The sequence below is a fragment of the Acomys russatus genome, chromosome 25, assembly GCF_903995435.1.
Source record: "Acomys russatus chromosome 25, mAcoRus1.1, whole genome shotgun sequence".
In the NCBI taxonomy this organism is placed as follows: Eukaryota; Metazoa; Chordata; class Mammalia; order Rodentia; family Muridae; genus Acomys; species Acomys russatus.
In genome coordinates this window covers 16,683,184-16,827,362 of record NC_067161.1, presented here as the reverse complement: position 1 = coordinate 16,827,362, position 144,179 = coordinate 16,683,184, and the positions used below count along the sequence as shown (strand labels likewise).

General features: G+C 45.3%; 2 protein-coding genes across 2 annotated transcripts; one reads left to right on the top strand and one right to left on the bottom strand.

Moving 5' to 3' along the window:
- Positions 1-65,928: 65,928 nt before the first annotated feature.
- On the top strand, positions 65,929-69,720 carry C25H5orf58 (chromosome 25 C5orf58 homolog). The gene is made up of 3 exons (XM_051167701.1): positions 65,929-66,000; positions 67,953-68,046; positions 69,412-69,720. The coding sequence occupies exons 2-3, from the start codon at positions 67,953-67,955 to the stop codon at positions 69,558-69,560; spliced, it is 243 nt and encodes an 80-aa protein (XP_051023658.1). The 5' UTR covers positions 65,929-66,000; the 3' UTR covers positions 69,561-69,720.
- Positions 69,721-74,940: 5,220 nt separating this feature from the next.
- On the bottom strand, positions 74,941-119,275 carry Lcp2 (lymphocyte cytosolic protein 2). Its single transcript, XM_051167331.1, has 21 exons — positions 118,928-119,275; positions 115,395-115,457; positions 111,568-111,614; positions 99,238-99,303; positions 98,764-98,795; positions 97,823-97,860; positions 96,457-96,655; positions 94,017-94,114; positions 92,444-92,510; positions 92,264-92,347; positions 89,654-89,679; positions 89,507-89,526; positions 89,300-89,416; positions 87,851-87,881; positions 85,503-85,515; positions 84,542-84,671; positions 83,262-83,311; positions 79,652-79,746; positions 78,866-78,943; positions 77,344-77,499; positions 74,941-75,359 (listed from the first exon to the last, which is right to left on the bottom strand). The coding sequence occupies exons 1-21, from the start codon at positions 119,003-119,005 to the stop codon at positions 75,237-75,239; spliced, it is 1,611 nt and encodes a 536-aa protein (XP_051023288.1). The 5' UTR covers positions 119,006-119,275; the 3' UTR covers positions 74,941-75,236.
- Between the last annotated feature and the right edge of the window lie 24,904 nt (positions 119,276-144,179).

The following is a 144,179-nucleotide window of genomic DNA, read 5'->3' as shown; positions in this document are numbered from 1 at the left end:
TTTAATTTGTTCATTTGTTAATGATAACATCTACCCTTGCAGTGTCACCTGAATGTTCCTCTAATTTGTTCATTTGTTAATGATAACATCTACCTCCTACGGTGGTGAGCGGGGAGTCTGTAATGTCAAGAGCGTCAAGTGCCCAGCACAGCTCCTGTTATACTGCCAATAGCTCAGCGCACACAAACTCCAGAAGCTGCGTGGAAGTCAGATGTATGGCCATGGTTTGGTTTAAGTGAATCTAATTAAAAATGAACTACCCGTGGGAAGTTGTAACACTTCGCAATACAAAGCAAAGAGCCCTTGCCTCGTGTCACTGCTGCCACTGTTAAGGTTGTTTTCACTAACTAATCCCCTTGGTGGGTTTCCAATGAAGCCTGATTTGAAAAAAAAAAAAAAATGCATCTGACACCAGCTATTTCACAGCTCAACCAAATGCATACAACACCCAACATGTCAATGCAAATATTTATGGAATGCCCATCCTTTCTAATCACGCTGCCCCGTGTATAGAGAGCTCACCCCCAGGGCCCTGAGCATATATAAATCCTGACATCCTCCCTTGCCTATGTGAATCCACTTCCCCATCCTTGAAATAGCCCAGAGGAGCAAAGTGGTGGAGCCTTCTCCTAGACCTCCCTCCTCCCAGAACCTCCTCTCCCTGGCTCTTAAGCTGTCTCCTCTGGCTGCTCCTAGAGGCTGCCTCTACCTCTTATGCTATAGCAAGAGACCTGTAGATGCTCAGAGGTCTGTGGGTCTGAACTGGGCTGAGATCCATCTTCTTCCCAACCATCCTCCTTATACTCTATTAGTAGGACTCTCAGTTACAGGGGAGCAGTGCTCCCCCCCATGAAAATTAGCATTATAAAGACAGAAATAAAGACAGACAGAGACTTACATATATGCATGCATGCATGCATACATACATACATATGTACATACATACATACATACATACATACATACATACATACATACATGAATAGAGGAAGAACCAAACTAAAAGTTACTTGGCTTATAAAACCAGGAAGGGCCTTAGGTCCAGCAGGCTCAGACATTCAAATGGTCTGGCCAAGGCTTGCCTTCCTCATCCTTCTTATGTTCTGGCTCCCTCCTGCCAGATTGCTACAGCAGACAGACAGACAGACAGATGGACGGATGGATGGACGGACGGACGGACGGACGGACAGATGGACGGACGGGGACACACACACACACACACACACACACACACACACACACACACAAATACAGCAAACATAAAAAACAGTTCCCAGAACTCATTTCATACTGCACTTGTGCAATGCGATATTTCTAAAACCAAGAACACTTTTAAAAAATATTTATGTATATTTTTACCCGAGTCCTCTGCATGAGCTTGTCACAGTGCTAAGTGCTAAATGTCACTGCTAAGTCATCTCCTTAGCCCCAAGAGCTTCATTTGTTTGGGGACCAAGGCTGACTGCAGAGAAGGCCACAAGCCCCCTTAGACTGTATGCAACAAGACACATGGAAGTGGCAGTATGCATTCTTTGGAAACAATCCCCAACTTCCATCATATTCTAAACCAAGTTTGCTAAACCTGCAGGAAACATCCAAAATCTGAACGCAGTGTCCTAATGCAGTCACCACACCAACTCAAGCGAGCTCCCATGGTACCACGTTTACCTTCCACTTGCCTTCAGGCTCAACTCAGAAATCTCAGCCTTCCCATAACTCTGAGCCCCTCAACCTAGCCTGGGTACAAATATATGACTTGAGTGATCTCACCAAGCCTGTTACTTCTGTGTAAAATGGTCTAGTAATGGCTTCAGTTCACTTTAAAGAGATGCACACGATGAACCTAAGAGTTGGCTTCAGGTAGACCAGTGGTTCTCAACTTTCCTAATGCTGTGACCCATTAACATAATTCCTTATGCTGTGGTGACCCACACACCCACCACAAAATGATTTTGTTGCTTTTTCATAACTGTAATTTTGCTACTGTTATGAACTGAGATGCAAATATCTGATATGTAGGACACCCAATATGGGACCCGCAAAGAGATCGCAACCCACCGGTTGAGAACCACTCAGTTAGAGGATTTGGCCACTGAGGCTGTAAACCCAACAATGCTAGGCATTGAGCAAGACAAGGATTAGGAGGATGCCTGTGAGACCCCACTCTCCAATGGTGGTCCCCCACTTTCACCTTGAAGGTAGGACCCTATTAACCTTTCACCTTCCACACCTTGCATCAGCCTCCTACAGCCTCAGCACAGAGCCAGATATGTGCTCAACACAGCCCATGCTCTTCCCTCATAAGACTGCTGTAAGGACTCAGGAGAACACAGCTTGTATGAGCGCAGCTAGCATACCACGTGGCAGAAGACAGGCTGACGAATATGAGGCTACACACGTTTACCTTCTGTCTCGATTGCTGTACTAGTCCCCCTTGGTTTCTGTAAACTGACTTTTGAGCCTTCCAGCCCAGAAGGGCCCAGGAGGTTTTGCACGCAGTCCTTGATGACTGATAAACCTCCACATTAGTGACCTCCAGTACTTGGGAGCTAGTAAGGATTCCTCTCTGCCTAGGCCGGATCTTTGGCTAACATGAGTATCTTCGATGAAACATGTTCACCTGGCTCCAAAATAAGACAAGTAGTCCCTTTCAGGAGCTAATGATCAGGCCACTTTTCTTTCTTTCTGTCTTTCTTTCTTTCTTTCTTTCTTTCCTACAATTTTTCATTACCTTCCATTTAAAACATTTATTGCCTCGGTAACTTCCGGCAGCAGGGTCCAGGCACAAAGAGATGAGAACTAGGGTTGCTGAGTCCTTAAATTCTTGGCTGGAGGAAGCTTCTGTCTTACCTCAGCACTGTTCTGGAGGTTGGGCACCCCCCCCCCACCAAGGAACTGGGTCTGCCAGCTAGCTCTCCACCCAACTGCCCTAGAAAGTTAGTAATGGATGGTCTCAGTGCACATACACACATAACAAGCTCTGGCTGGTTCTCAAGAACATTAGTTCTTTTAAGTTTTACATTATAGCTGCTTTGCACATGCAACGTTGACTGTGAACTTTCTCCTAGTCATGCTGCTGAAGGTGGCAGAACCAATCTTAACTCAGGCTGGCGGTGAAGCTGTCGGGCCCATGAAGCTGTCCAGCCCATGAAGCTGTCCTTCCCTTTCTGGGCTTCACTTTCTGTGTATCCTGCAGATGCCCTTAGTACTTGCACCACTGTAACATTAAGAAACATGAATGGGATCATGTGATGTCTGTGGTATGTCACTGCTCACACACCAATCCAAATGAATGGAAGATTTAATGGTTGGGAGGTGACCCAAGTCCATCCCTGCTAAAAGCCCCGCTGTTTCTCTGTGAATTCTAATGCTCACATTGACACTAGAACATGTGACTTTCCCAAGTCATCTCCACCACATCTGCAGCAAGTTTGCTTCCACCTAAAGACTATGTGAGCCTGCTAATAAAAGTACTTTCTGCTCAATGGACAGCACACTCAAAAGGCCTCATGAGTCCCCCTCCACATGACTGTTGGGGGCCTCTTGACCCTTTCATCTCATAACACTCTGCTTGTGTCAAGGGTCACAGGTGCCCATTTCCCAATGCTTAGAGACAGTGACTGGAGGAAAGGTGCCACACCCCCATCATGTAGTCTTTGAAACTATTTCCATTCAGTGTGTCCTTTAAAACAGGAGTCCTCTCTGATGTCTTCAGTTTGCTCTGGCAGGGCCTGGCATCTGAGAGATAGTCAGAGAGTGCAAAAGGAATGAATAAGGGAAAAAAAAAGCAGTTGACTGTAAACAGGTAAGACTTGCTGGCTGTTTGGTGGCAACTCTATTGATACCCTGTGTAGCCCAGGTCCTCTAGCATCTGTATCCAAGACTCTGATCTGTTGGCTGGTGATTTGCTAAAATGCAATGTTCTTGACTTTGACTGGTTTCTACTGGAGATACTTGAAAGGGGAATTGGGGAGAGCAATCAAAATTGCTGGATAGTGTAGGGAATACTGTTTATGAGACCACGGTTTCCTGTTCCCTCTTCCTGGTGTTTTGATACACACTGGCCCACAGCCTCTCTCAGAGAACAGACTGAGCCTATGTGTATGTTTTACTAGAGATCACATTGCTGCAAGAGATCCTATCTAGATGAGTAGGAGGTACCTCACCAAGGCCTAGAGCTGCCTAGCCACGTCTATTGTATATTCACGTTCCAAGGGGACAAACATTTAGCCGTCATCTCTCAGAATCCTGCCAGCTTTGAACTACACAAAGGCTTCTCTCTCTGAGCCTGAGCAAACTCAGGACTGATGGTTCATCGTTTTGAGAGAATAGCACTCCAGAAGATGTCTGAGGTAAACAGATGAAGCAGGAGGCAGGTTGCTGGGTGCCAGATGCTGTAGAAGAAGTGTACTATTTTGAATGAGAATGTCCCTAAAAGGCTCTGATGTTCGAGTACCTGGTCCCCCTGTTGGTGGCTCATTTTGGGTAGGTGTAGGAAGTGTGGCCTTGCTGGGAGAGTACACCCCTGGGGTCAGGCTTTCAGGTTTCAAAGCTGCAGGCGGTTCTCAGTTTACTCTTTCTGTGTCCAGCCTGTGGTTCAAGATGTGAGCCCTCAGCATCCTGCTCCAGCCACTGTGCCTGCTGCTGCTCCACCACAGTAGACTCTTTTTCCCTCTGGAACGATAACCCCAAGTAAGCCCTTCCTTCCATAAGACACACTGGTCATGGTGCATTGGCAGCAACAGAAAATTACCTAATACAACAAGGGTCTTCTGGGAAGTTAACACCTTAAGTTTTAGAGTTAGATAGACCGGGGTTCAAAACTTGGCTCTACCATAAGCCATGTAAGGCATTGGACAAGTTACTGAGTCTCTCACAGCCTCGGTCTCTAAGCTGTAGAAGGAGGATAGCAATACTTCTTCATGATGAAGCTGAAGCTGAGAGAGCCAAAGCCTACAATCCACCTGCTAATAGAGATGTGTGCACCCTGTGTCTGCATTCCCTTGTAATCTGCCTCACCTGGTGGATAGTGACCTACATAAGGTAAAGAAACCAGCTGACTAAGACAGGCCCACAGTAGGCCATTGTACGCCGAATCCATGCCTGTATGTCTGTTTCTATTCTGTAGTGTTGTTTACCAAGAGCATATCCAAACTGAGGTCTGAGAGAGGCTTCATGAGCCTGTTCTATACATTCTTAGTGCTTTGTAGGCTACAACCAACGTCTCTGAGACATAGTCAGTGCGCTAATACGTGTAAGGCACACTGCATGATGCCTCCATCCTGTAAAAGCCCAGTGATGACAAGCATGATTATAAGCAGTGTATGTAACAGGACCCTATCCAGTCTGCAGAGCAGAGCATGGGGAAGGTCAGCACTGTTGCTCTCACAGGGTGTGGCCACCTGCACTGATTGGGCAACCTTGGAGACTCTGTGTCTTTTACTAAATGCTGATGTCTTTTCCACCGGCTATGCACTGGCTGCTTTAACAAGAGACCCAGAGCTTTCTAACTGGATGTTCATCATCACATAGGTATTAAGTGCCAATGCAAGAGCATAACTGAGCATCCGGCTCAACAGGTCCTATGATCACACATCCCTATTAGCTTCCGCAACAAATTGACATTGTTGTCTAGAGGACTTCCCAAAGCACCATGGGATATTTAATGTAGTACTTATCTCTATTATTATCCAACTCATGATAATAAAAAGCTGTCTTCAGACATTAACAAAGGTCCACAGTTCTATGGGGACATCTTCCCTTCCTCAAAGCCCACTGCAGCCCTCTGCCCACCAGTGCCTCAAGACCATCAACTCATGAAACAAGACTTCCTGACCCCTGTGTCATATGGCTCCTTTAATTCTTGTACCACCTGGTGTGCCAACTGTTCTCCAGAATCCCCCTTCTAGTGGGAGGTGAGGGGGTAACATCTACCCAGTTACCCAGCTCAGAAATGTAGGTGTCAACCCATGCCCCTCTCTTCCTCCCTCTTCCCCCACACCTCCTCCCCCCACCCTGCCTCACTGCTCACCTAGTCCTAGTGATACTAGCTCCAGAGCCCTTCCCCAGCAGCCAGTAGTTTCTGCTGCCAGTCCTATCCCAACAAGCTCAGGGGGATTTATTCAAGTGTGAATCTGGTCACTCACCGCTTTGAGTATTTCCTGAGGGAAACCACCTGCTCAAGGAGTAGAGGTGGCTGCAATGCAAGCTCTGCAAGGAGGCGCAAATGAACCTCGGTCTAAGCCTTAGCTCCCTTCAATATGACCACGGGCTACTCTGTCTGCCTCTGCTCACCAGAAAGAAGGTCTGCTTAGGAAATAGAGCTCAGACCCCAGAGCCTCGCTGCCCGGCATTAGACATCAGTCCCCACAACCCCATCCTCGATGTACACTCAGCACATGCTGGCTGGACAGGTGGATAAAGAAGTAGATAGATGGACAGATAGATGGGCATGCAGGGATCTAAGCTAGAGAGGGCATCCCAAGGCCACCGCAGGGGCTGCAGTAACATTTGTGAGGGACCGGATTCCTTCCTTAATGTGATCCTCCACGGTGTGAGGAAGATCTTCCTTTATGGATGTTTTAGATGCAGAGGAAACATGCTACTTGGGAAACACAACGTAAAGCAGGTCCCTGGATCCATGGTTAAAAACGCACTTCTGAAACAAAATTTTCTTGCATAGGTAAGTTTCAGGAGTGGTCACTTCTCTAAGAACCTGGCCCTGAAGATGGGGGTGTCTGGTGGCATTTATTTTGGGGGAAAACATACAACAAGCATAACCGTGTTTACTTGGCAGGTACGGCATCACTCTGTCCAAGGGGTTTTCTTTCCAGGATGAGGAACAGGTTTGTTCTAGCCGAGAGGCTGCCGGGACTGGTGTGGCCGTGGCCAGCTGAATCACACAGAGCTCGCAGTCCCTCGTTCACCTGCAGCACCCTCCCCCTCCCGGCCTGGGTCTGAACCCCAGGATGGGGCCAGCCAGCCAGAACTTGGGGCTGGGGACAATGACAGCTGCACCTGCCCAGAGCCAGCAGGATTTGTTCCCCTGGATTTTCCACATCATTGATTCCGAGATCAGGTCTGATTGCCCATGCACCCTCGGAGGCTTGCCAGGGGCTGGGCGGGGGCTCAGGGTAACTTTGTGTCCGAGTCACCAGAAGAAAAAGGTATGCCAGAAAAGGACAGATAGACGTGACCCCTCTAAGCCTGCTTCCCACCTTCATTCGCATGCCAAGAAAATAGCTGACAGGAAGGAGGTAGCCAGGAGCAGGGTCTAGATTAGGGGTCAGCTGAGGCAAGACCAGGTAGGGAAGAGGGAACAATGTCTGCTTGATCTTGAGCCAGGGAGATGCTGGCAGAATGAAAATGAGGCTCTGGAGCTGGAAGCCAGAATTTGCAAGTCAGGATAATTTAATGATAGCCCCTTAGAGGTCAGTCATTAGCATCCTGGAGAACTGAGCTCTGACCCCCATGCTCCTTCAGTTTTTATCTGTGTGGCCCTAGGCAAGTCCCTTCACCTCTCTGAATCATCCTAATATGCAGCATGGGGGAATATTGGGAGGATAAATGAAGATGACAGATGATGGGCTGGCACCGAACCTGGCAGTGCTGTGAGGGTCAGGGAGCCGTTGTAAGGGATTTTCCCGCTTGTCATGTCATCCTCATGCCATGTAAGGGCACTGATAAATGGGCAGGCTTGGGGAAGCAGGAGTCAGAGGCCCAGCAGGAGCTTGCCTTGGCTAAATTATCCCAGGTCCCATGGCACAAACTGCTTCAGAGATTCTCAACAGGAGCGGGCAGTTGGCTTTTTACCCATCGTGGAGACGGTTCTCCAGCCAACAGTCACTCCTCTGAAAGCTGAAGGGTTTATACCTAGAAAGTAGCACCCATATCATAGATCCTAGAAATGGTGGTGTGTTATCTCCAGCACTTCATTAACTTCACCATGTGATCTGTCACGGAAGGAAGCATCTTTCCTTGGGTGGCTGTTAACTTGGGTACCTAATTCTGGGCGCTGCATTCACCATATTGCAACTGAACAGGGTGAGGCAAAATCACACCAATGTGAATAAGATATGAAACGTGAGAGGAACATTGTAGAACCTCTGTGGATCCTGAATTCTTGTTATATGGAAGACTAAATAAACATACTGCACAGGCAACCTCTAGATGAAGAAAAAAAGTATCCTATATCAGGGATGGTGACATGTGATTGAAATCCCAGAAGTTGGGAGGCCAAGGCAAGAAAAATCCTGAGTTTGTGGCCAGCCTAGGCTATATAGCAAGACTCTGTCTCAACAAACAAAACTTCATCCTAGTGAGCCCTTTGGGAATTGAGAAAGACATTTGAGCTGTTGTGAGTGGAAGGCTATATTTTACAGCTGACGTCCCGCAAGATTCTTCATGCCTTCCTCTGGCCAGGGTGGGAGTTACAGGCCTTAAGTTTTCTAAGATGACCAGATCTGAGAGCCTGTCACTCTCAGCATCCCAGGCCTCCAGAGAGAATTTGTACAGTCATGAGGTCTTGAGTATGTTTCGTGTGTTCACTCCATCTGTTGCTCTAAGGACCTTCACAGCAGCTGGCCCTGGAGAAGGGGGAGAGGGAGGCAGAGGTAAAGCACGTGTCCCCACTCACTGGTGTAATCAACATCGATGCCCCACAAACTAACAAGATTTGTTCTGGTACCAGTTTTACTTTCTCATGTTGTCATCATGGGGCATTGTTGGCTCCAATTAGGGAGCTAAGAGCAGTCAAGTCTCTAAGACCCCTTTCAAAGGGCAAACACATGCTGCCATGTACAGAGGTCCCACACGAGGCTCGTCTCATCACTGGGACTATCTGATGTGCCAGGTGTACAATTTTAGTCCAGTGTTCAGGACCATGTTATCTAGATTCCAGAGGACAAAATGTGTGATTTTATTTTTATATTTCGGCTTTTCTTTTTCTTTTTTTATTATTTTATTTTATTTTTTTATATTTTGGCTTTTCAAGGCAAAATATCACCAAGCAGTCTAGGCTGAACTCAAACGCCATCTCCCTACCTCGGCCACCCAAGTGCCGAAAGCAGCAGCCCGGATCTTCCCTTCATTTCACAGGCAGGAAAACTGAATATCTGAGAGGTGAGAGGATTTGGGGGAAGGCCCCAGATCACTTGCCATCTCAAAGCAGAAGTCCCTGGGGTTAGTGACAGATACGAGGCACTTGGAGCCTGGCTGTAAAAACGCTAGGGAGAGGAGCAGAAGGGGCCGTTGGAAAGATAGAGAGAAAGGAGAGAAAGTTCAAGCCTTACTGCACTTTTTGCCGTATAATATATGTGCTGGGGAGGGGCCAGGCCAGGCCAGCACTCTATACTGTGCTACAGCCCCAGGCCTGCCTCTTGACTTTTGGATATCAAGTTCCCCATCCCTATCCATGACCTGCCTTTCCCTCCTGCCTTGCTCACTTCCAGTATATGTCCTTGAAACAAATGGACTGTCCAGTATATGTCCTTGAAACAAATGGACTGAAGCTTCAGGAAGGCTGGGCAGTTGAATTTTGCTTATTATGAAGGATATGCTTGGATACAAGACTTTTAGGTTTCAGGGACCCGAGTAAGATAGTCAGCTACCAATTATTCAAGTGAGTCTACCTCTGTGGGGATCTACTGGCACCATGACAAACATGTGACTATAAAGACTCCATTCAAAAGGCTTAAAGCTAGTGAGGGAGTTCTGAGTTGTGATTGTGCAAATGTGCTCAGGGTATGAAAACGCATTCAGCTAAACGCTTACCACTTGCACACTACTGTGAAAGTGTGGTAAACGCCAATGGCACATTTTCAGCGTTAGTCCAAAGCCTGGCATGGAACTCCTCTGCTGGCTAGACAATAAATGTTCATATGACTAGCAGGGTCCACTATCGGGCCCCCAGTAGATGCTTCTGAGTTTGTGTGAGTTTGCTAGTCTCCAGAGCTCTGGAAGAGCAGACAAGGATGGGGAAACTGAGGTATTGAGACTAGGGAATCAAGGTCATAGGGCTCAACAGGTGCCTAGTCAGGCAGATCCCAGCTGTTCCTCCTGTCACATCATACCCTTCTCCTGCCTGGCTGCCTCTCAGACGGCTCGTGTCTGCACCTAGCAGGGGCGTGGGCCCATTAATTCCCAGGCAAATGGGTTCTGGGCACGTGTAGGCAGCAGGTCCTGGGACAGCTCAAACAGGCTTAGACCGCCTGGTCCCCCACGGCAGCCGCCCCTCTGGCCTCTAAATGATGGTGTGGAGCACTTGAGTGTTTTCAGGATAAACAGGAGGGCTGGAGCAACTGAGGAGGCAGGTATGCAGCTCTGCCAAGCCAAAACAGAGAGAGAGCACAGGACTCCCCTTGCGTTCTTGGGGGGCAGGGTCCCCAGGCCAGCTGGGGACCAGCATAGGGGCTTCAGACTGCTGTCAGGGTCAATAGCAATCACCATGAGAGTGGGTACACTGCTTTCCACCCACAGTGTGCTCATGCATGCTCCAACCTGGCAGTTGCTGGCCAGGGAAACTCCACCTGCATTCTGTCCCTGAACCCCCAACACTGCTCTTGGCCCCCTAGCCAAGAGTCAGCCTGGATCTCAGCCCCGATGCTCCCGTGTACCTTTGTGGAGGTTGAGTCTGATGGCCTAACATTTCTGTTTAGTTCAGTTTCCTAATACGTTGTGAATGCTAAACGGCCACTAGACAAATGGCTAAGAGACCCACGTTGCTGAATCTTGTCTCCTCAGCAAGCAGCCCTATGCAGTTCCTAGGGAAGATGACTGCAAAGGCACAAGGTGGTACAAGGGTGCCAGATTTGTAGATACTTCCAAAAATACACGAACTCAGAAACATCTTCCGGAAGTTGGCATGCAATCACTCACCTGTGTTTTCGTTGTTGGTATCGGCTCAGAAAGCACTGTGTGGCTTCTACCAACAAGCCTAAAGACCAGGGTTGACCAGTGGGCCTTGGTTGGCGGGGGGGGGGGGGGGGCCAGATCAAATGGCACCCGCAGTTTGCTAATGGGAGGACTAAGAGGCTGACTGAGGAGAAGGGGAGTGTGGTTTGCCAGGCTGTGAACAAATCAATCTTTTATAAGGCACTGGGACAAGGGCGCCATTACTGCAGCCTTCCGTTAAGCTTCTTGCCTCACTTCCTCATAGGCATATGATTGATTCCCTATGAAGCTCAGAAAGCTGTGCCAAAGATGGGCAGGCACCAGCTCCCTCAAACTGTCTGTGCCATTGAGGAGAAAGTCTAGTGGGTGCTGGGGTGCCTTGCAGCCTCTCCAGCACTGGTGAGCTCTCCACTCAACCCCCACACTGTGCAAGCTGCTGAACACTTTCCATCTGCTTTATCTTCAGAGCGGAGTTATCTTCTGTTGTGGCAAGTCACGCTCCTTCTCCATTTTCACCTGGGCTATAGATTTTTCTCTTAGGAATGGGGCCGTTTAAGTTTAATTTAAAATAGTAAATAGTGTTCCAGGTGATTGGCAGACATGGCAGACAGCATTGGAGCGGGAAGGAAGTGGCTGGATTCTGGCATACACTGTGTGAGGTAAATGAGAATGGCCTTGTTATTACCACAGCCCTGGAGGAACTTGTCTGACCACCCTGGAGGCAAGCGGCAGCAGGCCAGGCTGCACAGGGCTTGGATTGTGAGTAGTGGGTAGTGGGAAGTTCAAGAGCATTCTGGGACCCAAATGCTGTGAGGTGACCCAGAGCTGGTCAAAATCAGGCCTGGAAATTTCAGAAAGTCTGTCAAGACTAACCAGGGGGGAGAGAGAGAGAGAGAGAGAGAGAGAGAGAGAGAGAGAGAGAGAGAGAGAGAGAGAGAGAGAGAGAGAGAGAGAGAGAGAGAGAGAGAGACAGAGAGGAGAGAGTCAGAAAGCAGAGCGAGAGACAGAGAGAGACAGAGAGAGACAGAGAGAGACAGAGAGAGAGAGAGAGACAGAGAGAGAGAGAGAGAGAGAGAGAGAGAGAGAGACAGAGAGAGACAGAGACAGAGACAGAGAGAGAGACAGAGACAGACAGAGACAGACAGAGAGACAGACAGAGACAGACAGAGAGAGAGAGAGACAGACAGACAGACAGAGACACAGACTGAGAGAGACAGACAGAGAGAGAAACAGACAGACAGAGACAGACAGACAGACAGAGAGATAGAGACACACAGAGAGAGACAGAGAGACAGACAGACAGAGAGAGAGAGACAGACAGACAGACAGAGAGAGCGCTAACTGCATATTCATGTTAGAGTAGCCATCTGGAGTTGTTTATTCTGAGTAATGGCTGTACATTGGCATCATCCTGATGTCTTGTAACAAGTCCTGGGCAGGACATTCTGAAGCCTGAGTCCTAGCGCTAGAGTAAATGGGTGGCTGTGATCTCAGGGGCCGTGGCGGGGTTCACATAGCCTCCTTTGACTTCCTAAGTTTTCATCCTTCTAGAAAGTTCCTATCTTCTTCATGACACAGTTTCCTCACCTATGAGGAATAATTATGGCTCCTGCCACTGGGGCTTCATGAGGAGGAGTTGGAATTTATCATTCCTACACCTCACAACACGTGAGTAATGATGTACCCAGATTCCACAGTGAATGGCTTCTGCTGGGACCCTCAGCGCCACTTCATAGCAGAAGTTCCCTGATGAGAATCAGGGAGCACCAGCACCTCCCTCCCTTGACTTGGGGTCCAGTGGCCTGCAGTTGTGTCTGGATCCACTCAGAGGGTGTAAAACTGCCCTTTATAAAATGGCAGAGACTGAGCCTGTGCAGGAATCTTCCTGCATCCGTTGAACTCTCCCCACCCCACCCCACCCACCTCTCTCTCTCTCTCTCTGTGTCTCTGTCTCTGTCTGTCTCTCCCTCTCCCTCCCCCTCCCTCCCTCCCTCCCTCCCTCTCTCTCTCTCTCTCTCTCTCTCTCCTCTCTCTCTCTCTCTCTCTCTCTCTCTCTCTCTCTCTCTCTCTCTCTCTGTGTGTGTGTGTGTGTGTGTGTGTGTGTGTGTGTGTGTGTGTGTGTCAGGTGCACAATGATGTCTAAACTAACACTCCCTGCCCCCTAAAGACGACCACGATTCTGTCAGGAAAGCAACGCACAGAGAGCTGTGTATAATTGGATACAGAACACACTTCTGTAATCTCAGTACTCAGGAGCAGAGGCTGGAGCATCCTGAAGCCACAGCCTGGGCTATATTTTAATAACTTGTTTCAACACAGACCTGCTCGCATGCTCACAGGCATGAGCACACGTGCAGGACCCCTTGGTCCTGGTTCAGGATCTTGACAACAGAGACAATACAGGTTCTATCAGCTCCAGGCAGGCCTATTTGCATATTGGTAAAGAAGACGGAACATGTAAACATCTCAACTCTAAAGGGTGGCTTGCAAATAGTAGTATCATTGCCATTTGTTCAGTCTCTCATTTCATTCACTGGAGACTTTTTTTGACGTGGCCTTCTGATAACTTTATTTCATTCTGGGGCGGGGGAGCTAAGTGTTTAGAAAAAAACAATCCAGAAACTAATAAAAATAGACTCTTAAATCTCTTTCTTTTTCCACTTTGTGTCCATTGTCTGTTCCCACTCATGTAAGGGATGCTGGCAGCCTGGCGTGGATCATGTTACAGCTGTCTTTGGGGTTGTAGAAACATACCTGTTCATACGTAGGAGTAGAGGGATAGGAAAGCTCTGTCTCTCTGTCCATGTCTATCTGCTGTCTGTCTGTCTGTCTGTCTCTCTCTCTCTTTCTGTGTGTGTGTGTGTGTGTGTGTGTGTGTGTGTGTGTGTGTGTGTGTGTATGGAGACAAGATCTTCCTATATAGCCCACACTGTGACTTCAGGATGCTCCCTGCCTCTACTGAGTACTGAGATGACATAAATGTGTTCTGCGTCCAATTACACAGTGTGCTGTTTTCCTGACCAAACCATGGTCCTCTCCTGCTTGATTACCAAGCCCTCATGAATACCCAGAGCTTCTGAATCCACAAGGGTAGAGCCTCACAGCTGACTGATTCCACCGAGCCCTTTCCCTGTGGATTTGCAGGAGTCTTGGGAATTTTTCCAGTTTCCCTCTGACAACCACACCATTGCTTGATGTGCTGCCTGTGCACATAGATTCTTATGAGCTTCCATTGCTCCTGCTTATAGTTTCAGAAATATAGGTCCTAGTCAAGGTGAAAACACCACTTGCAACTTTTTTTTTTTATGAGCCAGAGATTTATTGATGCAACACAGCATTCCAGAGGGCCTGCGGCTGTGGTGTAAGGGATTAGGGGGATGCTGACTACGAGCCAGCCATACTATATCCATGCGTGGGCTTGACCACCATCCCATTTCCCTGACATTGAGGAAACAGGATAGAAAGTAGCCATTGAGTGATATGGACTTCAAAGATCCTGGAGAGGAAAGTATGTACTCAAATTGAGGTGTTCGGAGACACTCTCCAAGTGCATATTGCTGCAAAGGCAGCACTGTCGTAGCTGCTGCTGTGGCTCTACCTGGCTGTACACAGATGCCTGGTGAGGGGAGATCAGAAAGATTCTGGAAGTGAGAGCTGTCTGGTGGGAGGACAGTGGAACATCCCGACGGGATGCCTCTCTGTCAAAGGACCAGTGTTATTATTGCTTCAGCTCCTCTTCTTTCTGGAACCAAGCCATCAAAAGTCTGACTACAGCCATCTTCAACAGGAGGACCAGAGACCCCATATTTGGTCCTCTGAAGGAGGTGTAGTGGCCTCTTTTTGTCCGCATCCCTCATAAGCTGGGGAGGAAGCATGTGTTTTGTGGATGAGTGGTGAGACCTGTCAGGACACACTGACCGAAATGTCAGGTGGGAGAGTACATGAGAGCATAGCAGAACGGTGGCATTCTCCATCCCATGGAAACCTTAGTGGGAGATTTCTCCCATCAATTCTGGGCCACTGAGTCTGGAAGGAAACTTACAGCCTGTAGTCATTCAAGTAACCAATTAGAATAGCAAAGAAATTGAGATGAACAGATTATAGATGGGATGAGATGGGCTGGGATGCAGAGGTGCAATGTGGGGTGGGGGGGAGGTGTGTCTGACCTACTGGAGCTAGAGCCAAGACTGCCATAGTGCTCACCTAGACTACTCACAAAGAGGACCCAAGTTTCCTATCACTACAGGGACACAACAGCAGAGCCAGAGACCACCCCCCCCCAAAAAAAAAAACACTCTCCAGAAAGCAAGGCTGTAACCCCCAGCAGTTCTCAGTGACCACTGGCTCTTGTGTTGTCCATTCACCACCCCTGCGCCCTCCCTCCCAAGGGACTTTACAGACAGACTACAAATGGCCAGGGCAGAAGGAGCAGGAAGAGAGCTACTGCTCCCATAGGGAAGTCGTGGCGGAGATGCAAACACAGAGGAGCACTGAGGATCCCGCTATCTGGAGGCAGAAGGGGTTCAAAAGCATCAGTGCCAGCCCCTCCTCCCCACTGCCAGCCACCTTCCTGCCCAAACACCCCGGCTCAGGGACCACAGACATTTGGTCTGATCAGCACTGAGCTGTTTGAGGAAGAGGCCAGAGAGGAGAATAGATACTTAGTGCTTCCAGGTGTTGAACAAGAAAATGTGTTTCCATCTTACGTATAGAACAGACCACAAGGTAGGAGCCCAAGACAGAACCCGCTCTTGAGAGGAAGGGATGCCATCAACGTGGACTAAACATTGGCCGGGTGCCTTCTTCAGCACCAGGCTTGTCACATAGAAAGAGAAAGCTCTCAGTTATAGAACCAGACAGCCCTGAGTTCTGAGACTACCCTAAGTACTGGCTACTCTGTGTCCTTGGGCAGGTCACCTAACCTGCTCTAGTTCCTCACCATAAAGAACAGGTAAGAAACAGCATGGGGCAGGGCACAGTGCTGCATGCCTGTAATCCCAGCACTCTGGGAGACAAAGGCAGGTGGATCTTTGTGAGTTCAAGGCCAGCCTGGTCTATAAAGGGAGTCCAGAACAGCCAAAGATACACAGGGAAATCCTGTTTCTCAGAGAGAGAAGGAAAAAAGAAAAGGAAAGAAAGAAAGATCATGGAGGTGGGAGATACACAGGGTAGCATTTATGGAGCACTAGGCTTGGGGCTAGGTAGGGAACGGTCAGTTAATGGCCACATTCTCCCCTTTCCCACCATTCAGGCCTTTCTGCCACCAGCTAAATCTTTCAAAATTCCTCTGCACCATTGACCAAAATGATATAGTTTCTGTCTCAGAGATTTGAGGAGGGTCCCAGAACCTGGCCATCAGTGGGCCCAGAACCATGCATACAGTGAGGAGAGACCAGAGGAGCTAAGCACAGCCATAACAAATGTTGTGGAGTCCTGAGTGGTCCTAGAAATGCAATTTTGGCTGGAGATCGCTCAGTACAGCGTCTTTGTCCTCCAGCCTCAGCCTGTACTGCCCCTTATTGCTAGAGGAAGAGAAGGCATTCATATCAGTTAGCCCTGTTTATGTATTGGACAGTGTGTGAGAGTGGTGAGGAGGGGGACATCAGGACAGACCATACGTCCTAATTCAATGTACCTTCTGTCCCTTCAACTTTGAAGCCTACCTAGAAAGCAGCCTGGCAGCCCAGCAGTCTCTGGCTTGCGCCGCCCCCCACTCCCCCAAACCCAGTCCCAACCCGGGCAGCCAGCTCAATCCAGTCTCAGCGGTCAGTCAGAGTTTGCCAAGCTTGTGCTGCCCCCTTGAGGTCATCTGCTGCAGTTCTAAAGCCATCACAGCCTTTCAGAAGCTGGGCAAGTCTGGGCTGGAAAAGAGAAAGCTAGGCCCCTGTCCTGGCACTACTCACTGGTGAATACTGACAGCTCACGCATGGATGGCAGCAGGGTGCAAAACGGAGGGGCCACACACTGGGGTGGTCCAGCCGGTCCCCCGCTTTCTCTGCCTGTAAATCATAACGGTGTCTCCCATGCTCAGCCTCTGGAGGAACGAATGGCCATTTGGTCAACAGCAGACAATGGTCAGCATCATGATTACAGATGCATTTTACTGAGCACTTGTGAGCAAGGCTGTGTGTGGTTTTTTAAATTAATTTATTCAGATTACATCTCAATTGTTATTCCCCTGCTTGTCTCCCCTCCCTCCCCCCCCCCCCCCCCCCCCCCCCGTTCCTCCCTCCCAAGGCTGTGTGTTTTAACACAGCATCTCATTATATCTCCCTAAACGCAAACATCTGGCTGGGTGTGGTGGCGCACGCCTTTAACGCCTGCACCTGGGAGGCAGAGGCAGGTAGATCTCCGAGTTCAAGGCCAGCCTGGTCTACAAAGCGAGTTCCAGGACAGCCAGGGATACACAGAGAAATCCTGCCTTGGAAAAACCAAACAAACAAACAAACAAAAAACACCAAACAAACTAAACTCTGATGGAGGAGCTAGTAGTGTCTTCAGGTTTACAAATAGGCAAACTGAACCTCCGTGTCCCAAATCACACACTCATGAGGTGCCATGATGACACCAGCCCCCTGAGCTTCACCCGCCGCCATGCCCTTCCTCCCTGAGAGTTCAGTGTGCCTCCCACTGCCTCTTCCACATCTCTCTCCCATCGGCATTCATCCATTCTCCGTTGTTGCCACTTGATTTGCATGGCAGCCTCTCCAAGCCACTGCCAACACTATCGTCCTGATGTTGGGAAGCTGAAGTTGATATGTGTTGGAGGGCCACATCTATTTAGACCGTGAGGTGGGGAGTCATGATCCACAGAGGTCTACTGGCTTCCTGGATGCCACTGCAAAATGGGCCCCAAGCCACGGCCCATTCTTAGGCTGGCACAGACCCTGGGAGTGATGAACCACACAATTTTGGGCTTGTGGTCAAGGAAGCAGCTGGGTACCATTGTCTGTGAGTTATAAGGACAGCAGCTCGCAATTAGTGAACGACACTGATTTCAAACATTGGGCACATTGCAGAAAAAGAACATGTGTAGTTCTGTTTGAAGAGCTCAGTGGAGAAGACGTGGCCTCCGCGGACCATTTCCGGAGATCTATTCTCCTACTGGGAACCGGCAGCAGTGGAGATAATGATTTGGGAATGGCTTTGTTGCTTGTTTCTGACCGACACTTCTGTCCTTGAGTGTGCTGCAGTGAAAAGCTCTGATCTGGGAATCCAGGGGTCTCGGAAACAGTTCCAGCTGCCACCTGGTCCAGTCCCCAGGTCTGGAGAATTAAACATAAGGATAAGTTCCTGGCATTTTGACATTCTTGTATTTCAAGCAGAAGCCACTTGGCCACACAGAATCACACACCATGCCCCCTCTGCCCACCCAGAGCTCATCAAGGCACGTGGTAAGCCATACAGAAGTTCATTTCTCCACCTACAGATAAGGGCAACTACCAGTCTCTATTGACAGTGATAATACATCCTAAGCACCTGACACACAGTAGGCCCCCCCCCCCCCAGGGATCCTCCGTTGCTAAGTGACAGCACATGCTAAACACCTGTGTGTGCTCAGGGCTCATTGACAGTAAAGACATGGCGGCTAGGGAAAAGGTGGTAGGGACCGAGTTTCAGTAATAGGAGGCAGCCGTGTGGACATGGTTGGTTCTGAGTAAGAGGCAGCATTCCCTGAGAGAATCCTAAGTCCACCAAGTGTTGGAAGGGGGTATGGAGACCAGCCTGCCATTAACCGCTTCCTCCCCCTGGCTGTAGGATTCTGGAAATAAGAGAAATAAGGCTCTATCTGGAAGTGGTTTTAGCTGAACTCCTGGCTTACCAATGGAACACTCTCCCCGCCCCTCAGTTACCTCGTGACTCATTTTTCCCCATCAAGGGCTAGTTCCCTGCAAAGGACGTGCTTCACAGCACCAGTGGTCACATGTGGAAATCGGGAGCTCTATTACGTTCCCTAATGGGCTTTGAAATAGCTAGGACATCAGGACATCGGCTCAGTGATCCAAAAACCACAGGCCTGTTCTAGAAACCAAAGTGGGCTTTTTTTTTTTTTTTTTTTTTCAGGAAAATAACTGTCAGAGAAACTGGCTATTCTCTTACTCCAAATTTTCCTGTGCTGAAAAACTATAGGCTCCTTTACAGTCCTAACAAGGTCTGAGAGGGAAGACACCGTGCTGTAGTTCAGCCATTACCTGACAGAGAAAGAAACTAGAGGTCCAGAGAGTGAAAGGAACAAAAAACATAGACCCTCACATACTTGGGTTTGCTTTAGGACCCTGTGAGAAGAGCTTTGTCTCCATTCCACAAACACCAAACTTCCAGTTCCTACAGCTAGACGGATTTGCCTGCCATCACCAGTCATAGAGCTGCATTGCCAAGACTGGCCCAGACCTTCTGTGTATCTCTGGGAAGGAGTCAGACATGAGCAGGCTTCTCTGGCCAAAAGCATAACCTGGCAAGGGGTGGGTGAGCACACATTCAATGTTGGCACAACTGTTGAGCATGGGTACAGAGCAGTTACATCCGCCCAAAGGTCACCCATGTGAAATACAGGAAATGTATCTCCTGCCCTGGAGAAGCCGAAGGCTGCCTGAATAACCAGGGGCAGCTCCAGGGAGCCAATGAGAACAGTGTTGCTCAGCACCTGAAGGATGGACTCTCATGTGTACCACATGAAAGACTGGGACGGAGCACTGAGCCTATGGAGAGGTGGAACATTCCATATTTGATTATGGTGATGGTTACACAAGTGCATACGCTTTGTAAAGATTTGATAGTGCTCATCGAAACAGGACTGTTTCTTATACATAAATTATACTACAGTAAATCTGATTGTTAAAAATGATAATATTAACATTGTAACTATTGTATAAATAAATGCAAAATAATAGTGGCTGGAATAAGAGTCGGAGGTGTGAAGCTACCAAAGACTTGGTCTAGTCAGACTGAGAGAGCCTTTCCAGGAAAGAAACATTAACCTGAAGTCAGAGCGCAGGTAGCCTAGACTAGGGGACACGGGCCTAGAGGACAGCACATGCTAAGCACCTGTGTGTGCTCAGGGCTCATTGACAGTAAAGACATGGTGGCTAGGGAAAGGGTGGTCGGAACCGAGTTTCAGTAATAGGAGGCAGCCGTGTAGACATGGTTGGTTCTGAGTAAGAGGCAGCATTCCCTGAGAAAATCCTAAGTCCACCAAGTGCTGGAAGGGGGTATGGAGACCAGTCTGCCATTAACCCCTTCCTCCCCCTGGCTGGAGGATTCTGGAAATTAGAGAAATGTCTTGATTACCTGTCCAGCCCCCAAAGAGATTTCAGCAGTACTGCTCAGAAAGGAACACACAGATTTTTTTTTTTCTGAATGAATGAACAAGTGAACGAATGGACAGATGGACAGATGGATGGATAGATGGATGGATGGATGGATGAATGAATGAATGAGTGAGTCTCTCTAGTATCCGGCATCCTTTTCCCAAGTCATCTGATAAAGGAAAATATGGACTAATGGAATTTTCCTCTCCTAGCTGAAGGCATAGGATCAATGATGAGGGGCCTTGACCTCCAAATTACTCATTGTAACTCTGTTCTAAGTATACAAAAAGCCTGCAACTGCATGTGGGGGGGGCACCTAGACCCTTTCGTCAGGCTCTACCCCTCGTTACTGCAGTAGGCGACTTAGCATATAATGTGTGATCTCCTTGGGGCTATCCTACTGCACAGTAGTCTTTCTGCCTCCAGACTCCTGGAACTCGCCTGTGATCCAGGTACAGCACAAGTCCCCATGAATCATCGCCCGATTCCTAAAACAGGGGAAAGCACTTCTCTCACATCTTCTGGGTCACAGTTCACACTGCCATAGAAGACCCATCTCAAGCTAATACTCCTCTGGACAGCACTTAACCTGTTCTGCCCATCAGGCCTCATTAGACACTACCTGGCCTCCCATCTCTCCAACGTACCTTCTTGGCCCCTGCTCCATTCTCCTGCATGCCTTCCTTATTCAATAACAATCTCTGCTTCTTCTCTTTTCACTCCGATGTCTAGCATGGGGCAGGATGAGACGGGACAGGGTGGCTTGGAAGTGAATTGGGGTAGATCTCTAAACAGTCAATGACCCAAAGGACAGACACAAAGCATCAATATTGATATGGAAGGATTTGGACACCTATCAACCAACTTCCCCTCTGATTTTCATTTCTGAGCTTCCCCTCACAGGATGTTTCCTGGACTTCCAAGAATATCCTAGGCATCTTTGCTTTGATACCAGGTCCCTGGGTCTGTTCCCTATGCACAACTCCTTCCTAACCCTGCCCTCTGCTCTCAAGACATGACCTTCTGCACTGCGAAGCCTCTGCCTCTGTCACATCCACAGTGAGAAGTCAAGCCACATGAAACTGTGTCACTACCATGGGCTCCAGAGGACTCTTCTGTACCAAGAGATGTAGCAGCAATGTAGACATAGCCACAACATCCAGAATAAAGAGAAAGGTCTGTCTTCTGCTCATGGTTTTTTTAAAAAGTAGATTAATTTATCCTTTGATCTTTGAATGAAAAGTTGTCTGTTCTTTCTGCAAGGCTGTATGATGAGATTTAGAGCACAGTTAGGCACAGAAGGTAAAGTGCCTACTGGGAACAGAACTGTAGCTCTGTAGTGAATTAAATACCAGCTCTGCACATCTGGCCTCTGGCTTGCTGATCGTTGGGCATACACACCTTCAACACGATGCTGATCATACGACTCACACTGAGGATGGGCTTGCTCAACCTTTTGCATGAAGGCATCATTTAGCCTTCACAAAGACAAGATGAGATAGCTTACAGAAAAGGAAGCTGAAGGGAGCAGGAATTGAAGAGAATCTCTCTTCAGATGGGGTGACTGACCCACCACAGACGTTGCTATTATTGCCCCTGAGAAACCTTAGGGTGTCACCTCTAACTTGTATGGTGAAGGGGCTGTCTCCCCAGCTAGACCATAATTGACCCCACTCATGGGCTGGCATTGTTCTCACCCTCAACACTGCTCCCCAGGGCCAGCTGGCCTGCACATTTGAGGCTTATGAAATGCCAACCCAACCAATTGCCAGGGATGGGTCAAGGGGAGCCTGAAACATTGGCTGCTTAGCAACGGATCTCGTTCCCTCTCCACCCGTATGTCAAAAATCATGTTAGATATGAATGCCCCAGTATAAAATTAAACACAAAGAGTGCTTAAAATTCAGAAACTAGAGTCAAGAGGGGCAGCCAGACATGGCAACAAGCACTTGTAATTCCACCATTCCAGGGGCTGAGGATGAGGACCACTGTGAGTTTGAGGCAAACCTGGGCTACATAGTGAGTTCAAGACCAGCCTGGGATACATTAATAATACCCTGTCTCTAAAAACAAAAATTAATTAATACATAAAAATAAAAACTTATCAACCAAATACATCACTTTGTTCTCATTCCCCTACACAGACATATTATTGCTCTTGATTGAAGAAATCATTATTTATAAAATGTTTACAATAAAAACGGCACTTTTTGGTGCATTGAAAATGGGGGGAAACGTTGAAAAATAATGCTAGCCCTGTAGCCTTAAGTGCTAACACTTTGTCATATGCTGGCCTGACTCCACACTGAGGAGTGCTGACGGCAGAATTCGCTTGGTTGCTTTACCATAACGTTGGCTGTGGAAAGGTAGGATGTGTGATTTGTCCTTAACGCACATTACTCTGTCATGAACCGAACCAGAAACTTATTTAACCACTTCGAAACTGTGAGACAAGTAGGATGGTAAAAAAAAAAAAAAAAAACCTGTCATAGTCACAAACAGCAAGAAAGAAAACATCTCTGCTCTGGGTTCCTGCTAAGGGGGCCTGTGGTCACTAGTTTGGCAGCCCCTGTGTGGCACCCAGAGATCAAAACCTGGGCTTTTTCCACTCTCCACTGCTGTTCCTTGCAGTGGATGTTGGAGCTGCCCAGGTATCTGAGAGCATCAGAGGTGAAGGAATGGCTGTGCATGTCTCAGAGCATCTCCCACATCCTCTCTGCAGTGTTGCTCTCATCCTTGTGAAGGATGTACAGGGATAGAAGGCAAGAAAGGACAGGGGGACATCGAAAATGTGCTCACAGACGCTGAATAGCAGCGGTCCAGAGGGAGCAAAGAAACAAGAAGTACAGAGTAGTGTGTGTGCTGGTCTTTCTTCTGATTACACACATACAACAGACATATACATATACTCAAACACACAACACACACACACACACCAACCTCTCCATTCTCACTCCAGAGACACTGAAGTTTTCAGTGTTTTCTTCCAGAATTATCTATACTTACACATTTCCTTCTCCAACCAATCTAGTATCTCTTCTCCTCCCTCCCCTTCTCCTACCTACATCGCTCTCTTCCTCTCTGTCTTCTCCATATTACTCCGCCCCTCCCTCCCTCCCTTCTTTTCCTCGTTTTTGCTCATTTATTTATTTAAAATGTCATCTTTATATGTTGTCCAGGCTGAACTGAATCTCACAATCCTGCCTCAGCTTCCTGAGTTTTACAAACCACCGCACCAGGCCAGCTATCCTTTCCTGTCCACCCATGTCCATCTACCCATCCTTACGAAACATTCCGGCTTCTTTAAATGAGTATTTAGCACAGACTGGTTCAGAGAAGACTTGGGGGTCAGACCTGGCTCCCCAGCCAGGCCATCAACTGACTTTACAACTTTAGGGAAAATGCCCTGCTACTCTTGGCCTCAATTTCCTCTCAAGGAAAACTATGTCCATTCCATACACAAGTATGTCTTGACCCATGGAGACATAGGGGCACTGGACATGTCTATAGAGCAATGCTCTCTCCAGACTTGTGGGAAATTCTAGATGAAGGTCTCCCATCCTCTTGAAGGGAATGGGGGGTGGTGGTGCGCAGGATAGCCCAGCCACCACCAGCATAGTTCAGTCATGCCACCACCCTGTAGCCTGGTGAAGGGGACAGGGTGATATTTCATAAACATTACCTCACGTGTTTTGTGGGAGATAAGCTGTTTGCTAAACTTTGTCAGAGGAGCAAGCTTGGGACAGCCCTTCACATGACCATCTCCAGGACAGCCGATGCCTGCTTGGACCGGCTGTGGGGACCTCCAGCTTGGCTTGCCCAAAATACAGGAACTCAAAAGTGGAGCTGGCTCTATTTAGTGTAAATAGAGGCAAATGATCTGAAGGACAAAGGGGTCACTCTAGGAAAGGGACTAAAGCTTCTTCTGGTCAGGAGCTGGGGTCTGTAAGCCCCAGGAAGCCAGCCACACACCTCAGGGAGCTCTCACCTCCCATGGGGCACTAGATCACTCTCCATGACGGTGTAACACACGTTAGGGCCTCCACATGGGAAGCCCTTGGTGTGGAGATGGGATGGGGAGGCACCTCTCAGTAAGGGAGTAGAGCCTGAGAAACCTAAGTTGGCTTCCAACTCTCCTGCCGCCACGTTCTTCCTTCTCTGTAGAACAAGAGGCTCATGGGTACTTGGTGGTAACCATGAACTTTTTTTTTTTACCATAGTGCCTCTTCCTTCCAGGTCCATACCTCTAATCAAGATGGCCTCTCTAGGGAGCAGAAACGTACAAAGGCCCAGTCAGAGCTAAACAATGGTGACCACCAGCTTAGGCCTCGGGCCTTCACAGGTTAGTTAGCCTGTGTCCTGCTTTCTTATAGTTATGGTTCCTCCTCATTGACAATGAAGAAATACAAATGTAGCCTTGCCAAAACGGTAAAAGATTCAAGACCTTAGTCTATAACACTGTGAACATAGTTCACCCGAACACCCTAAGTGCATCATTCACTTAATAATGATATTAAAGGTTGGAGTTGAATGGCTTCATGAAGACCAAGCCCCAGATGAATCTCTACTTGGTTCTGTCTTGGTACCCAAACATGAGAACTGAGCTCAGTGAATGCTGAGGTCTGCAGCATCCCGGAACTCCCTCAACACAATGCTGATGCCCATATTTGACCACGTCCCCCAGATGGGGAGGCCTGGTGGCACTCAGAGGAAGGATAGCAGGCTACCAAGAAGAGACTTGATACCCTCTGAGCATATACAGGGGAGGAGGTCCTCCTCAGTCACAGTCATATGGGAGGGGAGTAAGGGCTGTTTGGGTAACATGAGCTGTGAGCTGTTGGCTACATCAAAGATGTAGCCTTGGTGTTGATGCTGCTAGGAGGCCCCAGTCCAGCCTGCATCTTTGGAAGAGTATACTGTCTCTTGGGGTGAACTGAACACCCAACTGGGGTCAAGTGACATATTTCACTGCTGCCTACGAGATGACTGAGCTTTGTTTTTCCAGCTTCAATCTCCTCATCGGCAAAACACAGGTGGTGATCCCAACTTTTGAGGCTTGGATGCAGAATGAAAGAGGCAATGCCTGTGCAGAGCATTAACTTAATTAATACCAGGCATGATGGTGGTACCTGCACATGGGAGGAGCCATTCCCAGAGCCATAGGAACTATAGAGGGAAGCAGGGGATGCAGGCTATGGCTGTCTTCTTCCTCTTACCACTCTTGAGAATAACCCAAGAACCCTGAACAATGGAAATGAAATGGAGGGGAAGCTGGGAGAATGAACTTCTTGTTACTTTCCCTTCTCCTCCAATGTCACAACTCTGGAATAAGCAAGTCTCTTTCTCTGGCAGAATTAGACACACAGGCTTGGCCCTGGGGACCGGGCCTGGGAGAGCAGGCTCCTGTTGGAGGCATTGCTTCTGTGTTCTCCACTGGGTGTCACGGACACTGAGCAGTGGATAAGCCTGGGCAGCTACTATCTTTATAATAACTATCACATGTGTGGCTCTTTCTACAGACTTAACACTTCCTACTCTGGCTCCCAGGCCTCTTTTGAGACCATAGTTATTTATGCATAAACTGGAGCAAGTGATGTCTACTTAATACAACAACTGTGACCAATAGCAGTCTCATGCATAGAAACGATGGCACTTTAATGCAGCATACATTTATTAAAATTGTAAAACTTGCTGTTATTTGTAGGCACTGTGGTAGACACTACGCTATCTAAATAAGTGATTTATATTTGTCAGAACAATCTGAAGACATTGTGTATTTCTCGCACTGTAGCTCAAAAAATTGAGAAGGAAATCCCACCCTAAATAGCTGCCAGCACTTGCAACCTCCACCTTGCAAAACTGACCCTTTTATTCTAAAACTGACCCTTTCGTTCCCAAATTATGTTCTGGCTCTTTGGGGGTAAACCATGCTGTCAAAGCAGGAAACTGCCACGAACTGCCACTTCACTTTTCTCTTCTTTACACTTTCAAACCAATCACTGTGATGATGACACCAGCAACCAGGCAACTGGCAGATGGCAATGACCTTGGCATTTTTTACCTGAGCTCCCCCAACAAGGGATCCTGAGTGAAAGACAGTGTGGGAAGCACTGCCTTTACCCCTGAATTCACAGCTGTGGAAACAGGGTCCAGGGGCTGGCTTATGAGCATCACTCACCGACTGAGAACATGGCCCTGCTGCTCGGAGTGACGCCCCCCCCCCCGACACCCACCCTACTACCTGAGCCCATTGCCCCTAGGGTCTACTTTCCTTAAGTCCCCTATCTGATGTGCCCACCATCCTCATGGCTACCTAAGTCCTCACCATGACTGGCTGATCTTTATTTACTAAAAAATCCTGTTAATTGAAGAAGAAGAAGAACCCGTCGCTGCCCTCACCGACACCGGGCCCTTGCATTTGGCTTTCACATTCCGAGTTTCCTAATCCCATTCCTGGGGCTTAATTATGATTACACAGTTTTATTACATAGAGTTGATTTTAAGTAATGGCCCTAATTAAGAGTGAATTTTAATTAAGCTTAATTCAGAGCCTGCCTCCGATTGCCAAAGATTTGTAGCCTGAGCGGAGGAAAGGCTGAGGCGCAGAACTCACACATGACTTGATCTCTGTGCTGTGGCTGCTGTTGCTGAGTCTACCACCTGCGCCTGCTCCATCCATTCCTGGTCCCTGGAACACAAGTCCTCAGCAGGCTGCAGAGGTAAAAACCAGAAAGGTGGGAAACCTGGACCTGGACGGAACAGATTTGTTAGCCACGTCCCGACCCTACTTAAAACTAAGGCTGCCCGCTTTTCTCTCAACCATTTGTAAGGCTCAGAGGTAAGATGAGAAGACCTAAGAGGCCAGAGAACACAAGGAGTGAAGACAGGAGGAAATGGTGCCAGCCCTATTCTCAGTGCCCACAGTCCTGATTCGCCGTGGCTTTGGAGAAACAGCAACGATCAGAGCGAAGCCAGCCTTACTCTCTGCCTTAGCCATTGCACCAAATCTTGGAGGATCAGAGTGCTACACCAGTGCCTTCTGGCACAGCCAAAGACACTATAGAATCAGGGGGAAATACTTCAATTCATTTTTAAATGAAATTTCAACCTACCTTTAAAACTGCCGTAAAGTAATTTTGTTGGGGGAGGTGGCATATTTACAAAGCAATTAAAGCCTAATACCTCCAAATCAGAAGCTGTTAATTCAGAATGCCCAAGACCAAGGTCTGAGTTGCATCACCATAATCATCATCATCCTCATCATCATCACAGATACAAGTTTGCAAAACTGAGATTTTTGTCCTCCATATGTTCAGAAGGACTGAGAATTGGAAAGAGAGTTTGTGGTGTCACTGCAGGACACAGTGTGAAGTCCTGTCCTAATGCCACCTAAGATTAGCTCTCATTTGTCCAACGCTGGAGATGATGGCTAAGGCAAGGCAGCCTCAGGCCCCCCCGTTTTCTCTGAAGACTGCCCTGCACTGTTGGGCGGATGACACAAATCTACACTGAAGTCCAGGTGATTCTGAGCCCTGCCGTGGCTCAAGGGTACGCTGGCACTTTCTTTGGGTGTTTTCAAGCCAGAGCACAGTGAAATCAACACATTCCCTAAGGCTTGCTGGTGGAGCCTGTCGGTAGGCCTTGGCTAGTGCTGGCCATGCATGCTGAGTTGCCATCGCCACGCTTGGCTAATGAAATAGCCACCTTGGAAAATTACACAGGGAAGTGACGCTCTAAAAAATCATTTTGGCTTTTCTGGAGGAAACGAAAGAGGAAAAAAAAAATAGGAGTCAATTATGTTGAAAGCAAGAGGGGTGATTTCACTCACAAATGCTATGCTTAAAAGCTCAATTTGAAAGCAACATTCAAGTACTTCCCAGGGTAAGTTAGAAAGACTATAAAACAAAGTAGGATAAAGAGAAACAATGTCTCAACTTGCTTATTGCCACTCTGCCCATTGAGAGACTCTTAGACGGGAGAGGGGGCGGGGGGGGGGGTGCGGAGGACAGGAGGGCTTGAAACACAGTAGATAGCATTCTGTGACTTTACTGATCCAGCCACAGAAACTTCCATTTAAAGCTGGGTACCAAGAAACCACCTCTGCTTACCCTAACTTACTGGCACAGACATCACCAGGCACTGAGCTTTCTCCCAGAGATGAAGTAGACAAGCCTGCTCCAATTTTCTAAGGGGTTGGGTGTAAAGTTACCACCAGATTCTTCGGCCAGCCCCTGGTGCCTCATTGTACCTGCTCAATATCCTCCGCCTGTTCCAATGAAACTCCACAGCAAGAGCAGAGGGGACACAACCTTGATCTAAATGCAAAGACGTTTACAGAGCCTCACTCGTGCTGAATAATGCAACCCACAGAACCATCCCAGGACAGTCACAGACTCATTCATTTTCGGTACTTTCATCCAGCTAGCTCAAGGCAAGGTGTAGAAGAATGGTTTTGTGATCATCACGGATGGCTTCCCAAATGTTTTTTTCTGTCACTAGGAACTACACCCAGGCCTGCCTGGGCGTTGAATTCTTATGCTGCAAGTCATCCACTGTGGAAATTTAGGCCTTGATGCCCTCATCTTTAAAATGGGGATAATAGCAGTACCTACCTTGTAGCGTTGTGGTGAGGATTTAATGAGATAACGCTTAGCACACAAGCAAGTGCCTGGTGGGCGGTGAAGGGTTAACATTAACTCTGGCTCAAGCTTGTGTTATCAGCAGCCCCTGCTCAGAAAGGTCCCAGCAAGTGATGAGGGCTCAGCTCCTCCACAACCTCACAAAAGGCATTTGTGTTCTTGCTCATCTTCCTGAGGACCCAGCTAGTGGGGCTGGGGGATGATGTAGCTCACACCAGCTCCCTCTGGCCATCAGGTTGACAGTGGGTCCCTGGAGAATCTTCACAGGCTCCATGTGCATCTTTGCAGGCACAAGCACCTTCTTTAATTCTGTGCATTGCCTCTTACACCTGGGAGCAGCCAGATCCCTGCAGGCAGAACCTGTGTGAATAGCTGTCCAGGCCTGAGACAAAACTCATTGCTGATGCCTGAGTGGGGGCCCAGTGTGTTTCAGCTTGGGGATTTATACTAAGCAGAAAAATCCACAGAATAGAAAAATGCAAATCAATTGTAGAATATAATATTATCATTGTCAACACAAAAGACTTTGTATTTACTGCTCCTTAAAAGAAAATACACCATAGTGCCATTTGTTTCAGGGAATGCAAAAAAAGGTTTCAACAACTAACAGGGTATGTTTCTGAGCAAAATATGCCCCATATGTGGTGTTGGAATGCATATTGTCAGTGGCCACTTGTGTGTCTGTGCGCTTGCAAGCAAACCTGTGACCTGGAATCATAGAAGGTCATTTGTTGCCTGCCTCTCTGAGCCACAGAATGTCTATTTACCACTGTCCACAAATGAACCAGACAACACACTGAGGCAGGCCGTAGGGCATGCACATTTCAGGATAAGACAGCCAAGCACATACCCAGGTAATCAAGTTTATTCCTTCTCAAGTCTCTGATCGAGTTGAAGACCAGGTAGCTTAGTTTTACAATGAAACTCAGTTGTTTATGGGTTAAGATGTTTTTAGGTCTAGATAGGTGTTTTAAATTGATAATGGCAAGATGTGATAGAGACTGATTTACATTCAGAATTTTAGACCCACCAAGATAGGAAAGATGTTTTCTTCAAGGCTGTCAAATACAAATAGCCAAAACATTAAGATTGTAGCATTTATATAATTCCTGATTGTATCATGGTCCTTCTTGCTATAGGTGGTTTATTGTATATCCATGTAATAATATAAATGTATATGTAAAAAATGTTTAATTAATAAACAAACCAACAAAAAAGATAGCCAAGCAGCTGCTGGCTTTGTTTCCAGAGGGACAGTGGTGGAGCTCAAATATGTGAATGGTCCATATAGCTCGGGGTAAAGGGTGGGTGGAGAGAAAGCCTGTAGACCAGTGGTTCTCAACACGTGGGTCTCAACCCCTTCCACAAACTTCTATCTCCAAAAATATTTTTGTTATGATTCATAACTAGCAAAATTACAGGTACGGAGTAACAATGGAAATAATTTTATGGTTGGAGGCCACCAAAGCAGGAGGAACTATTAAAGGCCGGCAGCATTAGGAAGGTTGAGAACCACTGCTCTAGGTGTATCTTTTCAAGAGTGTATTCACTCATGTTCAAAAGATCACTTACCAATGGACAGGACATTCTCCACAGTTGAGTGGAGAGTGGGGACTGATTTTCACACGAACTCTGGTGCCCCATATTTGACCACATCCCCCAGATGGGGAGGCCTGGTGGTACTCAGAGGAAGGATAGCAGGCTCCCAAGAAGAGACTTGATACCCTCTGAGCATATACAGGGAGGAGGTCCCCTCAGTCACAGTGATAGGGGAGGGGAGTAAGGGGGAAATGGGAAGGATACAAGGGATGGGATAACAATTGAGATGGAATATGAATAAATTAATAAAATATATTATTAAAACAACAACAATAACAAAACCAAAAGATCACTTGCCATTTCTTGTCTTGCATCTGAGTACAGACCGCTGATGAAGCTATGACATTTGCAAAATCGATTTAATACCTGTTTTTTTTTTTTTTTTATGAGTTTGGGTTTTTAACATGACACATCACAGCAATCATTTTATTTTTGAGTGTGCGGGGTCTGAATTTATAAGGCTCTAAACAACAATAATTATCTTTATGACACTTTATGTAAAATAATATATATTCCAAATGGTTCTTTTGAAGGCCTTTGGAAATATACAAGGGACCTAGACTGTTGGTATCTGCAGGGGATTGGCCCTAGAAATCCCTACAAAATCCAAAATGCAGGCCTGTTCCAGTCCCTAAAGCAGATGGCATAGCATTTGCATGTGTCTTATGGAACCCTCTCATGCATTTTCAATAATCTCTAATAGCTAATGTTGTAAAGTGCTGGCCTGTGTTGCTAATAATGACAAGAAAGCACCTACATGTGTTCAGTACAAGTTCTATCATACTTTTTACATCCACTCTTGGTTGAATCTATAGATGTGAAGCCTAGAGATGCAAAGGACCAAAAAGCATTGCTACAGGCAATTTACCCATGAGCAGAGACTGGATTGAGGAAGGTGAGATGTAGCCCAGCCTGTGTTGGGGAGAGCTGAGATACATACTCATGTCTCCCTTGCTGCAAAGATATCCAGGCAGATGCCTCCTTCTCTGCCCTGCCCTATAGGCAGCATCTTGTGGGACTCACAGTGTACTCACAAGGAAGACAAATTATTATGCCTTCTTTACAGTTGAGACAGCCATACCCAAGAGGAAAAGCATTAATCTGTGCCATTTTGAAATGATGCGGCTTGACCGGGCCCAGAAGCTCAAGCCCTGACTCTAGATAGTGTGAGAGCGCAAAGGCACAAGAGTGTCATACCTCATGATCCTCCTTCACGCTACATGGGCGTCATGACTTTAAGCAACCAAATCGGTAACCTCGTTTCATGGCCCCACACTCCCTTTCTGTTTCACTGATAGCTCATGTGGACAGGGAATGCCTCTATGTGTTAAGATCTGAAAATGGACCCCAATAGCTGGCAACATTATGTACACAGACTCCTGAAAGGCTTCCCTGTGGAGGTGACATTGAGCTGAGGCCTGACCCTGGGGCAACCTGGTGGCAAGTTCCAGGAGGGACAATGCCGAGCCCTGGAGTGTCATGCTTTAGACGGCTGCTCACACCACTTTCCACGGTGCTACCAAGGTCACACAATCCAGGTCACATTTTAATCAACAATGAATCAGAGCCACCCCAGCAATGTAACAACCCACACCCCAAACCTCTGCCTAACCCACCAAACCCACAATGACAGTTTGTTTGACCAACAGAGAGGAGATTATCCCAAAATACGCTTGGTAAGAAAAAACACGCAGAGGGAGGGTGTGGTTTTCCAGTTTCGTCTTTAAACAGCTTTCAGCGTTGGTATCCCTTACGGTGCACCTGCTCTAAGGATTTGGACCCCAGCGTTAATACCAACAAACTCTATTTTTCTTTGGACAATTCTGCGTGAAGAGGGAGGAGGGGGCAGTTTCTAAGAGGCTAGGTGGAGCCAAGTGCACCGGGCACACACACTCACAACCCACACTTTGAGTAACTTCCTTCAGGCCCAGGAGGAAGGTACTGGAAGTTCCACCTTAATAACCAAAGACATTAGGTCACTAAGAGGCCAAATGACTTCCTCGAGACCACATAGCAAGAAGTGGTGGTGGGAATAGTCATTTCTCACCAACCACTTATCCATTGCTAATTTATCAAATGTGTTGATCACTAAAAAGGTTCCGAGTGCCTTGGTAGAGGATATGAGCAGTGTGGTTTTGTTGGATTAGCAGCACACTTCCTTTGTGTTCTCATCTGTCTCAATTTATTGCGTTGCTACCCCATTTAGCAGATGAGAAAACTGAGACTAGGAGGGGAAGCAGTATTTGGTGAAGTGAAGATTAGAACCGAGTCTAATCCCAGTGACTCCTTTCAGAAAGTGACTCATGCCAAGACGTGGAAAGATGGAGACATTCCACGTTTAAGGAGCTTAGGAACTAGGTTGCCAAAATTTGAAGACTGACCCGGAGGTGGATTCTGCACCGCAGGGAACCTTGCTGTAAAGATCAGGGCTCAACTGACAGAAGTAGAATGTGTGTAGCAGATTCGATTTTGTAAAAAGTCGTATCAACTTTAAATTTCTACTGTGATTATGTACAGGGATGTCTTCAGCCTTAGGAACCTCACAGTGACACAGGGCAATTAACGCCAACTCTCCAGATTGTTCCGGGAAGGTGCCTGAGCTACGCAGGTGTGCGTATCTGCAAAGAGAAAGCAGACGACATGAAATGTTCGCAGAGGATGATGGATCCAGTGAGCGCACTCGTGCACCTGAAGTTGTCACTCAAAACAGATGTACAAGGCAGGAAGAGGTGGCAGATGTCGTAATGAGAATCCCCAGAATCCTACTCTGTGGGAGGTTCGTGGCATTCCTGTGTCTTCCTCACCTGTTCCGCTTCTCTCTCAAGTTCCACCATCACTAATTCATCCCTTCTGCTTTGCGCGGCCAGCTTTTAAACGCACGTAGCCCTGAACGCCAATCATCGTTCGGTTCCTAAGGGCCTGGAAGGTGGAACGGCTGAGCCCCTGTTGCTGCGTGAATTCATTCTGCGCCATAGGGGCATCGTGGGATGAAGTAGTGGAAGGTGAGAGGCAGCGGAGAGCAACGAGGTGGACAAATCGCAGAGCCTGAATAGTGAGGACTGAAAGGAACCAGGGCATTGGTTTCCAGAGAGGAAGAGAAGTTGCTTTCACATCCTTCTTCACCTGCCTCATGAGGAGAGAGCCGCTGATCCATAACCGTGAGGTGGACATACGGTCACGTGTTTTGAAACATCCCTTTTGGGGCTATCATTTTCTCTGGAAAGTAAATAAACTCCCCCAAATGAAAAATAATAATAGCGGGGTCTGAGGATGTCACTTGGCAGTTAAGAACACTTAACTGTTCTTATAGAGGGTCCAAGCTCAGTTCCCAGAATGGATGGCAGGCAATTTACAGCCACCCCTAACTCCAGCTCTGGGGCATCCAGGGCCTGCCTTTTCGGCACTCACACACACACAAAGATGCCCCCACCACCCCAAACCACATGATTAAAAAGTAAAAATAGTCTTTAAACATTTTGTAATGAATGGTGATTGTTGGTATAAAGCCAATATCACCAGGGCCTTGCCTGTGGGGATACCATCATCATTTAGAGAAAAGTAGAAATAGACAAAACTAAAGAATGATTGATGTCATAGGTCTCTCAAGCGCTGAAAGCTAAAAGTAATGTCTGAATTGGGGGAGATGTTTTTCCATGTAAGGAAGCAGGTGAAAATTTCATTCTTGCTCATTGTCAGACAGAAAAATAATTCTGTATAAGTTAATTAAAATAATGATAATTTATAACATTTTGGAAAGTGATGCTTTTATGGTTGCTAGAAACATTTTAAAAAAACAGCCACTGGTTATAAATTAGAAACAAAGAAAACAGTCCAAAGAGTCAACAAAACCAAGAGCTGGTTCTTTGAGAAAATCAACAAGATAGACAAACCATTAGCCAAACTAAGTAAAAGGTAGAGAGACAGTATCCAAATCAACAAAATCAGAAATGAAAAGGGAGACATAACAACAGACACTGAAGAAATACAAAGAATCATAAGATCCTATGTCGAAGGCATGTATGCCACAAAATTTGAAAATCTAAGGGAAATGGATGATTTTCTTGATCAAGTTCACTTGCCAAAATTGAGTGAAGAACAGATAAACAAGCTAAATAGTCCCATTTTCCCTATAGCAATCATTGATAATCTCCCAACCAAATAAAAGCCCGGGCCAGATGATTTCAGTGCAGAATTCTACCAGATCTTCAAGGATGTGCTAATACTGATACTCTTTAAGCTACTCCAAAAGATAGAAATGGATGGAACATTACCAAATTCATTCTATGAGGCCATAGTCACATTGATACCTAAACCTCACAAAGACCCAATGAAGAAAGAGAATTTCAGACCAATTTCTCTTATGAACATTGACGTAAAAATACTTAATAAAACACTTGCAAAATAAATAAAAGAACACAATGAAGATATCATTCACCATGACCAGGTAGGCTTCAATTCCAGGTATGCAGGGATGGTTTAATATACAGAAATCCATCAATGTAATCCACCATATAAACAAGCTGAAAATAAAAAACCACACGATCATCTCCTTAGATGCAGAGAAAGCATTTGATAAAATCCAACACCCATTCATGTTTAAAGTTTTAGGGATATCAGGGATACAAGGCACATACCTCAACACAATTAAGGCTATATACAGTAAGCCAATAGCCAAAATCAAATTAAATGGTGAGATACTCAAGGAAATTCCTCTAAAATCGGGAACAAGGCAAGGCTGCCCACTCTCTCCATATCTCTTCAATATAGTACTGGAAGTTCTGGCCAGAGCAATAAAACAACAAGGGGATCCAAATGGGAAAGGAGGATGTCAAATTATCCCTATTTGCAGATGATATGATAGTGTACATAAGTGACCCCCAAAATTGCACCAGAGAACTACTACAGCTGATAAACACCTTCAGGAAATTGGCTGGATACAAAATTAACTTTAAAAAGTCAGTAGCCTTCCTATATACAAATGACAATCATGTAGAGGAAGAAATTAGGAAAACTACACCCTTCACATTAGCCACAAGCAATATAAAATATTTAGGAGTTAGTCTAGCCAAGCAAGTGAAGGACTTGTTTGAAAAAAATTTCAAAACTCTGAAGAAAGAGATTGAAGGTGACATGAGAAGATGGAATGATCTTCCTTGCTCGTGGATTGGGAGAATTAACATAGTAAAAATGGCCATCTTACCAAAAGCAATTTACAGATTCAATGCAATCCCTATAAAAATACCTACACAATTTTTTAAAGACATTGAAAGTTCAATTCTCAACTTCACATGGAAAAAGAAAAAACCCAGAATAGCTAAAACAATCTTGTACAATAAGAAATTCTCTGGAGGAATCTCCATACCTGATCTTAAGCTGTACTATAAAGCAACAGTAATTAAAACAACATGGTACTGGCACAGCAATAGGCTGATTGATCAGTGGAATCGAATCAAAGACCCAGATACGAATCCACACATATATGGTCACTTGATTTTTGACAAAGAAGCCACATCTATTCAATGGAAAAGGGATAGCATCTTCAACAAATGGTGCTGGTCTAACTGGATATCTATGTGTAGAAAAGTGCAATTGAACCCATATTTGTCACCATGTACAAAACTCAAGTCCAAGTGGATTAAAGATCTCAACATAAAATCAGAGACACTAAATCAGTTAGAAGAAAAAGTGAGGAAGAGCCTGGAACACATTGGCTCAGGAGACAACTTCCTGAACAGAACTCCAACAGCCCAGGCCTTAAGGTCAACAATTAATAAATGGGCCCTCATGAGGCTGAGAAGCTTCTGTAAGGCAGAAGACACTGTCAACAAAACAAAGCAACAGCCTACAGACTGGGAAAAGATCTTCACCAACCCTACATCTGACAAAGGTCTAATATCCAAAATATATAAAGAACTCAAGAAATTAAACACCACCAAACCAAATAACCCAACTGAGAAATGGGGCTTATAACTAATGTGAGAATTCTCAACAGAGGAATATCAAATGGCTGAGAAACACTTAAAGAAATTGCTCAACCTCCTTAGTCATCAGGGAAATGCAAATCAAAACAACTCTGAGATTCCATCTTATACCTATCAGAATGGCTAAGATAAAAAATTCAAGTGACACCACATGCTGGCGAGGATGTGGAGAGAGAGGAACACTCCTTCATTGCTGGTGGGAATGCAAAGTAGTACAGCCACTTTGAAAATATGATAGGCAGATTTGGGCCCAGGGGTCCCGCTCAACTAAGGCACCAGCCAAGGACAATACAGGAGGTAAACTTTAAACCCCTTCCCAGATCTAGCCAATGGTCAGAATATTCTCCACAGTTGAGTGGAGAGTGTGATATGACTTTCTCACGTACTATGGTGCCTCACATTTGACCATGTACCCTGGAGGGGGAGACCTGGTGGCACTCAGAGGAAGGACAGCAGGTAGCCAAGAAGAGACTTGATACCCTATGAGAATATATAGGGGGAGGTAATCCCCCTCAGGAATAGTCATAGGGGAAGGGAATAATGGGAAAATGGGGGGGGGGGAGGAATGGGAGGATACAAGGGATGGGATAAACATTGAGATGTAACAAGAATAAATTAATAAAAAAAAAAGAAAGAAAAAAAAAATTCCTGAATAAACCGCCTGGAGAAGAAAAAAAAAAAAAAAAAAAAAAAAAAAAAAAAAAAAAAAAAAAAGAAAGAAAGAAAATCTATCTGGCGCTATCTCAGAAAATTGGGAATAAGGCTTCCTCAAGACCCAGCTATTCCACTCCTTGGAATATACCCAGAAGATACTCCATCACACAACAAGAACATTTGCTCAACCATGTTCATAGCAGCCTTATTCATAATAGCCAGAACATGGAAACAGCCTAAGTGTCCCTCAGTAGAAGAATGGATAAAGAAACTGTGGTACATTTACACTATGGAATACTACTCAGCTATTAAAAACAAGGACTTCCCAAAATTTGTGAACAAATGGATTGAACTAGAAATGATCATAATGAGTGAGTTAACCCAGAAGCAGAAAGAGTCAAATGGTATATACTCACTTATATCTGGACACTAGACCAAGGGGCATGTCCCATGAAAGTCTTCACTTATCAGGAAAGTGGGACAGAGGGGAGGACAGCCTATTGGGACTCTAGGTGAGAGAAGCATGGGAGAATGGGGAAATAGAAGGTCCAGAGCATCCTAGAAACCTACAAGAAGAACATTATGACAGGTGGATCTGGGCCTAGGGGTCCTGCTCAAACTATGGCACCAGCCAAGGACAATACGTGCAGTAAACTTTGAGCCCCTACCCAGATCAAGCCAATGGACAGGACATTTTTCACAATTGAGTGGAGAGTGGGGTCTGACTTTCACACGAACTCTGGTGCCCCATATTTGACCACGTCCCCTGGATGGGGAGGCCTGGTGAAACTCAGAGAAGGATAGCAGGCTACCAAGAAGAGACTTGATACCCTATGAGCATATACAGGAGAGGAGGTCCCCCTCAGTCACAGTCATAGGGGAGGGGAGTAAGGGGAAAATGGGAGGGAGGGAGGAATGGGGAGGATACAAGGGATGGGATAACAATTGAGATGTAATATGAATAAATTAATAAAATATATTTTTAAAAAAACAGCCAATGGAAGCTGGCCAGACTGGTGTACACCTGAAATGGAACACTCAAAAGGCCTAGCAGGAGGTTCAAGAGTTCAAAGCCAACTGGTGCTACATATCCTATCTCAACAACAAAAATCTAGGAAGAAGCCTGAATATACAAAATCAAGAAAAGACCAAGTATGGTGGCATACATACTGATGAAATATTAAAATAAAAATTAGGAAAATATGCTACCTGTGCCTATAATGTACACACTGAAAGCCTAACCCACCATCGCCATGTGACGGTAGCGGGCATGAGGAAGTTAGGTCAAGAGGAAATGAGGCCATGAAGGTGGAGTCACGGTCTGATGCCCCACGACACAAGGCCAGAGGGGAGCCGTTTGCAAACTTCATCAAAAGCCAACCTGACGAGCATGTTGGATGTGGACTTCCTAGCCTTCAGAGCTGAGACAAACGATATTCTGTTGTTTAAACCACCCAACCCATGGTATTTGCCTGGCTGCCCAAGTCAACTAACACAATTCTCTCAACCCAAAAGGTTAAGTGAAAAACAATCTCAAAACTAAAGGTATTTGCGGTATATTACAGCCATAGAAAGAGATGAAAATTCAGGTTCCAAACTCATAATCCTATGCTGTGCCCACAGGATTTACCATTTATCAAGTGCACTGTTCAAGGCATGGCAGGGCAGTGCTATCTAAATCATCTCCTGTAATGTCCTCAAATGGGTGGATATAATCTCTATAATCATTTCAGAGACATTTAAACTGGAGTCAGAGGCCCAAGTCCTGCAGCCAGTGGGGGAACAAAGCGCCAGGTTGAACTGGGACTTGTCTGAATCCACATACCACTCTTGAGGTATACAGTCATACAATATTTCAAAGCAGCCGACAGTTTGCCTCTGCAGCAGAGGAATACATTAGTTGCCTGTGGATACTGCGGCAGGCATGCCCCAAGCTGTGTGCGATGATTTCCTATTCTCTCCTCTGTGTCCCCGGATCAGCTCTCCTATGCCGAGATAGTAACGTATCTCTTGAGCTGCATCTTTGGAAAGAGCTCATTTTGTTTCCTGCCTTGGGACCTCCGCCGGCTTCTGAGTAGCCACAGGCAGATTAGACATGATTTTCAATATACCAGGTGCTGTCACAGTTGTCATCAGACGGTCTCACTTTCTAGGGTGGTGTCATTGTCAAGGGCCCACTGCCACCCTTTGGCTATAGCTCCACACAGGTGGGGAATGAGATAGGCAGCAACAGACAGCAGCTCCTTTGGTAGGCTCCACCACCACCTCCTATTGAAATCATATTCTTTTTCTTGCATCTCCCTGAAATCATCTTATTTTGACCCACATTAAGGCATATCATCTCTTTGATGACAGAATGTCCTTGAATTGCCTCCTGCTTATATCCTGGTTACCGGAGCAATTTCTAACTCCACATCAGTGATTCGCTCTGATTTTAAGAACCTTGCCCACGCTGCTTGACTTCTGTTTCTTCATCTGGATTACACATAGGTTTTGTCTCTGTCTCATAGCGCTACTGTGAAGCCCACACAGGACAGAAACTCTCACTCCTTGTTGACATCAGTGAGTGCCAAATAGATGTAAGTTACTGAGATTATGATTCCCTTCAGGGAGTCTGCTGGGACATTTTGTCTCCTAGGGATGTCAGAACCGACACCCATAAAGTCTCACCAATATGACTGCCTAGACACAAGCTGGAAAGGGACAAGAGTAGACAGGCTAACATGGACATGGGTGGCGAGTGCGCACCAGCATAAGTCCTAGACAAAAATATATAGGCAATTAAGGAATGATGGCAGCAGGCCAAATAGTCTTCCCTAAGGAGGAGCACACTGATTGGTTTTCTAATACCAAATGGCAGCCCTGAAAACATACCTACAAATAACATTATGCAAACTGAGCAGGTGATATGTATGTATGTATGTATATGTGTGTGTGTGTGTGTGTGTGTGTGTGTGTGTGTGTGTATACACACTAGAGTCCAAAAGGGGTCTATTGGAGGATTTAGAGGGAGAAAAGTAAAGGGGGAAATGATACAACAATATAATAATCGAAATAAAATTAAATAATCAAATAATTTAAAGACTATGATTCTTCAAGGTGTATAGCATTGGGTCTGTTTAATTTTGACATGTAATGCTATTGATTTGCAAGATTTTTTAACAATAAAGATAATGAAATTTAAGACAAAGATTAGAGTCCCTGATTCATCATGATTACAGTCCTTAAAGCCATATTTAAAAGTAAAAGACTCAAGCATAAATGGTCAGGGGCTGCTGCCATGGAAACTTGCCTAAACACCTGAAATGCAGTTGCCACTTCCACCAGATGTTGGCCATAATACAGCGTCTGAGACTCTGCAAGCAGGGTCTCTCTCTAAAATAAGATTGCTGTTCCTTTTGTCAAGATGAAATCTGATTAGGGAAACGTAAAACACATCATTTTGAATTTCTGGTCATCTGGCATCCAGAAGAAGCAGGTGTAAACTGATGAATTTGATTTAAATCTTGGAGTCAGGTGAGACAACTGCAGGGTCTAGAAAGTGAGTTTTTCCCCCTTGATATGTTTACAAATAGAAACTAGCTCGCAGAACACCCAGCCCTGTAGACTTGAATGCCGCAGCTGTAGAGGCACAGGTGGCGAGGCAGTGTGTAGCCGTCAGACACACCGCCTTCCACCCAGCCCCACAGCTCCCAAGCTGTACCACCTTGAATGGATGACTTATCCCTCTGTGCCTCAGTCTCTCCATTTGTGATACACAATAGTGACTCACCTCACAAGGCCTTCATGGGGGAACAAATGAGTTAATGCTTACAAACGCTCGGATGAGAGTGTCGCTCGAAGTGCTAAGTGAAGTAAATAATTTGAGGTTAACTTAAAAAAGAGATAAATTATAGATTGTAACCTCAGGACCATGGGGACTATTCTGCATTTTTATTTCAAAAGTATTGGTTCAGAAGGGTGGGAAGGAAGCACAAAGAAAATTCTTTCTGTTCTGCTTGTGTCATTGGCAATCCCTGTGGGGAATAAATCAATGAGAATTTGATAAACAGTTTGCAATCCTCTCTGGAAAACCCCTAAAATTGATTCCACGAAGATCCTCAACTTTCTACAAAGCAGACAAAAATAAACATGGCTTTTCTTTAAGGGAGTGGGAGTGAAATTTCATTATTTTCAGTAATAATACTTCTTAAAATTTACATGAGAGATTTTTAAACAGAAAATACGATAGCGGCATTCACTACCATAACCAGAAACACCATAGAATGAAATGGCACCTGAAGAGCTAGAACACACCTGTCCACTTCATCTGCCTTCTAGGAAGGCTCAGCCTCACTGTGCCACCAAGTCAGGAGCGCCTGACTAGAACTCAGTGACACATATCACTCCGTATGTCCTGCCACCCAGAAGCAGGCTGTTTAATTGACTCTGAGCCTCAGCTTCCTTATCACTGACATGGTGACATTACTGTCCAGGTTGTGGCATGTTGTAAGTGTTAATGAGTGAGTGAAGTGGATGAAGGCCCACCATGGTGACCGACGCATGGTTGGGGCATTCTTACCTCACTTGACTAATATTGAAGGCTGAATAAGTTAAAAGGAAGTGCCTTGAATTACATATTGTGAGGCATTACTTTCAACAGGGTACACCTGTGAAGGAATAATCATTAAATTTTACAACCACATACTCTTTATAGAATCACAGACATTGATTATTGATTGATTGATTGATTGATTGGCTGAGTTTTGAGACCACAGTGCTGGGCATGGAACCCGGGCCTTCATTCTACCACCCTACTGATTGAGTTACATCATCCATAGGACTTTCTTTCCAGTCAAGCCTTCAGTTGCAAACCACTAAATGCATGAAACTACTGAAGAGAGGCAAGGATCCCAGGGAAAGGTGGCTAACTCCAGTTCTAAGGAAAGAAATGACATCATCACTTCAGACAGCCAGGAAGCCATCTAGAACTGGTAGGGCTTGGGCAAAATGAATCTACAGGCACTTGAAAGGACTCCCACCAGCCCAAAATGGGACAACTTGGGCACCAGTGTAGATAATACAGGCGTTAGAAAATATTAGTGATGCTCTAATCCATGTGTTTATATAAGAAACTAAAGAGGGTCACTTTGACAAGATTTTAGGGATCTAGATGTTTTTTCAAAACTAGAAAAGCAGAGAAAGGGAAAAAAAAACACTATTCCTATGCCAACAAGTCCTAGGTAATGTTTAATACAGTGTTTCAGATCAGGTGTGTTATTGCACACCTATAACCCAACACTCCGGAGGCCAAGGTGCAAGATTCTCAGTTCCTAGCCAGCCTGGTCTACACAGTGGCATTCTATCTGAAAGCCAAGACGTTTCTGTGGATGGGACGATTGCAGATAATCAAAGCAGAAGGAAGTGGAATGTGACACTTTCATGCATCCCTAATAAAATGAATGACATAATGGTTCTAGTTGATGGGCACCCATGGGTTCTCAAGTTACTAAAGAAAGACAGCTGGACATTATGTACCCATGAGGAAACCCATGCTATCAAAAGAGACTTCTTGTGAAGCTTCAGGGTCTAATGCTCATATTACAGAAAATGAAAGAAGGGGCATGAAGAACAACCTCACAGAGCTACCGTGAGCAAAACTAAGAACCCATAAAACAGGAGGACTCTTCAATTAAAACAACTGTGTGTGTGTGTATGAGAGAGAGAGAGAGACAGAGAGACAGAGAGAGACAGAGAGACAGAGAGAGACAGAGAGACAGAGAGAGACACAGAGAGACAGAGAGAGACACAGAGAGAGAAGCAATCTATAGTTTTGAGACTATCTTTCTATAATCCATCTACCATTTGTATATGTGGCATCTAGAATGTATGCTAAATCTATGTCCTCTGCTTGGTTATCTTGATTTCCTCCTGGTTAAACATCTGTCCAAGACCCCATATAATTAGTTGTTTCTTTTTGTTGCATCATAAGAATTTTTATTCTAGATATTAGACCCTTATTAGGTATAGACTTTCCAAATAACCTCTCCTATTCTATAAATTGTCCTTTTACCTTTCTAGATAATGTTGTGTGGCATGTAAAGGTGTTTTGAAGGAACCAGCCCCCTTAAGGACCCCCATTAAGGCCAAAGTCTGGGAAAATGTAAAAGTCGGCCTACTTAGTCCTCCCTTAAAGACCCCCATTAAGGCCAAAGCATGTAAATTTCTAGAGGGTCCAGCTTGAACCAAGGACAGACAGATATCAGATCACTGTGTGTGTGTGGCAGGGACAGGAAAAACCTTGAAGAGTCCAACTTGACTCAAGGTCTCAGTCTGTGCTCAGGGTCCAGCTGGATTCAAGGATAATCAGCTGTGTTTAAAATTTCCACTACCCTTCCCCAACTAAAAAAGTTCCTAAACGCCCCCTGTGACTGCTTCAACCAATCTTTTCCATAGGTTAACCTGCCCCTCCACCCATTATCCAACCACCAAAGGCCAAGACATGTAACTCCCTGTTTGCAGCAGAGCTGGACAGACCCCTTCACGATGGCTCAATAAATTCCTATTCCTATGCATTTGCATCGACAACGGACTCCGTCTCTTAGTGGGGACTCTGGGAATAGACTAGAGATCTCTCTAGAGGTCTCAGTCTTACAGTTTAATGTACTTATCAACTTGCCATCACTTGCTGCCTTCTGGCACGCTAATAACTCATGACCTAAATGAAGGTCCTGGAAATATTTTCCTAAGATCTACAAACTATGATCTCCTATGTATGAGCTACTGATCCAGGCTGAGTTTGTGTGTGATAGGATGTAAATTTTGTTGTTTTACATATAGGCTGTTTCATTATAAGAGTTCTTATTTAGAGAAACACAAAATGCTTACAGATGAATGAAAATGTTTACATTTTTAAAACAAAGTACTTTTGGGAGGAAAGATACAGGTAAAATAAGATTGCTCATGAATCCGTCATCACTGAAGTGAGATGACAGTGAGTTCTTGGAATTCACGATGCCAGTCTCTATAAATATTCTTTAAAACTGCCCATGCTGAGATGAGGGTGTCATTTATTAGAGAGTATCCACAAATCGCCGTGAATAAAAATGCATATTGTCTGAAATTCATTTCAAAGTAAAGTTGCTGAGAGAATGAGGTCTGATCCACGTGAAGCGGACTGCGCATGAGCTGATGGCTCTTGAGACTGTGTGCTGACAGGCGTGGTTCATTCTCCCGATCTCTACTTCTTTGTGTGCTTGGAAACAAATCACATTTTTTTTAAATGCACTGTATTCGTTGCCTAACAGCAAGGACCTTTCCAAACAAAGACAAGAGGAGCTGGGCTGTGGGGCAGTGTTGGTATCCTGGTACTTATTGTCCTCCACAGCCAGTGAAAGCTAGGTTTCCTGGCAGAGGGGCACAGTTCAGGACTTTGTCAAGGGCAAGGGACTGCGGATTTAACACACACACACACACACACACACACAATAACATAGCGGGTCCTTCATGCTAAGAGAGCAGCAGCAATGGCAGCAATGGCGGCGGCAGCCGCAGCAGCAGCAGCAGCTTTTATTCAGTGTTCAAAGAGCCGTCTTATAGGCAGCAAAACAGGCATGCCACTCACAGGTGAAATCTCTCAAGAGGTGATTATGCACAGAAGGAAAAGTCCCAAGGGGGGAGGGGTGCATTCTCAGAGCAGTGAACATGACAAGCTAACCAACATAAACACAGACCGGAAGCTGCTAGAAACAGGACATGAAACAGCAAGACAGGTAGGCAGCCCAGCCGGGCCTGGTTCCTACACAGGAGGGGAGTAGAACATTTGACTAAGACTCGATTAGTGAGCACTAGTTTCCTCAAGCAGATAGGAGAAGAAAGGGTGGCCTACTTATAGGACCTTAGAGGGCAAAAGACTCAGAATCCTTTTGAGGAATCTAATATAATATAAAAATAATGATAATAAAGAGGAGTCTTTTAGAGGTAGATCCCAGGAGATAGGACAATGACTATCATGTTAAACATGGACTTTTGACTAAGCCAGGCTGAAACTCAATGGTTCAGTCCTGATATAAAGTCTTTGATCTGTAAGTGTGGTATGCATGTTTGAATTCAGCTGACAGTAATAGAAAAGAAATTCTGGAGACTCTAATTCAAAATCTGAGCTCTTGGGGATGGAGAGAAGGCTCAGTGGTTGAGAGTACTTACTGCTCTTGCAGAGGACTCAGGTTCGAGTCGAGTCCCAGCACCTACCTCAGATGGCTCACAAATGGCTGCAACTCCAATTCCCAGGGATTTGATGCCCTTTGACCTCCTCGGATACCTGTGTGAATGTGATGCACATAAGCTCATGCATACACACACCCACAAACACCTTCTTAAAAGTCTGGATCCCTGAATTTATTGAAAAAAAGAGATGATGTAACAACACAAAGACTGAGTCCCCGCCCCCCGCAGCAGCTGCCGTGTGCTCTCCCTAGACAGACTCAACTGTTTTAGTTCATTCGGCATTCCCTGTCTCTGTCATTGGCACACAAGAGGAAGGTCAAGACCATTTAACTTATCACTATAATTTAAGCAAAGTCGTCTTCCCCTTTTATAATAAAAAATATTTACATGCAACTCATCTTGTCCCCCACTAAAAGGGGAAAAATGAAATAAGGGCACAGATGTTTAAGCACCTTGATTAAAAAAAATTTATGAAGTCATTTTCTTTCGTTTAAGGGAATACAACTTTAGTTTGATCTGCTTGACATGCAGGGGGGAGCTGTGGGTAAAAATGTCCATTTTGGATACAAAGCAGTAGCAATAGTGGTACCCATATGCATAGGATGCTCCTGGGCCTCTTGTGTATTTCCAAATGTCCTCCTTCAGAAGATCTTCCATCCCCTCTTACCAGGGATGTACTGTTCTGTTCCTAGCCTGGAGGTTATGACTCAAGGCAGTCAGGACCTCAGAGCTGCAAGCTGCCAAGCCACACAATGGCCAGAGAGTCATGACTGATAACTGCGAGAATTCTTCCTGAGTGTTAGAAGGTATCCCTCTCCCACACACTCCCTCCTCCCTCCCCAGCCTGAAACATACAGGCTACGCCTGCCTTCAGTTACAGTCTGCAGTGCTTTCCTGAGACTCAAAGGGTTCTGAGTATGGAAGAAGTGAGACTACAGAAGAGGATCAGAGGACTGGGAAGCAGCCTGACAGCCTGGAGACTGTGTGGTGCGGACTCCCACTCCTCTGAAGCTCTCGCTGGCCCCTTCCCCAGGCAGCTCTTCATTGTGACTACAGCACAATATGTGCTCCCCAGCTGTGTCGCCAGCTCCCTGAGGCTGTGACACTACCTGTCTCCTTTCTGTATTACAGATCCAGTGTGATGCCCTGTACATAGTAGGCATCAAAGAAACCTTTGTTCAAACAACACAGCAAGTTGTCATCAGATCCCCTTGGAGTTTTCTCTTCCTTGGGAGAAAAATAAAATAAAACATCAAACATAATAACATAATATCCAATGTCTTTCACCTTTCAGAGTGCAGTTAGGCAGCGAGGACCAGGACAAGACTAGATGAGAGACCACCAGACTGTCACCAAAGAAACCACAGCTCTTGGGTACCCATGATGCCTCTCACCATCTGTGAGGCTCTCCTGATGCTCTGTGCTCCTGTCTCTCCGGCTTCATTGTAGTATCTGCTCAGCAAAGTACCTTTCTCTTTACATCTTTGGATTCCAGATGTGGACAACCAGGACCATCCGTCACTGCCCACATTCTGAAAAGTGTTTTCCCTTTAATCCTGTCTAGGATGCCACCTTGAGTCTTTGCCACCTTCCTTCTCCACCCTGGATCTGCCTCTGTTACTAGCTCCATCTGTGATCCAGCACTGGCCCATTCCATCCTTCTATGCCAAGTTCTTAAGACTAGGACCAACTTTACATCTGATCAAATAAACATCGTCCTTTTCTGTTTTCTTTTTTCTTTTATCTCTCATGGTATCACAATGAGATATCATTGCTTTTTATGTTTGTTTTTATGTTTTATGTTTTTATGTTTATGTTTTTACTAGGCACATTAGCTAAGACAGGCATGTCGGTCGACAGGTTACGGTAGCACCTGAGATCTGTGGGAAGAATGGTGGCAGAAGGTGGGCAAGAAAGGCTTCTGTAGATATGGTGGGGACTTCGAGATGTGAGTGAGATGACCAGATACTGCACACGCCTGAATCTGATAGGCGAGTGTCTAAGTCCTTCTTCAAGTTGCTAATAATCATGAGAACTGGCCCAAGGCTGAGCCTCTTGGCACTCAGAAACCGTCCCCACCTGAAAACATTACCTTGATGGGTAAATAGGAATAAAAAGTTGAAAAGCTGCAGCTCACTTTGCCTATGTCAAAATGAAAACAAAAGGGCAAGCAAAACGAAACAGAAAAACCACACCTTTTTTAACCAGAGGAATTAGAAACAGACCTTACTCAGAGAGCTCCAGTACCTCTCTTTCTCCTCCTGACTCTTCTTTCCCCTCCTCCTCCTCCCCTTCCTCCTCCTCCTCTCCTTCTTCTTCCTCCTCTTCCTCCTCCTCCTCTCCTTCCTCCTCCCTTCTAGTGGCAGTGCACCCAACTACATAGAGAGGTCTTTTCAGTTGTTAGAGTTTAATTTCGCAGCTCCTCTCCCATTTCTTAACAATAAAATGGTAATGCAGAAGAGAAGCAGGAGGGCTAGAGAGAGAGCTAACCAGCAGGGCACTTGCCCAGCACGTGTAAGCATCTGGGTTCTACCCCCAGTACCAAAACTACCTAACAAAATAGGACAAAGAAAGATGGAGCAGGAGGGAATCCGGTACATAGCCAAACACAAAATGAGCCTGCTGTTCAGGGCTCTGAACTCAACAGTGCCCTTAGGAATTTTACAGTTCCTGCTTAAAAGAGGTTGCTGCTGTTCCTAAGTTTCCCAACTCGAGTCGCCTGGAGTCCTGTTGGCACTTTATTGGGGAAACAGCGCCCCCTGCTGTTACTAACAACCACATCCAAATCTTGTAGGCATGAACTTGAGCTATGGGCCTTCTCTCTGTGCCCCAGAAAAAAAAAAGTTCAGGGACCATTCTCGCTTTAAGTTTCATTTTAAATCATCTCGGTGCTGAGAATTTTAGATATTGTGAGAGGAATTATTTGTCATAACGATAACCAACATCAATAATTATAATAATTATCAAATTTTATGAGTCAGGTATTGGGTTTATATTGTATTTTTTTTTTTTTTATTTGAAGATCTCTGAAGTAAAAAACTATACCTATCTGCGTTAGGAAACTATAAACTGATCACTTGATATAACTCCTCAGGCAGTGTCCACATGGTGCTATGAAAAATGGTCTCTCACTGCCTGGAGCCCCCTTGGTGGGATAGTCGATCTCCCGCCTACCTCCCCGGAGCTGGAATTACATGCATGAGCCACTTGTTCTTGCTTTGTTACATGGGTTCTGGGGATCGAACTCAGGACCTTATGCTTGCATGGTAAGCACTTTGCCATCTGAGCCCACCACTCCCTACCTGTGCCCAGTGTTTTTAACTAGACTACTCCAGTCCCCGGGGAATTCAGTGAAATGGGCATTTGTACAGCAGGTCGGAGAAAACCGCTTCTGACTGATAGCTGGTTGGTGGGGAAAACCCAGAGCTCTTTGATAACAAAGCCATACTCTTTTGAGAGCAGATACTGGATAAAACACTTTTAAAAAGCCAAGGCCCCAGAGAATCAAAGGAGCGGAATATAAAAGTACCTCTGTCCAGTGGCAATCAGATAATCCGCTACTGCTTGAATTCTGCAATTTCTCTGCTCATCCAATGACCCCAAAGTATGCTTACATCTACACTGTGCTAGAAGTTTTTGTTGAAAACCAGGAGACCGGTGAGGAAGAAGCCAGTGCAATGAAACCTGCCTTCACAGAGCATACAGATGGGGTGAAGATGTCATAGAGTTTTCACTGTGGAATTCCCAGGAGCCCTTCTCTTTGGCACCAAGTATAAGGAAGAGAGTTTTGTCTAGCTGGCCTCGAACTTGCAGCGACCCGCCTGCCTCTGCCTCCCTAGTGCTGGGTTTAAAGGCCTGCGCCACCACGCCTGGCGTCTAACAATATCTTAGGACTCAAAGTGCCCCAGCAACCTGGCTGGGGAAGGGGCTTTTCTCGCACTGCCCTAGAAGGCAGAAGAGCAGAGAGACCCAGAAGGAGCTCAACCAGGAGAAGGAGCAATCTGTGTGAGCATTCATGTGTAGGAATAGTTAGGAGTGGAGGACAGGTGGTTGGGAGGTGAGTCGATCAGTGACAGTTAAGAGTTTGACTGTTAAGGCTGGAGCAGCGTTTCTGGGCTGCCAGTGGGGAAGTGTGAGTTTTGCTTTGTTGTTTCTCACTTCCCCTCCCGCCACTGCTTCCATACAACATTGTTAGCTTCCTGTATCCTCGCTGCGCTGTAGTTTTGTTTGTTTATTTGCTTGTTTGTTTACATGGAAACAGAGAGCTCCAACTGAACTTGATTAATGACTGATGCAGGGGAGGGGGTGGGGAGGGGGGAGGGTGGAATCCGGCCCACTGTGAGTGGTACCAACCCTGGACAGGTTATATATGAAAGCAAATGAGTAAGCCACTGGGAGACAACCAGGATGCAGTGTTCCTTCCCGGCCTCCACTTCAACTCTTGCCTCCAGGTTCCTGCTTTGTCTTTCCTTAATGGCCTATGATTCAAGACCCACAAACCTAATAGGCCCTCTCTCCCCCAAGTTGCTTTTTTGGCCGTGGTCTTTACCACAGCAGTAGAATGCAGACTAAGGCACCTGAGCGCCATATCCACAATCATGAGTTGAAAGTACTCAGAAAAACTGTGCACACAGAGACATTTTTCTTGCAATTCTTCTCTAAATAATACAATCTGACAACTATTAATATAGCAATTATTGTGTTAGATATTACAGTCCATCAAGTATAAAGGAGAATATAGCTTACGTATGTATGTATGTATGTATGTACATACGTATGTATCTCATACGAACTCCACAGCATTTTATTATATAAGGAACTTCAGCGTCTGTAGCCTTCGGTGTCTGTGGGAGTCCAGGAACCAATCCCTTGTGGACATCGAGGGACAGCAGTGCAATAAAAATGAATTAGTAGAAAAATAAAATGAAAAATGTGAGCCATAAAACAGGCTTATGACTGCTAGATTCAATAGCCATAAAATTACTTAGTCAAAATGCCCTATTAGGTGTCTCTCACTGGGGAGACAATTTGCAAACAGACTATACTGTAAGAAGCACTGATTTAATGTCCCAAGGAGCAACTGTGTCTGGAAGTATGCTCGACATTCTGCAAGGAGACAAGGAGAAAAGACGAGTTGAGCAGGGCAACCAACGCAAAGGCACGAGCTGGGGCATGTCTGACTAATGGGAAGTTGGCGTATGGGTGCACTAGAGAGATGAGAGGTGAGACTGACAGGCAAGCCCAGGCCTCAGGGAGCTATATATTGCACGATGAAGAATTGAGCAATGTGAATTGTACTGAGTGGTCCTAAATCTCAAAAATCATCCACCGGGATCACTGTTCCCTTCTGAGTGCTGTAAAATCAGCCAAATGCAGCCCTGCCTGCATCAACAGCCCATCTGATGCCAACTTCAGTCCTGCGGAAAGAAAGTTGGAAGGGAAGAAGGAAGGAAGGGACAAAGGAAGGAGGGAGGAAAAGAAATAAAAATTCAAGACCCTGTTTCTGACCACATCAGTACAGTTGACCCACAAGTAATACAGGCTTGGGTGGGTGGCACAGCCTAAGTATATACAGATTTCTTTTAAAACTTACTACAAATTGAAAAACTCCTATGGCCAGGAAACAGAAGTACTACATAGCCCAGGGATACAGAAGAAGTGAAGTGGAGATAATTGTCTGCTTTTAGAACCACTACCATAAATATACACAGATCTACTATTACATGCTAAAATTCATGAAATGGTTGCCCACTACACATGACACCCTTTGCTGTGGAGAGAAAGGCACCAACGCCGCAAGGACATCTGATGCTTCTGCCATCCCCTCCCCCATCCCAGCTGTGAGCTCAAGTGTGCTGAGTAGCTTCTGAAGTATCACGTGATGCTCATTATCCCAACGCATCAGTTCATCATCCCAGGAAGCCGGGTACCACAGGTAAGAGGTTCTCTCATGGTTCTAGACAACTTCTCCACATATATTATATATCTGAATATGTACTAATTAACTGTTTATGCTATCTGTGAGGCTTCTGGTCAACAGCAGAGGAAGGAGTGGCTTGGGGTCAACTAAGTACTTGAATCAAAGGTCACCATCCATAATTGCATTAGCAAGCTCAGCAGTTCAGTGCTGAAGGACAGTGACCACTGAACCCAGTCACTACCATTTACAGCAACACTCACTCAGCCTACCTACATTAGGAACTCGATGAGGGCAAAAAAAAAAAAAAAAAAAATCAAAGTATAATAGAAATAGCTTCAACTTCCAAGCCCTGGACCCAAATGATTGTCTCATTGTTGTCACTCAATGTGGTGCATTCAAATTCACCCAGCTAAGCAAATGGCCAGTGGGGTTCCCAGCACATTTTTGTGAGCATGGACCTGCACTTTCTTCTACTTTGCACGGTTCCTCTACAGCTTTGGCACAGAGCTGGCGAGGTGAAAGGCCACAGGCTGAGGGAGAGGGGTTGCAAGAGGATCAAGGACCAGGTTAGACTAGATGGGAGGTATGTGACATCACTAACCCTTGGGTGGACCACCAAGAAAGGTAAAGCCCATGCTCAGTGGGGGGGGGGGGGAGGTGGGGGAGGGGTAGAGGTTGGATCATCAAGACAAGCCCAAGAAAGGAAAAAGGAACTTAGCTCAAAAAGAGACCTGCAATACAGCCTTTGTTCCATCTTGAAACGGGAGCCTTTGGGTAATTCCACTGAAGCAGGCACCCGTGTTTTGCTCTGGTTAACAAACCAACACTTCCGCTACAGCCAGGCTGTGGAAATGGACATCTTGACTGTAGAGGTGGGGGGGATGTTTGGTAGAAAGTCAGAAAAGCCCCATTCCTCTCCCAGCTCACTCTCAGAGCAAGGCAACGAATACATAATGCATGAAGCAATTACTGGTTGAGGTGACTATTGTAGAAGAAATGAGGGCAGTGATGAGTCAGAGAAGTGGGAGAGTGAATCCATTGGTGTCAACAGGAAACAGTGGGCACATTCAAACTGGGTAATGTATCGGTGACAGCTGGCCACAGTGTGGGCAAATATGGATTAAGTAGGGTAATGAGAGTGTATCTCTAGCTGAAGCCTAGAAGGTCAAAGGGAAGAACGCAGGGCCTGGAGCAAGAGGTAATTGACAAGCTCTGAGGGATGGAGCAAAGACCTTGAGAAGAGATGCAGTCATATATGGGGCGACCCAGCAGGGCAGGAGCAAGAGTAACAAACCCAGCTTGCTATCAGTGTCTCTGTTATTTCCTCTGTTGCTATGAAACGATGGCCGATGAAGGTGACGGGAGGACAGAAAGGCTCACATGTTAAAGGTACAGTCCATATTGTGAGGACATCATGGTGGCAGGATCTTAGGGCAGCTGGCCACGTTGCATCAGGAAACAGAGCGAAGTAACGCATACTCCTGCTCAGGCCCCTGTCTTCTTGTTACTCACTCCGACACCGCAGCCCATGGAATGCTGTTGCCCACATTGAGGGCGAAGTCTTTCTACCCCAGTTAACCTTATCTAGGAAACCTCAGGTTTGTTTCTAGGATGATTCTAAACCTGTGAAGTTATCAATTAAGACTAATCATCATGGTCAGGCTTGTCATTCTTTCCCTGGGCCCATCACGGATGGTTCACTTACAGGAAAGCTCTCCCTGGATATGGGGTTTTTAGGTTAGGAAGATGAGGTCAGACTCGCCAATAGGAATGCTTTAATGTCGCACTGTCATCCCACAGTAAACGTGTAGTCTTCGAGTGCAGTTATTTCTCAGTCACCTTGGGGACTTGGCCTGAGTGAAAGGGTGCCATCTGCAAACAAGGACATCTTAAAGATTCTGCTATGGTTTGAAAAGAAAATGTCCTACAGGCTCATGTTTTGAATTTTTGTTTCCCAGATGGTGATGTGGAAGCTTCAGGAAGTAAGGCCTCACTGGAGGAAGTAGGCCACTGATAAGTAAGCCCTTGTAAGTTCTTATCCCTGAACTCCTACACACACACACACACACACACACACACACACCACAGTGAATCTGCCCAAATACAATGGACTGTGCTGGCTGGTTTTATGTCAATTTGACACAAGCTAGAGTTACCTATATGGAGAGAACCTCAGTTGAGAAAATGCATCCATAAAATTAGGTTGTAGGTAAGTATCTAAGACATTTTTCTTAATTAGTGATTGACGGGGAGGGCCCATCTCATTGTGGGTGGGGTCATCCCTAGGCTGATGGTCCTGGGTTCTATAAGAAGTCAGGCTGATTAAGGCATGAGGAACAAGCCAGTAAGCAGCACCGCTCCATAGCCTCTGTAGCAGCTCCTGCCTCACGTTTCCTGTCCTGTTGGAGTTCCTGTCCTGACCTCCTTCAGTGATGAACTGCAATGATGAAAGTATAAGCCACACAAACCCTTTTCTCCTCAGTATGCTTTGGGCCGCTGTGTTTCATCACATCAATAGAATCCCTAAGACTTGGGCCAAACAACCACGGACCCTCTGAAGGTGTGAGCCAAAGCAAACCCTTGTCCGCATTAAGCATGTGGAGCCTCTTCCTACAGTTAGAATGAATACCCCGCAGCTGCATGTAACCTCCTCAGAGCAGTTCAGAATGGTCTCAGATTTGTGCTCAGTCCGGCGGTTATGTGGGTTTTAGTGACTGCAGTATTGCCACCGTTTTTTATCGGGACAAGATTGTACCCCTAAGCCACTAATCTAATTTTGCTTTGACCTCTGTTACAAGCATCCAAGATGGCAGTGGAGAACATTGCTTACCTCAGATGTCCTCAGAACACCAAGAATTGCTGATCCAAACCCTCTGGACCTCAATATATTGCTCTAACTGCTGTTAAAGGCCCTGACAGGACAGGGTAGCAAGCACAAGAAACTCAAATGGCTGAGATGGGAGATGCTAATTTAAATGAATAGCTTTGGCAAAGTGAGCCCTCCCCTAGGGTGTGAGGGAGATAAGGGTGGTTGTTTGGAGGCTGGAGTCAGGATGGCTGTACGGTGCCTCCAGGACCAAGCATTGCTATAACAACAAATGACTTAGCAACAGCTTTGAGCAGGCTGCTGCTTTGAAAGAGTTTACATAATAGAGATTATGGTTGCCTTCTCTCTGAGAGGGATAACAGGACTTTTCTTGTCCTCTTAAACATTTAGGACATTTGAAAGATCAGTCCTTTCTCAAAGGCTGCACAATAAGGGGTTGGGGAGGCTGGAAGGCTGTGCATTACAATAGCGACATCTTCCTAAGAGACTGAGGGTCATTCATTTTTCTTTGGGGGAACATGTGATAATTTCGGGACTTTCCCCCTACTTTTCTTTTTATTTAAAGTAGTATTTCTATTTCTCTTCTGAATATAACTGTATTTTGTTCATCATTCTTTTATATTTCATTTCCCTAACATCAGATATAATTGTGAATTGAATATATTTAGATTTCGTTTTTATTCATTTTTAGCTAGCACATAATTATACATATTAATCGAGTGCCGTGTGATATTCTGATACACGTCATATACTGTATAATGTTTAAAATAAGTTAAACACACCTATGTCCACAAATGTTATTTATTTGTGGGGAACAATTTCAGTTTTTTAATTTAAAAAAAAAACTTAACCTAAAAAAAAAAATAGCGCATTGACTATAGTACACAAGCCTAGCAATGTGGAGAAGGCGCTTGTGGCCCAGGTGAGGACTTGGTTTGGACGTGATGGAGGATGCATGGCATCCCGGCATCTGCTGGCATTTACTAAAAGGAAACCCCCCAAATGCCAGCAATGTTGACTGACATCTTGCTGATGGGAGAGTTTAGATCCTGCTGTCTTGCGATAGAGACAAAACGCCCACTGAGGACCATTGCCGGTTACCATTTCTTGACTCAGCAGTGCATGGAGCCATGTCCCAACACCAAAAAATGGGCACAGTGTAATGGGGAAAATACGTCTACTCTTTTTTTTTTTTTTTTTTTTTTGGTTTTTCGAGACAGGGTTTCTCTGTGTAGCCTTGGTCATCCTGGACTCACTTTGTAGACCAGGCTGGCCTCGAACTCACAGCGATCCGCCTGCCTCTTCCTCAAATACGTCTACTCTTAAGGTGGGTGTGATATGAAGGTTTTACCCTGGCTCTCATGACTTGGGAGAAAAATGGGATTTGAGGGACAGCACAATGCCTGAGTGTCTGTATTTCTGCTGTTGCTGTTACATCTGTGTCATTAAGACGCAGTGAATGACTTTAAGCAACAAATGCTTATTGGGTTCACAGTTTCAGAAAGTTTAGCGCACAGTCCTTTGGTCTTATTGTTTCCAGCCTGTAGCAACACCACATGGAACTGTGGGGGAGATTCGAAAATGGAGGAAGCTGCTCCCTTCATGACAGCAGGAAAGGGGCCAGGATCCTAAGATCCCTCCCAAGGGCACACCAACCACCGATGATCTAAATTTCTTTGACTATGTGCTATCTCTTAAGGTTCTACCAGCTACCAACACTGCTGACAACCAAGCCTTTTAGCACTTGGGCCTATAAGGCACGTGTAAGATCCAAACAATGAGTTTGGTGACTTCGGGAAACAATATTTTCTCTAATATGCTGTTTCCGTAGTAAATATCATATAATTGGGAAATAGAGGAGGAGAGAAAATTTAGTGAGAAAGTACTCTAAGACAGAAAAACGTCCATGTGCATTTATTAGACTCCTTTTCATTCACTTGGATGAATTCGAGGTTGCACCATAAATTTTTAAACAAGTATAATATGCTACATTCATAGCCAGTATGGTAAAGATTAAAACCATAGGCTTTGGTTTAGTCTTCAATGGGAGCACAGGTCTACCCATAGCTAGATATGTGACCTTCAGGCCCTGGCTAGGACTTACAACAGTAGGCAGTGCAGCCTGCTGCTTTAACCCTTTTGTGCATGATCCCAGAGCTCTAGAATCCTTAACCAAAATGGGTTTGGACTGGAAAGGTTTGTGGCTTTCTGGGGAACCCTCAAGCTTCCCTTGATCTATTAGTCTGACTTGCTGTAGCTGCAGGTCTGACCCGGTCATGCTCTGTCACACATCCGCGCCTGCCTATGAACCCAGTTTGCTTAGTCTCTCCCCACTCATCTCCATTTTTTAATTTTGTCAGTGCCATGAATTAAGAAGGAAACAGATCAGATTTATTAATTCCAGCCTTGCTCTATGACTGTGCCCAAAGGCTTATAGTCCGACTGTTAATCACAAAGAATAATAATTATGACAAAGAATAGTGCTCTGTTGAAAGCTGCCTTAGGGGACATCTGTCTGCTTGTTGGGGACCTCCAGAGAGCCAGCTTCCTCTTTCTTCATGCCAGAATAAACTTTGGGGAAAGAAGTCTGTAAGTGACAGACATTCCCACTCTAACCCCTTTCTTTGGCTAACCACACAATTTCCTACCCTTTAAAAAAAAATAGGGGACATTAGCATATGTTAGCAGAGAAAGGCAAGTGCCACCCTCACAAGGGCCCTACTGGGTAAATTCTTAAATGACCCTCCTTTTGGACAGGCAGAAGCCAATGCCTGCGAGCCAGTACCATTGCCATGTGCGTCATGGAGCTGAAACTTACACACAGAACCACGTCACGCTAGGCTGTTAGAAACTTCTGGGTTCTTCTTAACAATCCTTTCTGAGCATTGCATCCCAAATCCAGCAAGTGTGGCCTCGGTGTAAGGACTGGGACACTGGAAATCTTTTAAACCCACTTTGCATTCTAAGTGGGCTTCCTTATGTAGAAACTTGGGCACGTATTTTATTCACTGAGGCTGGAAACAAGATGAACACAAAATGTAGGGAGTAGACAATGGAAAACAGAGCTTCTAGGTGTGATCTTTAGTTTCTCATCCCATTATGAGAGCCTAAGAAATGATTTATACCCACAGTACACCCGAGGGCACTGAGGCTTAGAGAAGCTGGGCTCAGGCTTGCTCAGCTGGGCAGAAGCTGTGCCTTTATGCTGTTTCTAAGATTGCCAAGAAATTTCCCTAGGAAGTCATCTCCCCTACATCCCTTCAACACATCACCAGCATTACTGAGACCCCCCAAAGTGTCTGCCGCATTTATTTTTCAGTCTTTCTCTCTGACTGGGCTGAGCCAGTTTAGCTGGCATCAGGTCTCATTTTCTGTTTTGCCAAGAGACTCAACCCCTTTATCCTTGTGGAGGGGAATATTCCAAGACTCTTTGGGGATGCTTGAAACTTAGATAATGTCAAACTCTTTATATACCCTAAATTTTCTTATATGTACTCCATGTCCTGTGTGTCTAGGGTCCTGGTACCCTGGCCAGGGCAGTGAGGGAATGAAGAAGGTACAGACACATAGAAACATGTCTATTAGGTCAGTATGGGAAAGTGGGATTAGCATGACCAGTCCATGTCAAAATACATATCCACTCCCTACTTCACTTACCCAGGGCTTCCTCTGCTTTCTGCTTATGTGCCTGTCTATGATAAAGTTTACTTGATAAATTCAACACAGTGGGAGATTAAGGAACCTAATAACAAAATAAGACAACTGCAGTATATTTGCACTGGTCTGTTTTCTGTTGCTGTGACAAAATACCATGAGCAAAAGCAACTTGGGAAGGGAAGAGTTCGTTTGACTTTCACTTTGTCACTCCAGGCCACTGAGAGGAGTCAGGAAGGAATGCAAGCAGAAACCTGGTGGCAGGAACTGAAGCAGAGGCCACGGAGAAATTTACTCCTACCTTCTCCCCATGGCTTTGCTCATCTTACTTTTTATCCAGCCAAGGACCATCTGCCCAGGAGTGGCATCGATCACATTGGGTTGGGCCCTCTAACATTAATTAAAGGAATTGGGACACTTTTCAGTCGAGGTTCCCTTCTTACATGATTTTAATTTGTGGCAAGCTGACATTAAAGCCAGCCATCACAATGTTACAATAAAAGTTATTTACAACTGATGAACTATGTTGTCTCTGGAATTTTCTACTAAGTATTTCAATAGCATACTTGCTGTATACTATTAAGGCAGTAGTAGCATGTTTGATGACAAGTAACTGGAACCACAAAAAGAGAAACTGCTAATAAGGAGGGTCTCCTGAATTTAGCTCTGTCCCTGATCCCCCCACACCCCTCATTCAGTACTCTTTAAACACAATGCTCCCTCTGCCTAAATAGCTCTTTCCTTCTCACCCTAGTTCGGATGTCCCTTTTTCAGAGAAGCTATTGCCAGCAGCCACCATGTCCATGTCGCATCACTCATGTGATATGACTCGTTCCACAATGGACAATGTCTATTTAGGTGGTCACTTCATATACAGATCATGAGCTCTATATGGATGCTTCGGTCAGCAAAGGATCGCTTACAGGACAGTGGTCTCATGAGATCATGTGGCCTAATGTGTCCTGGTGATGTACCATTGTCTCGGTTTACAGAAGTAGCTGCACTCTACAAAGTTTGCACAACACTAAACACTCCTAATGACGGAGTGCTCATCATGTCAGAGTCCTGAGCATCAACAGGACTGTACTAGTGTGGTCTGGGAACCAGCTTGTCTCTGCCACATCACGGCCACCCAGACAGCTAAAGATCTGCCCATCTGGACTCAGTGCTAGGTGCATAGAATGTAACATGGTGATTGACAGTGAAGAGAGACTCAAGGAAGAGTCATACTAGTTGAATGAATAAGTGATGGGGTGCGTGTGTGCGTGTGTGCGTGTGTGTATGCATGTGTGTGTGTGTGTGTGTGTGTGTGTTAATGAAATATAATTTGCCAGTCTCTAACAGTACCAATGCTAAGACATCCCCCTGTACAAGAGATGGTCAGCAGAGGGCCCCACAGGAGCGATAACTGAAGTCAAGTCAGGGAAAGCTGTTTGGAGACCTAAGATCCTAGCTCCAAATCTCCCAGAACAGCTCATAGAAGGTGCCACTAGCAGCCTGCAGGATCGTCTGGCGCTCAGTCCTACTGTGTCTCCAAACTGCCCTGATCTAGCTTCAAGAAATGCATTCATAGGCAAGCAAGCACAACTCACACGAATTATTTTGATGCAAATCCACTGCTCACTCCTGGAATTGTCATTTTCAAGCTAGAAGAATTTGTAATCAAGAGCTCACAGTTTGGAAGGATCGCACAGGAGTGTTTGGGGACCTCTGCTTTCTTTGGGGGCTGCATTTTGCTTGGCAGTCAGTAGTTTTATTTCCATTTTAATTTTCAGAGCATCTGCCCCACCCCCAGGAACAGCCTGCAGTTTGGAATTCATGACTCTGTTGTGTTTACCCATGGTGCTTGCATGTAATTGACAAATTTAAATTCTGGTCATATTTCATTTATTACCCAGACCCAGGGAAAAATCCTAGGCGGAAACCTAATTACAGCAGAAGTGCCACAAGGTAATTGCTGAGAAAGAAGTCCTGCAGTGCAGGGCTAAATATTTCATCTACCCATAAAATGATTACCCTGACAAGATTCTGAAAAATAATAAAATCTGTTTAATAAAACAGAAGCAAAATACCAGTGTTTTTACACACAAAGTATTAAAACATCCTTCATTTTGGACAGATCCTAAGTCATCTGATTTTTATTTAAATGACGATCCACATCTGAGACAGTCCCAAGGTCCTTCCTGCTGTGGCTTTTAGAACAACTCTTGAGTCGGCTTTCTATTACTCGGTGGGCATTTTGGCAGAATGATGGGGATGCCCTTAGTTTGAGGTTGCTGTGTGTGGACGGCTGCAATTCATAACGTCTGCCCAGCCGCTGCTGTCCTTAGAGGTCTCAGAAGACATCAATGTGCAGCTTCTACTGGCAAAGGCTGGCTTAGCATCCTGCAGAGTACCAGAGGGCAACACTCGTTTTCATTTTTCTGACCTTCTAGGGTGCTGCCATGGCCAGGGCCAGTCTGCGCGTCCAGCTGCTGGATAAAGACACTGAGAATTTACTGTGTGTCAGGAATCACACTAGGCAGAGGGGTGAAGGATGTTATCAAGACGGTGCTCTCCCTAGTAAGTGTTACAAGAAAGGAGACCAGCTTGAAACCCAACAACAAATGCACAGACATAGAGATGCAAACACTCCCCCAAATACTATCAAGTATTGCACGGAGGCAAAGAAAGGGGTGCAGTGCAGGATGGGGTGATCTGAGAAGACAGATGACATTGTTCCCCATAGGCCAAGGAAGTCATCTGTGGGGCTCATCAAGAAACAACTGTACACAGTCATGCACCAGGATTCAGGTGGGTGGGTGGGGGGACGAGGAGGGAGGGAAGGAATATAAAGGAAAGTGGAGCTTGGGGGATCAGGGTGAGAGTTTGTTTCCAGTGCTACAGAAAATCACTAGAGTGCTCACAGGAGGCATGGGCATGGTCGAATTTACACTTTCAACAGCTTAGCCCACTGTCCTGTGGAAAAGTGGATCATAGCAGGCAAGAGTAGCTGTGGGTGGCAGTAAGGACAATCCCGTAGGAAAGAAGTTGTCCTACACCAGGGCATATCAGCAGAAATAGATGTAGGGAGAATTTTGTGTACAAGAACACACATCTAGAAACATGTGTTTTATAAACCGTATCTCAAGCATGAGCTCTCGACTTTCCATTATGGGGGCACACAAAACTAGAGAACAGTAGCAAAAAGGCCACGAAACAGAAGGAATGAGCGAAATTGGAAAGATCTTGAAAGTGTGCTCTCGTACCTTCATCACACCTCAGTGATCAAAGCAGACAGCGAGAGTCTCTTTCCATCCAAGCTGGGGCAGGCGTTCTACTCAAACACTTCCCTCCCTACTGAAGTAGATCTTATTTAGATGTGAAATTATATAACTATCTAAAGAGAAAATGTCCCTGAATGTAGTAAGTTGGGTTGTGGTCATGCATTTGAGTCTTGCAGAAGACGCCCAGGGAATACTGTAAGCCAGCGTTCCTTCAGGTATGGTAAGCGCACAGGCCACCTGGGTTACCATACAGATACAGAGGGCCCCTCCTTAGATTTGCCAAGTCAGTTTTCAGGGTGGGGCCCCTGAATCTGCCTTTTTACACACCTGTTGAGTAATGGTGGTACATCATCGTAAGGTCTGAAGAGCTCTGCTTGAATGTGGCTCGTTTGCCATGTTGAGCAATGATCGGAAGAACTTCAGACAGAGAGACGGCACGAGGGGCTAAATTATAACTGAAAAAAATTACAAAGAAGCTGGCCTTAAATCCTTAATGATAAGTGTTAGTTACCCTTGCCAAACTGCTCTGGGATAGTCTTCCAAATCTGCTTTTATACACATATGCACTTTTTCATAACAAAAGATGAGCACACTTATAGCCTAGTGCAATTGACTTCATTCTCCTAATAAATCCTTCCATAAAGATGCCATTCCTCACTCCGTGAACAGCTGATGAGAATGAAAGGGGACGGGGCGGTGGGGGGGGGGGAGCATAGTGCCCCGAGGGAGGCAACGTCAGATCAGAATCTATGCCTTTAATAAACAGAGGAAGTATTGTTATGGGATGGATGGCTGACATAATAGAATTAGAAACATATTTTATTTTGGGACAGAGGCAGGTATCCTCTCATTGGTGGATTTCTGGAAATAAACACAACTTGTGTCATGAATATGCCTTGCTAGATAAAGGGATATTTAAAAAGGTAAGCACAAAGAATTTTCCAAGAAAAAGACATGGCAAGCAACTGGTAAACACAGTGCCTCGTTGGACAGTGCCAGCGCTCTCTGACAACTAGCCCCTGGTTTACCTCACATGGGCACTGGAGGAAGAGGAGAGACAAACCCTGACAGTAAGTGCATCCATGTTAATATTTTTGAACACTTCGAGGGGAGGCTTCATCTTTCTCTTGGCTTCTGAACCCACTGACTACAAGGATTCACAACTGCTGTGTTCACACTTGAAGTGTTTGGGTTAGAGATATGCCATATTTAGCAAACAGAAATGCGGGGGTCCTGGTTAAATTTGAATCTCAGACAAACCAAATTTTCAGTCTAAGTGTGTCATATAAGACACTTCCTAGAAATTTTCTATTATTCCTGAAAAATTCCTATGTAGCTGAGTATCCTAGATTTTACCTGGCAGCTTTATCTGGGTAGCTCCCTATCTCAGAGGGAGACAGATTTCGGGACACAACTGTGATCACTTACTTGGAGGTATGTGAGGAGCAATGTAGATTCAGGTTGCTAACATTAGTCTACATTTCAGAAGGTGTTTCCTGGGAGAAAGAACAAATGACTGCCTGGTACCAGCTGCTGGAAGCTGGCAGTAGGCAGTGACACTAACTTTCACTTTCCATCATAGTAGCCAGGGTCTTCCAATTGTTCCTTGCTTCCTTCCTGTAGCCAGCCATGGGAGCCTATCATCTGGACCTACAGGAAAATTTCCTGATCTTTCTGGCTCCGGTCATGCCTTTAAGATAACAATGCTAGTGTGCATTCAGGACTGCTATCTCAAAAATTCATGTTCCCAAGGATGGGAGCCGAGAATCCCAAGAGCATCCATCCTTAGACACAGTGACTAGCATTTTTAATTGACAATAAGCATGCAAAGGAGAGAGGCAGGAGCCCTGAGATCCAGCAAAACTAAGGTAATTTTACTCAGTTTGTTTTCCTGAAAACTAAGGCTTTATGTCAAGATTCTGCAATAAGACTGAGCTCCATAAATAGCTTAATCACCTTGTTCTGAAACAGCTTTCCTCTTTATGGGGAATTTAACCAGCTTTTTAATCTCCTTTCTTTGATTAAGATTAGACTTAACAACTGCAACCTGTGTTGGGTTCTGGTAAAGTGCTACTGCAAAATTAATAAGGACAATAGATTCTCCCCCCCCCCCCCCGATTTCAACTATAAGAGTCCCAAGCTGTAAGTAGCAGATCATGTCTTTTAGGTTTTATTTTCTTTAGAAAAAATTCCACAAAGACAGAATGTATAACTAGCTACTCAAGGACGGAACGAACGACAATAAGCTGTCATTGTTGCCTAAGGCAGCAGCTTGCCACAGTTGACCTTTCCGAGTTCTTCACTGATATGAAGTCAGTTCTTTGTGAATAACAAATGGTGTTCTGTTGTAAATGACAGTCACTCCAATCTGTAAGAGGGATTCAGAGCCAGTGTGCAGGCAGATGGTTTTTAGAGGCTACCAAAAATTGTTGTCCATTAAGACAAGTTCTAAGCCCAGGAAGTAAAGGCAATGCCAGTTACTGAAAACACTAAATGGGTTCTGAAATAGACTCAGTGCGCCCTGAACCCCACATCCTACCTGGTCTCGGCCCTCATAAGCACTTGACTTCCAAGATTCTCCAATTATGACGCTCTCTCTGCACACCTACGAAAACAATAGTTCTTCCGGACAGCCCCACCCCCCACCCCTTTTGCTGCTATTATCTACTGGGGGGTTTCCAGCACACCTACACAGCCGCACAGGCACAAGGTGAAATTTCCACTTCAGAATAAGGGAGAGGAGGGAAAAGAGGACACACGGTAAGCTTTGCTGGTAAGTCAGTTCTATTCTGAAACTGTATTCTTCCTGCTGTTTTGATGTTAAATTAGCCTTGCTTTTGTAAGACACTAACGCTAGCATGTTCTATTCTGTATTGTTGATGTCTCTCCTCAACTCAGAAAATGCATGTCAGTCACTCTGTGCTGACTACCCCAAATTTATGTGCCTGTGTCTACGTTATGCTGTGTCTATTAAGTTCAATGGCCAATTAAAACTGAAAGTAATGGGAGCCAGGGTGGGCTCATTTACCAACAGTGTGCTAGGCAGACCTAACAGGACACCGCTGACAGAGTATGTTGAGCAACAGAAATAGCCTGTTGTAGTTCTGCAAGGTCCAGTGGTCCAAAGCTCTGGTATCTTCTCAGGCTCCTGTGCTTGCAGGTGGCCTCCTTCCTGCTGTGTCCGCGAATGTTCATTGCTCTGTGTGTGAACATCCCTGGTTCTTTCTACATCTTAGGGTCCTTCGCCATATTAGGTACTGTTCAGATGTGCCTGGGAGGGTCAAATCTTAGCATCTCTGTTTTAAGGCACAATCACTGCTCTAAAGGCTTTCCAAGTAGAGTCAAGTTCTGAGGCGCTGAGTACTAGCATGCTAACACAGAAATTTGAGAGGGGTAAAAATCCAGGATGCCAGGGTAGTACCCTGGCCTAGGAAACTGCCTGAATGGTGCACAGACTGAATCACAGACTCAAAAAACTCTGGCTCTATCACTTCCTGGCTGTGGCCCCTGGAGCAGGGCAGGAATTAAGCTCTGTGAGAGTAAGCTGCTTTTTTCTATGTAACTGGGATAATAGCTACTTCAGAGCTGCCAGAAGAGAAAATCTCCTAACATATCACACGATACAGAATGAGCTCAGAGAATATCCACTATCAACTGTTTAGAACCTACTTATAATCTCATAACTCACCGTGCCTAACAGAAATAGGACATCAAGTGTTTACATTAAAAATATTATGTGAGAGAAATACTGGCACAGGAAACTGTATAAAACCACAGCACTAGGCTGATTCAGAAAGGCTGTCTCTGGGAACTTGAAATTTTATGGCTAGCACACTGAGGATTAGCAACCCTTAAAAGAGAAAGGATTGTCAGGGAGCATCTAATCCTGGATCGCCAAACGCATGGACAAATCCCCACCGGTGATAGGAATGATGCTTATATGGGGCACTTAGGCATGAAAGAGGATGTACTGCTGATGGTGGGTGAGCACTCTTCCAATTCTTTCAGTCTTTCTGATTCCATTCAGATTGAAGCCTCGGGTTGTTCTAGACTGTCTGTAACTCTTTCCTGACCAACAAGAACCCATTTAAACAAAGACCAGGCTCTGAGGTAAGCTCACATAATGTAAAATATTGTCCCATTTTCATTGCCTTTGTGTTCTGTTACGTGCTTGTCATGCTTTATTCCACTTATACTGGTGATGTTATTTTTTTTAAGTAAATTTAAAAGGACAGAGAGGGAAGTTTAAGATATGATAGCAATAATAACTTATAGGTACCATAATAATATAGGCTACAATAGGCTGTTAAATGTTAACCCAACAGTGAGTGAAATTTAGCCTGTGCCTCTCACAAGGAAACCCAATGAGAAAAGGAAGACTCGGGAGAAAAAGGTAGTCTTCTAGACCCACACAGCTAGCTATGATCAGGGCTGAAGCTCAGTTTTCATATGCTTTCCATCTGACAATTTCTGCATTATTAAGCTGAGGGTAAGCTAAACATAAAGTGACTAACAGATTGCTGAGGGTTGCAAGGAAGGAGCTGGTTCAAGGAGGCTCACCTGAACTATATGCAAGACCTGGGGAAAACAGAATGCCCTAGCACCTGCTGCTGGAGACCTAAGGTCTTAGCGGGTCGAGGATACTAGCCCAGAGCATCATGTGAAATGTCTGGGCCAATTTCTAAGCTTGTGGTGGCAGGGATTCCTCTTGGATTGAATTCCAGCTTCTCTACTTGGCAAGAAACCACTGTATTTGTCAGCTCCTCTGTCTCGTACTCATCTGAAAATTTTATAAGAATGATACTAGCAAACTGTTGCGGGACAATTACCACCCGCCAAACACCTCCGATGAATTATCTCTCTTATTCCTCAAAGTATTATCCCATGATACTTTTGTAGCTTCATAAGATGGGGGAGGAGATACGGTCCCGGAGTGGCTACACGGTGTATCTGCATCTATGCAACTGCAGGAGTGGTAGAGTCAGCTTCAAACCAAAACACAGCCAATCTAGAATCTTCCCTTAGCTCCAACACTGCACTGTGGAAAGATAATACAGGTAAGACTTATAAAGCCAGTCTTTATAAATGCCATAGCCTTTTTGGTACTCTCAGAAGGAGTCACTTACAGCCTAGAATCCAAAATTTTCCGTTGAATTTCCTATATAAGACTACAATTCCCAGAATGCAATAGGTGTAGAACTCATCCAATCAGATTGCTGTATTCCATGACAGTAGCCAATCGGGTAGGCAGCGATGCTGGCCAACCAGGAAGCATAGCCTGGCTTTTCCGCCTTCTCACCACACTCAGTGTTGAGCTGGCTGACTGTTGGCGGGTGACGAGGCTTTTATTTGTGGTAAACAGTTGGAAAGGTGAGGGTTATTCGAAGCCATTCATCACCAGGCTAACTTCTGGGTTGCGGAGTGGGTGGAGAAGGGGCACACGGTGGGTGGACGAGGGCTGTGGAAACTTCGAGAAACTCCGAGGCTGCCTGTCTTCAGCCTCGGAGCAGGCGTTGGGCACTGGGAACACAGGCGTTGCAGTGGCTCAGGAGGAAAGCTTGGGGCTTCTGAGCTGTATCCTGAGAGCAAGTGTGTTAGTGACGTCACGACGTCAGTGTGTACCATGTAGGCTTGTGACACAGTCTAGTCCTCAGGGCGTGGATCTTCTGTGCCCAGTTAAGTGTCATTTGAATTACGATAAGGCTGAACTGTAGCCAGCCCTGTAGGATTTGGGCAACCTAAGTCTTCTGACATTCCTCCACCCAGTGAGTGGGGCTCAGGGCATTCCGATTATTTCGTTTCATTTTCATGTTTTATCATTATTAGGTTTTACACTAATTATTTAAAACTACGTTTCTTTTCCCCCTCAAACCCGAATCCTGGGTTTGGTATGTCCAAGTGAGATTGCTATTGGCATTACTATCCCAGCACTTGGGAGGCAGAAGCAGGCGAATCGCTGTGAGTTCAAGACCAGCCTGGTCTACAAAGGGAGTACAGGACAGCCAAAGGCTACACAGAGAAACCCTGTCTCAGGTGAAAAAAAAAAAAACAAAACCCAAAACTCAGGGTCTTAGAGATTGATGTAAAGTGTGTTTTATTCATTGATGACTGGAAAAGAAGTGAATTTACAGCTACCATGAAGGGATTAAGGGGAAATAGGACAAAGGACTGGAAAATATAAAGACAAGGTTTCACTTGATAATTCATTTGATTTCAGCTTTTACACAGCAGGAGCTGTCTGAAGTAACTGCGGTTTATTATTTCAAGTCATTTTGAGGGGTTTGACGAGAAGGTTAGTTAATATCTAGAGAACTATCTCTCCGTAGACAGTCTTGGTTAGATCGATTTACTGTACTGCACATGACACAGTGTGGTGGTTTATACATTTCAGATAGCCAAGTGCTTACTTATAACCACATTACATTTTAGTTTTAACATATGTTTAAAGAAACTACAAGTGGGAGCTGTCATTCAAGAATAAGAGACAGTGAACCCACATACAATTAGGAAAGCTCCCACACAATTGCTAAACTGTAATAGTTTGTAAGTGTTGAGGAGTCCTATAGAGGGACCCTTGTTGCTGTTGTAAGGGCCCATCTTGTGGATGTAGTTTGATTAAAGAATCACCCTAAAAATCCCATTTGCAATAGTTTTCACTTGAAAAAACAAAACAGGTTGATGCTTTCCTGGGTATAAGAAAAAACAGTGACTTTAGTTCTGAAATAACAATTTTTTTTCTTTTATAAATTATTTTTAAAATTTACATAAATATTTCTTTTAAAAAATAACCCATGTGTGCAATGGGTGTCTGAAGAGGCCAGGAAAGAACACTGGATCCCTGGCTCTGGAATTACAGGCAGTTCTGGGAGACAGATGCCTAGGGTGAGAGTTGGGAACCGAATTTAGGTTGAAGGACCTCTGTGTGCTCTTGCCTGCCGAGGCGTCGCACCACTCCGCTGTGTAAATAGCTCTGGTGTGCACAGCGCTTCTGTTTCTCTTTTATAATCAGATGTTTAAGAATAACCACTATGACCACAAGCAAAGAGTGGAGGCCATGATTAAGAACATTAATACAATCTCTTTGGAGGTGAAGAAGATGAAAGGTAAGGATGGAGTCAGTCAACACGTTTGCATGCCACCTTTATAAAAGGCATGGTAAAGCTAATGTGTTCTTCAGCTCGGGTAGTTTTCCACTAATTATAAGTGCCCTGTTAAGTGTTTATAGTATCATTTAAATTGTATTTTCGAAGGTGCTAAGCCTGAATCCCTAGTTCTGACACCAACATGCCTTCCCGTGTAGCTAACCGTTCTAAAGTGACCTCCCACCCTTTCCTTCAACACCGCTCCATGACTATATCACACGCTACAAAACTCAGTCTTCACCCATGAATCCTTACTCAGCCTCTGAGGTTATGCCAGATTAAGAATTAAAAGTCCCATTGTGTAAGTGAAATGGTTTTCATTTTAAATATATTTTTAGTGTAATAACAGACCTATATATGTCAGAGTGCTTAGTCAGTCATAGATATGGTCTCTTATTCCCTCCTGGCCATGGACAAGTTCTGTGATTGAGTATTTCTGGAGATAAGCTCTCCCTTAGCCAGCATGCTGGAGAACTCTCATTAATTAGCCCATTTCATTTTAGATAGTGCCTCCTCGGGGATTAGCTGAAATCCACACCCCTACTCTCTTTGTCTATAAACCCCATTATTATTCATGAGAATGATTTTGAATGTATAATTATTCTTACAACTCTCAGATATTTGTAGGTGTTGTCTATGTCACTTCTGAGTCCTGCAGCTGCAAATAACAAATATCTTACACGATGTGCACCATGAGAGGAGACAATCCAAAGTGGAGGCAGCCCTAAAATTAATTCAGAGTTATAAAGATGTCAACAGGGGCCAGGTTCTTTTCCATCTTTCTGCTGTGTCGTGTGCTACTGCTTATAAGCATTACTCCAGAGGTGACCACACACAAACACAACTTCTGCCTCTATATTCATATAATAAGCCTGTATGCAGATACCTCCAGCAGTTCTCTGTCCCTTATAAATGAAAATATCCAGGCCATGTATCAATGATAGAGGGCTTGCTTGTCCAGTATACATGAGGCATGTGGGCACCATAGACACACTTCAAATAAAAGACTATGAGATTTTAAGTTGAAAACAGATTCTTTGTAATGTTTTATGGATGGCCCCGATTCTTTGCATTGTGTACATGTGTAAGTTAGATAGCTTTAACATACATTTACACAAAGGTACATTGTAGGAAGATAACTGAGTAGATGGGTGAAAAGCCTTTTTAGTCAGCTTTTACATTATACCCATGGTTAACTCAAAAATGGGCCACCTGGGTAGTAGCTTGATCAGTAATATTTGAAAAATCATTAGAAGTGAGGAAATAGTTCCTTAAAGCAGTAAGAGTTGTTCTGACCCCAGACACTGTGTCTTCTCTCTTATTCAGAACTCTCCCAGATCCTGCTCTGTGACCTCAATCTCCATTTTGGTCAGCACAAGAAAACAGAGGACCCCAAGGAGGCAGAAACAACCCACCCATTTGAGGAGCCTGAGATACCAGATGTAGCCCTGGCTTCCATCAATTTATCTGACTGAATGTTTTTTTTTTTCTTCTTCTTTGTTTTGGTTTTCTTGTTTTGTTGACTTAAGATTTTGGAAGAATTTTAGTAATATAATTTAAAACAGTATAAAATTTTAAATAAGCATATTGTCTTCTTGAAAGCTGTGTTTTCCTGTTTGATTGTTTGTTTGTTTGTTTGTTTGTTATTCATAGCTGCCTTGCCCTTCCTCCTGGTCATTCCTTCCCTCTCTCTTCTCCCCCTTCCCTCTCCCTCCCCTATTCCTCAGAAAAGTGGAGCCCTCCCCCAACCTACCCCACAATCAGGTCAAATCAGAACTGAGTGTATCCTCTTCCACCATGGCCTGTTGAGGCAGCCCCATTAGGAGGGAGTGATCAAATATCAGGCAAGAGTCCACGTCAGAGACAGCGTATGGTCCCCTTACTAGGGGATCCACATGAAGCCCGAGATGCCCTTCGGCTACATCTGTGTAAGGGGCCTTGGTCCAGTCTATGCATGGTCCTTAATTGGTGCTTCAGTCTCCACAAACCTCTGTGAGCCCTATTTAGTTGGTTCTGTTGGTCTTCTTGTGAGCTCGTGTGTGTGTGTGTGTGTGTGTCTGTGTGTGTGTGTGTGTGTGTCTGTGTGTGTGTGTGTGTGTGTCTGTGTGTCTGATGTCTCAAAGGGAAACTGATTCCATTAATGCTGGAAGTCTGATGTTGGAAAGTGCTCTATCTGTGCTGGAAGTGCTGTCATTGTTCTCCCTGCTGTAGACAGGCTTCTCCATGTGCTGGTAGAAGAAGGTAGTAGCACAGCAATGGATAGCTGGTGGGGTCCAGTCCTGGAGTGAGGGTCAGGGCCTGAAAAAGGGTGGATATGAGCTTTGAATTCATTGACTCCCTGAACAGAGCACCAATAGCTCAGGCTCCAAGATCAACAATTAATAAGTGGGACCTCATGAAACTGAAAAGCTTCTGTAAGACAAAGGACACTGTCAACAGACCAAAACAACAGCCTATAAACTTGGAAAAGATCTTCACCAACCCTACACCAAACAAATGGCTAATATCCAAAACATATAAAGAATTCAAGAAAGTAAACACCACCAAACCAAATTATCCAATTTAAAAATGGGGTACAGAAACAATTCTCAATAGAGGAATATTGAATGGCCAAGAAACACCTAAAAAAAATGCTCAACACCCTTAGATATCATGGAAATGCAGATCAAAATGATTCTGAGATTCCATCTTACACCTATCAGAATGACTAAAGATAAAAATATTCAAGTGACAGCATATGCTGACGATGTGGAAAAAAGGGAACACTCCTTCATTGCTGGTATGGAAGAATGGGGGAATGGAAGGACCCAGATGGAGGGTAGAAACAGGAAGATACAATGGGGATAACAATTGGAATGTAATCTGAATAAATTAAAATTTAAAAAAAAAGAAGGATGGAGGCAAGAGCAATGAGGGAGGCAAGAGAGGACTGAGTCAGGCATGGGGATTGGTAGGAGTTTACGTCCTGGCTGCTCACTGGCAGTCAGAGTGCTTCTTTATTTATACAGAACTAAGTATGCAGGGATAGAGTTCATGTTGTTCCAAAACATAGCATATCATTTATGTGCCCAGAAACGTGTTTTAACTTCTGCTTGGTCATAACTTAAGTCACCATTGATAAACCATACAGAACAGAATTCTCTTTTACAATCATTTTACCTAATCAGCCCCATAGCCCAACTTTTAACAATATTAAAGTTTCAGGACATTTTGTCAAAGCATGACAGCCTGTTCTCAGGCTGCTAACTCTTGTGGTTTCAAGGGCACTGGACAGAAAGAAAATCTCCAAGCCAGCCTGGGCAGGTTGTTACGTATAATCAACTTTATATAGCCAGACTGCTAATTATCATTAGCCCCAAGTTAAAGTCTTCAGGCCAAAGCTGCTGCAGTTATTATTTAATTTCTGGTATAATAGGATGTTTATAGTTTATATATTTATAGACTCTATATGTTTAATCTTGGTATTCTTTGTTCCTTGGTCATACGACACCATAGTGGCCCTGAGTGCAGTAACTTCTTCTAAGAAAGGGGAGGTCTTAATATTTCATTCTTTGATGGTTTAGCCACACCATTCTTTGTCCATCGTAAGGAAGAGGCTTTTAATTGGCTCTGCTGCCAACTCTGTAGCCTGCCACCGGATATTGGTCACGTTTTTAAGTTTACTTTGTTTTGATTATCTTGTTCCTGAGTAAGGAACATCCAGGGGCAGATGTGCCAAGAGTTTCTTTGAGTCAGATCCTCATAAGGAGGTCTCTAGCATAATTATTTGAGTCACAACCTCCAGGGCATAAGGAATACCTTCAAGTAGAGCCAAATAAAGATATCTCCCTAAAAGCAGGAGGGGTAGTATGGTCAGGACATTCCTGGGGAATCTTAGAAACACTATTCCTGGGAGAGAGTGTAAATGATTCGTAAGCAAATTTCCATTGATCCAATATCTATCCCCATGTTGTGGAAATAATAGAAACTTCCCAAGCATGCAACACAGAAATCAAGGCCAAAATGTAGGGGCCCATACCACAACGATTGCATCACTCAGCTCATCTTTGCTGGAGCTTTGTCAAACAGCTGTGCTGGCTTCATGACTTTTGCTGTTCCTATTCAACATGGCTGTGCCAGGTAGCTTTGTCTTTTGGTGACCCTAAAAAGGACTGATTTTTTTCTGCTTCAGAGAGGGCTCCTGATTGTAAGACGTTAATCTTAAACAAAGACCTGGGGCATAAGGCCCATGGCTCAGATAGGCAAAGCTCTGGCCGAAGAGTAGAACGGAAAGCATACACGCTGCTAGTCCTGCAAACAGGACTCCCATGATCGCAGCCATAGGACTGTAAGAGAGCACGCTACCTTCCAGGTTCACTTTTGCCCTTTTACCCTAAGAGACTGACTACATTCCGTCTTATGCCATCCACCACTACTTACCTTGTTCTATGAGCAAACACTTGAGAAGAGGCAACTTAAGGGGAGCAGGGTTGGCTTTAGCTTGAGGAGATACGTTCGATCATAGCAGGGAGGAGAAAGTGGTGGACCGTGAGGCTCCTGTCACATCGTGTCTGCCATCATGAAGCCGAGAGAGGCTGTAAAGCTGTGCTGTGGGGGGTGTTTTCCATCCTCAGCAAAACCTCTCTGAAAACACCCTCACCCACATACCCTTCAATGACTCTAAAACCCAGCTAACAGTTTTACCCATCATTACTACCAGTGGACACTTGGAGATCTGCCATGTCCTTAATTCTCATCGCCTTTAAATATAAAAACAGTGCCATTAAGCAAGGCACAAATGGGGCTTATTCTGTCCTAGGACTTGTAGGGTATCATGGTACCCTCTCTCAGGACCTTGCTCTGTATTTCACATAGTACGGACATTGTAAATCCCTGCTGAACATTCTGCTAAGGAAACAAAATTAATACAGGGCATTCAGCTTTAGAATGTCCATGTTCTGGATCCTAAATTGAGAGCTCTGGGTGTGAAAGAGCAAGGCTTTGCAGAACAGTACTGTTGTCACTGGTTAAGCATTTCCATATCCTACCTACTTAGTGTAGGCTAAAGGCTAGCCCGGTGAATTTTGAGGTCCCTTCCAAAACAAACAAACAAACAAAAAAAGTTTGTCCTTTAACTCATGAAATTAAAATTTTAGAATATTCTTTTCCACTTGAAAAAAATTTAGATCAAAGAAATAAAAACTTTTTGTCAATAAAAGTCACACAATGATGCCAATCATCCCAAGAGAATGAGATTACAAGAACAAAGGTTGTCAGTGTTCAGTGACTACCAGGTTATGGCTTGCTAAGCATGAACAGTAGTGTAAATTCTCTTCTGCCTACACTGATATCTTGAAAACCTTATAGTGGAGAGAGGAACACTATGAATTGGAAATTCATTTACTGTACATATTTACTGAACATCAGGGTCTTCCTAGGCCACCTTAGACATGCTCAGATCACACACTTCAGCTTTTCGTTGGGCAAAGTCACCTAAAAAAAAAGCCTCGATTTTGTCTTAAAATACTGAATAAATTGTTTAATTTATTGAGTGTCTACAACCCCCCCCCAAAGGAAAAAAAAAAACACTTGCAACATATAGCATGTAAAGTTCTGTTGGGTACCGTGGTGATCACATGGCTGGCCAAGATTCTTACCACCTGTTGCTAGCCCAGGAAAAGCCCAATTCAAACTTTGGCATACGTTTGTACTTAACAGGCATCGCTTCATGGTATCATAAGGTCAAAAAATGATGAGTTAAGCCAGCATAAATCAACAGTCCATCTGTGGTGTTTGTTAAGTGAGATTTATAAGCTGAAAGAGAGAAATGAAATGCTTCAAAGCCAAGCTGAGAAGGACGAGCTGAATTTCACCACACACTGGCTTAGTAAGACAGAAAAGCAAGAACAGGGCTTTAGGTAAGTATTCTCCAACGGCCCACAGGCTAGAGGAATGGCCCCCACGCCCACCTGCCAGGGCAGCACTGGGCAGTGGTGGAACCTTAAGAGAGAGAGCCCAGTGGAATGAAGTTAGGTCGGCAAGCGGCTGCCCATGAGGGAAATTTGCTTCTCTTCTTTTCTTTCTCTTTGCTTCCCAGCCACCGTGAGGTGAACTGATGGCCTCCTCATATCACAGGCTGACCCCAAAGCAGAACAACCCAAAACAAAACCAGGAATAGGCGACCACACTGAGCAACAGTAGCATGCCAACCAATACAAGTAGTGTCTAGTAGGAAGGTGGGCTAGAAGTGTGTGTGTGTGTGTGTGTGTGTGTGTGTGTGTGTGTGTGTGTGTCTGTCTGTCTGTCTGTCTGTGTGTCTGTCTGTCGTTCTGCCTGCAAAGCTTTGCTTATATTTCCAGAAGATCTTCAATACTGGAAAATGCTTTTCAAGGGAGTACACTATGGATGTAGATATGGGGGGGATGTGATAGAGAAACAACATAAGCCCCGGCATGTTTGATAACAAAGCTGCATCACTGAATCTAAAACTGTCTTCTCCTTGTAGTATGTGCAGCTTCCATTTGCCTTAAAGCAAAAATATAATAGCACGGACTAAACAATGGAGTTGTTTTAAGGATCTAATTGAGTAAAGCAAAAGATAACTTTAATCCCAGGACGTTATCCCAACATACATTAATTTCATGATGAAAAAAAAAAAAAAAAAAAAAAAAAAAAAGGCATAAAAGCACACCCTGAAAAACCAAAATGAAAGAATGGAGTTACATTTTTGGAGCCCCTTGAGTTATTGCTGTGCAGGAAATGAATTTTAATCATTTTAAGTGGTGTAGAAGACAAGTTGCTTCAGCCTGACAAAAGTTTCTTATAAAATGTGGTATCAAAAGTCATCAGTTTCGGTATGTTCTAAGCTTGTCCCGCATTATTTATGTAGTATAAAGTACTGTCTTTTGAAATGGATGTTCAAAATCTCATGTCTTGAAGTACTGCCACGCTCTCCTAGACTTCACACGCGGACAGGATTACGTCTGTGCTTTACAAACATCGAAGAAAATAAATAAGTTACGTGGTACTCAGCAATCTTCAGACACCTTTTGAAAGGAAAGGGCAGAACTCTGTGCCCACGCTGAGGGGTTTGGTTCAGCCCTAGGTCTTCATCCATCCCCTTAGGCTACTTGATCTTCCCGCAGTGAGAGCAGAGGCAGGAGGCTCCCTCACTATGTACAGCCTGCAGCGTATGTTAGTGTGCACTGGTACCTGGAGCCTCGATTTTTCCCGTCAATGAGCAACAGTGGCATTTTCCGGAAGTAGTCAATAATATCTGATACAGTCAGGAAGTCCTGGAAAAGTCAAAGGGGGAGATGAGTTAACACCAGAATGGATGGTACACATTTCATAACTATGGTGTTTCAATCTGCATTAATTTGGAGGAATTATGAGAGAAATAAAATTTGTCAAGTAATTTAGAGATTTCTCCCTCAATGTCCAAAAAAAACTGTAATTAAGAGGTAAAAATGTTAAGTTGGTCCAGAGAGATGACTTGGTGGGTAAAAGGCCTAATGACCTCAAGTCAATTCCCAGACCCACGTGGAGGAAGGCAGGAACCTATGCCGACAAGTTGTCCTCTGATCTCCACACATGTGCCACAGGGTACACAAAAACAAAAGTTGTTTAAAAATAAAATCTCAGCCTCTGTAGTGGCTCATTTACCCTAGATATTTTCATCTTGATGCCTGTGGCTTGGTATTGATGTCTGGTTTCCATTTCTTGGGTTTCTGCATCCCCATGTCACCACAATTCATACTACTTGGGAGGTGTAAGGAGCCAGGAGGTCAGACTGGGCATTTCTGAAGCTTTAGCGTGGTGTAACCATTGCTTCCCAGTCACATCCACACTCACAGTGTGAGGCCTCAGCAGCCACATCTTTGTATCCACAACCTGGTACAGGCAGACTGGTCTCATCCATCCCCCTAGATGTGATCAGAAGTCGAGCTGTACCCAAACAGGACTGTGTACTTGTTCTAAGACAAACCATCCAGGCACCTTCCTCCAAGGAAACCTGTGTCTTCATGTTAGAGCAGGAGACGTTTTGGAAGGTGACACTGCCTCTGGAGAAACACACGCAGCTGTCAGCATGGAGCTGCTGGCCCTAACGTTTAACCAAAATCATGCTCCTTCGGCTCAGCACTGTCACTGGCTTAAAGTCTTTTGGATGGACGTTAGTAGTGAATTGTTCTCACTCTATAAATGTTTTGTTCAGCTGGTTTTCTCTGTGTAACATTAGAAAATATGTCTTAAGATGGGTGGGGGGCTGGAGAGATGGCTCAGAGGTTAAGAGCACTGACTGCTCTTCCAAAGGTCATGAGTTCAATTCCCAGCAACCACATGGTGGCTCACAAGCATCTGTGATGGGATCTGCTGCCCTCTTCTGGCCTACAGGTGAACATGCAGACAGGGCATGCATATAATAAATAAATAAATATTTTGAAATTTTCTTTGGCCATCTTCACAGAGTCAAATGTCTCAGTTTAACAAGAAATTCCCCCATGTATCTCAGTAATCACTAGTCTAGGTCTCTCTGCTTCTTCATATAGGATTTTAAATTAAAAGTTTTCGTATTGATGTGTATATGTGTGTGCCTGATTATCTGTAAGTGTACCGTGTGCATGCAGGTGCCCACAATGGCCAGAAGAGGACATCAGAGCCCCTGGAACTGGAGTTACAGGACAATGTGAGCCACCTAGTGTAGGACCTGGAAACAGAGAGCCCCAGTCCTCTGCAAGAGTAGCAAGTACTCTTAATTTTTGAGCTATCTCTCCAGTCCTTCTGATGGTATTTTAAATAAAGTTTTATAGGCATACCATAATCTTACATACATACATATAATGGAAGATGCTACCTTTGACACTTCATAAATGTATTTTTTTTTCAATTTTTTTTATTTTTTTATTTTAAAAGTTACATTTTGGGGCCAGAGATAGAATTCAGCGCTCACACTTGACTGGTGTACACAGGCCCTTGGTTCAGCCCCAAACACCTCATACAGGCTACACTTACGATGTTAAATTATTTAGAATGAGAATTCAAGAAAGACTCTTATGGTGGTGTTAGGCACATAGTAATTTTCTTATTTCCTTCAATTAAGTGAGTGGAGGGCCTCACTAAAGTTTTTAACAGCGTGTTGCTATGTAGCGTGTGATCTAACTGCACAGTTGCTTTGCGGCATGCGATTTAACTGCATGGTTGCTTTGCAGCATGTGATTTAACTGCACAGTTGCTACGCAGTATGCATTTGGGAGAAAGAGTGAAGTGTGAGGTCCTTACCTCTTTGCCTCGAAGTCCGGTCCCCAACAAGTATACTTGACTTTCCTCCTGGTAACGGATCTGGATGTTGTAAACTTTGTCTTTGTATAACACCATGAGGACGTATGGATTCTTCACTGTTTTCTTAGAGCTATCTCTAACCAGGAAGGTGCCGTCCTGCAGGAACAGGTGCTTCTTATTAATGGCAGAAGTGAAAACCAGGCCCTTTTATTACTTGGAAGAGACAACCCTCTAGGACCTGCAAAGCTGTCATTGTCTAATTGGCGTTGAGTTCTCCTTACAGCTGGGGACCCCAAGTACCCTGAAGCTTTTGATTTATCCAGAAAGACAACCGAGATTGTATTCAAAATTTTCAAGTTAATATCTTTGAAGCTTCTGAATTTAAAATAGTCTTCAGTAATAAAAAAACAAATACAATCAATAAGTGAGTGGATAAAGGGCCGTCAGAAATAAGGTAGCTCACTTACTGAATAACTGCTGACTTCTCTTAATTAGCTAAAATTTCCTTTCTAAGTTCCCACTCAGAACATACCATTTGCTATGAACTCTCCCTTATCCCACACAATTGCTGTATTTTGCCTTTACCTATCACATACCTGAACAAAAGTGTTGTGGACTTTCTATATTCGTGTCACTCTTTCCCTCCCAATATTTATAAAGCATGTGTTTTGTTCTGCATTTTAATTTTTTGTTTTGGTTTGGTTTTGGTTTTTCGACACAGGGTTTCTCTGTGTAGCCCTGGCTGTCCTGGACTTGCTTTGTAGACCAGGCTGGCCTCGAACTCACAGAGATCCATCTGCCTCTGCCTCCTGAGTACTGGGATTAAAGGCGTGTGCCACACCATCCCAGCTGCATTTTAAATTTTTATACAAGATTTATTACAATGTAATACAGCATGACAAAGATCTAATATTAAAATAGACCTAATTAGTAAGAGCCTTACAAATCACTCCTTCCTCTATGTACTTAATTAGAATGGGATTTAAATAGCCATAAATACACAATAACAAAGTTCTTAGTTAATTGAGCCAGTCAAAACATATCTGGTAAAGGAACTTCCTTCTAAACCAATGAGTCACAGGCTTGGCTTGAATTCAGAGTCACCTGGTGAGTCTGAAGACTCCCTCAGCCTACACTGCACTCCCACGAATTAAAACTGCTCCCAAGAATTCAGATTTTAAAACAAAATGAGCAAACAAACAAAACTCCCCCAGATGCTCCAATCTGCTGCTGAGCCTGAAAATCGCTGTGAAAGGTGAAGAAAGGTCATCCTTTTCCCATCTCTGCCAACCGACATAGGATTTCCTTTAATTTAGAATTTTTGCCACCCAAGTGATGCCTCAGAGAAAACATTCTAGGGATGCTAGAAGGTAGGGTGGTAGCACTAATGGGTCTTAAAGGAACAGCACGTAGCAGCAGGAACAGCAGCTGGCCCATACTCAAGACCCAGTGCACGTCAATACCCTTTCTCTGCCTCCACTAACATTTATAACTGCGTAAAAAATAAACAGCACAGGGATACCTGGTTTATCTTCCTAAGAGCGGCTTCTGCCTCTGGTCGGGTAATATAAGAGACGTACCACTCTTCATCTAACGGCATCTACAAATAAGAACAATTTAAAAAGCACTGTAAGTTCTGTAGTTACATAAACAAAGCAAGGAGGAAAAAGAACCTACTAACAACTCGCATAAATCACCACCTCAGTTCTCTCAGGTGTGAAACATTTGTTTTCTTGACTAAAATCGCCTAGATGGGGCTGCATGGAAGGCGTTTTTGTGCGAACCGCCTCCTTCTTGTGTCACTGGCTGCAGAGGCAGCTGTGAAGGGGCCTCCCTTATACAATGGACCCTTTCATCCTGAAAGACAGAGATAGAGGGACTTCTTTGGTTTATTACACAGTAGTAACATACTTAATGAAAAATATGTCCTAATGGAGCGACTAAGAGACTTACTTTTTCAAGGCTATAAACCAGGAAGCAGATGAAAAAAAAAAATGGCATTATGTTTCCCATTTCTTAATGCTCCTGAAGACTGTGAAATAATACTAATGAAAACATTAGTTTTTCACCTACATCTTCTCCTCTGTTTTTGGCTTCTTGTGTGTGATATTGTGGATCCAGGATAAGGTCTCAAGTAATGCCAGGCAAGGGTGTGACCACTGAGCTACACAGCTACTCTCTTAATTAAATGGCAAACACAAAACTCTTACAGAAGACACAAGTACTGCAGAGCGGCTGATGGTCTCTCCCTTTGCTAGAAAGAAAAAAAAAAAAAAAAGGCTAACTAAATTAGAGATGGCTGTATTACCTCTTCTTCCCCAGGAGATGGAGGCTGAGGCCTGTTCGGAACTGGCAAGGGTAAGTTTCTGCCTTCATTTCTGAGAGGTGGTCTGTTGCTGGCACCTTCAAAGCAAAACATTCTGAAAATTAACTTACCGTCAGCCATTGTTTTCATTATCTCATGGTGCCTCCATCCCGGATGCTCCCATGAGAGTAATTGATATTTTCCAGAATAAGAGGGTGAGAAAAGATAATTTCCACCCCTCTAAAGCTCCAAGGGATGCTTGGGCAGTGTTCTGTACCGTGCTGGTGAAACTGGGAGAGACCCCAACATTTCAGTGAGCCCCTAAACATGCTAGCTACAGCATAATGTGGGCCTATTTAGAAAGACCACCACAGTTATTTTACTGTGTGCCTCAGTAATAACGTGCATAAAGCAGACCCATCGTAGACATCTGCCCTAGCAGCACACACGAGTGCTTTCCCAACAGCTCACACATTGGCAGCGCTGAGGTGATAATTATGTCCCAATCTCTTCACAGAGAGAACGGCAGGAAGTGCCTTGAGAGTAGCGTTACATTCAGAGCCAATGTTTGCTGTGACGTCTCTGTTGACTTTGGTTCTGCAGCTTTCTAAGACATAGAACCGTTGGACTAACGGACACCACAGACTATCGGCTCAGCCAGGAGCTTATCACAGAGCACTGAAAGATTACCTTGGCCTGTGCATCCTCTTTTCTAAAACCCTCTTTTTGGTTTTTTGCGTATAGTTCACTGAACATTTTAGAAGAATGTCTCTCAGACTGACTGTGCTGATTGTGGGTGCCAAGGCTGGTTTCTATATCGGAACAGCTGAAAAGAACTGAAAAGTCCTGTTGTCTCTAATGTTCTCTCACTCTCCTGTGATTTGTTTGTTCCTCCAACAAATGTTTGCTCAGCACGGCTCTATCTGGGCTTAAATAAGGCATGCTCTGTATGCTGTCTTTAATCTTCAGGGCCACGTGACCAGAGGAGTGCTGCTTTTCTTTTGGGGACGAGGCTTAGAGGGTCTGAGCAGATTTCACGCAGCAATGGCAGGACTAAGTCTTAAGGCCTGTGGTTCCCAAACATTACGTTGCCTAAGTGAGAACCCCTGGGGCACTGCACCACCAGAGTCCTGGGAATCCGCATGATTCAAAGCACCTGAGGTGCTTCCGCATCAGGATCCACTGAGGAAAGGAGGCCCAGCTAGGAAGAGCCCAGGAATCCTGGGGCAGTTCCTCACGGTGTCTAAGCTGGCCTTCCCTGTCTGTGAGTAGGGAACTCTGCTGCTATCTCCAGCCTTCTCTAGGTCCCCAATGCCCAGTCAGAATACTTAGAGTGAATGAACTCCAACACTACAGAAAAACAAGTAGAACTAAATGCTACAGTGCATGGCTGTCTGTTTCTGTGCCCCACGGCCAGCAGCACAGAACCATGATCTGCCTACACTACACAAGTGTGCACACATTTTGTTGCAATCAGCTACCAGCCTTGATGTCTGGGTCTCCATCCGAGTCCTTATGGGAGCTTTGATGGCTTTTGGACAACACATGGTAAAATTCTTAGCTTCCTGGGGTTGGATCATCCCATGCAAAAGACCGAGGACAAGGTATCTATCTGGCAGGCTTGAGGTTTAAAAAGCATCACCTCTGATTAAGACAGTGTTCTAAAAGATTTTACTGTGTGTATACACAAGGCCCATGACCAACTCCAAAATCCAGTGTGTCTTGCTTTGAGAAATGCTGTAAAGGCACTGTCTGGAATCCAGATGCTTATAAGAGACAGGCAATTGACACTCATGTGCTTTTAAAAACTGTGATTCTGAAGACCTGTGAAAATTGGGGTGAGTAGAGAACAGGACTTCACCTGGTAAAGATGAACACTGGAACCTCAACTTTGAGGTTTAGCATCTGCCATCGTGTCGGCACTGGGCTCTCACATACAGGATGATGTGTCCCAGTAACAATGACGCTTGTGTAAAATGTATAGACATATTACTAAGTTGTAGATCAAACGTACTAATATGATTTTATACTTAAGATCTGCTGTTTCTGCACATGAACCGTGGCTTTCATTTTTTTTTTCTTTTTACTTATTCGTCTCTCATACAATCTATTCCTGACCATAGTTTCCTCTTCTTCCACTTCTCCTAGTACTTCCCACCCCCCACCCCCCAACACAACCTTCCTCTCCCAGATCCACTCCTCCTCCCTTTCCTTCAGAAAAGAGCAGGCCTCTCAGGAATCAACTGAACTCAACGAAACAAGATGCGATAAGACTAGGCACAAACCCTTATATCATGGCTGGACAAAGCAACCCAGTAGGAGGAAAAGGGTCCCAAGAAAGCAGGAAAAAAGTCAGAGACACCATCTACTCCCACTGTTTGGAGTCCCACAAAAAATCCCAAGCTAAACAACCATAATATATTGGTAGAGGACCCAGTGCAGACCCAAGCAGGCTCTGTGACTGCTGCTTGAGTCTCTGTGAGCCTCTAAGAGCTGTGCTCAGTTGATTCTGTGGGCCATGCTCTCCTCATCAGAGAGGCAGCTGATGGGAACAGATGCCAAATATGGGTCCACAGCCAAATATGGACCATGACTTTATTCTTAAAAGTGTCTGTTTGCTCTTCACCGTGTTGTTAAATTTTTAAGCCAATATTTAAGTCCTGGGTGACTTTGCATTACAGGGCATATTTTTTTTTTTAACTTTTCTTGAAAAGTAAGTTAGAGAAGCTGGCAGTAGTAGGCCAGTTTCCAGACATGACAAAGATCTATTGAGGAGAGTCAGGAAGTGTTTCTTTTAACACACGGTCATTCAGCAAGCATTTTAATAGTTGCATGTACTGTAAAATCATCACAATGTGGTCCTGTCTCTCAGACCTTTGCTAGCAGCATGGACCAATAGCATCAATGTCCTGTGAGAACTTGCTAGAATGCTAAGTCTCAGGTGACAGCCAGCCCTCCTGAATTAGGTCTACGTTTGAACATGATTTGCAGGCATCTGTGCACACACTGAATGTTGAGAACACTCAGAGCGGACACCCAGTGGCAGCATCATTGGAAGAGGAGAGCCGCTGGATTCTCCTATTGAGTCGGAAACTTCTCTTGTTTCTCTGAGGCAAGATCTCATGTAGCCCAGGCTGGCCACAAGCTTTCTTCCTTCGTTGAAGATGGTCTTAGACTCCTAATCCACCTCCCATGGGCCAAGATTACAAGTATGAGCCACCATATCTGGTTTCGTTCCTAATCTCTTGAGGCTGGGTTCTTGTAATCTATATTTTCAGTCAGTATGCTTCCCAATTTACAACCCGAGAGCAGATTCATCACTGAAACTACAAGGACGCTGACCACTGCTCTGAGCTCTCTATTGAACCATCAGGGACATAGGACTGGGTGGGAGGATGCAGGAAAAGGCAGGCCTTCTGGTGATTGAGAGTGAGTGCGTGCGTGCATGGCATTTTATGTAGTATCTCATTCCAGCAGCCCTTGGTGCCTTGCAGACATTGAATTAAGTGTTAAATGGAGGTGCTGTATACTTTTAGGAAACAAAGCCTTTGCCGACACATTATATGCTAACCCCATGCACATGTTGGTAGGCGGAAGTCAAAAGTGTACAAACCTTGGGAGAAGTATGGCGGCAGGGAAGCACTCTGCTGAAAGCCAATGTTACTGTGGAAACAGAAAGAGAACAAGGCTGTAGTTGAGTTAGGGACCTGACTGGGGAGTTGGGTTAAAGACGCCAGACTGGAGGTGCTCCTTGCTTTGTTATTGGTGCTCATCACACCACCCTGGCATCAGGCTCCCTGGGGAGGAGCCACATGAAGTGGCCCATTGGCTCTCCTGGGCAGCGATGGTCTTGGTCTTGCTTGGGTTCTCAGAGCCATGCCTTTGTGCCTGTTCCTGGTCTTATTATGACTGATACATTCTAGTTTTCGAGAAAACAATCCTTCTGAGGGACCACGCCTGAGCATGGGTGCGTGGCCTCTGTCAGGTACGAGGCACATTCTCTGTTTCCCCCAGCCAAGATAGAACAGGAACTCCAAGAACTTCAGTTATCTGGGTTTCTTAATGTTGTTCCCTTGAGATAAGCAAGAGAAAACATCCGCCATGAGTCCATTCCTTGGACAATCATGGGACAAGTCATCCCCACCACTCCCCTCAAACTCAGAAACTCAGAGAACAACCAGACTTCCAGACTTCTCTGGGCTCATTTTCCTTGTTTCCTTAGTCAGCTCTGCCCACTGGCTCATTTCTTTCTTTCTTTCTTTCTTTTTTTTTTTTCCTCAAGCTACCTGGCCTTTACCATAATGCTAAGCTGTCCTGGTTAGTTGTAACTGTTAGTCTGTCACACCTAGGATCACCTGGGAAGACAGTTTCAACTGAAGAGTTATCTAGCTCACACTGGCCTGTGGGTGGATCTGTGGGGAATTGCCCTGAATGGTTCATTGAGGTAGGAGGATCCAGGCCACAGTAAGTATACCATTTCATGGGCTAGAATCAGAACTGTATATGAGTGAAGACAGCCAGCCAGAAACAAAACAAAACAAAACAAAAAAATGTAAGCAAGCAGGCAGGCAGCGTAGGTGTATTCGTTTCTCTGTGCTCCGGACTGTGGAGATGATGTGGCTGGCTACTTGGTTTCTCCCCTTGGCCTTCCTGAAATCTTGGACTAGAACAGCAAACCCTCCTAATGCTGCAACCCTCTAATACAGTTCCTGAAGGGTCAGAACCCACAGACTTAGAAACGCTGGACTATGCCCTCAAATTGTAAAAGGAAACAAACCCTTCCTTCCCTACGGCAATCTCCATCAGGGTATTTGTCACAGCAACACACATGAAATGAGAACAGAAGCCACCAGACATTATGGCTAGTTAGAACTGAGCGGCACAGCCACCAACCTTTCTGAGAAGGTTCCTGGCATGTGAGACAACGGGAATGTGTGCTTGGGGCTGGGCTTGGTAGACCTCGAAGGAAATGTGTTGGAGCTCATAGGAGGTAGTGACGGCTGAGGCAACGGTCTTTGATGTGCTGTAGGGGCGGGGAAGAAAAATGAGTAGTCAGAATTCAAATCTGAAGACATTTAGAGTACCCCCTCCCAGCTCAAACCATAACCAGTTGATATGAAGGGAGAGACAAAATCCAAAATATCAGACATAATTAGCAAATGATAGGAAGAGAACCTATCTGTGGCTTTTCTAGATAATTCACCACCTTGGAATCACTTAAAATTGCTATTGTTCTCTATGGTGAAATTTTAATTTTGTTTTTAAACTGCTTACTTGTTAATGGGAAACATTATAAATTTTAGGGTTTCTTTTCTCCTTTTGAAATTTTTTTATTTTTTCTTTTGAAATTCATTCACAGTTACTGATTTTGTATCTGTAAATGTTAGAGGACATAAATATTAGAAAATTTTCTATCAAGACAAATGCAGTTTTTCTTTCTTCGTTCTTTCTCCTCCTCCTCCTCCTCCTTCTTCTTTTCTTCAAGACAGGGTTTCTCTGTGTAATATCCCTGGCTGTCCTAGACTACCTTTGTGGGCCAAACTCACAGATATCCACTTGCCTCTGCCTCCTGAGTGCTGAGATTAAAGGTACGTACCACCTGGCTATATGCAATTTTCTATGCAGTTAGGTATTCTGAACTATTACACATGCAACTAAGTTCTCCTTGTAATCCAACCAAGTAATTACATTCTACTAAAGCAATGAGGTGTAGCAATTGGTATATGTCTGTTTATGTTGATTGACATGTGGGGTTCCATACCCAATAATTCTATTTAAATAGCTGATCAGAAAAATGAGAGAATGAGTGTTTAAAGAAGTAAGAATGGGTTGTAATAAAGATTTCTAGACATACCATCATCTTCATCCTGTAAAGGGAACATAATAAAAGATATTAACTTATCATCGAAACCCAATTCTTAAGAAGCCATTCCTCAGTCATGAAATGTGTCTGGTTCTTTCTTTAACAGTTACAGCTTTCTCACAACACGTAAGTTGCAGAGGATTTTCTAGAGCTTCCCCGTCTTTACAATCCAGCTAGAACTTGCTAAGTGGTTTATGATTTCTCTAATATTCACAGCCACGCAAAGACATTCCAATCTGAGATTCCCCTCAAACACCCAGCTTGAAAGAAGGTCCGAGGCCCCTGAGGGACTTGGGTATAACAACATTTACAACCCCCATGATGTGTCTAAGACGCTCAGGTAATGTTTCTGTCAGCTCCCTCCATTAGCTCTAAGAATGTAACGCCTTTTGCATTGGCAATGATACTTGAGCTTCTTGGATCCCTCACCATGGGCAGCAGGCAGGGATTCACCCAGGCCTGTCTGACCCACAGCTCCAGCCTCCCTCCTGCCTCTCCTTTGCATTTCTTGCCCCTCATTTATTCATAGGGCACCTTACAAGGTGCGTCATCCCTTACTATTTTCAACTTCAAGGCCAACCTGTGAGACAGACAAGAGAAAGGCTATTTCCTCTCCTGCTCCGATAAGAAATGATACTCAAAAGAACAAAGCAGGTCTGCCATTGGCTAGAAAATCAAACAGCTAACTTGAGCTGGTTTGCTAGACCAGCCCAGTGGTGATGAAGTGGTACCTTCCCCAAACTGTTTTGTAAGGATTGAGTTAGTTACTGTGAGTGCTTGGCATTGGTTGAGTACTATCTAATAAGGCTCCCCACCCTCAGTGCTACCACCAGTCAGAATCACTCAGCCCGAGCAACTGAGAGTCTCAGCAAAGGCCACACAAATAAACGTGCAGGAGTTTCCCCAGAGTGCCACTGTTCTCCAGCGCAGTGGCCATGTCCCCTCTGGTTCAGGAAGGTACAACCTTAGATTCCCAAGAGGAGACTCAATCCTTCAGAGACTGGGTGCCTCAGGGACGGGATGTTAGTTAGCCTCACTGTCCCTTTTCCACTTTGTCCCTGTGTCTCTGTAGCAGGCTGTTGCCCTGCTGCCTTGGGAATGCCCATAGCTATTCCTCCTATCTTCTCAGACATTCCTGAGACCAAAAGGAAACCAGGGTAGCCCTAGTCTGTGTTCTCTGCATCACTTGAGGACTATTCACTGTAGCTCTCACTGTCCTTAAGAAGTCACTCTTGGTTCTCTCATTAGCTCCTAGTCCCTCACATAGACTATTCCATGATGATGTGCACTTGTGCCTGTGTGATGTTGGGGTGCCTGTCTCCATAATATTTCAACAAATATAGCACCTAACACAGAGCTCCAGAAACACCAGTCATTGTTGCTTGAACATATGATCGAAAGAAGGCATCTATGATGGCCACCAAGAAAGCAAAGGTTAGGATCAGCAAGATGGCCCAGTGAGCAAAAGCACTTGCCACACAAAGCCTGATGGCATTTCAATTTTCAGAACCCATATAAAGGTGGAAAGAGAAAACCAACTCTACAAAACTGTCCTCTGAGCTCCATATGCATGCTGTGGCACATGTGCACCTGCCCCATCCATTATAAAGATACAATACAAATAATAATAAAATTAAAAATATATTTAAAAGAGCACAGAGAACAGAGAGTCCCAGACAGACCTATATCCAGATGCAAGGAATCTGAATTTACTGCCTGTGCAACTCTGAGCATATTATCGCACCAAGCCTTGGCGTCTCCCATTAGCAGAGAAAGAATGATGCCACACATGGTCACGAATTCGAAACATATGGAAAGCTAGGTGTAAACAATCGACATTTCTGTGTGTCTAAGGAAATCCCGGGACTTAAGTCTGTCAGTGTTAAAATTGAGAAAGCAACTGATCTCCCAAGGTAGCATCCAGCAACACTACCCCACTCCCCTCGCCACTGCCCTTCCCCCCCCCCACTGCCCTTTCCCCCCCTCTGCCCCCGTTTCGTGAACTGTGGAAGTTTTCAAAGGCAGGCTTGGAAACTTTGTGTCAGAACTGGACTCTGCAGCATCTTCCTGACCTTTTCTTCCATTCCTGACCCTCACTCTCCTTGCTAATTACCCCTGGGAATGAGGCTGCAGGAAGCCAACCACCCTGAGATCTCTAGAGCTAGGCAAATCAGCCTGATGAACTCCAAGTGAAAAGATGCAGACACTGGCATTTATCTGACTCATTGCTCTTGTTACCCGACTTCAGAAGAGGGCAGGGCAGATGGAGTCTCACTTCCCTAGAGCCTATACTGGCTGTCCCAGTGCCAAGCATTTATTAAATGACATCCCACACTTACAGGCTCTCTTCTGTCTGGTCCCCTTCCATGCCTGAAATGAATGAGAGCAGAGACATGAGCATCAAGAAATTCAAAGAGCCAGCCCCAGAATACAATTTCAGTAAATCGCATAAGGAGAAATAAAACCCACTGAGCCATGGCCAAAGGGGAAGTTGCGAATGCCAGCAGAAAAGCTGCAGGGAGGGAGAGAAGGGAAACGTGGCCACCGGGTGCTCTGTTATCATTGCAGGCTGAATTAGGCAAACCTTTGTTCTACAGAGCTGCTGTGGCAAGTCATTACGTAATTATATACATATATATATGTGTGTGTTTAGTCAGCTTTTAGTAGCTATTACATTTCACAGAGTGGATGTTTTTCTAAGCAAATAAAAACACTTTCAGTAATATTCTTCTTTGCTGAGGTTTTAAACCAGCCACCACGGGGCCCACCCTTCAAGTAATAAGAAAACAGTTGGCAAAGGTCCCTGCTCTGGGCTTTTCTAATAGGGCCTTGGTGCCCCTGGCACAGATGAACAGGCCAATCCAATAGCTTTGATGCTAGCTGTCTAAAGACTGCAGAGGCATCTGTACTTCCTGGGAGAGAGGGAAAGAAGGGACGGAGGGAGGGAGGGAGGGAAGGAAGGGGAGAGGGAAGAGAAGGACAATCTGTTGAATAGCTAATGTTAGATGTTTCTCATGTCATCCATCGTTTCTTCCCTTTTTAATTGAAAATTTTGATATTTTGGCCATTTGGCCATTATGATTGGTTTTTTATGTATTTTGATTTTGTTAAATAATGCATTGAAATGTTATGGAAGTCAGTGACTGAGGATTTTCTTGGCACACTCTAGCCCTAATATTGACTGAATCCTCACAACAGCCAAGCCAGGGCTATGGTTATGAATCTTGACCGACAGATGAGCTAATGAACCTCACAGTTCCCTCCCCAAATAGCTGGGCTGGCCCAGAACCCAAGTCCACTGGTGTCGTGTGCTAAATAGACCGTACATGATTTTTATAGCAGAACTAAAGCTGCTAGAACAGAGTCCAGTCTCCTGTGGTCGTAAAAGTGCTTGAGCAGAAAGAAGGAGGCTAATGCAGGTGTAGAGGCGCCCACCCCGGCTTTCCTCCCTGCTCCTTTATGAATTAAAGTGGCAAATACAGCTCCTGTGCGCTGCTCAGGCTTCAGTCTGACAAGGTAGAGCAAGTCCAACAAAAACTAGACTGGCTTCAGACAAGGCCTCCCTCAGCACGCACGCGCGCGCACATGCATGCACACACACACACACACACACACACACACACACACACACACACACACCGCTATCTCCCCACAAAGCACTCTTCAGCTCCATGCCTGTTCTCTTCACAGACCTCAGTACTTTTCATCCAACAAGCAAGAAAAGGAGCCCTTGCCCTCCCCAGTACTAGGGGTTCAAAGGCCCAATTCAAGCTGCACAGGACAGTTACCTTGGAACCGGTGGCTTCTTTGCTGTCAGGGGTCCACTTCTTTCACTTCTTTCATGTCTGTCCATGCCTGGTGGCAAAGGAGGCTTTTGTATCTTGGGTAAATGCTCCCCAAGAGCCCTGCTGAGAGTGAAGGGAAAGGATTTGTAAGAAACCACTTTCACTGGGCGGCGAAACTCTGGGCCTTCATACAGTATAACAGAGACTTACCTTCCCACTGGGGCCACAGGCTGCAAGACAACAGAGATGACATGTGAGGGTTAGGCACTTTCCAAACAATAAGGACCAGATTTAAAAAAAAAACAAAACAAAACAAACAAAAACTAAAACCACAAACAAACCATAAACACAGCCTACCTTGTCAGAAAATGTTGGTTTCTTTCCTGTAAACAAGACAGCGCAGAACATTACATTTGGGACAAGCATGAGGTAGGTGTTGGAAAACAGATTCTGATGAAAACCGTATTCGGAGGAAGACTGGCTTTATTCCTGGGCTTCAGATCTGGAAGGGTGTTAGTTTGGTTTTCTTTTGTTTTTTGTTTGTTTTTTGTTTTGTTTTGTTTGCAGAGCACCTGATTTTATAGGCTTAAAAATACCACCTGGCTTGCCCAAGTCACACAGCTGTGCACATGCTAATGAGATTGAAGGAGGCCCGTGCTGTTTGCAATATGTGACTTAACAAAACAGAGCAACAAATGGGTGAATATCTTCTTGGGATTTCGGGTTTTTTCATTGGCTTATGCATCTGTTGTCTGGCATATTCTGGTCTTTGAAGTAAACCGGTGTGGCATGAAGGAGCAATTCCCTCCAAATCCTGTAGTACTCTTGAGATTATGTAAAGAACTCCATTTGGTTTCTGAAAAAAATGTGAACTTGGGAACAAAGGGTTTGGGAGATTGTCCTGGTATATCAGAACATTCTATTGGGAATGGTGCTGGTTTGTGGTAGTTGTGGTAGCAGTCATGGTGGTGGTAGGTTGTGCTGGCCGAGATGGTGTTGGTGATGGTCAATGTAATGTTGGTGGTGGCTGTGGTTGACGTGGCGGTCATGGTGGTGACAATGATTTTTGTTTGATTTCTTTGAGAACAGATGGCATTGAAGTTCAAAACAACTCATTATTATTGTTCCTGAGAGCCTATAGGCTAGGTGTGATTTAAAAAAAAAAAAAAAAAAAAACAAACCATTATTAGGGAGCTTCCAGTAGGTCTGGAAGCAGGCATGATAATACCTGAGCCTGTTGGATCGCAGTTACCTCAGCTGTGAGGTCAGATGATAACTCATACTCAAGGTCAGGGACAAGATGAGTGCGTTCTGACAAATGCTGGCGAGCTCCTCTTTCATTCCCAGACTCCCATACTTAGTATCCTAAGGTTCATGCTGACATAGTCCACCTGTGTCACTTATTCACAACATTCCATAAGGATGTTCATAGCTCATGGTAGACCCTGAAGGGCTAAGAAGTTTGTCTACTTTGAATAACTATGGTGCAAAAGAAGTCTAGTAAAAACTTAGAGTTTGAGATTAAATATCTTCTGTAAAGGGCTATCCCAAAAGCAAATTAATATTATTTGGCCAAAGTAGACTTTTCTTTTCCAGAAAGTATTTGATTCATAAGAAACAAGCCAACCAACCCAATGGAAATTATCTGATATGTGTATGCTCTGGGCTCATTAAGTGTTTTATGGTCAAAGTCTAAGCATTGGCAGAAGGAGCTAGGCCCTTCCCAGTGTCATGGACAAAGATGTGATTCAAAGCTCAATCATGTATTATCAGGAAATGATATCTCTAAACCATCTACAAAAATAGCAAAAAGGTGACTTTTTAAAGGAATGAGTTGTGTCTAAAGATGACTATGAAATGTTGACCCCTGCGTCCTCCTTTCCTGATGTCCTGGCTTAGTGAGCAGGGTTAGAGTCCGAGTCAGCCTGCCTTCCTTTTTATACAATGTGTACACTTTCTGCCATGAACTCCAAACTCAGTAGATGGACAACGTAGCTTCTCATGACTCCATAGAGTTAGCATGTGAATTAGGGAAACAACAGCAAGATGTATCTCCCAACCCAAGATCTCAGAGTCATTTGGCCAACTGAGGAGAGTACTGAGGCTGAGAAAAGGCAAAGGCCTTGTTCAGAGTCCCACTGGAGAGAAGAAGGGATGGAGCCAAGATCTGGACCCTATAGCTACTCAGTTATGTGCTTCTTGCCCACGCCCACCCACAGCCCAGGACGTCGGTGCCGTGTGATAGGGTACAAAAGACAAAAAGATGTGGGTTCGAGTCTTAACCCTCCCCCGCAAATGGAGCACGCTATTCAACCTTGCGCCATCCTAGGTGTTGAATAAATGGTAGCTAAGTTTTAGAATTGAATTAAAGACTAACTACGCAACGGTTGCTGGAACCAAGGTAGCTGGACTCACAAGTGACTTGTGAGAACGCTCCACAGTGTTTAATCAACCTCACACATCCACAGCAAAAGGCAATTTTGACGTCTGAATAGTACCTCAGAATTTTATAAAACATTTTCTCCTAAGGGAACATCCTCCTTGACTGTGGCCTGAGGAAGTAACACCCTCCTGGGGCAGTGAACTACTAAATAGCAGCCAAAACAGCTGACTCCAGCTCTGCCTCTCAGCCTTTGGGTACCAAGATGCATCCTGCTGTGCTTTCACAAAAACACACACAGCTCACAGCCATGATGCAGCAGGCACAGGCCAGGGACTGAGGGCAGGGGTCCTGACATCAGGCAGATCTGGATTTAGGTCCTTATCTTCATCATTTGGTAGCTCAGTGATGTTGGAGAGTTACTGCTCTGTGCCTTGGTTTCTTTCTCTCTAAAATGAGGGGTGTTTCTCACAGCTTCACGGTGCTGTGCCAGTAGTAAAATGAGATGGCAGACATAAAAAAAAGTGCACTTAACACTCTATAAACATAGCCATTGTTACTGTGCATAGACTACAAATAATACCAACCTAGTGCGAAGGGCTCTCGGTCAAGAGGTGCCAGTGAGCGGTCGAGGAGAGGTTTTGTGCTTCTGTCTATTGATGGAGCAGGTACTGGAGAGGAAAAGGCTGAGGTCAGTTAAAAGCAGAAAGCATCTGGCTCAGGATTGGGTAGGTGGGCCGGTGGGCAGAAGGCAACCCTGTGCTTACACTTTGCTGTCTTGTGGTTTCGACTTCTGCTGGGCTCTTCATGGCTGGGCTGGGGCAGAGACAGTGGCTGTGTGGAATTAAACAAAACAAAACAAAACAAAATAAAACAAAATCCAAAATGCTTGGAAGCTTTTCCACATTGGCCTCTGTTAGACTTGGTGGTATTGTCTCCCCCAAATGTATCTGGATCCCCTTTCTCTATCTTCAGCGCCCCCCCCCCACACACACACAGCTAGCCATATCCTATGTCATCTGTGCTGCTGAGGCTGCTGCCCTTCTGAACTTCAATTTCCTCACTTTCTCAGGCAATGGGATTTCTGCATAACAAAGGACCAAGCGGAAACTTCCCTGCAAAGCCCTCTGAGCTCTAGTCAAATTAACAATGAAACAGGAGCCCTACACCAGATGCCCCGCCCACCTTGCCACGTCATTTTTATGTTCTCCTCTGTTGCTTGCAGGGTCCCCGCACAAGGGCCTCCCTTACACTTCTCACAAAACCCAAAGCTCATAGGTACGCTTGAGCATCTCGTTACCTATGTTTCCTCTGCCTGGAATGTTCCCTCTGCTTCCCCACATGACTGGCTCATCCTGCGCCAGCTCTGTACCCTCCGTCATGTCCCTTGGCCCCCTGCCTTCCTAACCACAGACCCAGATCATGTCTACGTGTGTGTGTGTATTTGTTTATCATCAAAACGTTATGAAAGTCAGCGCATTCTGTGCTCCCAGCATGGAGGACACTGGGCATAGTAGCCACCCAGTCAATAGCTGTGGGTGTGATGGGCAAATCCTGCTTCCCTGTGTGGTGGAGGTGAGTCTTTAGGCCTCAGAAGCAAAAATGCCTCTGTAGATACATTGGGCTCCATGAAGCCCCTTTGCAGAGGTGCTATGCCAGCAGGAGGGATACATGTAGGAGAGGGGGTTCTCACTACTGTAAGGTTTCAGGATCTGCCAAGACCTCTCACCCTGGTCTCCCCTTTTAGCTCCTGCCACAGTTGTTAACGTGTCCTGGCAACTTGTGGAAAGAGGACATCGCCAAATACTGACTCTTTAGACTGAGCTTCACAGGAGCTGGACTATATGCTGAAAGAGCAGGAAAAGCAGGTTTCTCCTGGACTACACTGCTTTGGAAATCCTGGGACTGAAGGTGTCCATCCCTGGAATTTTTTTATCTGGGCAGCAGGTGGCGCAATACTGAGTTCCCTTTGCAGGAGGCGGCCTAGATTGACACACCTAGGCAACACCAGATGTCAGGCCCGACTCGGTTCTCCCACAGTAAAATAGTGGAGGTCACACAGTGAGTATTGGAAGGGGAGTCTTTCGTTACACACGCAGTTCATGTTATTTATGGTTCCAAAAAGATATGTCCAAAATATTATGACATAAATAGAAACTGCTATATATATCACCACAAAATGGAACCACTGAGTGCAATGTGAAAGTGTGCATTCCCTGGCATCAAGATCTCTTAACAATCTTAAAATTAGGTAAAGATACTTAGTTCCTTTTCTGTGTACAGGAAGAAAGAATTGCTGTGGATTCAAAGTAGCCTGGAAGAAAAAGGGAGGAGGTTTACCGAGTGATTCCGTCCTATTGGCAGGGGAGGGAGGGCAGCCATTGGTCTCTGGGGAGGCACCGGAGGCTGCTGGGAGACCTTGCCGGTGGGAGGCCTGTCTGTGGAAACATGATATTAAAAATAAAGAACTGTTGTTTAATCCCACTTGGGAGGGAGAAGCAGGCAGGTCTCTGAGTTCGAGGCCAGCCTGGTCTACAAAGCGAGTCCAGGACAACCAGGGCTACACAGAGAAACCCTGTCTCTCAAAAATACAAAAACAATAAAAGCAAGCAAATAAACAAAAAGCAAGAAAACAGGAAGAAAAGAAGAAAGGAAAGAGGGGAAGAGGGAGGGGGGATGAAAATGTGAACTGAGTGTTATCTAAGTTCAGGGTTCTTCCGGAACGCACTGTGCCTGTGCATGCAGCTTGGGATGCCAGGAGCACCTGAGATCCTTGCCCTCCAGACCTCCACCAGCACCAGCATGAGTCCCCGCTATGGTCAGACCCAGCCTGGGCCCTGCAGGAGGCAGGAAACCCTTGCCCCTATCTGTTCCTCTTCCGGCAGAGTTGGTTTGACTCTTTATATACAGGCGGAAAACTCCCATCGTGCCTCTCACAAACAGGTAATATCTGAAACACAGCCAGTCAAAGGAAACCACCACAGGATTACCTCAGTGAGTGTTTCAGCTGCAGTTCTACATATGTGGATATACAAGGGTATGTATGCTTGCACACATGAGCCTGTGTGCATATAGGTGCACATACGCACAGACAGAGCACAAATGTGTGTGTTCACATGTACATGCTCAACTGTGTGCCCAGAAACATGAGTGTATACTGACACTTAGGCATGCACAGAGACACATGTGTGCATGCCTGCATTCATTTGCGCACACTGTGCTTGCAAGCTGCTTATCAGGACTGAGCTAGCTGCCACCCACTTGGGCCTCTTCTGGTGTTTCCTTCCCTTGCCAAGTACTCTCTGGGCAGCCCTCCTACTTCCTCCTTCTGCCTGTCCCCTCCCTTACAGGGAGGAGATGGCCCTATTTCTGTTGCCAAATTAAACAGCACGTGGCCTCACCTTAGAGGGACACTCACATGATGGCGATTGCCACAGAACTGCCCAAGAACCAGCTTGACAAGTTTGGGATTTCTTAACCTTTAGGCTGGGAGAGGCCAGCAGGCGACAGTGAGGCAAGAGCAGCAAGTGGGCAAGGACCGCCTAGTGTCGTGCGCTTCTGGCCACGGCACTCCACAGCTACAGAAATTCTAACTAAGAGACTGACTCTGTTAGTTCGGGGAGGATGGTGGAGGGAGTCTGGAAAGTTGGGCTGGACAAGCCATTGCGTACTCTCTTTATGCCGCCCTTTTGTCGGCCTTCAGGGAGGGGCTCAGACAAGGAGCAAGGGCTAAGCCTGGTCTCCACACCACAGGCCACCTTTCGGCTCCTCTGATAGGCCATGTTCCTTGGGACCTCAGGGGCCTTTACACTGCCGTTTCAACTGCTTCAAATGTGCCTCTCTTACCCCACTCAGCCCCATTTAACCAACTCTAGTGTATTATTCTTAATGCACTATTTACTATCAGCCAAAGACCATCACTCAAATATCATATCCTAGCGAAGCGAACCCATTTATCACTCGGGCTTCGTGAAATAACGCGATGAGTGTGTTCAGTGTTGCATCACCCACTACATCAGGAGCGCTTGCAGATGAGGTCTGACTGTCTTGCTCACGCTGCATCTTTGTGACAGGCACCTAGAGACGACCACCAACCTGGTTTCCCTTTTCTACCCCGCTTTCCTAAGTCTAGAACAACCCTGATGATGGTTGAAGCTCCCTGCCTTTTGGCTTTAGTGTTCTGTCCTTCAATACGCAAATTGGGGTGGTGGGGTGGAGTCTGAAACAGAGTATAGCACAGCTCCCAGGGTGAGAGAGATTGTTCCCTGGATGCAGAGGAAGCCAAGTGTACCTACGTTCATTTTCAGTCACTTCCTCCGCTGAAAAGTAATTCCCAAAAGACAAAGGCACAACTTTCCTCCTGGTGGCCTCCAGCACATAGCATCTGGCTCACAATAGAAGAGTAACATTTATGACTTTGAGAATGAATGAATCAATGAATCAATGAATGAAATATCTGTGTGTATAGAAAAGCAGGTAGATGAGGAGCATCTTAAAGTCTGTCTCACTGTAAAGACAGGACCAACCCCTCTGAGTATCTTCACATTCATTATGGCCATCTGTAGGTAGCTGTACCACGTCACTGCCCTCTTCCCAGCAAGTCATTGTCCTCTGTTCTATCGTTAGCCCATTTCACTCATGACGAAGTGTCCAGAGAGGCAGAGTCTTTGGCCTCAAGCCACACAGATTTTTTAAAAGAGCAGAAATCAGCATCCAGAGAAGCGAATAGACATCGCGTTCCAGAGCAGCCAGGACCAGCAGGCTGCGAAAAGGCTCTTACCAATGTACATGGAGTTGGTGTTGGGGAAAGGCTTGGCGGGCAGGATGGAGCTCTGCAGGGCCTCCTCATCATTGGATGGTGGGGGCTCATAATCAGCAGCATCGTCCACCAGAGTCTCTTCCTCCTCATTGGGGGACTCGTAGTCACCATCATCCTCTCCATCGAGATCATCATCATTGGGACTTTCATAGTCATCTTCCTGCCAACACAGGGGAGGGACAGCACAGCTTGTACAGGTGTCACAGGATGACATTTTACAGTATGGATTCCATGAGATCTTTGCCCAAGACCCCAGGATCCTCCCAACAGATGTGCCACAGAAGGGAACTACAAAGGGTGCCAGCTGCCAGAGACTGGGAACTCATGTTTTAGGGGACAGGATTGAAGACTAGTCTCCGGCTGAGCACGGAGGACTCAAAACAAGCCTTGACAGGGATCCAGCTGCAGAAGCACAAACACATCTGGGGAAACTGGCTCTCCTGTTCCTTTTGTACAAAATGAATCTGTTGCGTTCCTTTATTTTCCCATTAAAAAAAAAAAAAAACAGACTTTACCAAAAGCCATTTTCTTTCTAATGAAATACTCTCATTTACTAGAATCCCAATAGTACAAGGGACACTCTGCTCATGGTTTTTAAAAGACCTAGAGGCAGCCACTTACCAGAAAGACTACTTAGACTGAGGGTTGGGCAGCCTGTGCCCCAGATCTGTCTCTACCTGGCAAAGGGCTTTCTTTGCACAAGGCACATTTCCCAGAAGCCCCCCCCCCGCGCAAAGCTTTCTCTTCTGCCACAGAATTCTTAGTCCCCGCCCACTTGGCTTTGTGTGTGGTGACCACGTGAAGTCATGTGAGAGGAGGTGGACAGTCCATCAGACTCTGAAAGGTGTCGTCACTGTGACCTTTTCGATGTAAAATTGGTGTGGGGGCCTTTCCAGAGCTAACACTTCATCCTGTAATGCTTTTCCCTGTGTTGCCAATGGTGACTTACATCCATGAGAAAGTTAGAGTAGCATACATTTCTAGGAAAGATAGTAGAAAGGGAAGGAGTGCTGTTAGACATGGTGGTGGTGATAAATGGTGTGGCCAGTGAGTTACAGCCCACCTCTGTATTCATCAAGAATGCTCTACTGTCACAGCTGAGCCCACTCACTGCCATGGTTGCTTCTAAGCCACAGAGGCAGAGAAGAAGTGAGGGAAACCTTTGAATCCCCAAAGCTGGAAATGTTTACTGTCTGACCCTTTCTGGGCCCCCAAATGGGTTATTTCAATGCCTTGTTAGTGGAGGGATCTTGCTCCTTTTTCAGCATTAAGATCAATGCCACTCTGGCCATTGCTATATGGGTGACTTAGCCCAAGCCGTACTCACAAAGGATGACCAGCCACCATTGTCCTCTTCGTGGCTTTCTGTGAAGGAGATAATGCCATCATCAGCACCCAGTCAGGGCAATTCTCCCTCCCAGTGTCCATCACAGCCCTTTATTCTTCCTTCTCCACGCATGGGGGCCAGCAACTGCTGTGCTGAGTATAATTTACCCTGCCAGGATTCATGCTAAATCCTATTGTAACGGTATTGAGAGGTGTTAGGATCTTTAAGAGATAATTAAGTCAAAGGACCTTATGTGTTGAGTAACATCTTTCTCTGGAGTTGGTGTCATGGGGGTCATCTTGGCCTTGAGAGACTAGATTGCTTATTACAAGCGTACTCCTGGTATTTTGGTCACTTCTACCCATGACCCTCTATTCTCATGTTTTCCTACAGGATGCTATTTGTAATGAAGTCTTAGCCAGAAGTTGAACTGATGGCAGCACCATGCTCTTAGACCTCTAGAACTTTGAAATTAATAAACCTCTTTCCTTTATAAGGTAACCAGCTTTAGGAGCAGTGTTATAGTAACAGAAAACATACTAAGATAGCAACTTACTATTGGCCAAAGCTTTTCTATCTGAAGAGTTCATTCTACCAGAGAGCAGCAGTGGTACCTAATCTTTTTTGTGTGTATATAAAAGTCACACAGGATTAGGTGGGGTCCAGGAACCCAAATCTAGATGTTTTGTGTGGAAAACTGCCTGAAAGACTCAGACACTAGCTTAGTGCAGATGGTCAACGCTAAGTCTAGGCTTCCCCCACAGAACAATAGAGTTCTGTAGCAGCATCCTTCCTCCTTTCAGCGGGAACCAAACTCTTATGTGATGAAGACTTGGCTGAGGAGCTAATGAGTCAAGTCCCATGCACAGCACTCAAGGAGACCAGAACTGAAGCACATATCACCTCCTAAAGCAATTTCCTCTCAGCCCCAGTACTGTTACCTGTCTCTTCAGGAAACCGCTGAACCTGGGGTCTGTAAAGGCAAAACACAGCATCTCAGTAGCCTGTCAATCCAAGGTCATCTCCTTTCCCCAGGCTAGCCCTCTGCACCAATGGGGATTATGTCTCACTACCCAAGACTTGTACCCACGTTGCTTGGCAACCAGAGTTGGGTTGTCCCCCCAGCTTCTAGAGACCACTAAAGCCACAGTGGTGTTGCAGAAGGAAGCTGTTTCAAGATCTAGGGACTGTTCCCCTGATAACTTAGATCTGGGGGCAAAATGTTTGCCAGGAAGTGGGAATTCCCCCCCCCCCCTCCTTGGGCACTGTCTTCATGACCCCTGGGACAGAGGAGACAACCACAGGTGAAACAGCCATGGCAAAACACATGCTGCAGATTCTTTTAAAGGGTCAAGTTGGGATTTCAATTCTTGAGTTGCCTTGTAGTGGTGCCTCGGCCAGAGCCGCACACTCACTTGCGTGTAAAAATACTTCTTCTTTCTTCATTCTTGTTGATGTCTTGACTTAATTTGCTGAGAATCCTACAAGATAAAGATATACATGAAGAGCGACAGCCTCCTGGCCTCCCCCTCCCTGAACCATGCGGTCTCCAACTATGTAGGCCCAACTTGGCCAATCTTCTTTTGTGTCTGTCCCAAGCCAACCTCACACCTTGCTCCCACCTAGATAGAACCTGTCACCTCTTTCCTCGGGTCCTGACCTAGTACCAACCACTTCTCTCACTCCCATGAAGCCCTCTGTTCACCTGCTGACCTATGTTTCCTAAGCCTTCAAAGTCTGGCTCTGAGCTCTCCTTAAAAAGGGGTCAGATTACGCCCACCTCCTCCCTCCTCTGAAGGTCTAGGGTCCTAGGATCTGAACACTGGAGTAGTAGCACTTACTGTTCTGTCAGTCATAGGGTGTGGTCCCCTAGCCCTTGGTTCACATGCATGATCAAGCTATATATTAGACCCAGAGGCTCAGCTGCCCATGAGTATTTCTTATTGCACACTCCAGTGGGCTGCTATTCATCCCGTTGTCCCTCTCCTCCAACACTGTGCCCTTCTGTGTCTACTTGGTGACATGGTGTGATGGTCAGTCTTGCTTATCAATTGGGTTGGATTAAGAGATGTCTAAGAAATGAGGACATCACACTTCCTGTGTGTCTGTGAGAGTATTTCTAGAGATAACCAGGTCATGATGTTTTAGATAAAGCAACGGTTTAGCTTATTTGAGGCAGGAGAAAAAAATGGTGCAAATTATGGAGATGCAGGTGAAGAGTCCCTCATCCAGGATCTGCTCAAAGACTCTCGCCATCTTAAAGCCAAGAATGCAAACACAACTGACAACATTTCCTGCAAAGGTGTTAAGTGACATTTTATATAGATATACTTTAATAAAATGTTAAAATAGCAACAAATTATGCTTAAGACCTGTGTGTACATGACCTTTCTCCTGCCCTAGCTGAAAAGCTACAGTTGTCTAGACATCTCAGTAGAAACCCCACTAGCTGTGAAAGACTTATCTTCACCCCCTTGCCCAGTCTTGTGTCTCATGGTTTATTTTTATAATATTGCAATCGTATAGAGCCATCCTATAATTTCCCTTATCAAAAAGGGACAGACAGGGGAGAGGATGTCTGTTCTTAGTAACTATGTGAGCTGTGACTTGAGAGCAATCAAGCAGACTATACGGGGACTGCTAAGACATTGAAGGGCCACTGTCCTTGAAGCTCACCCCACCCTCTGTGGGTATCTTCTTCTCTTTTCTGGGCATCTCCTTCTAGTAGCCTCATGTCTCCTGTATCTTTCTGCATTCTGGCTACCATGAAGCTAGTGAGTGGCTATCTTTTCCACACCCCTCATACTGATTCTCTGCCTCACCACAGGCCCAGAAGCCACTGAGCCAAAGAGCATACTCGAAACCTCTAAAGTGGTAAGTCAACATAAATCTGTCCTTTAAGTTGTCTTGCTCAGGTAGTTTGTCATAGTGATGAAAAACTAAATCACCTACATGGACTCTTCTGGAAATGCATGCCCAATAAAGGCACAGCTTGTAGTGGTACTCAGCCCCTGAGGCCCGACTTCAGTCAAAATAAGTGACTGTCCTGTGTGCTCAGGTACGTCCATACAGGACTAGCAGGCCCCCCAAGCCCAGCATCACAGGGATGCCCTTGATTCCTGAGCTGCATCTCAACCTTTAGAGCCCCAGAACAGGAGAGCCCACTCTAGCCTCCACGAGGTCTTCCCTGGTGAGTGGGCTCCATGCTCTTCGGAGATTATGTAGTAAAGGAGATTCAGAGATCATCCCAATTATATTTTGCAGGAGGAGGCAGAAGCTCAGACAAATAAAGGAATGTTGTACATTAATGCTGAGGGTCACCTGAGACCTCCCCAACACACACACCATGCCAACAAAGCCTTCATCTCTAGTTTCCAACTCGGTATCCCCTCAAGGTACCACACCCTTGTGCACTTCTCTCTGTGCTGTCCTCTTCCTGGGAGAGGACACTCTGGAGCTACTTCCTAGCTACAACAATGATGTTCAGTCTTTGTCCCTTCTGCTGATTGGCAGCTCATGGGAACAAGTTAGTCTTGTGCAAGCTTCCTAGATTAGCAAGGGCAGTTCTTAACGGCCCTAATGTTTTTATTCCTTCCTCACCCTCAGGAGCTCCCAACTGCTCAGGCCCTTCTTATCTCATATGAGTGACAACAAGGCAGATGGATCTGAGTAGTCTAGAGACTCGAGAGTTCAGACAAATAAGGCAACGGTAAGTCTTCCATAATCATGCCATTGTTCAAACTTTAGACTTTAATCATCATCTACAGCAGGAGTTCCCAGCATGTGGGTCATGACCCCTTTGTCAGGGCGGGGGTGTCAAAATACTCCTTCATAAGGGTTGCCTAAGACCATTAGAAAACACAGATATTCACATTACAATTTGTACAGTAGCAAAAATATCATTCTAAAATAGCAAAAAAATAAATAAATAAATTTATGGTTGAGGGGTCACCACAAAATGAAGAGCTGTACTAAAGGGTCACAGCCTTGTTCTAGAGTGAGTAGTGCTTTAAAGCATGGAGGTGGGGCACTTGCTAGTTTCTTCCAACACAGCATGAGGACATTTGTGACATGACTATTGTCACATGTGACCTGGCATTGGCTATTTAGAGCAGGCATGCTAAAGGTCTCCTACAGGACAGAGGAGCATGTGTCCTGCGTCCTGCTAGGATAGGAGGCAGCACTATAACAACCACTCCTGGTCTGGCACCTGCTTACTTAAAAACAAGCATTAAAGCTGGGCGTGGTGATACCTCCCGGCACTCGGGAGGCAGAGGCAGGTGGATTTCTGTGAGTTCAAGGCCAGCCTGGTCTACAAAGCAAGTCCAGGACAGCCAAGGCTACACAGAAAAACCCTGTCTCAAAAAAACAAAACAAAAACCAAAAAAAAAAAAAAAAACCAAAACCAAAAACAAAAACAAAAAAAAACACAAGCATGAAGCATCTTCTAAGTACAAGAACTCTGCTGGGCACTCCATAGTGAATCATAGAACAACAAAAGAAGGTGACTGGGGAGGTGGCTCAGTCAGTAAAGTGCTTGCTGTGTAACCTGGGGCTATAACTTCGTTTGATCCTCTCCAACCACATAAAAACTAGGGAAGGTCTCATGTGCGCGTAATCCCGACGCTGGGAAGGCAGAGACAGGCAGATCCCTGCAGTTTACTGGGTGGCCTGCTGAAGGCCCGGGTCTCAGTGCATGACCCTGTTCTCACAAAACACGGTGGATTGCTCTTGAAGAATAAAACCTGAAGCTGATCTCTTGTCTTTACACACATCACGTCCATACACACTCACACACTCACACACTCCTCACACACTCACACACTCACACACTCACACACTCCTCACACACTCACACTCACATAGACTCACACACATGTCTACATGCATTCACACACTCACACACTCACACACTCACATACTCCTCACACACTCACACACTCACATAGACTCACACACATGTCTACATGCATTCACACACTCACACACTCACATACTCCTCACACACTCACACACTCACATAGACTCACACACATGTCTACATGCATATACACAAAAATATAAGAAAGCTAGAATAAGTTGTGTGTGTGTGTATGAGAGAGAGAGAGAGAGAGCAGAGAGAGAGAGAGAGAGAGAGAGAGAGAGAGAGAGAGAGAGAGAGAGAGAGAGAGAGAGAGATATTAATAAATGTTTATTGGAGAGACAGGTCCTCACTGCCTAGTCCAGGCTGGCCTGAAATTTAAAGTAATTTCAGCCTCCTGAGAGGAGAGATCACAGAAGCACACTGCCACCTGGCTAACAATAAATACTTCAGGAAATAATATTCAAAGGAAGAAAGAACTGTGTTTGTCCAGGTGATGGTGCTGGGAGAGCTTGAGCCGGAAGACAGGGCCTGAGGATGAGGGGGTGGGGAGCTGAGCCAGAACTCAGCGCTCCCATCCCACAGAGTTTAGCTGGCCTTTCACCAGCTCCCACATGCTTTGACTCTTTGAAATGTCTCCCACTCTGGGCTGTGGCAGCTCTCACCAGTATCTCTAACAGCCAGGCTGGGGCGGCCTGGGCTCTAACTGGAAAGGAAGGAAATGCTAAACCGCAGGCCCCACACAGAGCAGCAAAGAGCTGAGAAAGGGCTGAGTTGGAGCAGCCAGGGGTTAGGCAGCAAAGCTTGGCCTCCCATCACCTTCCTGCAGAGGAGGGCTTCTGAGAACGGCTTAGAAGCTGCTGGGCCCCCTGCTGGGAGGAGGTAGGCTGCTGGGTTGCCCAGCCCTCTCTTCCTCCTTCCCTGGTTGGGGAGAGAGGGTTGGGGGTGGGGTGGGGGGGAGTTTGTGGGGAGAGGGAGAGTGAGTCACCTTTGTCATTCACTGTCATTTGATCAACTGGGGGTGGGGTGCAACTTTGTTTGTAAAAAGCTAGCTGGACACTTCATTACCCTCTTGTTAGCAAAGCAACCACACAGTAGTTCCTTCTGCTTTTCCTCCGCTGAGGGTGCTATTGGCCCTGGGAAGGTTCTGAACCTCTCAAAGGAAGTCATACTATTGCTGAAGGGCAGGGTGACGTTACATAATGGCCCAAGTCCCCAGGCCAAAAGCATCTCTAACTTGCTGTGGGACAGGGCCAGACTTCATCGTCACAGGCTGCCTCTCCCAATGAGGCACAAGGAACAGAAAGAAACTGCAGCCATGAGATTCCGATTATAATGTCCTTCCCCAAGGCCGGCACCCTCGATGTGTCTTCAGCAAAGCATTTTCCATGCAAATGTCACAGGTGTTTGTTTGTTTTGTTTGTTTTCATCTTTGTAATAAGTAGGTTACCTCTGACTACTTGCCTTCCTACTTGTCAGGACCACCTATGCATCTGTCACATAGATCCCCACGTCTATCCCTGGATCCACAGAATCAACAACGGGTGGCCAGTAACCACCCCCACTAGCCCCGAGGTGGCTGTAATGATCAGAAAAATCTTGCAAAGTAACTCCTGTCACTCTTGATTTTAGTGGAAAAAAAAATTTTTTTTTAAAAAAGGGAAGAGAAACAAGGAGAGAAGAGAAGGAAGCTTGTAATTACAAAGGGAATAAGGGCGGAGGGCAGAGTGAAAGAGACCGAAAGGGCCTCGCATATCTGAGACCTGCTCCCCGGTTCTCATCTCAACAGTCTGTTGTAGTTTACCAACTATATCCTGTAGCCTGCCTGTGGGCATAAACCAAATATGCTGATCACTCAAGAAGAAAAAAATAGAAAGGGGAAGGAAGAGGGAGAGGGAGAGGACGTGGGAGAGGGAGAGAGCACAAATGTGGCGGGGGGGGGGGGTTGGGGGGGTGGTGGGGGAGTATCAGAGCACAGGACACGCAGAAGGACTGGGCATTGCCTCATGCACTTGTCCCATATGTAGCTGTCCAGTAGCCAATTAGTGGACAAGGGAAGGCTATTTCTTGTCATGGCTTGTCCGGTAAAAGTGCTTTCTACCCCCCATTTTGATTGGTGTGCTCTCTTGAAAGGCTGATATCTTGCCTGGAGGTCCCTCTAGAACAGCATGTCCCTAGGGCCAAGACAGGATAGACAGCTGTACCTGCCTGGAGTGGCACTACCAGGGTGTCTTCTACAACCCTGGCTTCATCCCCACCCCCCTCCCAGAACACCTTTGCACCATCATAGCCTCTGCTTTGAATTTCAAGCTTCTTTAAGGAAACAAAGTGCCTTCAAATATCCACCTTTTTAAACCATGAGGCAGAGCTTCCAAGTCCTTCCTTAGCCACAGGAAGAGTCCTATGTCTGTCTGGAGATGCAGGAAGGGCCTTTTTTGGCTTCCTAGACCTCAGTGGACCACCACAGGGAGATGGGAAGTCTCAGGGAGCAACATGACCTCCCCAATTCTTTAGATGGGCTTTGCGCCTACGTCTTACTTGGCTCTCACAACCACACGAGTGGCAAGTGAATATAATTAGCTCTGTTTCCCCCATGTGAAACCCTGCAAGTCAGTGTCCACATGCAACTGAGTGGCCACTGAGGCGAAGCACCCCTCACTGGGAAAGAGGGTGAGGGGCTGGGTACCCGGGCTGGGGTTAACCAGTTGCTGGTAAAAGGAAGGGGAGTGTTGGAGGTAAGTTTTGAGTTAATAGTTGCTTCTGTGTTGCTGGGGGACTGATTATTTATTTGTAGGTAGAGAATGTTCTTTTCTCTTCTGAGGCTCCCCCTGCTCCGTCCTCACTGCCTTCTCCTCCTTGGGTATAGAGATAATCACTGTGTAGATGAGATAGGAGGCTGCCTCAGCGTTTAGGAAGCTTGCGGCTTTACCAGGAGAGACACGTGAACAGATGGCTCTGCCCTGCACCTCCAACGGATCTCATCATTGTAAGTGATGGGCACTGGCACTGTGAATGTTCACAACCGAGGGAATTGTCTCAAGCCTATCTGTTGGCTGCACCCACTCATACTAATGCTCCCCTCATCATGAAAATATTCGGCTGTCTTAATATCAACCATGTCCTAAGAGAGTGACTGCATTTACAGACAGAGAATTTCATTACGGAATCAGCTGTTTAAATACAATCTACTTAACCTTTTTTTTTTTTTCCTTACAAAATACTACCGAGTTCGTTTTGTGTTGGCTCACTACATTTGGGCATGGGACCTGCCCTGAAGTGTGGTTAATATACACAGTGAGACTCCATGGGAGAAAACTACTTTCTTCTTTGCTATCAGCTGCTTATAGCTTTATGGTTGGGGTGTCTATGTCCCCTGTTCAGTGCTGGGACCCTGTCTGGCTTGAGTCTGTGCAGGCTTTGTGCATGCTGCCATAGTCTCTGTGAGTCCTTATATGCAGCAGTCCTGTTCTGTCTGGAAGTCAGTATTTCCTTGGAGTCAACTAAGGCTTGGAGTCACCTCTGTCTCTTACAGTCTTTCCACCCCTTTTTCTAATAGCTCCCTGCGCCCTCTCACAGAGGGCCAGGGCCCTTAACAAATTGTGAACAGCACATAGCAACTAGCTGTGTTCACCTCTTTGTTTTCCTCTGCCCCCCTGCACATGCCCCAGACTCTCTCACATGGTAGTAGTGGAAATGAGTATCCTATGCCCTGTGCTTTTACAGTATGCTTCCTTCCCCTAGAATGTTCCATGGTTCCTTTCTTCCTGTTACTTCTCCTTATCTTCCTCCCCTTCTTTCATTCTTTTTTGTTTCTTTTCTTTTCTTTTTTCTTTTTGGCAATAGGGTTTCACGTAGCCCAGGCTAGCTTCTAACTCATTCTATGTTGCTGAGGCTGGCCCTGAACTCCTGATCTTTCTGTATCTGTCTCTTGAGTGCTGGGATTACAGACATGCACCACTATGTCTGACTGCCAACGGACTGTTACCTGCCCTCCATGTTACGATTCAAGCATCCTGTGTGTGGCGGATCCATCCTTTATCTTTGTAGTCCCACACTGACAAGTCTTGAGGCATCTAGCATCATTTTGCCAAATGAATGAAGTATTCATGAAATAGTAATTTGTATACAAACTGAGAGATGGAACTCAGATGTTGTCAAATGGTCAAATATATATTTACAGGCACGTGGCCACTATTTCCGATGCTTTGCATACTTCCATGAAGATCCATATTGGCAGCAGGTACCCTTCCTCCTGGGAGATTTTCTCTAACAGTTGTTGGAGTGTTGCCTTTGCGATGAGTTCTTTCAGATTTTCTATGTCTGAAGTAATCCTGTTTTACCTGCACTTGTCAGCTGTTAGGACAACACACATTTATTGAATGCCTACTGCGCGCCAGGTGCAGTTCTACATGATGAGCAAGTGCAGCTATCACCAGTGCCATTCTATCATGCTTGTGTTTTGACCAAAGGCAGAAATGTGTTTTGAGGTCTCTAACTTAAACATGAATCTCACAGGCTATTAGTTATCAGGGCATTATTTTGATTATTTGTGCAGTACCCCTAAGTGTAGTAAAGACAAAATCAAGACAAGCTGGCTAAAGCGTCTGCCTGCATTTCTGAAATAACGTGCTATTGGGTACTGATCTTGAGGCTGCTTCTTCTGCTCCTTAAGGGTCTTCTTGGTGTCCTTGTTTGTGACAGAAGCCTCTCTGCCTCACTCATCTTTATAGTCACTCCTCAGGGTGCCATGTGTTTCCTCTTTTCTGACTACTCTGATTTTTCTCCTCACTGTTTATTTCTAGTCATTTGTTTTGGGGACATTTGACGGTAATGCATCACAGAGCAGCCTTCCATCTGTTTCTTAGACTTAGGGTTTGTGAAGCCTCTTGAATCTGCGGACTTCACGCTTTTTATCCAGCTTAGGAATTTCTCGGCCACTGTTTCCTCGTGTGTTTTATTTCTGTATCTCCTCTGCTCGGCAGGTACATCTTTTGAGGAACTTCTGCACATTCAGCTAGTTGAATTAGACCCACAGTCGCCAGATGCTCTGCCCACTTCAGGCCCTGGAGAGCAAACCTGGTGCCTCAGGAATACTCAGCAAGCACTCTGCCCCTGAGCCATCCCCCAGCTCCCCAGTGACCTTCTTCTTGGTGATACTTTCTCCTCCATTCGACTTTGGGTAGTCTCCCTTGTCCTGTGTCCATGTTCGTTCAATGACTTGTGTGGTTAGTTGTTGTCAACTTGACACGAACTAGAGATACCAGAGAAGAGGGAACCTCACCTGAGAAGCTATCCCCAGGTAGTTGCTTATAGGCAAGAATATGGATCATTTCCTTGATTGCTAATTGATGGAGAAAGGTCCAGGCCATGGTGGACCGTGGTACCCCATAGGCTGATAATTCTGGGTTGTATAAAAAGGATACCATTCTGTGAGCCTGGGAGCAAGTGGCAAGCACTTATTTTCTTCCTCGGAGGTCTCTGCTGCAGTTCCTGCCTCCAGGTTCCTTCCTTGGCTTCCTGGATGACGGACTGTGGTCTGCCAATCAAATAAACCCCTTCCTCCCCAAGTTGCTTTTGGTTATAATGTTGATAACAGCAACCTAGAAGTAACTAGGACACTGACACGTGACTCTGTAAAAACCTCATTTCTTGAGAAACAGCGAAACAACCGCAGTTTACCTCCCCATCTCAGATACTTTCATCTCAAGAAGTTCTGTGCATATCTGTCTTTGTTTCCTGTGCCTCAGTTTGACTTTGAACACATGGAAGCCAGCTACTGTGCTCCTTTCCCATAATTCCAGCTACCTGGGAGAGCTGTGTCTATTTTTCTCCACTGTGGGTCACATTTCCCTATTTCTTTCCTTGCTTGTTACTGACTAGACATTGCACGCTGTGTTTCTGTTTGATCATGGATGCTTCTGCAGAAGTCACGTTTTGTTTGAGATGTAGTAAAGTTGCTTAAAAAAAAAAAAAAAAACCATCTGTATCACCTCCGCCTTGTCTTTAAGATTTCGCTGGGCTGAACCAGAATAGGTTGCAGGTTAGGATTGGTCATTCTTCATTTCAGAGGCACACCCTTTCTGAGCACTCTCCTTCAAATCTGGGCATCCAGACACCTGTCTGGTAGAAATGAGCACCATTTTCAACCCTTTAGTTCCTGTTACCTGTCTGATTGGATAGTGTTTTTAGGTCAGGCACAAGTTTCCTTCTATACACGGGCTGACTAGCACCTACTAGAGAAGAATGCTAGGAATTTCCCCTGAACTGTTTCTATCTAGCTTTCTCCGCTCAGGCACCTGGTTAGTGGACTCTAGTCTCCTGCAGTCTCAGTGCTGCCTCTTCAGCTTGAGGATCCATCAGACGCAGGCTTTCCCAGCTCTCTTTGCCCAGGGCTGGGGACAGGAAACAAAGGTAAGCATAGGAATTGTCACTGTGCTTTTTCGGTGACAACTACAGTAAGTTGATGAGAACGAACCCCACTTCAACACGGGGCTGGACATCAGATTTGCCTGACTGCTGTCACAATAGAATATGGACCTTGAATTATACTTTCCATCTGTTTTTGAAGAAATAAATTCCGTGAAACCATTGGTGATTTCAAAACACAGGATGAGCAAAACCTAAAGCATCCGAGGGCCGACAATTCTGACTCCTGTGCGCCAGAACTCTGGTTTCTGTTTTCGAGAGTCACTCTGGAAATGTCCTATGCCTGCACTCCCCATAGAAAGTCACCACCCTTTGTCCGCAGGAAGTCCCCTAGCAGATATGCCTGAAGATATAGGTGATACTAAGCCTGATATAATACATATGATGAGTCTGCCTGTACAGGCATACGTATGATAAAGGCCAGTCTATAAACTGGGCGTAGTAGATTCACAGCAACAACTGATATCAAAGTAGAACAACTGGTAGAGCAAAGTAGAGCAAATGAAGAGGGGCCGCTACAGTAGTCGCCGCGCATTGATAGCCACTGAGGTATGACTGGCAGGTCAATAGGACCGCTTCTTTAACTTAACCTAAATTGAATCATCCATTGGCCCTTACCAAATAAATAAATAAATAAATAAATAAATAAATAAATAAATAATAAAACTAGGGAGAACTAACAAAGATTGGCAGCTGCAAAGGTGAGCCCTTAATACTTTCATTTCATTCACTTTTCTGCACAAAGGAGACCCAATAGCCAGGCTTAGTCTATTTTATTTATTTGAACTTATCTTGAGTGCCTACGTACTTAAAGAATCTTCTAGCTTCCTACTTCTCTGGGATAGTTTCTTTGCAGCATTATCTACTCTTGGGACCTTAGAAAAAGAGAATAAAAAACTCAAGAGAATGCCCAAAGTAGTTGTTTCAAACTGCTAGCACCAAGAGCAAGTCAAACTCATGGGCAACTTTATTTTGATTTTTTACGATGTTTTTAAAAACATTTGAGGCAATATTTTAAAAATTGAGACACAGAGTGTTTGAATTCATGTTTCTAGCTTTTTTTTTTTTTTTTTTTTTTATCAGTTTGCAGACTGGCCATCAATGGGTCCACACTGGCCCGAGCTGAGGGGCTGCTGTGTTCTTAGGCTGGAACACGTGATGTGTGATTTGCCATAACCAGCACTGCTCCCCCTACTGTTTCACCATCAACCAACCTTTCTATTAGTTATCTTCAAAATCATGATCTCCTGTCCTTCTATCAGCGTAAAATATTTCTCTAGAGACACTTGTATTCAAGGATAACAAAAAGAAAGAACTCAAAACTCAAAAGGGATTTGTGTTGGCAGCCTGGCCTACTTTGTACATTTATATCACCTGCCTGGCCTCTATAATTTGAACATGTGAGGCTTCTGCTAGGATGACAAAAAAATACATGTCATAATATACATATTGTTAGGCCCTATTTCAGTACCCAGGGTAGACATTACTAATTAATTACAGCTCCTTTTCCTCAACATTCTTCTTAACACTACGCCACTAGCAGCTCTTCAGAGGAGTCAGTATTGACAGATAAAATCATCTCCATTGCCACTCTCTATTTGTGTACACGTTTGTTTACTAACCAGAAACCAGAGGTCCTGAAATCTTAAACCAACAAGTCAATGAAGATGCCACAAGGAGCTAGAGATGGCTAAGCAGTTAAGACCATGTACTAAGTTCTCTCTCTCTCTCTCTCTCTCTCTCTCTCTCTCTCTCTCTCTCTCTCTCTCTCTCTCTCTCTCCCTCTCTCTTCCCCTCTCCTTTCCAGGGTTTCTCTGTGTAGCCTTGGCTATCCTGGACTCACTTTGTAGACTAGGCTGGCCTCCAACTCACAGAGATCGGCTTGCCTTTGCCTCTCTGTGTGCTGGGATTACAGGCATGCACCACCACACCTGCTCCATGTACTGCTTTTAAGAGAAGGTCCAAGCTCTGTCCCAGCACGCACATCAGTGGCACCACAACTGCCTGTAGCTCTAACTCCAGGGGATCTGATACATTCTTCCGGCCTATGCATGCACCTTTAATCTCATGTACACGTGCAAATACACAAACACACAATTTTAAAAGAAAATAAATCCTCAAAAAGATGCCATGATGAAAGTGTGGTGTCTCTTGACTTTGGTACTGTGTTCATAGGCCCAAGCTACCCCATCAAAAAGACAGGAAGCGAAACACACAATCCTATGTCGAAGTTTGTGTTGGGCAAAGAAAGCATCCAACCACTAGCAGGGCTGCATCTGTTACTTCCTTCTTCTACCTCGGCAGTGTGGTTCCTCTTCCCCAGCCCCTGCCATTGTCCTCCACCTCCCGACCTGCTTTACCATTAAAAATTGCATCAGTATACACCTGGCTCCCTTCCCCTGGACAGGTCCTTATGTCAGCCTGCTCCCATCCTGCTGCCCACCAAGCGTATACTCACGGGACCCGCAGCTTAGGGAACTTCTGGATGTCATTTTCTGTCAGGTTCTGAAAAGAAGACACACATGGGAAGGGCCCTGGTCAGGTGGGTAACAAAGGAAGGACAGAGGACCATGGTCTCTACAACACCCTTTGGGAGGCTTGCTTTTTCCAAAGGGGATCCTGAAATTGGAGTTTGATGTGAAATCTCCTGAGTTATAAACGAAAAGGATTTCAATAAACAAACATGGGTTAAAAAAAAAAAAAAATCTGTGAAACCAAACAGAATTTGTTTTCATGGGCAAAATTTAGCAACCTTCTTCTATTTTCACCCCATGATTCAGGTCTATACCCAGTTGTACATGGAAAGGAAGCAGTTAGGGTCTAGCGACATGAGAGGAGCTCGGACTGAGGTGTCTTGGCAAGCTGATTGTTGAAGTTTCAGGCTCAGCCATTGTTAGCTTGTGGTGCATTTTCTGACCAGGCCCCAGGTTATAAAGGATGAAGGGAACAGCCCTGTACTCAGAAGGTGGAAGACCAAGACCGTTGTCAGAGTATGGTGTGATGAGTTGAAGGGGGCTTAGGGTGAGTGGGAAGAAGAGGACACATGCTGGGAAAGTTGAGAGAGGATGAGATGGAGAAGAGTATGTGACCATGTGACCATAGCTGGAGACAGAAGAGGAGCATGATGGGAAGGAAGGAAGGCTTCTAGAACATGGACAGTGGCTAAGAAGAAAGGTGAGAAATATTGAGACTGGCTTTGAGGGTTTTCTCCACCCCTTCTTTCAAACCCTCCTACCATCCTGGGCTGGCCTTTACTGGAGTTAGTTTGTAGCTTTTGGAATCATGATGCTGTTCTGGGCTCAGGGATCCAGAGAGAGGTGAGGCGGCAGACAGGGCCGCTCGCCAGCAATGTCCATTCTTTGCATCTTTCTTATTATCAGAACACGAATTTGGTTCAGGGTGGAAAATGAGTTTGTGCAAAATATTTAACTCTCCATTTTACCTTGCAGATGGTGGAGTCACATGACTCACTTGGGGCCAGTAAGATGTAATCTGCAGTTTACGAGATAAGACTTTGCGGAAGAGTGGCTCTTTTCTTCTGTTTTCTTGCAAGGGGGGTAAGGGCACAGTCACCAAGCACCGTGCCCCTGCTACTCTCTGCCTTTCCCTTCTTTATCTGGCTTGTCATATAGATCTGGTACTAGAACCCATCTTGGGATGATTAGCACACAACCCCCAGGCTCTCCACAGGCTGGATGGAGCCTAAGTTTAGGGCTTCCTCCACAAGTCTCAGCCCTGAGTGTCCGCTTGTGTACTTTTTATTCCTTGAGAAAGGCCACACACCTTTCCAGTTAACCCATCAAGTACATCCCTTCTTTTCTTACAGCTTTTTAAAGTACAACATCTCCATCCCTCCCCCCTCCTCTCTCTATCTCTCTCTCTCTCTCTCTCTCTCTCTCTCACACACACACACACACACACACACACACACACACACACACACACGCACGCGCGCACACATGCACACACACACACACACACACACACACACACACAAAGCATTCCTTTCTCCTCAGTGTTAAGCAAAAGTGCCATTAAGGTTAATTTGACAGGGGTGGGGGGCTAGTAGCTCCGGCATTGTAGAAGGAAGAAAGGAAGAGAATGTCAGAGTGAGAGAAAGGAGGGGAGAGGCGAAGGGAAAGAGGATGGCAGGTGCTGTTGTGTTCAATAGCAGAATAGTCCTGGATATTCTAGAGGACAAAGAGGTGTGAGGTGAGTAACTAGAGCTTGGATCACCCATGCTGGACTGTGCACTTCAGAATACCCCAGCTTCCGCGGCAGCTACTGGGTTCTGCTCCCACTCTCAGGCTCCTCCGGCCCCCTTTTCATTCCCTCCTATTCACAGGGTGAGTAGGATGTGCTGATTTCTCTGAAGAGCTGGTGAGTCCCAGAGGTTAGAACAGAGGACACAGATGTTCAGATACCATCTCTCGAACAAGGAAAACAACCATCATATCATGTCAGCTCAGGCCTGACGCTCACATGAAGTGTTGGAGGAGAGTCACAAAGCAGAGAAATGACATTATTATCCTCCACTGTGACCCTGTACATGGCCCTCAGTTGGCAGAGAGGGAAGCAAAGGGGGAATTAGGGACAGGGGACAAACGCTTACTCAAGATTAGCCAGGACAATAGGGCAACCAGGAGCCTCTTCAAAGATGTTGCCCTCCCTCTGTACTCAAAGTGGTGTCTCTTTTCTCAATGCTAAAGCATCATAATGAAGCACATAGGTTGAGTGTAGTTACAAAAATAACAACAATAAAACTGTAGGAATTCTAGTCATTCAAAGCTTAGTATGGACCAATAACATTGCTAATGACCTGCACAATATAGGACTAAGTTAAAGGCATGCTTTGGTTTAATCATTAGATTTGTGACAAAAAAAAAAAAAATCTGCACACCTCTGCATATGTTTCCTCATATGTAAATGAGGTGATTGAAAGTCTTCTTTGAGGTATCTTTCTGCTGAAAAAAAAAAAAAAAAAAAAAAAAAACAACAAAAACAAAAAAAAAAAAAAAAAAAAAAACGAAACAAAATGGTTTTGTGAAGGCAGGAGCCTTTTGGCATGATTTCTCTCTCCCCCGCATATGGCATGATCTAGGATGGAAAAGGGACTCATTTCATACTTCAGAAGTCTCCAGGAAGGAATGGAAGATTGAGGGTGGGAGTGAGTTTGCCATCACTAAAGCAACTGGAGCAGGGGTAAGGCAGGGATGCATCTAAGGAATGAATCGGTGTGTTGGGTAGCAAGCTGCAGCATGTGATCTCTTGGTCCCTTTCAACTTGGGTGAAGTCTCATGGCCAAGCTACTTTGCTATGACATATAAACACACAATTTGACAACCACCTCCGTTACAGCCAAGTGCCTCTGCCACCATCAGAGCTGGGTCTCTTTCCCCTTAGTGGCATGAACTCAGCATGGACCTGAACCATGGGGCTATATTTAAAGCTTGTGGAATTATAATGGGGAGAACACTGTCACATGCTTGTTTGACAGTCAGTATGCACAGTCTGTAAGTAGGAGGAGATGGAGATGAAGGGGCTTGGTCACCCTTTAGTTCATTCGGTGGATGTGTATACAGAATTAGCAACCAGGAGGGAAAATCTCCAGCTCTTCAGTGGTCTCTCCTGCTAACCACCTGGGCTTCACAGGGTATGTGTGGCATTTGAGCAGAATTTCAAGGTGTAACTCTGTGTGTGTGTGTGTATGTATGTATGTGTGCATACGCATGTGAGTATGTATGCGTGCATGCATATGAATGTCTGTGTGTCTGTGTGTGTGTCTGTGCGTGTGTGTGTCTGTGCATGTGTATGTGTGTGTTTCCATGTGTGTGTGTGTGTCTGTGTGTGTGTCTGTACATGTGTATGTGTGTGTCTGTGTGTGTGTCTGTACATGTGTATGTGTGTGTCTGTGTGTGTGTCTGTACATGTGTATGTGTGTGCACATGCATGTGTGCATATGTGTGAGTATGTGTATGTTCATGCATGTGTGTGTATGTGTGTATGTGGTGAGGGGTAGTTAAACTATGCTGAAATTCCTTCAGCATATTTAGAGAGTATCTTTCTGCCCGTGTAGAAGCTGACCAGTCTCCTGAACAGGACACTGAGACTGGGCGAAAGAGAGAGACTTTGTTTGATAAAAAACAAAAAGGGCTTTCTGTGGCATTGACCACAGACATTGACCATAGGAAGTCTCAGGGGCCAGGTAGCTCGGTTGGCCCTGTAGCTGCTGGGCAGAGCACAGCACATTCTCGGTTTCAATGTGTGAGACTGAAGAGGACTTACCAAAAACCGAGCGCCGTCAATATGGAACTTCTTCACCGCCTTCTCACAGTCCCTGTAGTTCAGCTGCACAGAGAAGGACAAGGTGCCATCAGCGGGTCCTTTCCTTTGCCTCCCCCTGAGCTTAGCAATTTGTGGTACTTGTGGCTAGCCAGCCCCTTCCTGATCCTTTGTCTAACAGAGGGGCCAAGTACCCACCTCAGCCAGACTTTCACTACCCCCTTGGCACTGTCTGAAATGGAGAAATTGTGCATTCTAGTCCATGGCACCAGAACCTCTGGGAAAACACTGTCTTCAAAGCCAAAGAAGGGTGGCCACACGGTAGGCAGGAGAGCAGGTAAAAAAAACAAAAACAAAAACAAAAAAAACAAACAAACAACAACAACAACAACAACAACAAAATGACAGCAAAAGAAACCAAACACCAGTCCCTGTCTTATGGCTTCCCAAAATAGATGACCACTTCAGTCATTTATGCCTGGCCTATTTCTAAACACGATGGAGGAATCAACTTGCTGTTCAGTCTTGTTACTGTGACTTTTCCCCCTTAAGGGACCAAAAAAGAACAACAAAAACACTGTCTGGGACTGATATACATGTTCTAAATGTTTTGCCAAGGACCACATGTGCCGAGTCACCCCCATCATATCTAATGTGCAGGTCGTTCTCAGCCCAGCGATGAGCTGGTTAGCAGTGGGTGCCCTGCATGTGGCAGGCCCTGCTCTCACAGCTCCCTTACGGGCCCTCAGAGCTCCCATCTGTAAGTCACTTAATCCTCTAGTTTCCTGGATGACAGATGAGACACAGAAAGCTAAATGACTTGCATAGGTGGAGGGGTGACACATTCGACAACTGAGCTTCAGAGCATGGCTGTAACGTTTCGCTTACATAAGTGCCCACAGTGAGTAACCAGGAGTACAGCCAAACGCTATGCCCAGACAGCATATAGTACATAGGAGATGTTCTTTTGCCTAATATTTTTCTATGTAAGGTAAATTGTTGAAGTCAAATTCTCAGAATAGAGTGATAGAATCAATAGAAATATGTGTTTTTAAGGTCCTGGTTAGTGTTCAAAGCTAACCTATGACTGTTGTGTGCCTCTGTCCTCAATAGCACAAAATTTCACATCTAAAATACCTCCAAGATTGAGGCCTGGGGAATTTAAGATAGGATGTGTTTTTATCTGAGGACCTTAGATTCTTCTCACCAACAGTTCAATCTTCTTCGGAGAAAAATTTAAAATCAATTTCTTATCTTATGGCCAAAATCAATATGTAAAAAGTAAATATAGCTGGGCATGGTGGCAATACGCCTCTAACCTTAGTACCCAGAAGATAAAGGGAGGAGGACAGAAATGCTGTCAATCCAAGACCAAGTCTGGGATACACTCCAAGAACCTGTCTCAATAATAACAATTTTAATATATAGATTCTGTCACCTCATAGTTTAGAAGGGCAGAATGAACATTGCACTTAGGGAGCTGATTTATAGGTCAATGTTGAGGGCAGGTAGTATCTGCCATACCCAGTTGTTCCCTTGACCCACATGCAGTGTGTGCAGCAGGCTCTCGGAACTGTCAGCTTCTTTTAATTCATTTCACTACGATCACTATCAGATGGATTGCTGGTTCTGCAGAATACTGACTTTGACCCTAGACCAAAGCTAGAGCTCCAGTCTTGACCCTAGACAGTTGATGCAGTCTAGTGAGATCTGAGTCTTGGAACCTAAAATCTGTATTTTTAAGAAGCACCTTAAGTAATTTTCATGAGCATCCAAGACTATTAGACACTGTCCAAGCAATTACTCAGCTTTGTAGATGATGGTGACTGGGGCCCAGAGGGAAGAAGGGTCTGGCTTAAGGTCACATAGTGAGGTATGTTTAACAGGGTTAGAACACAAGGCTATGAGCCAGTGACTAGACTGTGTGGTCCAGGAATGCTCTCCTGCCAGGCCTAATCCAACTGGAAAAGTAAGGGACATGCAGACTATGGCCTTAGTTCTCATAGTTGCCATCACAAACACAGGGCAACACACACACATATCTCAGGCAATAGGACACAAAGCCTCCTCAGACTGGCAGAACCTCCACGTCAGGTTCTGGTTAGAAGAGGAAGATAACGCAGAACTCAGTGCCTTACACACATTTCCTTTCACCCCCACCTCCATATCATCTGCTTAGCTACTGTTCATACCTCTGTTTCACTGATTATGTACAGAGAGGTGAAGTAACTAGCATTAAGTCCCCAAGCTAGCTGGTAGCTGGAAAGGGCACACCTCAAACCAAGGTGTGTGACTCCAGAACTGGGTAGAAGTTCCAGTGGCCCAACCCTACTGCTTCTGCAGGTATTACACTTCCGGTCAACCCTTTAAATGGTACACTGTCCACCAAGAGCATCCTTGGACGACTTTGTGGTCATTTCACAGAGTGTTTTCTCTGGGGAACCAATGAGCTCTAATTGGAAGGGTCTCATCCATGTGTGGCAGGAGGTGGTCCCTCTAGGATCGCCCATTTCCCCTCAGCTTCCTCAGTCCTCCACTTGGTTCTTTCCCATCAGAAGATGAGGCCTGTCCTGTTCATCATCATCATCATCACTGCCTGCAATATCAGTGGAACTTGAAGCCAGTCTGCAGGGATGGGGACAACAGAAGCTCATATCTTCCATAAGACCTCTTATGGTATAAGTGCCTTAGGGAAGTTATATGGCTCTGGATATACCTAAACAGACATGTGGTCCCGGTTATCAGAGGGGAAAAAAAAAGGACCCTTGACTATCTCCTCCTAGCCTGGAAGACAGAACAATAGAACTGTGGTCCAGCCTGACTTCTAAATCTGCTGAGGTCGTCCATGTCCCTAACTATCCTGAGGCTCCTGTCTGCCACCTGACCTGCTTTTCAGAATTCTTATAAAGCTCCAGTGAGACTCTGGCCAATAAAGAGATTCTAGCCCTCTTCCAGGATCCTAAACAATGGACGCCATAACACCATTGTTCATCCAACCTTCTGTTCTCCCCTTCAGACCAGCCTGCTCCTACCCCAGGCTCCATCTCTCCCTTTCTAGTAAGTACCCTTTACCACAGAGACCCTCTGCACTTCAGAGCATGTGCTTTAAAGCTAAACAGGCATGACTGCAAGGCAACCCCCATGACATAAGACTCGAGAACTTCTGATCACTTAAACTCCCTGAACTGAGTGTTCAGCTCAGCAAAAATACTGACGTTGTAGCAATGCAACGGTGTCAATGCAGATCATTAATATGGTAACCCTGAACTCCTGTGACAGTGGAGACAGTCTGTAGAGCACTGGGTACACAGCCAGTATGTGTTAGGGGCTTGTTCAGCTCATATCTTTCTCTACAGGACCCGTTGGCAAAGGAGCTCAGTTGACTGCCTGCTCCCAGTAAGGTAGCTAGCTGTAGGTGCAAAGTCCACTGCTCTCTTGTACACCTTCTGTATTCTGTCCATGCTCGCCCTCCAGTCTCTGGCCACCCCACCGAAGGCATGCCAGCCCAACCAGAAGTCCGAGAGTAAAAGACTCACCTTCTTGAAATAATCAGCGAGGCTGTCCGGGTTCCAGGCTAAGACCTCAGAGCGAAAGGGCACATTCTTCAAGGCCATGGCTGCTGTTCAGGGGGACGCTCACAAGCTGAGGAGAGGTACTGCAGCCATGAAATGGAGAAATGGTCCAGATCTCGGTCTCTGAGGTGCCCTTGGCTTTTCTGATTCCCAGCTGCCCTTGACAACACCCTTGTTGAACAGGCGTCTTTTCTGCTGTAGCCAGATTCCAAAAAGCAGCGGCTTCCCCTGTGAACAAATATGGTTCTTCTGAGAAAACGACTCAGCTAGTTTCCTTTACCACTTCCTCTGCTGACTTCTAAATAAGTAAACAAGGAAGGACAGCTCCGGGGACTCACAAAGCAGAGAGAGAGAGAGAGAGAGAGAGAGAGAGAGAGAGAGAGAGAGAGAGAGAGAGAGAAAGAGAACTCCCCACTGGCTCAAACACCCCAGACAAGACAAGTGGGAGAATCAACAAAGGAGACTTAAACTCCAGTGTCTGCTCAAGTTTTTTTTTTTTTCATTAGAATTTTAGACACCCAAAGCTAGACACCCCATTACTGCTTGGCTGGGTCTTTGCAGATAAGACTCTCTTTTGACAGTTCCCTAAACTTATCTATACTTTCATCCACTAGTGAACTGTGAGGGAAGAAAGATGACAGTCCCTCAATATTGTCCAATGTCCTTACCCCGCCCCGCCCCCCCGCCCCAGTTTGTTTTTACTGAAAGCAGAAACACCTGCAGCTGCTTCTTTGTGCTACGATGAGTGGGTCTTTGGTGAGCGAGGCAGCCGGGCAGAGTGAAGAAGGATGCTACAGGGCAGAGGACCAGCTCCATCTCTTATGTGAATGTTGTGTATGGAGAGACAGGCTAGATCATCAGTTTCTGTATCTGCAAGTTAGGAAAACAGAATGGCTATGCACATAAAACTTTGATGCGTTTGATAGGCAAATGTAAAGATAAAAAGTTTAAAGAATTGTTGTTATTGGTGGCACATCACCTTCTGTACACTGTGCTTTCTTGCCTTATATTCCATCTGCTATGGATTCTACCATAGATCTAGCCAGAGAGTATATTGCCTGGAGATAGGAGATGGGGATCTGTTGCTTCCTCCACCAGTTTCAGGCTCTGTACACTTCTCATAGACAGTGAGAGAGACCTGAACTTAAGAGTATGTTTTGGTGCAATAAGGCGACCTGTAAACATAGGTTATCCAGGGTTCCCTATGTATTTGCACATACATGACTGCACATACAGGAATGCACAGACACACAAATGTACATAGCTCTCTGTTCCAATGTTTGAATAATGCACCATTAGTACCTGAGGTGTTCTTCCCAAAGCTTTGTCAACAGTAGCTTTAGTCATGTATGCTTTTCATTTTATATACACCATAGGAAGCCCTGTTGCCTCTAGTAGCAGTCTCATTACTTAGTTAGGAGCATAAAATGAGATACAGATGCAATGCTGGGTCCAGTCCCTGGAAAGTGGTCCATGATGAAGATGTGCAAGAGGCATCCGCCTAGGTAGGTTACATTAAGCACTCAACAACTGCTGATGCTCAATGGACCACTGCCTTGCTGCTCCAAAGCTCCCTTACTAATGAGAGACATTACTTCATCTTTCAGATCAGTGTTGTGGCAGCCATTTGAAAATGGAGAGCAATCACTTTCAAGTAGAGTAAGGATGGAATAAACTGGGCTTTATACAGGGCCTTGTAGAGAGGAGTGGAGTGGTGGGAATTCTGGACCCAGTCAATCAATCAATCAATTAACCAATCAACCAAAGTCTCTCCAATAGAGAACTTCTGTGGGAACAAACATTCCAGATCACCCTTCAGAGTAAAAGCAATAGTGGTGGGGGAGGGGAGGGTTGTTGTCTTTGTACTTTTTAAATATTATTCAAGCAACTCAAGGTAAAACAACAATGACAACAACACAAAAGCAGAAGATGGACTAAAGATGCTGTTAAACACTATACTTCTTTGGGAAAAGCTATCCAATAGAAAGTTGTCAAGATGAACAATCCACTGGGATCGGTAACAAGATAGTCACAGCAGTAGGAGACCAGGACAATGACAATGAAGGTAGTAGATGTGCAAGGCCACAGAAAGCCTCTCCAGTGTGTCAGGTGATGTGATGAGAACTTTACACCAAGCATCCCTTGATTGGTCGAGTTATTACTCCTACAATGACGTCAAAGTGGAGAAGCCACTGGCTTGCTCCCTATTCTGCAGTCTTGTCCAGAGTGTACCTAAGCCCAGAGCCACTGGCCCTTGCCATATGCCTCCTTAAGGTCTGGGATGCTTTGACAATGCCCATAATGAAGTTGGGATTCAAACAAATCTTGTCTGCAGAGCCTGTACAATGTCCTATGTATTCATAAGGGACAGCTTATGGTCTGCAGCATACAAAAGTTAGTGAGTTGTTGATATGAAATGTCTTTCACATTGCATCCCCTGCCCATTGGACTACAGACCCGTACCTCAAATAAAGCAGTAGGCGCACACACACACACACACACACACACACACACACACACAGGCATATATATATATGGAGAGAGGGGGGGGAGGGAGGGAGAGGGAGGGAGGGAGAGAGAGAGAGAGAGAGAGAGAGAGAGAGAGAGAGAGAGAGAGAGAGAGAGCGCAGGCAATCAAAGGGAAGCTTACATCAGGCCTTAGACTTTTCTCTTTATATCCTTGGGTAATTTCCCAATAATTTTAAGTTTTACATCTCCTGTGTCTGGCTGAAGTGTTCTAGAAACTCCTAAGGCAGAAAATCTCTGAAAAAAGGCTCTCAGGAAATCAGAAGTATGTATGTGACCACATGTCAGCTCACTTGTTCCAACTAGGTCTCTTTACCTGGGCTAGTCTTTTCATTCATCCAAGACAGCAGTGGCATCAGGATGACAAGAACTCAGTTCATGTCAAGGTATTGTTCTGTTGGCATGAGCATAAAGCAAAGTAACAGGTGGGGATCAGCTAAGGCCCAGCATTGGACCCAAAGGAGACTCTTGTGATGGGGCAACTGGTCGACCCTGTCTCTCTCAACCTCAACCAGGTAGAGAAACTTAGTGCTTATGAAGAAGCAAGTTGAAGAGTTAGCTAAGCCAATGATTGGTTCCTGGAATCTTTCAGAGCCCACATTTCTTATAAAAAATTGTACAGTTCTTATTTGTAACACATACAGTTCATCTCATATACTTCGAGCCATCTCTCAAGGACTGATAATACCTAGCAGTAACAACACTCTGTGTGTTCCTGTGATACTGTGTCACTTGGGGAATGAAGACAAGGAAAAGAAATTCTATGTTCACTGCTGGTCCAATTATTAAAAATATTCTCCATCTGCTGTTGGTTGAATGTATGGTTATAGAATCTGCAGACAGAAAGGACCAACCACATGTCTCAGGGTTAGGTAAGAACATCACACAGACAGCATTGAGCCAGTACAAGTGGCAGGGGCTCAAAGAATAGGACTTGAGAAGCTGAGGGAAAAAAATCAACTTAAAGTATGTCTGGTAATTAGAACTTAGCCCCAAACAATGGAAATTTATCCCTTCTCCTTCCTCCCTGCCTCCTTCCTCTGAGTATAGATGTACAAGCAGCCACTCACCCCTCTTTCCTTCTACGCACAGCAGAACCACAGGGCAGAGGTGGTTCTTACCTCTGAATGTTATAACGACCTTCTCCTCACTCTACAAAGGCCATAGCCACCTTTTTACTAACTAGTTTATAGATGATAAAAATGATTATTTATTAAAAAGAGGCCATGAAGCTATTGGTCCTTTGTGTGCATGTGGAATAAGAATCCTGGGAAGTTGTCACATCAGGACCAGAGAAGAGGGAAAAGTAGGAACATTGCACATGAGGATATGTCGACCTCCTTAAGGCAGAGGCTAAAGGAAGTTCTTCTCACCACTCTTAGAGGCAGGCAAGAGAGATGGTGCCTATGTGTGGGATCATTCTGGATGCAAAAAAAAAAAAAAAAAAAGGAGTAGAGGGAGCCAATGGAGAAGATCCAGAAAGCTGCAGGACATCTGACACCACATGCTATGGCACAGAAAAAAAAAAGAACACTTTCCCAAAAAGTTCAGGAAACAGGGCCCAGGACCCTGGACCACTGCCACCTGGGGAAGTCCAGTATTCCTTAGAGCTGCAGAATAGGAGATGGTGAAAACGGATTTTCACAGCCCCATTCCAGCCTTTCTCCAGATAATATCCACTCTGACTCCACAGCCACTGAGAGTTCCCCCCCCCCCCCCCGCCCCTCCGCTCCAATCCTGGACATTGTTATCACCTCCCCCATCCATGGATAACACAGGAGGAAAACATGAGTGAGCTGCCCCAGGCAAGGTAAGGACCAGTAACATTTTCCACTTCCTGGTGGCTGACAACTTCATTCTTTCTTTCTTTCTTTCTTTCTTTCTTTCTTTTGTTTTCTTTTTTTTTAAAGTCTTCTCGCTCTGATTCGTTTGCCTTGCTGTTCAGTTGAGGTGCCTCTGAAGTTCAAAGGTGAATGGGAGGAAGTGCTTATTTGGACTTCCTGTCAAGCCTCCTCTTTTTCTCTGTCCTATTTTTCACTTTAGTAACCTGAACTCCGATAATTATGTTACAGAGAGAAACTCCCCAAGTGCCAGGAAGGGTGGGTAGGTGTGGGCATGGGCAAAAGAGGGGAAGGTGAGCTTCTCTACCTAATAGGTGGGAAACTTTTGCTTTCTTCCACAGTCAAGCTGGAAGGTGGCAGAGCTGGGGGAGGAGGACAGAGTACAAGAATAAACAGCAAACAGTTTAATCCTTTAACAACAAGGCCAGACTTAGTCTAGCTTGCTCTCATTATGAAAGGAAGATTTGAGGTTAAAAAAAAAAAAAAAGAGTAGCAAGACTCAGGGATTGGTGTGGGTTTTAAGTGAAGTCGAAGCGCTGAGAAAGTCTACCACCACTTCCCTGCGGCCTCCATGGTTTGGAGAGAAGAAATGGTAGGTGGGACATTATTTACTATACCATGAAACTCTAGCATCCCCTGTATGAGGGGAGAAGGGATCCTGGCGTACCCACTTTACAAATAGAAAGAGAAAGGCACAGGGTGAGAACCTGCTTATTGAAAGCCTCACACAGAGCCAGAGGTAGAGAGAGTATGAGGTCTGATGCTAAGAGGCACGGTTTCCAGGGGTAGAAACCTTACATCTGAGTAACCACACTCACCCAGAACAGGTCTTGCTGGCCACATCCGCCAGGCTTCGAACCCCCTTCGCCCTATGTTTGCACATGCTCTTCTCAAGAGAGGAAGGGAGGGGCAGGCTAAGAGAGTCTGATGCTGCGTTTGTTGTAGGCATGCTTTTTAAAATCTGTTTCAATTAGGGGCTTTTATACCTCTACCTCTCTTCCACCAACCCCCCCAACAATAGGTAGAAGAGTTAGACAGTTAGTGGGGAGAGGGGCAGAAGGACTCTTTACTACTTCCAGCTGAGAAGGGTCACTGGGTTCTTTGAGGGCAGTGTCAATCTCAGTCATCAGGATGTCCAGCAGTCCAGCAAACCAGCAAGCAGCAGACAAACCAGCAGCCTTCCTCCTCCTCAGTCCATCTTCTCGAAGCACTTCTTTCTCTCTCTCTCTCTCTTTCTTCGGGGAGTCCCTTTCTCTCTGGGCTGTGGTATTTCTGTCCTTTCAGAGTCCTCAGAATTAAACTATCTCCGACTGGGAAAGACCATGCCACTACATGAGGCAGTTATCAGCTGCGGATAAATTAAGGCAGCTCCATGTCCCACACTTGGGGTTAAAGCCAAAACATATTTATGTAACATAACTGAGTTTTCAAAAAAACCCAAAACGTCTACTACAGTTTGTCATGCAGCCCAGCCCTTCAAATGTGCACTGCAAGCAGACAGACACAGCTCTGCAATCAGAGAGACAGCACTACAAGCAGAGAGACAGGGCACTGCTAGCAGAGAGACACAGTACTGCAATCAGGGAGATGTAGCACTGCAATCAGAGGGACACAGCACTGCTAGCAGCGAGACATAGCTCTGCTGCATCAGGATGAAGTGGAGGTGAGGTGCTGGAGGAGAAGGAGAAACGGGGTAAAGGAAAAGACCATCAACTTCCAACTTTCCCATTCGGGGCCACAATGAGGCCTGGGCCTTTATATTTCAAGCCTGATTTTGAACATTGTGTTTGCAAATGTGCAAGATCCCTGGATCCTTCTAGTAGGCTATCTTGCTGGTCAGGTTACAGTTGAGTTCTGTTGCAGGTATCCTCAGGGCCCTAAGTGCAAGAACAGGTACACATTACTGTTCAATTTGCCCATGCTATATAAAAAGGAATAAAGGGGACAGCCTTATCTAACTACACAGGCTGCCTGGTGGTGAAGCCCCACCACTGGAGGGTCTGACCTCAAACTCTCTTTAACATCACCCAGTCTTTATATTTTTATTTTGTAGAGCTAGGATTGAATCTAGGATCTTGCACATGCTACATCCCCTGCTCTTCTTGTCTTTAAAGACAGGGAGGGGTTGGGCTGAACCACACAACATCCTTCATGGTGCTTTTGTTGATAAATGAAGCTGTTACTGGTCCATGGTACCCGATATAACATAGAGATGTTTCCAGTTAATTTCCTTTCCCCAGACAATGCTCATTCTTCCATTCTGTGTTAGCATTCCATGATCCTCTCAGTAGCTGATTAATTCTGTCTGCCTCTCTTTAAAGGCAGATAGAAAAAAACCCACAAACAATACTGTAGTGGGGATTTATTCTGCAACGTTCCCATGGAGTGCCATTGGAGGGTGATCAGACAGGTTAGCAGGGAACAGGGATGCTGGTGAAAGCAGAAGGAGCCTTAGTTATAAGATGCTGAGCAACAGGCACACCTTGGGGTCATTCCTAGAGAATACAAATGCCAGGGTACCCTTTGTCCGCTCCCACCTCCCTGTGTTGATGAGTCAGTCATCTCCCTGCCCTGTCTCACCTGTCTCATTTGTGGAATTCCCTATTCCTCACTTGTCCCAGAAAATGATAACTCTATTTGCCTGTAGTGAGAAATCAGGATTCTGCTAGCAGAACATGAGTCAGGCAGGAGAGTGTGTTGAGAATGTGACAGCCACACACTCCGTTCACTGAGCTCAGTCACGGCTATCGCCCAGCTGCTGGGAGAGTCAAGTCTCCTCAAAGCACCTGTCTCGTCCTCCCCTACCAGAAGTGGACTCCTGTTGGTCTTGGGCTAGAGAAATGACACAGGTCCCTGGCTCTAAATGAAACTTGGGATAGGCTAATAAAATCTCCAGGTTCTCTTAAGCAAGCTTCCATCTCTCCAGCCACTTGCCATCATTTTTTCTTGTTACCTACTATCTCCTTTTCCTTTCATGCCACATGTATTTTCTCATTTTAAAAACTGTATTATGTGAAGGAGTACTTTGCCTACACATATGTATATACATGATGTGCATGTCCAGTGCCCATAGAAGCCAGAAGAGGGTGTCATATGCCCTAGAGCTGGGGTTATATGAACTACTACATGGGTGACCGAATCCTAACCCATGTCTTCTGATGAACAACAAGCTCTTCTGACCTTTGAGCCACCTCTCCAGCCCATGTCATATGTACTCTATCACACCCCCACTTCTTTTTTTTAAAGATTTATTTATTTTATTTATTGCATATGAGTGCTTTATCTGCAGAAGAGGGTATCAGATTACATTGTAGATGGTTATGAGCCACCATGTGGTTGCTGGGAATTGAACTCAGGACCTCTGGAAGAGCAGGCGGCGCTCTTAACCACTGAGCCATCTCTCCAGCCCCTCACCCCCACTTCTTTAATACCTCTTTTCTCCCCACACAGTCCCCTACCCATCCCTTGACTGATGAATGGACATTGGTGTCAGGCTGTTTTGCAGGTGTACCCACTCTGTGGTTCAGGAAGTCTTGCCTAGGCAGCTTCAAGCCCAGAATTCCCCAAATGGAAACAACCTCTGACACAGAGGCTGGGGTTTTTTGTTCCTGTTTCGGTGGCTTCCAGGGTAATCTGGGACCACAGGATGGACACAGTTCCCTTCTGTATATCTGAAAGTACAAGTCTCTCAGCCTTAGTTTCCCACAAGGATAGGGAAACCCAAATAACAGTATTGTTATAACAATGTTGGCTTCCTTATGGGTTTGTGAAGACTGTGCAGTTGGGAAGCATGGAACACAGCTGGGCTTGCTGTATATGATGGTCCTTATGGGAAGGCGGGAGCAAAACAAAGGGAGCTGTGTCCAGCGATTAAAATAGAGAGGTGTGATGCTGGTGTGGGCCTTGGGATGGGGAAAGGGGCATGAGCCAGATACAAGTGGCTTCTTCTTCTTCTTCTTCTTCCTCTTCTTCTTCTTCTTCTTCTTCTTCTTCTTCTTCTTCTTCTTCTTCTTCTTTAAAACATGGTATAAGATTAATTGCAGAAGCATGAGGAGAGAAGGAAAAGGGACACCCCAGGGGGACAGAGAGAAAGACAGAGACAGACAGACAGAGAGACAGACAGACAGACAGACAGACAGACACACACACACACACACACACACACACACACAGAGAGAGAGAGAGAGAGAGAGAGAGAGAGAGAGAGAGAGAGAGAGAGAGAGTCAACATGAGTGACTTCTAGATGTTGCTGAAGGCCAGGAAAGGGTGTCTCTCTTAGAACTTAGAGAAAGAAAACCGGCCCTTGATTTACGCTCAAGAAGATGCATCGGATTGTTGACTGAGAACTGTATGGTAATGCATTAATATTGTTGTAAGTCTCTAAGGCAGTAGTTCTCAACCTGTGAGCCATGACCTCTTTAGGCTCACATATTGGATATCCTGCATATCATATATTTACATTAAAATTCACTCCAGTAGCAAGATTACAGTTATGAAGTAGCAACAAAATAATTTTATAGCTGGAGATCACCACAACATGGGGAACACTATGAAAGGGTCACAGCATTAGGAGGGTTGAGAACCACTGCCCTAAGACCATGTAATTTGTAATAGGAGAAACAGGAAACTAATTAATCAACTAACTCAACCCAAAAAGGAATGAAAGAGATCCACCCTGTCTCTGAGGCACTTTACTTACCTCTTCCTCAATCCCCCTAGCTTCTGGATATGCTGGCTTTCTTCTCCGACAACCACCTTCCACAAGCCATATTAGAGCATCCACACTTTGGCCCCTTCGTTGATACCAGCAAGGGAGATAGCCCAATTCCTGCTGGCACTGAGGATTCTGTCCATGCAATCATTCAGCAGAGGAACATCGGGAAACCACTGTCCACATTTGCGGCAGTGGTACTGCCATCGAGTACTCAGACCATTCAGCTACAGGGTGAGCAGTGTGACTTGTGCCACCTTCTGACAGAGACTGAGCTGGCTGGGGATGGTCAGTTAAAGTCTGAGGTGTGTGTGCCTGTGATTCTCTGAGGCTTAAGTGAGGATCTCCTTACAGCAAGAAGAATTTCACTTCTGTCCTTTGTCACAGTTTTAAAACCCACAGCCTGTATAACTTAACCATTTGAGATCAGTCTACTTTAAACTTGGACTAGTGTAATTTCTTTCTGAAATCAGCTGAAAAGATCAGATAGAGATAGATAGATAGATAGATAGATAGATAGATAGATAGATAGATAGATACCATGTAAGCTTAACAAACTAACTCTTTTGCCTGCAGGAGCCACTGGCTGAGGATTGCTGAAAAATGAAGGCTTTTTTAAAAGTTAGAATGATTTGAAATCACCAACAGGAACCCCATGACCGACTTGGACAGTGAGGCATTCAAGATGACACAACTATGACTCATGCTAAGGGTGCTAAGGCTTAGAGCGAAGCTTATGTACATCTGCCTGTTTGCAAGGTGAATGGAGGTAGATTGTGGTTGGTAAAGTCCCTGACTGTGTGGTAGCCATAGAGACGAACTTGTCAGCCACAGTGCTTGTCAGCACACTGGACGTGGGTTGGAAGAAGAAAGGGCAACTTAAGGGATTACTGTGGCACTGCAGTACTGAAGGCACACTCAGGCTAACTGTAGGTGTGTCCTTCAGAACTTTAACCTTCTCCACATGAGACTGTACGACCTAAGACATATGGCATCATTCTAGGCTCTTTGACAGTCACAGCTGTCAGTTCTGCTTCTCATACTAATGTCACTAGATTGTTTACACACAAATGATGTCCATCAGCACAGTGTCCTGCTTATTGCTGAGCCCTGGAAAATGGATCCAAAGGCTTTCGTTAAAGAGACATTGGGTCCTAAAGGATGTCACTTGGCTCCAGTGACAGCCCTAAGCCACTTCTAGCTGTATATGTTCTGTTTGGACCACAGTGCTCCTCTCTGTTCCAGCCAAAGAAAATTCTCTTGAAACCGTGTTCTCTTCACTCTCCGTCTTCTCGACCCATGGGGCTCTTCACACTCTTCACTCGACCCATGGGGCTCTTCACACTCTTCACTCGACCCATGGGGCTCTTCACACTCTTCACTCGACCCATGGGGCTCTTCACACTCTTCACTCCACCCATGGGGCTCTTCACACTCTTCACTTGACCCATGGGGCTATTCACACTCTTCACTCGACCCATGCTATTCACACTCTTCACTCGACCCCATGGGGCTCTTCACACTCTTCACTCGACCCCATGGGGCTGTTCACACTCTTCACTTGACCCAAGGCCTATTCACACTCTTCACTCAGCTAGACTCCTTGCTGGACTCCCAAGAGAGCCCCTGCCATTGTGTCTCTATAACCTTGTTCAAGCCACAAGCTCAGTTCAGCTCACTTGCTCAGTCATTAAACAAATATTTGTTAAACATCTGCTTTGTACCAAAGAATGGGATTCAGGAGTGAACAAGCAGCACTGTTGGTCTAAAAGGGTCTAACAGGTGATAATAATGGTGGTAAGGATAATTAACTAGTATTTACATTTACTTTGTGTCAGGTCTTCTCTCTCTCCATATATATATATATATATGTGTGTGTGTGTGTGTGTGTGTGTGTGTGTGTGTGTGTATGTGTATATGTGTATTCTTTTATAATACTATATACAACTATAGGTTACACTTATATACAATTATATAATAATGATTATATAATACACATATATGTTGTTCACTGTTCTTTACACATGGGTTGGTATCAATAGAGTCAACAAATTGCAAACTGAAAACGTTCAAAAGAGAACTAAATCCATGTTAAATCTATGCAGACTTTTTTTCATTGTCATCCTCTAAGCCGTGTAGTTAATTATTGTTTGCATTGCATTAGATGTTCAAGGCATACAGAGATGATTTGAAGTGCTTGGGAGGATGTACATAGATTGTGTAAAATAAAGATTGTGGTGTACCTAAAGATGGTGAAACAAGGCCCCCCCCAAAAAAGATGCTTCCCACAGTCCCCTAAAGTGCTTCCTAAACAGCAAAATGAGGAGACTGAGATGAGACACAGCAGTCCCATGCCTATGTGACAGACAAGGACAAAGAAGCAAACAGGAGCTCTTGGTCTCTGCGGTGCACTAGCCACCAGCCTGGCCACCTACTCTAAAGAAACAAGAGTGAAATAGAATCCCAGCTTGCTTCTTTGGCAGCACATACCCCATACAGTTAAATATGGCATACGAGGCAGCACATATACATGATGTGTCCACTGGGGCAGAATTCTGCCTGCTATCAATAGGCCAGGGTGCTGTGGCCGGCCATGGAAGCCCCAAAATGTGGCTCCTGCTCTGATACTCAGCAGCTGGGAATCTTTAAGCAAGTTTCCCAGCCTCTCTTGTCTCAGGATATTGATCTACAAAATGTGATTAATATGGGTATCCTCAGGGAGTTTGGGGGAAGGTGGATTAATTCGGGATTGTTTTGGGGGTGCTTAGCATTCAGTAGACATTTGATCTATTAGTGCCCCTGTTTCATGCTCATTAACTGATGGGAGGTGGGAATAGCACGCGGCAAGGAGATAGAAGGCAGGAGGGGCTGGCTTAGGTGGGACTTAGGCTTTGAATGAGTGATATCTAAGGGAGCAAGGAACCCCAACGTGAGATCACTGTGGGAAAAGTATCCAGAGTAACACTAAGGTTTGTTTGAATAGCCCAGGACTAGCAGTGAAGGAAGTAGGAAAGGGTACATAGGGCTGAGGAAGAGAGCGCAGCTTGGGAACCTGCTGAATAACCACAGTATGGACTTGACCATCCGTCCTGAGCATGGGGAGCGCTTGGTGGTTTTGAGTAGGAAGCGATGGCATCTGTTCACATGTGAAAGTCATGCTGACCAGCTGTGTGTGAAGTGAAGACCACAGAGCTGAGGTGAAGGAGGGAGGCCTGTTAGGGGATACTCAGCGAGTGGGCCAGCTCGAGGGTATGAAGGATGGAGGCCCACAGGCGGCACTTCATTCGGAAGTCTCTCTGCCTGGGGAACTCTTGGTTGAATGTCCTCTCTCACTTCCGTGGGTCCTGACTCAGAGGTTTCTGTCCTAGTTTCATTACCAAATGTTGTGACAAAATACTCAGACAGCAACTTACGAGAGAAAGGGCTTATTTTAGTTCACAAAACCAGATTACAGTCCGTCATTAAAGGGAAATCAAGGCACAGGAACAAGCAGCTGCTGACCACACCACTCAGGCGCAAGCACGACTGCGCGCATGCTTCGTCCTCACACAGCTTTCTCCTTTGTACACTGCCCAGTACCCCAAGCTCAGGGAATAGTGCCACCTATGGTGGGTGGGTTGTCCCACCTCAACCAATTAATCAAGATAATTTCCCACAAATAAGCCCACAGGCTAACTTGATTTAGACAGTTCCTCAGGGAGACTGTTCCCAGGTGATTAAATTGTTATCAGCTTGATAATTAAAATGAACTGTTATGATCAGCCTTTCATAATAGGCTCCTTATTCTCCCTTTTCTGGCTTATTTTTTTTTTCTCCTTACCCCGAACTAATTTATACTATATTTTACTAGTTTGATCACTGTCCACATAAGGACCAAGGTGATATGATATGACATAATAGGACGTGATGATGCAATGACATGATAATGTGGCTTTGCCACCTCTGTTCCTTGCTTAATCCCCAAATTCTACAATATCGCAAAGGAGGCGTTCAAGAAGTATTGTAGATTTAATGAACCAACGAATGACTAGCAGAGGGTAGGCAAGAGAGCAGGTGCTGAGACATTGGGACTCAGAGAGGGAAGTCACTGGCCTGAAGCCACAAAGAGTGATCAGCAGAGCCATGCCGGATGCCAGGCCTCCCAGCCGTCACTCTGTACTCCCGCTGTTTCTCCTCGGTGCCTCTTCTGTATTCCCAGGGCTCTCTGTGAGCCCTCTGCTCTGTTGTCACTTTTTCTCCTTGAGCTAGCTATTCTTAACTCTCCTCCCCATTGTCTCCAGAATGTGCTGTCCTGTTTGGCTGAGCTTTCCTCTTTTTCGGCAAACCTGGCCAACTGTGAGGTCTGAAGAGTTACTGCGTCACGCGGAAGAAAAAATGCCAAGGCGGCTAACCTGGGTTTTCTACTCCAGCAGTCCGTGTGGTAAGATGCAAAAGCAGCTGGCAGGGAGGTGATGGGGGCTATAGAATGTGGAGACTCTCCCAGCTGCCGCTGCTGCCGGCCACTGGCGGTAGGCGCCATTTGTTCTGGTACCTATGCAGGAGCAGAGAGACTCAGTAACAGGGTGCTATAGTCCATTTCCCATTGCTGGGTGGCTTATAAAGTCTATATGGCAATGGTGTCTATCTGATGGTGGCCTCTTGCCGCATCAAAACATGCCAAGGGCCTTATTTTGTAAAGCAGAAGAGGGTGGGGGCGGGGCTTTTTTTTTTTTTTTTTTTTTTTTTTTTTTTACAACAGAGGAATTCCGGCAGCAATTCATGAATTGCTAATCCACAGATGTATCAGGCCATTCAAGACCTAAGCTCCCCTCAAAGGTCCCACTTCTCCCATACCACTAGCGTGTGGTTTGAGGATTATGTTTTTCATATATGAAATTTGGGGGTCACATCTAAACGCAGCGTCAGGCTTTCTTCCCATCTGGGTGACGATGGAGAGGTTCTTAAAGCTGGTCACACCACTCCTCCTCCCCTTCCCAAGAAATGGAAGAGGCTGCCTCAGCTCTCCTGCCTGCTGTCCTTCACGCTCTCTCACTTCGCCCCACAGCAAAAGTTCTCTCTTTATTCTGAATGATAGGATGGTAAAGCACTCTTTAGAGTGTTGGTTGTGCACCAGGGCTTTTTGCAAACCCACAGTGCCGCATAGCCCTCACCACAACCAGAACACGGACTCAGTGGCAGCCCTTCGGGTAAGAAATGAAGTTGGGCTCAGTCTTAGTGTCCGAATTTAACTCTGAGCCTTTCTTTACCTGTACACACTCCTCATTCCTTTCTTCCTTCCTTCCTTCCTCCGTTTGCTTTTTTCAACAAGTTTTCAGTTGAACCATACTGCGTTACAAGGCACTTTTCTAAGCACTAGGTTACTGCAATGCACAGGCAGACAAGGTTCCACCCTCAGAGAATTAACTTCCCCTTCAAGCAATGAGAGAAAAGATGATGAGCGCAAAATAACTGTACCATCAAGCTATGAGAAGAAGACTGACTGCTCTGCCAAAGCAAGCACACTGGGGGTTTCTCAGTTGGATGATTGGATGATGGGGACATTGTCTCTCATGCTGATGGGTACCATATACAGCCTGGAGAAAACTCTCCATCAGAAGACTGGGTCTGGGTCAAGAAGGGCCATGGAGTAGGAGAGGGCATCAGGAGGGGGAGGTGGGAATGGCCCAGTTGAAACCCCCAAGTGTTTTAGGTCTCTGGAACTACTTAGCCTCTCATTTTTGCCCCCTTTCCCCAGTACATCTGGCTGAGCACCCTGACAGGTTTTTCTCCCGCTGACACAAAAGGCCAAGGAGGCCTCTTGTAATGACAGCAGAGACACCAGCCACTTCTGCTCCCTGCCACAGCACCTGTAAACTCTCCCAAGAAACACTTGTCCCTAACTCTCTGCTGTTTCAATGCTGTGGGGTAACTGCCCGCCACCTCTGTCCACAGCTTACAGCTAGATTCCTATCTGCTCACCCCCAATGCAGACTGAAAAGTTGGCTAGCTCTGTCACTTACTTCTGAGTACGATTGCACTCAGGGTCCCGGGACTCTGGGAAAGTTCACTTCCTCTTTTGACTTCTCCTCATGCAGGATTCTTTCCAGATATGGTGGTTCTTCAACTTCCTCTCTTGTTTCTTCTAAAAAGCTCGACCTGGGTGGTGGGGGGGGGGGTGGGCATCTGTGGGTTCAGCAAGGTTTAGGGGATCAGGAGCACACAGCCACTGAGTTAAGAACATGCATGCACCGAGTACTCAGAGCCATAGAACCTAGACTCCCTCTGACAGAATGGAGCACACCAGAGCGTGGCTCAGGGATTTCTGCATTTCCTGGAAACCCCTGAGATGTGTGCTTAGAATGGAGTGAGGCCTTGTCCCTCCTTTAGAGCACTGAACAGAGAGAAGGCAGAGGTGTGGGAGGCAGCCAGATGAGCTTAGGAGGCAAAACTGGCCTCATATATTCATCATTTCCATCCCTTTTAGTTGTCTGTGACTTATTTTATTTGACCAACATTATGATTTTTTTTTTCTGTCAACAGAAGTAAAGCAATAACCATTATGGAAACATAATCAAAATACAGGTGAGAAAATCAGTACAATAATAAAATACTGGCATTTCCTTTTATTTCAAAGAGAAATATGTCTGTTTTTAAAATGTATGTGGGGGTGTGTACATGCATGCATGCATGTGCACGCATACCTGCCATCTATAAAGATACTTGTGTAGGCCATAAGAGGGTAGTGAATTTCTTGGACTTGGAGTGACAGACAGCTATGAGCCTCTGATGAGAACCAAGCTTAGGGTCTATGGAAGAACAGCAAACACTTTTAACTGCTGGTCCATCTCTCCAGCCTCAAACTTTCTCGCTTTTCAGATGAGATTATACTTTTTATACAGTTCTTTATGGCCTCTAAAAAACAAAACAAAAAACAAAAAACAAAACAAAAAAACAGCTTTAGACAGCTGTAACAGCATTAGTTTGGGGAGACAACAGTTTTATAAGCCAGCTATGAAAATAAAGCAAAGACATTACCTGATTGGCTACAGCTGAATGTGGTGTGACACAGTGCATACCTATGGTTGGCTAAAGCTCATCTCTGTATGATTGGCTGAAACCTGGCCATCTATTACCAAAAAGTAAATATAAAAAATGCTCTTAGGCTGCAGTTTGTCTACATCACCAAACTATAGTGTAGTTTGTTTATGGGAACTCAGAGAACAGAGGCAGCCTCTAACTAAAGACCTCTGCTTATTTAATTTAGCACCCCTGTGGGGCATTTTTAAATGTTGTTTCATATACCCGACATATTGTGAACAGCTTTTCTCGTGATTGAATGCCATCCCAAAGCATCTTTTTAATGGCTGCTAAGCGTCCTGCGGAATGCAGGTACCAGAATTTATTTCAGCGATTCCCTCTGCTTGGGTCTTTAAGTTGGTTCCAAGGTTTCAACTCAGAAACAAGCCTTCTTTTACCTCAACAGCCCCTCACAGCTGTGGTTATTTCTTCAGGGTTCGTTGCTGGATGCCCACGACCCACTGGATGGAGGATGTGAGCTTTTCAGGTTTTGTTTGCACCTCACCCCATTTGGCTGTTGCCCATTGGTCACGGAAGTATGTCTTGTCACCCTGTGACATTTTCTTCTGTCACACGTCCTTGGGTGCCCATGTAACCTGTCTCCATGGGGATGATGGAGGGTAAGTGTAAGCTAAAATTCCTTCCCCTGGGATGAAATAAACAGCTACCTCCTCCTCTTAAGGTTCCAATGGCAAAGCAAGGTGCAACTCCATCAAAGTTCCTCCTGGAGAACCAATGAGTTTATCAGACTTACATAAGGAACAAGGGCCGAGAGGCCAGGGGCAGGAGCATGGGAGCATGGGTAATCTTAAAGAAGCCATGCTGGAAGATCTGCACCCAGGATGGAGGATGAGTCCCCAGGACTGCAGACATGAAGCTTTCCCCGCTGTTCCTTCCCCAGCCCGTATACTTTAGCCTGTCTCTGAGGTCACATGCGGTTAGGGGAGAATTGCCTACAAGTGATTGGAAGGAGAGTCTGGACACTCAGGTGAGGGTCCTGTGACTCTCCTGCTCCTCTTCCTATAGTTAGTGGACCCAGCTGTGGAGATCTTCTGAAATGGCTAGTCTGATAAAGACGGTGGCAGTTTATCCAGGAGGGTAATCCTTAACAACGGTGAAACCTCAGCGCATGCGTGGCTTATACAAGCCTCTGCAGTATAAATGTCAGTGAAACAAGCAATGCATGATTAAGGAAATGTCATACCCATATGAGTCCTGGCACGGACAGCACAGAGCCTGCCGGCCTGAATTGGAATACTAACCCCAATTTGGGCAAGAGTTTCCTGAACCTTAATTTTCCCAGTTGGGAAACAGAGTCATTATATCACATCCTGGTGGGTGTTGTTAGAAATCAAATGGAATTTGCAGGGGGGGAGGGGCAAATCCAAAGCAAGGGGTAGGTACCAAGTGAGCCTTCAGCACATACCACTTAGGGTTTTCGTGAAATAGGCAATAATTTGAGTTAACATAGCAAACTTTATTTGAGGCCCTTGTGAGGCCCATGAAACTGCCAAGGGTGATTTGTGCCCAGAGCAACAGCTAATCTCAGAGGAAGAGATGCCCGTGTTGGTTAACTTCCTGCAGTGTTTACTGTGTTTTGTGTTTCATAACTCAATGCCTCTTTACATTTCCCGGGAATTTTTATTTGGCTCTCTAGGCTCCATTTCCATAATGCTTGCCCTAGGGAGCCTTCAACATGGCAAAGGGGAAGGCAAGCCAAGGCTCGATCAGCAGGTCGAAGGCTCTCAGCTGGTGATCTTGGGGAAAATTCACAACCCAAGGTCTCACCAAATCCTCTCACTCAGAGCTTGGGTGGGTCCCAGGTGTCTGAAGCCTTAGAAGAATTGCCAGGCAATTCTTATAGAAAGGTGGGCCTAAGACTGTGGGTAGACATCAGAAATGCTGGATCTATCATAAATTGGATATTTGAGGACTTTTAGGATAAAAGGGAACATTGCTGTCAGGCTCAAAGCGATCCCAAGTAGCACATATCATCAGGGTGTGGCAGCTCTTCGTAAACGCGCCCTAGCTTTTACTCCCACACACCCCTGCCTCCTGGAGCCATGTTGGAAACACTCTCCCAGCTCTGGACTTCTGAATGAGTTTTGAATTTTCAGTTGTGTTCTTTGGCTGAAACATTCTGCACTCTTCCCTATGCCAAACACTCTGTTAAACATGACCTTATTCTTAATGACTACTGCTAAATATTTCAAACGTCATAAAAGATGATAACCAGCAATGCACATCCATCTCTGTCTTAGCTAAGGTAATAATATTCTGCCCACATTTGCTTCATATCTCTTTGTTGTAAGAAATAAAACTTTATAGATGTGGTAGAATGTTTTTTTTTATATTCTAGACAAAAAAATTTTGCTACACATTAGTGGCCCTTCATCATCTCTTGTTTTTATTCATTTTCTATGAATGTAAATATTCATAAAGCATATTTATAGTAATGTTTGCTTATGCCTTTTCTCTGTGGTTAAAAGACACAGTATGAAATCTGTGTCCATCACAAATGTGTGTATACACCATACTGTTAGCCTTGGGCACTTTGCTGTATGGTGGATCTCTAGGAGACGTTCTCCTCAGTGTTGAGATTCCATGACCGTTGGATAGCAATTCACTCCCCTGCAGCTCCAGGCAACTGCCCATTTCAGGGTTTGTTCCTATGAATTTGATCATCTTAGAAAACTCATCTATGTGAAACTATTCAGTATCTATCTTTCTAAAATAGGCTTATTTCACTTAGCACGATGTCCTCAAAGCTCCTCCATGCTGCACACAAGCCGAGTCATACACACCATGTTCACTGCAGCTTCATTCCCAGAGGCCAAGAGTTGGAAGCAACAGAGATGTCCCTTGATGGGTGAAAGGATAAAGGTCACAGCATGTACATACCATGGGACATTGTTTCAACCATTCTCTTTTAATTCTTCCTCTAGTTCTATCCGTAGAGTTCATAAATAAGGACACAGAGACATGGTTGAAAGTAAGCAAGTTGTCCAAATTGGCTTAAATAAGGTTTTCTGAATCCCTGTCTAAGCATCACCATTTCACTTGCCCTCAAACCAGGGTCCTTTGGCCCATATGATAACCAACATTCTGTATTGACCCCACTCAACTGCTGGTTACCTACCTCATAGGACAGTATTGGATCCTTGTCCAGTCTGGAGGGCTAGCACTCAACACAGTGACTAGTACCTGACAAGGGAGCAGTGAGATGTGTTCAGTGAACGTCAAAAGAAAAGGATGAGTAGATGAAAGGGGACTCTGGTGGAGCTCCTACAGAGGCCTCCTGCAGGAAACACACGTTCTCCTGTGTCTCTGAGTTCATAGCAGCAAGAACTCTTGATTCTCCACCTTACACACTTGTGAAATTTCCTTATAAATAACCAGAGAAACCTTAACCCGTCTCCATCCTTACTCATTAGACACTGGAAAAAGAAAACCCATCACTCCAGTCCAGGCCTGGTTTTCTGCATATCTTCAGATAAAGAGTGTATTGCCAAGAGCAAGTGGGTACTTCAAAAGCATCTATTGAAGCTGGGAGGTGGTACCAGATTCACAGTTGAGTTGACCTATCTAGGCCATCTTTCCTTAGCAGCTCCTCCAGCTCTGCTGAAGAACTCAATTTCAGACAGTCATACGTTACCATTGTGTTCTTGCCTTTCCTAAGGTAAACGATGAGTGCATTTATTTATTCTGTGTACTGTGGCACACACTTTTAATCCCAGCACTCAGGGAAGCAGAGGCAGGCAGATGTCTGTGAACTTGAGACCAGCCTGGTCTACAAATGAGTCCGGGACAGCCAGGGCTCTGATACACAGAGAAACTCTATCTTGAAAAAACTAACTATATGACTAACCAAGTAACTAAATAACTAAATAAATAAATAGAAATTTTCGGGGCTAGGACAATGGCTTACCTGGTAAGGGCACTTGTCACAACAACCTGAATTTGATCCCCAAAATCTACATAGTGGAAGGAGAATCCCTAACTCCTGCAACTTGACACAAGCATGATGGTAAGTGTCCCTCCTTCCCCCAAACAAACAAATAAATAAATAATACATGTGTTTTTAAATACTGTTTTCCTTTTTCTGAGCAATGAGTCACAAGAAGTCATAAATTAGGTAACCTTGATAAGTTTTTCTAACACACAGCAGTGTGTGTAGAGGAGCAGGCACATACTTGTGTCTGTAAAGCACATGTATGCCTCAGCTTGCTTTGTGCACCTGCCATTGTAGCTCTATTCCATACTAAGTTAGCAGCTATTCTGGCCTGAACTCAACCAAGACTGCTGTACAACTCCAGAAGTAAATTGGTGTGTAGGTCTCAGTAAGAGACAAAACCCGAGTGCTATCATCTTTTTCTGGACTCCAGAGATCCACATCAGCCCAGCCAGCCTGAACCCGGTATTCCTTCACACATGACTCCTCCATAATCCACAGTTCAACTTCCTTATCTCAAAATGGGTCAACAATACTCAGAGATGGCGACCAAACCTGGGGCTTGTTTCCAGTCAAAAAAAAAAGGGGGGGATTCCCCTGTGAGGAACAAATGGAACCTGGTACCCAAATAACTAATTCCACAAACCGCTCTGAAAACTAATGGGTTCTTGCGATTGGACGAACAGTTGAACAGGCTGGAACATGGAAACTGGGAAGCATCCATAGGGCTTCTGCCAGACAGGCTACAAAAATTTCATGGCAACTCCAACTGCTGTCGTCCAGTGCCACACGAACAGGTGTTGCAGCCAAACCTTTGTCTTTTTCTTAAATATTGTGTAGTGGAAGTTTTGGTTTCTTTAAAAGATCAGTTTTGTTATATAAACAGGTTTTTTTTTAATCCCAAGTGTGGTCTGTGCCAGCTGGTAACAGCCTCATGCAGTTCAGAGAGAGCCAAGGTCTTTGACAGCTGGAGTTAGTGGAATTCTGAGGACTCTGGGAGGGTATAAATACAAAAGGCGGGAGAGAGGAAGGGGGCTTTATAGGAGATGGGCAGAGGAGGAAGAAGGATGCTTGTTCATCCTTCTACGTTTGCCATTTGCTGTTTCTGGACTGCTAGACATCCTGATGATCAAGCTTGGTATTGTCCAAAAGACCCCACCCTAACCAGCCAGAACTAAGTCTAAAGACATCCCCTTTATTTTCTAACCTTCTTTCTCTCCTACCTAGAGTCTGGGGGTTGGAAGGGAGGTAGAGGCATTAAGTAACCCTCCCCCCAAAAATAGAGATAGAAATAGCACCCACAATACTGTTTTTTATTATCTTTAATTATGTGCATGTGTATGCTTAGCTATAGGTGTTTTGTACATATTTTACTGCACTTGCATTTTGACTGTGACCCATCACACAAGTTCAGTATCACGATAGTTTTCAAAAGTTTTGTTAGATTTTGTAGCATTTTGGATTGTTGGTTTTCAGGTTAGGGATGCCTAACCTGTAAAATGTGTCTAAGTTCCTGACAAACTATTTCTACGAGGTGGAAGGAGGGGAAATCAAGAAATAGGAGCTTCAGTGTAAGATAACACAGCATGGGATAATCATTATGTTTCCAGGAGGACTTGAAGAAGCCGCCCTGAACTTTGAAAGCTCTTTCGTTTCCAGAGTAAGCTGCCAGTTACAGCATGGTTTCTGCAGACAAAGCAAACTCAGTGCCCACTGTTGGAGGCAGCATGTTTATTGCTAAAGGACATTTAAATGGAAAACAGCCCAGCTACTGGAATCAATGTGTCCTTGGGGAAGAAAGTGGAATTCTGGGCCATGCCACACCAGTAACGCATTAGACCAAAGCCTCAATTTCCTGGGCTCCTGAAGGGCTGGCTGCTCATGGCAGGGAAGAGGACAATAGAAAGTCACAACAGGAGGCTAAAACTGAAGGTTAGCCTTGCTGGAAGACCCGAGACCTTTCCAGAGCTAGTAGAAACAACACTTGGTGCTTTGCACGGGCCTCAGGGAGGTGGAGTGGAATTCCCTAGTGTTTAAGTGTGGGGTGAGCAGTGTTTTCCCTCCAAACAACACGCACAGAAAGGGAGGGAGTCACTTGGAGAAGTGTGATGAATGTGCTTTAAGTGATGAAGATTACCAAGAGTAAAAAGAAAAAAACATGTCTGCTCCTAGGTATGGTGGAGGCGAAAGTTTATATGCGGGAAAGCATACCCAGAGTCAGAGACATCTGAGAGAGTCCAGAGTGGTCATGACCCTGAGCCAAGTAGGGAGAAGGGGAGGGGAAGGGGAGGGGAGAAATGAGAAGAAGACTGAGCAGCCAAGAGGTCAAATGTACTGAAGGGGGCAGGTAACTAAAATGGATTATATAGGGAAAGGAAGCTCAGCCCCTAGGCTGGAGAGTTTGGGGGCAGAGGGTAGAGTATGCCAGACATACCCAGGGACTGAGGGGTGCTGGGAAAACCTGGAGGCCAGGTCAGCTTTGATATGTTAATAGGCACCTCAGCTCCTTTGTCCTAGATTTGAAACTTAACAGCATGGAAGTACAAGTTGTCAGAATAGTAGGACACCACTTCCCCTTTGTGGCCTTCCCCCACCCACCCCCTAAACTTCAGCCTAATCTCTAACAACAGTCAAAAACTGTGCAGATAGCTCCTAGTTCAGAAACATTCACACAAAGCCTCATGAGTACTTGTCAGCCCGCCAAAGGTCATCAAACACAGGCCAAGTCAAGAAGATCCCAGGAGATTTCTTAGTTTACATCTCTGTTACTGTGGTTAACACCATGATAAGCAGTAACAACGTGGCAGGCAAAGGGCCTTGTTTCAGTTTACAGCTCACCATCCATCACCAAAGGAAACCAGGGCAGGATCCAAAGGCAGAAGCCTAGAGAGAGAAACTGAGGCAGAGACCGTGGAGGGACCCTGATACTGGCTTGCTCAGTAGCATTCTTTTTTTTTTAATATTTTTAAAATTTTTATTAATTTATTCATATTACATCTCAATGGTTTTCACCTCCCTTGTATCCTCCCATTCCTCCCTCCTTCCCATTTTCCCCTTACTCCCCTCCCCTATGACTGTGACTGAGGGGGGACTTCTTCCCCCTGTATATGCTCATAGGGTATCAAGTCTCTTCTTGGTAGCCTGCTATCCTTTCTCTGAGTGCCACCAGGTCTCCCCCTGGCACCAGAGTATGTGTGAAAGTCAGACCCCACTCTCCACTCAACTGTGCAGAATGTCCTGTCCATTGGCTAGATCTGAGTAGGGGTTCTTATAAAGCCCAAAACTGCCTGCCTAAGGATGGTACTTCCCACAGTGGGCTAGGTTCTCTCTCTCTCTCTCTCTCTCTCTCTCTCTCTCTCTCTCTCTCTCTCTCTCTCTCTCTCTCCTCTCTCAGCCTTTAATTATATTCATTTCCAGAGAACAATAAATATAGAAATTGTAAGCAATATAAGTAACAGTAGTATTTCCCTAGATGCAGACAGCATCTACTTTCATACAACTTAACAAGCAAACACTTGGTTGTCTTACATCAATTAGCAATCAAGAAAATGGCCACAGTCACACCTACATGCCAATCCCATGGAAACAGTTATTCATCTTAAGTTCCCTCCCTCCAATTGGTGTCAAGCTGGCAAAGGCCACCCAGCTCAGAGTGATGAAGACTTGTGACACAGAACTCAGGAAAAGAAGATAGATAGCAGGTAAAAGCTAAAGAAATCTGAAGCAAGCGTGGATTTTAGGTCATCATAACCCACCAGTACCAATTAATCCATTGTTATCCAGGTGTTGTAGAGGATACTGATAATAAGGAGACGTGGTAGCTGTCAATTGCACAGACACACACACACACACACACACACACACGTGCGCGTACACACACACACACGCACACACACACACACACATGCACACACACAGAAACGTTTTAATTGTAAACATTTTATTTAGGTTGCAGAATAGAATGGTCCTAAAACGCTTCACACATGGCAGGCTAGTGGAAGGCTGTGCATTCAGATAAGCCATAGAGCCCTAATGAAAATGTGTGCACTGTTTCCATGTCCTTATCTCGTCTGCTGTGCTCTTGGCTTTCTGTTGGTTGATGTTAACTGCTTTGTAAGGATATTAGTAACGTCACCATCAACTCTGGTTTCTGCAACCCTGGTTTTCCTGCTTGAGTGAGATCTTAAGGTTCTTAATCATAGTATCCCCTAAAAGCCCCACAGCTAGAGGCTGTGTATATTCTTATTTCCACAGATGATCTCTTGTCCTACTTCACAGGATAAGACTGAAGCTCTCAGACATAGCTCCCCCGTGGTCTCCTACCTACAGGTTTATCTGTGAGCTTTCCACTGCAGCCTTTCCTTGTACACTGAGAGAGTTGGCCTGGGCTGATGCCCACCATTTGCCAAATCTCCTCTCTCTGATATTTCCAAGACATTCTGATTTTACCATTGATTATTTCAGTTCTTCCCCACTTCCAGGCTTCCCTGTCAACTCTTCCTCATACTCCCCAAAGCTTGTACTCTCACCTTGAAAGGATGAATCATCCTTCCAACAAATACGACCTGCCACTACAAAGCCCTTCTTCCTTCTTGCTGTGTTCCTATAATCCTGCCCATGCCTCCTCTCCAAGGCCAAGGTTTGCTACAGGACAGGCCACAAGCGCTGTCTGTAGACTCAGGGAAATCCCTCTGACAAGATCACTGTGACTCTCCTCAGCAGCTTTCCACAGTCACCCTTGTATCACTAATACGCGTATAGCTTCCCTCAGAACCCAGAGCACCCACTACCCCTTGATACACCTGACTATAAAAAAAAATGTCTCTTGAACGTCATAGTGGACTCTTTGATTGGAGGGACAGCTCTTTGTTTATTCCTACATCCTCGTGGGGGCTGGGGATGTAGGACACACAGTGGACATTAACTCTCATTCTTCTGTCCATCCACCATGTATCAAGCCATCCATCCATTCATTTATCTATCACCATCTATTGTTACACCCATCCTTCTGTCTCTCCATGCATCCACCCAACACTCACCCCCTATACTCTAGTAGACATCATGGACAATAGAAATAAGCCAAGTAATGAATGAGAGACACTGAAACATCATTGTGTGATCTTTCCCACT

What these genes read in the sequence shown, in the direction of transcription:
- Lcp2 (XM_051167331.1), bottom strand. Translation starts at nt 119,005, where the DNA reads ATGGCCTTGAAGAATGTGCCCTTTCGCTCTGAGGTCTTAGCCTGGAAC. An exon ending in TTGACGGCGCTCGGTTTTTG is followed by an intron (nt 111,615 to 115,394) that starts GTAAGTCCTCTT and finishes TCTTCTTTTCAG; the next exon opens with AACCTGACAGAAAATGACAT. An exon ending in AAACCACAAGACAGCAAAGT is followed by an intron (nt 92,348 to 92,443) that starts GTAAGCACAGGG and finishes TTTCCTCTCCAG; the next exon opens with TACCTGCTCCATCAATAGAC.
- C25H5orf58 (XM_051167701.1), top strand. Translation starts at nt 67,953, where the DNA reads ATGTTTAAGAATAACCACTATGACCACAAGCAAAGAGTGGAGGCCATG. An exon ending in GGAGGTGAAGAAGATGAAAG is followed by an intron (nt 68,047 to 69,411) that starts GTAAGGATGGAG and finishes TCTCTTATTCAG; the next exon opens with AACTCTCCCAGATCCTGCTC.